The sequence below is a fragment of the Eleutherodactylus coqui genome, chromosome 6, assembly GCF_035609145.1.
Source record: "Eleutherodactylus coqui strain aEleCoq1 chromosome 6, aEleCoq1.hap1, whole genome shotgun sequence".
Taxonomy (NCBI): Eukaryota; Metazoa; Chordata; class Amphibia; order Anura; family Eleutherodactylidae; genus Eleutherodactylus; species Eleutherodactylus coqui.
The window spans coordinates 130,425,207-130,569,385 of record NC_089842.1 but is presented as its reverse complement, the minus strand read 5'-3'; the positions used below and the strand labels follow the sequence as shown (position 1 = coordinate 130,569,385).

Sequence of the window (144,179 nt, the reverse complement as noted above, 5' to 3'; positions counted from 1 at the left end):
GTGGGGTGAACCCTAAGATTGGGTAGCACAGCATAGCCGATTAGGGCATAGAAGGGTACAGGGAAGATGTCAAAAAAGATAAATAGCAGACAAAAGTAAAACTTGGGGTCAGCATCAGGTACCTAAGAGGGCAGAGGTGCCAATGCCTCCTCCCCTTTGTCTAAAATTAAAAAAAAAAAACACTTGGTACAATCTTTTGAAGTAAAACTTTCCAGAGGACCAAACTTTTAAAATATGGAAAGGGGAGATAAAACCATAGAACAAGAGCAGCAAATGGAGGTCCATCGCCAGCCGTCACTCCTCTGCCATGTGATCAGTCATGTGACATTCCAGTCCCACAGGGGGAGGCAGCATTAGTCTCTTGTCACTGTTGCCAGGAAAGGGGCGATTCCCATCCTTCAGGTGCAGTTTAAAAATTAACCAGTTTTTTTTTTTTTTCCATTTTTGATTTTTTTTTTTTTAAAGTCACTCGCCCCCTAAAAACCCTGGAGGGGCGCCAGAGGAGGGGCTCACCACTCAGCGTCACCAATGGCTTTGGAGAAGACGAAGTCACGACCATTGAGGTTCATGATTCCATCTTTGAGATGAAACTTCCACTTGTTTTTACTCCTGTGAATCTGAAAGGTAGAGAAAAACAATTAAAAGGGGGAACATGGCTACAATGGGCGATTGTGTTTAGGGTGTAAGGATACAGCACACGTTGCCTACATAACATAGATCTCCAATTCATAGCATACCTGCGCCTTCAGACGAGTTTAGCATGCCAGAGTCTACAGGCTACTGATACCAGACAATGGCTTAGATGTGAACAATCTCTCATCTATACCGGTTAACTGACACCAGTTCAGACTCCATTTACATAATGCAGATACGGTGCATGGACCTAGGAAAATTACTCTTACGGCAAGTTTGTTTGGTATGTAAGAAAACATTACTCCCAGCGCCAGGAGGCTGCCACATATAGGTTTCGTCTGCTGTGTCATGGAACATAGCTGCCATCTAGTGGTATCATTTAGTAGCAGCAGATTTTGACTAACTGGGGGTGGAGAGCAGGGTGTCAGGTGCAAACAGGCACTTGTGACCCAAGTACAGCTGATTGATGCAGCCTTTTCCTTTGAAAGGTCCCCTGATGATAACTTGATCTCAGGTCCCAGCGGTTACATTTCCCCTGCAGTAAATTTCACCGCACACATTAGCTCTTTCATGACCAAGGGTCATTGATCCAGGTCACATTCTACAATTCTGAGATTCCCATGTTCAAAAAAAAAATAAAAATTAATAAAATCAATCACTTTTTTTCTTTTCAGGTGATTCATCTACATGAGGCCTTGTTTGAGTACGAATTGTACTATTTTAATGGTACCATATAATATAAGGGAGGCAAAGTGGTTAAAAAAAAACAAAAACAAAACACAATTGCACCATTTGTGAGGGGTGGGTGGGTTATTTTTATGGCATTCATGATGCCAAGAATGACATCAGAGCTGATCTAATATTACAATCGTAAGTGCCTTATGATGTTGCTTACAGCACATTTGTGGTCAACCCCTTTAAGCAAGGATGAGCCATTAGTGTAATAGATAGATAGGTCTGGTTCTTGCTATTTCACAGGACAAAATCAGGAACGGTTGGGGCCATGACAGATTCTCACCTTATCGTACTGGCAAACGACAACATTCTCAGTGTCAAACAGCTCCTGCCCCTCCTCGTCGCTCACATCATCCTCACTGTTTAGTGGCTCCTAAGGGAAGAAATAGAGATGTTACCAAATCTGGCTCAGGGAATTTCTGGGTCTAGGATATTGATAACCTATCCTCGGAATAAGGCCGCCTGCACACAGGCGGAAATTCAGCGGCGGGATTTACCGCAGAACCTGCGCCCGTGCCTACTGCATTAGATAATGTATTCCTATGTAGACAACTGCGATTTGAAAGCGTGAAAACTCGCACTGTAAGCAAATCACAGCAGGTCCATTTCTGTGCAAGCCTCGTAGAGGCCCGCACAGAAACGTTACATCTGACACGCTGGCTCTGCACCGCGCATGTGTGGCTGTGCGCCAACCGAAACATTGCAGTGCAGAGAGAAGACGCCGGACGGGTGAGAATAAGATCGGTACCGGGCCGCATCCCGCTGCGAGAAGGCGGCCTTAATCCTCAACATCCGTTTGCTGCCTGGGGCCCCACTGTCAGCCGTTAGAAGAGACTGCAGCACTTGGGTGAGCGTCACAGCCACTTCTCAGGCCAGTGACATCACACTCATTCATTTGTCACATGATCTTTCAACAGCTCAGTCCCATTCAAGTGAATGAGATTGAACTGCTATACCAAACACAGCTGCTACAAAATGTATAGCATAGTGCCTGGTAAGCAGTGAAGAGTCTGTAGCATTCACATGGACCGCAAAAAACAACTGATCGATGGATCCCCACTTATCTGATAATTGATGACCTATCCAGAGGATACGTGATCAATATCGAACTACTTTAACTCAGCATAGGTCATCACTACTTGATCGACTGGAGTCTATTGCTCGGGACCCCAATCGGTCAGCTGATTGTGCGCCCACTGTCAGCACCGCAAATACACAGAGGTCTGAACGTAAGACTCTTTGCCTTCCCCCACTAGGGCGCCGGGGTTCCTGGCTCCCCCTCCTGTCCAGGGGGGGGGGGGGTGCGGAGTCCCTGACAAACTCGGAGAGTACTATAGTTTCTTGTTTTTTCTCTTTTTGTTGTCTTGTCTCGTCTACCCCAATCCTCCCCTCCCCACCTTCCCATAAGCCCACCCCACCCACCCCACATCCAAGCCCCCTACCTCCCTCACCACCTCTTGGCCGGGCAGGCTAGACTACACCCACCTGTCTGACACGTGCCGTAGTACCGTGCGTTTACCAACTATGCCTTTTGCTCCAGCTAATCTAAACATTGTCTCACTTAACGCACAGGGACTGAACATCCCAGAAAAGAGGTCCTCTGTTCTCAGACTCCTCTGGAGGAAAAGAGCGCAAATAGCCTTCATCCAGGAGACGCACTTTCGTACTGAAGGGGCTCCTCGATTCGCTGACGCCAGGTTCCCGAACGCATACCACGGACTGAACCCAATCGCCAAATCGAAGGGAGTGTCGATTCTAGTCGCCAGCTCAGTACCCTGGGAGCACTCAGCCACACAAAGCGATCCTGAGGGAAGATGCATATTCGTCAAAGGTAAGCTCGCCAACACGCCGGTCACACTCGCGAACATGTATCTCCCCAACTCCAACCAGGTACCGTTCCTCGAAAGGGCCCTGGAGGATCTGGAGGAGTTTAAGGAGGGCACACTAATACTAGGGGGCGATTTCAACTTAACGTTAGAGCCACATGCAGATACCTCAAAGGGAGGCAGCTCCCTCACGCAGGCCGCACATCGCAGGATTAGGAAGACGCTACACAAACACCAGCTGATAGACGTATGGAGAATCCTACATCCTAACACCAGAGATTATACACACTTCTCTGCCCCGCACAATTCATATTCCAGGATTGACTTCTTCCTAATACACCACTCGACCCTACCAAGAATAACAGCAGCAGAAATAGACAATATTACCCTCTCGGACCATGCGCCAATCACCCTCTCATTAACACTCCCCACACTGCATGACAGAGCTTGGCACTGGCGGCTAAACGAATCACTCATTCACGACCCTGAGACCTCGGAACAAATACAAAAAGCGCTAGCAGACTACTTCGAGAATAACTGCACCACAGGCATAGACCCGCTCGTGACATGGGAAGCGCATAAATGCGTAATAAGGGGTTTCCTGATAGGAGTGGGATCCCACATTAAAAAAGAGCGAGGCGCTCACCTACGTGACCTTCTAGAGCAAATTCAAAATCTAGAGCGACTTCACAAATCCACCCAGGATAACACCATAGGAACAGAATTAACACTTCTAAGAGATAGGGTGAGAAAGCATTGCCTAGGCCAGGCGAAAGGCTCCTTAGCGAAATGCAGACGCCATTTCTATGAATTTGGCAACAAACCGAGCCGCACATTGGCACGGGCGCTAAGAGCCGTCAGAGTAAAAACATACGTCCCACACATCTCCTCCCCTACGGGCCAAATCATGCACCAACCCCAGCAGATCACGGACGCTTTCCGCACGTTCTACCAAGGGCTATACAATCTAACCCCCACAATGTCGGAAAACGACAGAGCCACACGGAAGGCCAAAATACAAGAGTACATACAACACTCAAACATGAGGGAGCTCACCAGAGAGGTAGCAGATATACTAGAAGAGCCGATCACACAAGAGGAACTGTCAGCCGCACTAGCCGAATCCAAAACAGGAAAATCACCCGGACCAGATGGACTCACTCTTGCATATTACAAAAAATACACAGAGACACTAACACCGCACTTCCTGCAAGCCTTTAACTCCATCACTGCAGGGAAAGACCTGCAGAGAGACACACTAAGAGCCCACATAACAGTAATCCCCAAGGAAGGAAAGGACCCCGCCCAATGTCAAAGTTACCGACCCATCTCGCTATTGAACGCAGATTTGAAATTATTCGCTAAAATACTGGCGAACAGGATCTCCCCACACTTACAACACATAATCCACAGAGACCAAGTAGGATTCGTCCCGACAAGAGAGGCAAGGGACAATACGACCAAAGCAATAAACTTAATCCACATAGCCAAAAAACTAGCCACCTCTGCCTGCCTGCTGTCAACAGACGCAGATAAAGCCTTTGACAGAGTGGACTGGGACTTCATGCTCGCCACCCTGACTCAGATGGGACTGGGCCCCAACATGCTGAGTTGGATAAAAAGCCTCTACTCATGTCCCACAGCAGAAGTAAGGGTCAATGGCCAAACCTCGCCCCCCTTTGGGATTACCAACGGCACGAGACAAGGCTGCCCCCTTTCACCCATAATCTTTATCCTGTGCCTCGAGCCCCTCTTGAACCGTATCCGAGCCAACCCGAACATAACAGGGATCAAAGTGGCAAACACCGAACAGAAGATAGCAGCCTACGCAGATGACCTTCTCTTTTTCGTCACAAATCCACGAATTACATTCCCAAACTTACTAGCCGAAATTAAACAATATTCTGAGTACTCAAACTTTAAAATAAATTACCACAAATCCGCGGCCCTCAACATATCCTTAAAACAGTCGGTAGTTGGAGAGCTAAAAAATTCATTCCCATTCACTTGGGCGGGAAACCACATCCTATACCTAGGAATACATCTTACCCCCGAGCCGGAAAACTTATACGCGGCCAACTACCCTGCCCTACTGAGTAAGATCAGGACAGACCTAAACTCGTGGACAAAAGGCCTACACTCATGGTTTGGGAGGGGGGCTATCTTTAAAATGAACATACTCCCCAGAGTACTCTATTTACTTCAAGCGCTCCCCATTAAGGTCCCCAAACAATTTCTCCAACAAATGTCATCTCTCATGACTAAATTCGTTTGGGCAAACAAACCCCCGCGTATAGCAAGGGACACCCTGACAAGACCCAAAGAGGAAGGAGGACTGGGACTTCCAAGCTTTAACAGGTACTACCAAGCCACCCACCTAGCCCGTATCATAGACTGGCACAGGCATGCGGAATTCAAACAATGGGTCAGCATTGAACAAACAGCCACGCCTATACCATTGAAGGCCCTACCATGGATTCAGGAACACATAACCGCAGACCTGACCAATCACCCCACGATAGGTCCCACACTAATGACAGCGGCGAAAATACTAACACGACCAGACATGGCCCCAAGACCCTCACCAATGCTCCCAATACTGGGCAATCCATCGTTCCCACCAGGGATGGTGGACAAAACTTTCCGCCTATGGCAGAAGGGGGGTAGATTCCGAGCAACGCATTTCATGCAGGAAGGCCAATGGCTCACGATGGAACAACTGACAGTGACACAAGACCCATATCCGATACCGTTTTGGCAAACAGTCCAATTAAGGCACTTCCTCAATTCCCTTCCACACCCGCACACATTTACAAGGCCTAAAACGCAATTTGAAACATTATGCAGCACAGAGGGCCCGTCTAGACACACACTGTCAAGCGTATACAGCCTACTCAACACACAAACAGAACCTCAGCCACCGGAATTTGTCCGGAAATGGGAAGAAGACCTGGGAATATCGTTTTCCCAGACAGAAAGGGGAAAAATCTACGCGCTTACTCACTCCGTATCCATATCTAGCAAAATTCAGGAGGCAGGATATAAGATACTAGCACGCTGGTACAGAGTCCCCACACGCATCAACAAGATATACCCTTCGGCGTCTCCCCTTTGCTGGAGATGCGGAATGGAACAGGGGACACTCTTACACATCTTCTGGGACTGTCACGTGTTGGCGAGCTTCTGGACGAATGTCTGGCAGATAACATCCAAATTTACCCAGTACCCCATACCAAAAACACCTGCATTCTTCCTCTTGCATCATAACGAGATTCCTATTTCAGTGTACAAAAACTCAGTTACTCGACATCTGATAAATGCCGCGAGATCATGCGTGCCGAAACTTTGGCGTCAGACTACCCCGCCCACTACAGCGCTTTGGCTCACCACGATCCAGGGAGTTCTGGAAATGGAGGACCTCACAGCCACACTCAAAGGTACCCAAAGAAAGTTCATAAAAACTTGGTTCCATTGGCTAGAGTTTCAGTGCACAACAGAATACAAAAGTCTACTGGAAACTAATTAACCGTGGGCATAAAGTAGCACCCCCTATGCCACCCCGGATCCAGGCACCCCTTCCTACACACCTTGCCAACCTATACTATCCCCTCAAAAATCCCTAATGTTTTTTGCCCAATGTCCTATGTGAAGGTTTATATTGAATGTATAGAGTCTAGAGTTTTAGCAGCAAACAAGTGCCACTAAGAAACCGAGAATAAGTATTGACACGGACAAAGACAAGCGAACCAACCAAGACAGCCAGATACTTGAAAGGCTCACAAAAGAAAAAGACTCCAAGAACGCTGCAAACGACATTAGTTTATTTTATTTTAGTTTATTCGATTTACCACACAATTGCTAGACCGTGACTCGAAGTGTGTGTTTGGTTATTTGTATTAAAATTGAAAACGGAAAATAAAGAATTTAAAAAAAAAAAAAAGACTCTTTGCCGACCTCAGTGTAGTGGCCAATACAGCTCTCACTGAAATCAATGCGGGCTATGCCTGCAGTTACAACTGCCGGCGCAGAGACTTCCGCTGCTTCCGCTCCGACCTCTGTGTATTTGTGGTGCTGACAGCATGCGTCCACTCAGCTGATCGGTTGGGGTCCCAAGCAACAGTCCCAATCAACTACCGAGGACTTATCCTGAGGATAGGTCAACAGTAGTATTCTCCCTGGAAAACCAATTTAAAGGCGTTTGCTGATGGGAATACAAGGACTTGTTCATGCTACCCAGAAGCCCTTCTACTGAAAGTAGCAACAGAGCACAGCGGTATTGGTGGCCGGGCCAGGAGCTAGTGCGCATGTGCTCCCGAGATCCCAGCTACCAGATGAAGATGGAGTAACTAATGAACAAGTGCAGGCCGGCTCAGCAACGAGCTGTAAACAAGAATGAAGAGGAAAGAATATCTGGAGAACAGGACATTTTGGGAATAAACATCTTATGAGTGGAGTGCATTATTTTCAGACTTTCAGCACATTGAAATAGGATTCCCGAAAGGAAATATCCCTTTATGGTCGCCTACAGCAAAAACAAAATTGAATGGGTTTTAAAACTACAACTCCCAGCAAACCCTGACGGATTAACTACAGGATGCAGAAAGCTTCTTTAAGCTTTTGAGATTACCTCTTCTACTTGGCCGTCCTCGCCATCTTTCTCCTTGTCCTCCTCCTCTTCGTCATCATAATCTTCATCCTCATCTTCATCTTCCTCAGAAGAAGTGTCTCCAGCCCCATCAACCTGTAGGACAAGAGGTGCTTGCGGCTGCCCTTGCTGCTGCTGTTGGGCATTTGCCACAGAGAGCTGCCCTTGCACTGAGGCTTGGGCGACAGTGGTTGGGATGACTTGAGTCTTGTTGCCTGTGAAGAGGATCTGCTGAGGTTGTATGATAACACCGGTCTGCTGCGAAAGACCACCGGGCAGAGGGGCCAAAACCTGGAAGAGAAAGAGAACGGTCACTAAGGCATCACCCACATGATATGGAAGAGGGGGGAAGGATTCGCTGGCACTCGGCACCATAGGAATGCTCCTCACCTGCTGGATAACAGGAGCCTGAACCCCTCCAGGCTGCATCTGAGGAATCACTTGCTGTTGCAGGACCATGGGCTGCTGTGGTTGGATGATATACTGGGCACCATTGGCGGCTCTAACCACCTGCAGGAGCTGACCTGTTGGAAGCATTGCATCAGAATTATGGCAGTAGAAAAAGCCACCTCACTCCCAGCTTGGAAAGTTAAAATCCTAAACTCTATTAATCCATGTTAAGCATATCCATTCGCAACCAGAGTGTGCAGCTACTGCGGACGTGTTTCTGGCGCAGGTACGTATCCTTAGTCATTCTTGCTCCCTTCTATGCCTGGATTTAGTTGACAAGCTGGATCTTTTCTATATCTATCAGAATCATAGCACATCGTGAGGGTGGCAAATCCTGGACACCTGAGAGGCAAGCCCGACACTGGACTCTGCATGCTTAACCATCTGCTACACTAGATTACAGTGAGATCAGAATAATCACCACAACATGGGACTGGATTGTAGAGGGCTAAAAGGGCCAATAATTTCAAATCTTGACATTACAGAGCCATGAAGAAGTTTCCTTTATCAAATAACACAGTATACAGTTCATAGTGCCCAAAGCTACGTTCGACCATAACATCTAAGAGGGGGTTCTTCATCAGAGGTTGAGGAGGTTCCACTAGTTAAAACAACCCATCCTTAATAAAGGGCGGGCACTTACAGTCAGACCTGAACCATCTCTGATAAAACCTCTTATCTCTGATATTCACATTTGTACAAGGAAAGACTAGAAGCAATGGGATAAAACTGAAAGGGAGGAGACACAAATTAGATATTAGAAAAAAAAACAAAAACAAAAAAAAAACTGACAGTGAGGGTGATCAATGAGTGGAACAGGTTACCACAGGAGGTGAGGAGTTTTCCTTCAATGGAAGTGTTCAAACAAAGGCTGGACAGATATCTGTCTGGGATGATTTAGTGAATCCTGCACTGAGCAGGGGGTTGGACCTGATGACCCTGGAGGTCCCTTCCATCTCTACCATTCTATGTAATCCTGCACTGAGCAGGGGGTTGGATCCCATGACCCTGGAGGTCCCTTCCATCTCTACCATTCTATGAAAACCTGTGCCTGGAGATTGGAAATCTCATTCTCTGGATGGCCATGAAAAATGTCTGTTTAGTTTGTTTCTTGAAACTGCAATTCCAATTTATTGCTTTAAGTCTTTTAATTAAGTAACAATTGTGCTTATGTTTGTACTTATACATTTGAAAAATCCAATAAAACTTTCTTTTTTAAAAAAATATATAAAGGGGACTCAGAATTCTCATTTTAAAGTTTGGTGGTGTCTCAGAGGTCAGACCCCACTCTTCAATAGTAGATCCTAATACATCACTAATGCTTGTAAGGACTGCATCTAAAGCTGCCCATAGTACTGAGGAGCCATGGATGGAAAACACGTGAGTGGTAATATGGCCACCCACAACTGATGTTCCCCGTTGATAAGCAGCAGCTCAAACATTTGGCAGAGGGGAAACCTGAAGCACCCTTTACAATATTGCTTTCTTCCTATGTAGTAGAGCAGGGTTCTCCAACTCCAGTCCTCAGGGACCGCCAACAGGCCATGGTTTCAGGATTTCCTCAGTGTTGCACAGGTGATGTAATTATTGTCAGTGCCTCACACATTGCCACAGGTGTTCTAACCATAGGATATCCTGAAAACATCACCTGTTGGTGGTCCCTGAGGACTGGAGTTGGGGACCCCTGTAGTAGAGGATCAATGGGATTCCTAGACCACAAAACCTAGGTGTGACTGCTACATTTGCACCCCTATCACTTCATCTCTAATAGTCAGGATGATGCTTTAGAAACCCCCATATGTTTATCCTATATTAAAATACCCTTACTAATAAAGCAGTTTCCCCTGCATCAGGCACACAACCACTACTTAACACTTACCAGAGTTGGTGATGAGCTGCTGGACAGGGGTGACCCCGGCAGGGAGGGCCAAGGTAGCCGCGGTGGCTGCTGCACTCTGTAAGAGATAGGACAGATTCTAGGATTTACCATATAACCATCCCCAGGCACAAAGAGCTACCACCTCTCTGCCCCCGATAAAACAAGTGCCCCCTGCATTTATACCATTCCTTGCGGAGTCATATGCTGGATCAGCTTGGAATCATTGCTGGGGATCAGAACTTGCTGCTGAGAAGCTGAAATCAAAAAGAAAAAGCCAGGTTACAGAAGGCGGAAGAGAAGACCCAGACTCTTCTGTTACAAATTCTAATTAGCTATTCCTGTTATATCACGTTCTGAGGGGATAACCACACTGGGGATAACTTAATAAGGACTCCTGTCCACGGGCGATACGTCGATAATCCGGCTGCGGGTAACGCAGTGAACGCTTTCCATAGAATTAACTATGGAAAGTGCAGCCCGACGTCCATGAACGGAGAATCATAGCGATTCTCCACTCGTGGGATTCAAATTGCGGCATGCTGCAATTTGCCCCGATTCGCCGCGGTCAGCCTGTCAGATAGGCTCACCGTGGAGACCTGCCATTTCTCCCCCCTGCTCCCCCACAGCGGAATTTCGCTTAGGCCGTGGACAGGGGGCCTAAGCCTGGTATTTCTGACACAGAGTAGGATTTTCCCCCAGCGCACTTAACCCTTTCCAATCCAGTTTCGGGTCTCGTTCAACATTCAGATTTCCCTGCATAGCTGATGTCAGGTGAGTTCCAACACTATGCAGAACAGCGCCGCTCCGAAATCAGAGGCCGTTCTGCATAACGATTACATTGGAGAGCTCTATGCATTTCTCATGTCTCTTATGACAGATGGATATCATTAGAGACATTAGAAATGAATAGAGTCTTATTATATAAATGTATGTTATGAGTGTCGGGAACATCATTCGTAGTAATCCTGTAATTATATGCATACATTTAATTTTTAAAAAATTGCTAATAAAAGCATCATGACAGATCCTTTTTATGTGTTCCTGTTGAGTCACGGATTCCTTGGCAATGATACCAAGGAATCCACAACACGCTTTCAGCGCCAAAATAAATAAGAGCTGGGAAGTGTGTGGGTGGCAGGGAAATTGGATTTGAAAGGGTTAACACATGAAGAGGCACACACCTCTTCATGTATTCAGCGCATTTCAGCAGCCCTGTGAGCCTTCTCAGAAACGTACGCTAGCTCTGACCCGGAATACAACTCTGGCATAATTTACAGTAATTTCTGGTGTAAAAATTATACATAAATCAGTCACACTTTCCAGAAACGTGGCAGAGCCAGTGCATTATGATGCTATGATGGCGTTCATGTTACTCAATGCTGACCTTGGTGCGCAGCCGGGATGAGGACTTGCTGTGTCTGCGCTTGGTGAGTGGTTTGTGGCTGCTGCTGGTGCGACTGCACGTGGTGGTGGTGGTGCTGTTGATGCTGCTGCTGGGACTGGAGTAGAAGCTGCTGCTCCTCCGAGTGGAAACCATCCACTGCCTTGGATTGCATCAATTTGTTTTCCCACAGCTGGAAGAGAAGAAAGTGGTCAGAATGGCATCACGTGGGGCAGCGCAGAAGGCATTGGTTCGGTATACTCACTGTCTTCAGCTCCACCAGGACCTGCTCATCCACACCCTCATCAAGAAACAGCTCCCGCACATCGTTGATGACATCCTCAATAACCGAGCGGTACAGTTTAGGCTGCAACATAATAGAACAGATTGAGTCAGATCATCACAACCGCTGGACCTATAGTTACAATGGAACCCTTTGGTAAGAGGTTTGCAGGAGACAAGACATATCTCAGGGATTTAGAGCCAATTTACCAGATGGACGTTGCCTCAGAAGCCAAGATGGCTGCTACCATTATGAGGTTGCCACCATTTAGGGCTCAAGGCATTCTACATTGCAGGGCTAGGCCCTAAAGTGGACAAAGCATTTTGGTACTTGTGGGTTATTCATCAACACTTTTTTAATCCATTTCACAAATGTTTCACCAATACATTTCGGGGGGAAAAAAGTGTTTCTTTTTATTTCTCCAAAACATAAATATTTATAATATTACCCAGGTGGTATAAACGCAGCAATAGCCTGCAAGAAAGCATCAAATGGGTCGACTCCAAAAAGTGGGACTGATAAGCTACAAGTACCAACATTTAAATTAATTTTGTCAAATCTGTCCCTCTTGCTATGTACTGTGCCACTAAATTAGAGGTGTTGTCCAGGGGCTTTATTTCTATTTTTTAAGTGTGGAAATACGATAAAAATATAAAACCCACTAAACTCACCTTCCGCTCCCTGCTTGCCTCCCAGCAGCCGGTCACATGCCATCCATGGCCTCAATGTTGGCGCCACTCGGGCCAGTGAATGGCCAAGGTGGTCACATGTCTAGGAAGCATGTGATCGCACTTCACGGAAGTGAGTGGAGACTGGAGTGCAAGAGGCGAGTCTAGTCTTATTTTATTAGATTACAACATTCCTTTACTTTAAATCTATTGTTCCCTTTTATCAGCCCTGATGTGCAGGATACCCGCAAGAAGGGAATCCTCTCTAGGCACCTTAAGAGACCAGTCCAATCTTACGTACATAAATCCTGTCTAATGAAAGCTTCTGATGCTTTCTAGAAGAGTTTCTTTCAGTTCCTCACTCTTTTTAAGACTTCTGCTTGGTGTCAGTGGGCAGAACTCCAGGGAACCTGTTGACTTCCAAAAGTGGAAAATCTGTTCTCTCCCTCTCTTGCCCTGATGGTTTGCTACAATGGATCAGTGAAGGGAAACTGAATTAGTCTAGATTAGATCTGTGAGAAGTATTTGGATTTATTATTATACTGACCACCACTTTTAAATCTCACCCTCTTATAAAGTGGCCACTAGCTGTCAAGACGTGAATTCCAAAGGGACAAGACTACACGGCGGAGGATCCTGGTGATGTTGCAAATGTGGCCGACATGGCCTTACGGAAAAATAAAATCTCTCCATAAGTAAAGAGCCGTCATCAAGCTTCTCCCCAGCTTTCACTGCTAAGGGTCCTTTTATATGGAAGATTGTTGGGTTCTACGGCGCCCAACAGCCGTCCCAGCGATTATTGCTTCTGGGCTCACACAGCAGTGATGATCAATCAGTGAACGGAGGTGGAGCGCGCCGGGGATCTCTTCCACCCACCTCCTTTCAGTGTAAACAGGCAGTCATTCATAAATGAACGTCTGCCTGTTTACACGGGCCTGTATGCCTGCACAAACTGAATGACGAACAATAGGGAAATCAAATAGAGTTCGTTTTTCAGATTCAGGCGATCCAGCAAGAATTTGAACGATAATCATTCCAAGTAGAAAGGCTAAGGGTTTAGTATGAATCTCCGAAAACAGCATCTAGAGGGAACCACAGCTCGCAGGTGCCAAATGGAAACTAACAAGAACTTCAGGTTTCTAGTCCTTTTCACCACTTGTGCCAGACAGAAGAGTCGGACAGATTAGGGTAGTCAACATAAGTGCCAGAAAGGAAAGAGAAGCTGGTCAAATGCAGACATTATTGATGTTAGTTTGACTAATTAACCTCTTAACGATACAAGATGTACATTTATGTCCTGGAGATTAGAGGTTTGTATGGAGGGGAAAGCAGGAGTCGATCTGGCGTCATACAATGCAGGTGCTGGCTGTTTCTTACAGTCGACGTCCGCCTGCAACAGCTCCGATAAGCGGCACAGCTGAGCAGAGCTGTTAACCCTTTAAAAAATTAGTCAATTCTGACAGTGGCATTTAAATACTTCGATCGATGTTCGGGGGTCAGCACATCGATTTAAAAAAAAAAAAAAAGTTGTAAAAATTAGTTTGAAAAGTTTTATTATTGAAAATATGAAAAGGTATTTTGTATTGCTGCGTCTGTAAAAGTCCAGCCTGCACTTTTTCGGTCACCCAGTCTTCAAGAAAAAAAATGTATTAAAAAGTCATATGTACTCCAAAATGGTACCAATAGAAACAAACAAAAAAAAAATGATAGCAGCAGAAAATAATTTAAAAAAATTAAATATCTATGGGAAAGAATAATAGTACAGAAAAAAAAATTTGGTATCATAGTAATCGCTGTGGAATAAGTTGGCGCTATACAACTACAGATTATAATCGTACTGACCCATAGACTACAGTTATCATGTCATGTTTGTCGCAGTGTGTACTGTACACCGGAGAAACAAGACCCTCCCAAAGATAGCAGAATTCTTTTTCCCATTTCTCTCCACTTATAAATTTTTAAAAAGTTTTTCAGTACATTAAATAGCACCATTGAAAAACACAACTCGTCCTGCAAAAAACAAGCCCTCATACAGCGCGCTGAGGGAGAAATAAGGTTTTTGTTTTTTTAAGAGTAGGGAAAAAAAAAAAAAAAGGCCAGGTCCTTAAGGGGTTAAAGCCTCGGGTTCCAGATGCCGTTTTCGGAGATTTGGCCCAAAATGTGATGTGAAAACACCCCATCTGATCTATGTTTCTCCCATAAACAATTGTATGGGTGCGACTACTGGGACCCCACGATGCCTAAAAATATAGCTTTTATTCTAATCAATGCAGAAGAGGGAGGATAGACATGCCGTTCACATCACTTGGTAAAACCTAGAGATTAGCAACGTTTTCCATTTAAAGGGACGGATTATAGAGACATCCTGGAATACGGTGTCTGTGAGCAGAAACCCCAGCAAGCACCATGCTGGAGCTGCAGCACAAAGCCGATGACCTGCAAAACAGCCGCAAGGGGTTAACAGACTGTGATTAGCGCAAGGCTCTGATGTTTTCACCAAGGGCTTCTGTAGCAGCAGGGCGTACGAGCACCAATAGAACACTCCCCGAGAAGGGGGACTGAAATCTGGGGCTGCTCTCCGGTTTGGGTGCCCATTCTTATGTTATAAGAGAGAAGGCCTGATCTAACTCCCCTCCCCCGGGGTGGATCTCCGGAGGCTGCGCTCTAGCACTGCTGTACGCAGGCTTCTGCATTCCAGGGACTGAGCACACACGCTATATACAGGGGGAGGAGTGCTGACATCAGCAGGACTCGTCCCCTCCCCCCACTCAGCTCAGTGTATATAGAGGCAGCCCAGGGATGAGTAACAGGAGAGGAGATACAATGTATCAGAGCAGTCACGCAACATGGTACAATGTAATATGTGCTGCTTATTACACTACAGTGCGGACTATCACATTATACAGCAGCACTGCGGGAGACAGAGGGGGGCCCTACAGCTGGAGAGCCACTGAATCCCACACCCCAGCAATAGAGGGGGGCCCTATAGCTGGAGAGCAACCAAAACCCAGGAATAGAGGGCGGCCCTACAGCTGGAGAGCAACTGAACCCCACACCCCAGCAATAGAGGGGGCCCTATAGCTGGAGAGCAACCAAATCCCAGCAATAGAGGGGGGCCCTACAGCTGGAGAGCAACTGAACCCCACACCCCAGCAATAGGGGAGCCCTACAGCTGTAAAGCAACTGAACACCCCACCCCAGCAATAGAGGGGAGCCCTACAGCTGTAAAGCAACTGAACACCCCACCCCAGCAATAGAGGGGGGCCCTAAAGCTGGAGAGCAACCAAATCCAAGCAATAGAGGGGAGCCCTACAGCTGGAGAGCAACCGAATCCCACACCCCAGCAATAGGGGAGCCCTACAGCTGGAGAGCAACTGAACACCCCACCCCAGCAATAGAGGGGAGCCTTACAGCTGGAGAGCAACCAAACCCCAACAATAGAGGAGAGCCCTACAGCTGGAGAGCAACTGAACCCCAGCAATAGAGGGGAGCCCTACAGCTGGAGAGCAACCAAATCTCAGCAATAGAGGGGAGCCCTACAGCTGGAGAGCAACCGAATCCCACACCCCAGCAATAGGGGAGCCCTACAGCTGGAGAGCAACTGAACCCTACACCCCAGCAATAGAGGGGGCCCTACAGCTGGAGAGCAACTGAACACCCCACCCCAGCAATAGAGGGGAGCCTTACAGCTGGAGAGCAACCAAACCCCAACAATAGAGGAGAGCCCTACAGCTGGAGAGCAACTGAACCCCAGCAATAGAGGGGAGCCCTACAGCTGGAGAGCAACCAAATCTCAGCAATAGAGGGGAGCCCTACAGCTGGAGAGCAACCGAATCCCACACCCCAGCAATAGGGGAGCCCTACAGCTGGAGAGCAACTGAACCCTACACCCCAGCAATAGAGGGGGCCCTACAGCTGGAGAGCAACTGAACACCCCACCCCAGCAATAGAGGGGAGCCTTACAGCTGGAGAGCAACCAAACCCCAACAATAGAGGAGAGCCCTACAGCTGGAGAGCAACTGAACCCCACACCCAAGTGCTAGAGGGGTGCAGAGGCATAACGTGAAGCTCCTGGGCCCCGATGCAAAACCTGTAACAGGGCCCCCAACTATAATGCTTTATTCATAGTACTGGGCTCCCTATATGGAGAGGAGAGGCCTTATGGGCCCCCTAAGGCTCCTGGGCCCGGGTGCAACCGCATCCCCTATAGTTACACCCCTGGAGGGGTGCCTGTAGCTGTCCGCTGAACCTCATTTACTAGACATGGGGGGAGTATTGCCTGCACCCATGGGGAGCAAATGAACCTCCATAGAAAGAAACTCTGGCCTGAAGGGTAACAAGGCAGAGGGGCCACACTCAGGCCCCAGCTGTACACCCAGGGCCACTGTGGAGCTGTGGGCCACATGGGGGTTACGGAACGCTCCACAGAGGAAATAAGAGCCCCCTACTGGCGGGCAGATCAGTGATGTGTATGGAGGGGCTCATGTAAGGATGAAGCTGAAGTACTGACTGGCACAGACACTGCCCCCCTTACATGTGTGGCCCCACCTAGTTGAGGGCCCCCCACCACATCCCGGAGCAGGGAAGCCCCCCTGTGAGCCCCACCGCACACAGACAGCACCCGAGTAGTCGCCCTAACACCTCATTTGTCATACACCGGGCTGTGAGGTGACACCCAGAAACAGCTCGTCCAGGTGACCCGCAGCCATATGGGGGCTCCGGGCTCTTACCACGGGGTTGGCGTTGGCCGCGGTCGCCATGTCCCGCAGTGAGCGCTCCCCTGCCCCCGGTGCTGCCTCCTCTCTCGTCCGCTGCTTCTCCTTTATATACGGACACCGAGCGCCGAGACGCAGCCAGCAGGTCACAGGGGGGGCGGGAAATCTCGTGAGAAGAGCTCGTCAGTGGGCGGAGCCGGACGGGGGCTGCCGGGAGTTGTAGTCCGCGGGCCAGGATGGGGAGCTGCGCCTGTTAACCCCTGAGGTGCCAGAGCGGGAGAGCGGTCGCGCAGAGCGGTGAGCTGCACGGCTCCGGCGGAGCGGATGTGCTGGGACTTGTGGTGCAGCAGCATTTAGCTGTGTCACAACGACCTGTGAAGTGACTCCTCCTTATCTGCAGAACTTGGGAGGAGGGGACTGATCTGTGCAGGCATATGCAGGGGGGTTAGTGTATTTACTTCTTCCCGGCGTTCACCCCTCGCGTGCCGGTACTGGGGGTCATTCTGTATGCAGTCCCTTACACGGAGTATATGGGGGTGTCACTTGTCACATCTGCAGTGCAGGGAGACGCCTGTCTGAATGGGCCATAAGAGAAGGAGCCTACTGACCATAAGAGCTTACACTCTATGACTGGCTTCACACAAGTGGAAGCACAATTGCGCACGCCTTTGCATAACTTTTTTAAGCTATGAGACTTTTTTCACATGTGCATCCGCATGTTTTGTGTCCTTTTTCCGCCCGCAGGTCATCTTCATTTTGTATGACAAACAAACGCACCCATTGGAATGGCTAATTAGTTCCAGATGCTCCCCCCCCCCCCCCCCGGCGCAATTATGCATCTCCTTGTGTATTCCACCCACTAATCCCCATTGACTTCTATGGGGGCCTTTGGTGCGCAAATGCGCAGAAAGATAGAGCGTGTTCTCTCTTTTTTTGCGTGGCCGAAAACGCGCATGCAAAATATGGAATCAAGGGGTTCTATTCACTGTCTATTGTGCACAAATACGTCGGTGTGCATCCGGCCTACGGCACCCTCCCTGGCGCTGCCCATACGCTGCTCCGTTATATGCCCACACAGGAACGTTTCTTCAATCTGTGTTGGTCTACGTGAAAATACTCCCGGCATGTCCGGTCCCTGCCTGCTTCACGAATACGAACTAGGACATGACAATGTATGTGCGTGTACAGAGTCCGTGTATATGGGGCAGCACACAGGCATATGTCCGTGTGATGTCAGCTGTGCCCAAGTCTCTCCGGCTCCACTTGCAGTATAGGCAGTGTGTACCAAGCTAAGGTCGGGCCCAAATGAGCGTATCTCGCAGTGCGCAGGCTGCGAGATATACACGTGCGGCACCTATTGTGTACTGTCTGCGTGCCGCTCATTACCATGTGCTATCTTAGCGTGTATGTTTAGTATGGAAATGTTGCACTGTTATGACTATTCATACACCGCACATGCCGCTATTTACTAAATACATATATCATGTGTGTGTATATATGTATATGTTGCACCGGCTGCTGTTACATGTTACACATGGCTAGGTCTTTGCTTCCTTGGCTAAAAATAGCAGAAGGTGCAGCTTGTTATGTGGGGATTATTGAAGCAGCGGAAGAAGTGGGCCGAGGCTGATGTAATGCGCGGGCTGTGTGTATGTGCAGCAGAGTGTGCCCGAGCTGCGTATACAGGGCCTTGGCATGCCTGTGCAGGAGGGGAGCGGTTGCAGACCCCGCATGAGAGTAGTCAGAGGCTGGAGCACCGTGTGGGGCCTCGCACCAGGCATGCAACCTAAGGGGAAGGGAGAGAGCAAGCACCACCCCGGGGGGAGTAAGTGCCTACTGGGCTTGGCTACTGAGAGTGAGTGGGCACTGAAAGGCAACACTGTTAGACTGGGATATTGTCATGGCTACAAGAAGTACTGCAGGGTGTTTGATTGGCAGGCGGGTGGACAGGAAACCCTCCCCCAGTACAGAGAGTGTAATGAACTTATTATTAATGTGAGTCCCTACAGGGAGTCATCAGTACCTTCAGGGTTTATTGTACTGTAAGGCCTCATGTCCATGACTGTGTTTTCACCGCATATTACATGTGCGTTGCACAGCCACGTGATCTACGGTAAGTGGAGTCAATGAAAGTCAATGGAGTTTCATTGCTCTATGCACGGGTGTGGGTATACCCATCGCAGAACGCTCTATTTCTCTGCGTACCACGCAGCGTGAGCCCTATACACTGGTCCAGGCAGCATATGACACTGTCCATATGCAATACGTTGTGTATGGGCGATGTTTTCATACACAACCCTGCTATTAAACAGAGCGGGAATTTTTAAAAAAAGAGAGTCACACTGCGCATGTCCGTGTGATATGCGGGCATGCACCGTACACTCACATACATTCGCAGGCCCTGAGGGCAGACCCAAACATCAGTAAAGCACAGCATTTTACCAATACGTTCGCGGACAGGAATCCGTGTGTGCCTGCAGACATTGACATTAACAGACAGGTTCTTACCTCTCTGGATCCAGTGCAAGTCTCTTTCATCGCAGCCGGATCTTCTTTCTTCAGCACGGTGCATGCGTCCGGGCACTCCGGCTGACGCACCTGGCACCTGCACAATGCCTTTTTTTTAAAATCTCCTGCTTTCCTGCATATCCGAGGTATGTCCAATGGAAGCTGTCCCTGCGGGGTCCGCAAGAAAATAGAACATGCTGCGATTTCTTCCCACGCATGCAATATCCACACTGGGGGGAAAAAAATCACATCCGCATGCTTTTAGCTACTCTGCGGGCGCCCATGTCTGCCTATCTCCCATGCGGGTGCCGCAAATCAAATCCGCCCGTGTGCATGAGGCATAAGGCTGGGTTCACAAAGGGCGGATTTGCTGCGGTTTTGCCGCGGTTTGCCCTTGCATATCAGCACTGCGGCAAAACCGCTGCGTTTGCAGTGCAATGCAGCACAAATCTGTTTTGGCAAAAAGCTGTTCTCACAGGACGGATTTTTTCCGCACAGCCGCAGTGCGGAAATGCAACTGCGGCGCGGTTTTTCAAGACGCAGCATGTCCATTCTTCTGTCTTTTCCGCGGCGCTTTTTTGTCCATAGACCTCTATGGACGCAGCAAAATCTGCACCAAAATACACTGCAAAAAGTAAAAAAGCGCTGCGGAAAAAAACGCGGATTTTTCCGCAAGAAAATCTGCAAGCCAAAATTAACCTTTGAAGCGGTTTTGCCGCAGCAAATCCGCCCTGTGTGAACCCAGCCTAACTGTTCAAGTTTTGTGCTTCTGTGGAGACTGTGAGGGATTAGCGTTTAGGATCGGTAGCAACCTGGGCATAAGCAGTCAGAGAAAGTGACACATAGGATAAAGTCTTTAGTCCAGGCTTTGCCTGGGTTTATTTCCAAGCAACCAAAAGCAAAATACAGGCCTTAACATCAGGCAAACATAATATAAATCCTGCTCGTCCGAGCACTTACTAAACATGTAGCGTCCCTGTCTACGTACTGGTAAACAAATGGCTCCTGCACACAGCCAGCCAGGACTCTCAGACCTGCAAAGGTCTCAGCTCTCCTCCTGGCCCTGTAGGCCCAGGCTTTATAAGGCCTGGTACCAGCCCCACCTGGTACGTGGGAGTGACCATCCCACCCTTCACTTTGGTCACTCCAGGAAAAGCCGGCCCGGATTATGCGGCTTGGAGCCACTTACTTGCTACAACGTGTCAGTAACTTAGTGTTACTGACACCATACTGCCGGCTTCCTCCACCGAGCCCAGGCTGCTCGGTGGCACGTATCTGCCCAAGCGCTCCCCAAAGCAGCATAGGAGAGCATCCTAGGCGAAATATACCTTCCCTCCAGCACCTTGCCGGTCACCGTCTCACATACCCTCCCCCTCTGTTCGAGCCTGTGGGGTCGGACACCTTTAGCCGCTATGCAATGCGTCCTTGACAAGGCATCGGCATTGCCCTGTAGCTTTCCTGCCCTGTGTTCGACAGAGAAACTGAAGTTTTGAAGTGTCAGGAACCACCTGGTGACTCTGGCGTTTCTCTCTTTTGCCTGTGACATCCAGGTTAAGGGAGAGTGGTCTGTGATCAGCCTGAAGTGCCGACCTAGAAGGTAGTATTTTAGGGATTCAAGGGCCCATTTGATGGCTAGGCACTCCCGTTCAACAATGCTGTAATTTTTCTCGGGTGGCGTGAGCTTCCTGCTTAGATAAATCACGAGATGTTCCTCTCCCTCTACTTCTTGGGACAGAACTGCTCCCAGTCCCACGTCGGACGCGTCTGTCTGAACAATAAATTCTCTTTTAAAATTAGGTGTGACCAACACTGGACGTCTACAGAGGGCCCGTTTTAACTCCTGGAACGCCTTTTCTGCGTCAGGGTTCCACTTGACCATGACATAAAGGGGGTTCCTTGGTCCGTCAGGATCTCTTTTGGTATGCCCGTGCGGGAGAACATGTGAAGTAGTTCCTTTGCAATACCCTTGGATGACGTATTGCGTAAAGGAACGGCTTCGGGGTAACGGGTGGCGTAGTCTACAACCATCAATATATGTTGGTAACCCCGGGCAGACTTTACCAAGGGCCCAACAAGGTCCATAGCGATCTGCTCGAACGGCACCTCTATGATGGGCAAAGGGCACTAAGGGGTTCCGGTAATGCGGCATAGGAGCTGTTATTTGACACTCCAGGCATGACTCACAGTAACATTTTACATCACCATGTACCCCAGGCCAGAAAAAACGCTGAAGGATGCGTTCCTTAGTCTTTTCGCTCCCGAGATGACCTCCCAGCACATGCTTGTGCGCCAGGTCTAAGACCATCCTACGATAGGACTGAGGTACCACCAGCTGTTCCACAACCTCCCCACGGACCTTGTCAACCTGATACAACAATTCTTGGTTGACTGCAAGGTGTGGAAACACAGTATCAGCCCCTGGGAATTGAGGCTCCCCATTTATCACTTTAACATTTTCCCTAGCTTTTACTAAGGTGGGGTCTCGGAGCTGCTCAGTTCCGAAATTGGCACGTGAGACCTCTAAGTCAGGCATGGCAACTACTTCATCCTGTACCTCCGTCTCACCCGCCAATACTGTTAAGGGAAAGTTATCCCCATTCTCTTGGGTCACCCCTACTGCTGGAACCGTACCCTCAGGGTCAAACGGTTCTGGACACACATCATACACATTTGCATTATCATGAACCTTATTTGCAGACGACCCTCGGTGTCGCCACAAGTCCCAAAATAGGGGAAAGTCTCTCCCGAGGATCACGGTGTGCATTAAGGATTTTACGACGCCCACCTCATGGGTGGCAAGTCCACACGGAGTATCAAGTCGTTCAAGGACAATAGGATACTCCTTGGTGTCCCCATGCACACAAACAACCCCCATGCGACGGCTGGTGAAGGTTGTGGGATCGACCAGGCTGGAGTGCACCAGCGTAACCAAGCTCCCTGAGTCCAGTAGAGCTGTCACCGGAAAGTCATTCACCTTTAGGTGACATAATGGTCGATCAATCTCTGACGCAGTCTCTGCAGAACACACTGGCCGTGCGAACATCGACCTCCGCCGGGCAGAGTCACAGTCCATTGGTTCCACGGTAAGTGGACAGTTGGCAGAAAGATGCCCGAGCTCATGACAGCGCCAACATCGTATGGAGGCCCGGTCTCCTTGGGGTTCTACCCGGGACCCGAATGTCCATTTGGGGCTCCTCCTCTGCCCCAAACGATCCCCCTCTGAGCCGCCTTACACCTTTGACACCCCTTACATATGGAACAGTCCTACCAGGGGCTCCAGCCGACTTGCTGTTCCCGGGGTTGGAATGTCCAGGAGGCACGGCTTGCAGTAAGTCCTCCATGGCTTTATACCTCTCGACGAGGCTCACGAGTTGGTCCACGTCCTGGGGACCTCCTTGTCCCACCCAGCGCTGGATTGCGGGGGGCAACGAGCGTATAAACTTATCCAGAACCACTTTCTGTACGATCTCTGCCGGGGACGACTTCTCCGGCTGCAGCCACTTTCTCACCAGGTGAAACAGGTCGTACATCTGGAAGCGAGCTGGTAGGTCGTCCGTGAAAGTCCAGGCGTGTACGCGTCGGGCCCGCACATGGGTGTCCACGCCCAAGCGTGCCAGGATCTCACCTTTGAGCTTATTATAGTCCTTGGCATCCTGCTCACCGAGGTCAAAGTAGGCCTTTTGGGGTTCTCCCGTCAGGAAAGGCGCTACTACCTCAGCCCACTGAGGCGCCGGTAACTTCTCCCTCTCGGCCACTCTCTCAAAGACCGCGAGATAGGCCTCGATGTCATCGGTGGCCGTCATCTTTTGTAAGGCCGTCTGTACCGCGGTACGGGTGGTGGGGAGCGAACCAGACGACCTCTGCACACCTTGCGCCAGGAGAGCATTAGTCTCGGCCTGAGCTCTCATGGCCTCCTCATGGATCTTTTGCTGGGTTGCCGTCACTTGTTGCTGCTGGGCCAACGCTTGCTGTTGCTGCACGTTTATTTGTACCAGCTGCTTTATCAGTTCCTCCATCTTGGCAGTATCTGATGGCTGTGCCGTTACAGCTTTCACCCAGGACATGGGGGTTACAGCACTCTCCAGTCAATCTCTCTTGGGCGGTTGCCCTTAGCAACGGTTCACCACCTGCTGCAGCAAAATGTCCATTAATTGGTGTATGTCTCTTTAAGACCGCTGCCCGCATCCAAACGCCATATGTGAGGGATTAGCGTTTAGGATCGGTAGCAACCTGGGCATAAGCAGTCAGAGACAGTGACACATGGGATAAAGTCTTTAGTCCAGGCTTTGGCTGGGTTTATTTCCAAGCAAACAACACAAAATACAGGCCTTAACATCAGGCAAACATAACGTAACTCCTGCTCGTCCGAGCACTTACTAAACATGTAGCGTCCCTGTCTACGTACTGGTAAACAAATGGCTCCTGCACACAGCCAGCCAGGACTCTCAGACCTGCAAAGGTCTCAGCTCTCCTCCTGGCCCTGTAGGCCCAGGCTTTATAAGGCCTGGTACCAGCCCCACCTGGTACGTGGGAGTGACCATCCCACCCTTCACTTTGGTCACTCCAGGAAAAGCCGGCCCGGATTATGCGGCTTGGAGCCACTTACTTGCTACAACGTGTCAGTAACTTAGTGTTACTGACACCATACTGCCGGCTTCCTCCACTGAGCCCAGGCTGCTCGGTGGCACGTATCTGCCCAAGCGCTCCCCAAAGTAGCATAGGAGAGCATCCTAGGCGAAATATACCTTCCCTCCAGCACCTTGCCGGTCACCATCTCACAAGACCCATTATGTTTGGGTGTCTCAAGTGTGAGCAAAGTTTCCTTCGCAACGACATACTGTCTTCTTGTCGGCGACTTGAGGAAATTTATTAAAATCAGTGTTTCAAACACCGGTGTTATTATGATCCCTGCTGGCGCATGATGTGCCTAATGTATGAAGACGCACATGCCTCTTCATACAGTAGGCACATTGCAAGCAGCCCATGCACCTACACAGACGTCTATACCAGCTTGTAGCTAGCGGAGATTTCTTGTATAGGTTACACCAGTTTCTGGCATGCATTATACCTGTATTACCAGCCTTACCCCTCAGTTTTACACCTGCACGGCTACACATAGAGTATTACCCAGTTTTACTAGTGTTATGTGGTAGCTATCACTGCTAAAGTTTTTACTCTGAGTTAAAGGGGTTTTCCAGGCGATTTTTATTACTGATCTATCATCAGCATAGGTCATCAATAGTTGATCAGCTGTGGTTGACCAATTAGCTGTACCGGCGCCCTCTGTTGCTGACAATACACAAAAGGTGTAGAGTGGAAGCAGGTAGCTGCTAATTGTACATTTTCCTGATGACAGTGGGCACTGAAACAGCTGATTGGCCAGGGCCCCGAAAACTACACTCTTTAAAAAAAACAAAAAAAAACAAGCCCCTAGAAGGAGTTGTTGTTTTGCTGCAAAAACTCGGCATGCAGTTACATCTCAGGCAGATATGTAATGATTAGAGTTGTGGTGTGACTAGATGAACGGTCTTACCATCTGAGACCCAAAAAGTGGTTCCACCCTTGGCCTATAAGAGGCTCTCAGAGGCTACTTGTATGAAGTGACCTCTTCTTCCGTTTGTGTAGAGCTTGTTGACCACTAGACACCTCCACGATGCAAGTTAACAGAGTTTGAGAGGGGGCACATTATTGGAAAACGAGAAGCTGAATGGTCGTATTAACGAATTGCCACCACCGGGACCATTCTGATTAGACTGCTAGGAGGTGCTGGGACCAGTGATGAGGGCACACAAGGCCACCGGGCTCAGGACGCCCTCAACAGACCACCAGTGGAGAGGATTGTCTGACGAGCACAAACAGCTCCAACTGTTTTGTTTTCCACCATCCACAGTGAGATGGCACCATTTACACAGGCCCCTGTGTCTATCGGAACCATTTCCAAGCTAGAGGCGGTACAGCAGGGCACTAGAGCCTCCCTTCAAGGGTTCTCTTTTCTGCAATAAATTATCCTTTTGCTCTGATATTGTTCCACTTATGTCAACGTTACAATCACACATAGAAAGTTTCATTCGATTCCGACAACTCCTTCTGGGGACTTGATTTTTTGACAATGAGTGTATCATGAGAATAGGTCATTAATAAAATTGCCTGGAAGACCCCTTTGAAATATACCTTTTATTTAGAAATACATAAAACCCAAAACAACAAAAATATACATTCAGAGACACAGCTGGAGGGCCTTTATGAGACCTATAAGATCTGAGGGTGTTATAGTCCTATTTACACTCACTTGGTAGAGGATTCATCATTCTGATGCTTGTACTAATGATCCCTAAAGGGATTGTTCAGCATCTGAGTAGTGATGCCAAGAGAACAGCACTTGATTGCTGCAGCAGTAGCCATTCCTAAACAAAGCCCGGGAGTACCGTGGGGGCTGCAGTGCCCTATAGCCAGGGGAGAGGATAGATAAATAGTGCTTCTTTCATTGTTTTAGTGCATTTACAGCCATTAGAAAAAAAATATTCCACGGTTGTACAACCCCTTTACTGTGCACTCAGGTATAATGAAATGGATTCTCTTCCTATATGGTATTTATTTTCCCCAATATAACCCTGGGCAGTTGCCTTGATAAAAGCATCCCCACTATGTTGCAGCTCTTCTCTGCTAGTTGACCATCATGTTCAGGACTCAACACATTCCCTCCTAGTTTGATTTAAAGTGGTTGGGCACCTTAGGGTGAAATCAAGTTTTAATATAGCAGTGCTCATAATATGTATATTACACAATACATGTTTTGCGGTTTCTGTCCCATTCTCTCTGTATGATGAAGACATGCCCCCCAGCTGGACCCACTTTTTCTTGTCTTGAGATCTCTTCTGTCCATAAGCTGGCTGCTGGTGGAGGAGCATGTGACCAAAAACATCACTCAGCCAACTTCATATCAATACACTGCACACCGGAAACTAGCACAGATGCAGTGGATGAGGCATCTTATGCATGGAGGAACGCTCAGGATGGGAGGATGTGGGGCCAGCAGGATGTGTAGCTTCATCATACAGAAGAATGGGGCAGAAATTGCAATACAATTATATTAATAAGTGTCACAGATTCATATTAAAAACGTTTTGTATTGATTTCACCCTAAAGTGGCGAACCCCTTTAAGGATTCATCAGGGGACATTATATAGACCAATTTTTCATTTAAAGATGCAGAGTGGCGCCACAACTCAATTACCAGATGATCACATCCTGTGATGATAGTATGTGTCGGAGAGGCTGAACACCACTTGTGATGACCTTATACATTGTGGCACTGTGTCCGTATCACTGACATCCATGGAGCAGCCCCATTGTGTAGAATCTGATAGCTGGAGATATACTGACCCTTGCTATACCTAATGAAGTCCAGTTTAGAGCAAAGGTTACTTTTAGGGTACATTCCCATGACCGTATATCAGCTCGGTTTTCACGCCGAGACGGTATATGTTGTCCTCGTGTGCAGGGGGGGGGGGGGAGGATGGAAGAGCCAGGAGCAGGAACTGAGCTCCCGCCCCCTCTCTGCCTCTCTGCACTATTTGCAATGAAAGGAGGTGGGGGTGGGGCTAAGTCCCTAGAATTAGCTCTGCCCCCCGCCCTGCCTCTCCCCATTGCAAATAGTGCAGAGGGGCGGAGAGGGGGCGGGAGCTCAGTTCCTGCTCCTGGCTCTTCCATCCTCCCCCCCTGCACACGAGGACACCGTATATCGGCTCGGCATGAAAACCGAGCCAATATACGTTTGTGGGAATGCACCTTTAATTTTGAACAAGACCGGCACCCAGTGTAACGACTGATCACAGAGGTGCCCAAAATTTAGCATAATCTGTGTGGGAACTCGCCAGCAAAAGTTTATTTGCATGTTACAAGAAAAGTTAAAGGGGTTGTCCTGCTTATTATACTACCAGGCTCCCCATGTCTGGAAATAATAAACCAGCATAGGGTACTTTTATTGTTCTAATCGTTCAAATGAACAAAGGTGAACGATAATTGTTCAGTCCAAACATGAGCCAACGACTAAGAAGAATCCTTCGCTTCTCGTTCGTCGTTCAGTTTCTGCAGGACTATAAATCATCGTTGGCTCGTTCACGTGTTGTTCTGTTTAAACAGCGCTCGTTCAGTGTTGTACATAGGAATGTCAACACTGAACGAGAAATGAACGATTCTAATTGAATAAGTCAATGATGAATCTGCCTATCTAAACAGGCTGCACAAGCGTGAACGAGCTGGTGATGAGGTCACCAGCTCATTCGCTCGTGTCAATGAGTGTAAAAGGAGCCTCATACTCACCTCTCCTGGCTCCCTGCAGCTCCGGGTCTCCCCTCTGATGGACTGTTTACAAGCTGCAGCAGCCAATGACAGAGCTCAATGGCCAATCCATTATTTGTGTGTTATCTTTAGACACAGGGGGGCGGCTGTTGTGATAATTTTTGAATAACTCAGACAACCCCTTTAAGTATTACACAGTTATCACTATAATAAATGCAATGTGTGTGTAATGTATGAATGAGCGGGCCATCCAGAGAGAGAAAAATGCTTATTGTTCCTGCTATTTGAGGCTCCTGTAAAGAAGAGCACTCTGCTAGCTTAGAATTCCCTAAATGGGTATCTAAAATGTATCTTCTAATCTCATAATCCCCCATACTATAAACATTAGACATAAAGATTCCAGCTGCTGCTGTCATGAACCAGTCTGTATACAAATGTGCCCTTCCTTACCTTTTCTACCAAAATATGTGACACGAGAAAACCAGCTTAAAAAAAAAAAAAAAAAAAAGCTGTTGCACAACTCCTGCCAAGTAACACTTTTTGTTTGTTATTTCTTTAAATACTGTTTGATACAATTTAAAGAAATAAACAAATAGAAAATAAATAACTAGAAACGGGTGAGAAGTGGAGCAAAGGCACATTTGTAAATGGACAATCAGTCAGTGACTGGTTACAGTAATTGAGATCACCAGAGTTCGCAGGAGGAAGAAGAGGGTAGAAACAGAAACCTTGGAAGTGGATCTTCTCATTCCTGACCCCCAATAGCCCATAAAATGTGAACCATAAGGGTCAAGTCACAATGGTAACTCTTAATTGAGTTTGTATAAAGTAGAGCAATTAGTGTTTGCTTTCCACCACGGAGATAATAAAAACAAGGGAAAAAAATAAAATGGTCCATTCTTTATCTGCTGGAAGATGCTGCAGAATATTCCTCCTGAGAGATCCTGCAGTGTCCTCTGGCCACAGGATCTTTGTCAGAGCAGAATGCAGTCTACAAAATCTGCTGCAAACCTAGCCTACCACAGGGTGGCAGCAGAGAGCAGGATACATCAACAATATTTACTGTAGACCGATCTTACCACATGATGGCGACAGAGAGCAGGATGACTTTTGCAATTTCTGCTATACTGTATGCCTATCTCCCTGCTTGTGGGGACAAGGACGATGGGAGTGATATATTGTGTTTAGAGCTGTGGAATCTATACACAATATAAATATTCTTATATAGCAAAAACAAAGTAGATCTAGATTAACTTGATAAATATATGGCACTTGGTCCAGTACTTTAAACCCACGCCATTGTAGATATATGACGCAAGTTTAAATCTCTTGCTCCTGCAATCTAGCAGCAACAGGTTGGGTGCTCAGCTGTCGGAGACAGACGAGGACCTTGGGGAGAAGACAAAAGTGATTTAGGCCGGCTGCACACGGCCGTGACGGGCTCCGCTGCGGAATATTCCGCGGCGAAGCCCGTCACGGCGCCCCCCAGAGACCCCATACTTACCAGCGGATCCAGCGTCCTGGGTCCCGCATGACGCTTTAGCGTGACGCGCCGGCCACGTCACAAGACACGCCCACAGCGTCACATGACGCGCCGGCCGCGTCATATGACGCAGCGGCGATAGGCGGAGAGGCGATTTCACACTATCTTCTACTGTGCTACAGCGGAAGATAGCGTGAACGGACGGCTTCCATTGACTGCAATGGAAGCCGTCCACGCGTACACCCGTGGCAAATAGAGCATGCCGCGGGTGAGGACGGGAGATTTCACGGTGCGGAATTCCGCGATGGAATTCCGCACCGTGAGCTATTGGGTTCAGGAAATAGCTGCTGGCAACGCGGCGGAAATCCGTCCGTGGGAAGGAGGCCTTAGAAGTGCTCTTGTCTTCACTTTTTTAAGCATACACAGCGCTCAGTGAGGCTGGAAAAGAGGAGAATAAGCACAATCTAGTAAATAGAAGCAGTAATTCCCTTTTCTCTATTGGAGCTAGTGATCCTGGCAGGATAGAGCTGCTGGGTCTTAGACCCAGATCAGATCTGCCAGTGACCATTGTCACAATAGGGAAAGGTTTTCCCTGTAACTTGGGCTCCTATGGATGCTTCATTTACAGTTGAAAACTGTAAGGGGTGACACCCACTGGCGATATTTTCCATCTTGCGCTGCGAGAGCAAATGAAAACACTCGCCCCGCAGCGCAAGAAAGACACCGGAATGAGACCGCGATATCACCAGTCTTTCCAATGGGGCCAGCTGCAGCAGTGCTAGCCCCATTTAAAAGATATGGAGAATACCGCAGACTTCTGCCACAGCTGTCACAGCATGCTATCTCATTGCTTTCAATGGGATCGGCGCTGCTGCCGGTCCCATTGAAAGCAGTGGTTTTTGGCAAACCCGGCAGTATGATTTTCGGGTAAGAGCTTGAAATGTAAGTCCTTCCCTGAAAATCATCAATAAGTCGTTAAAAAAGTTTTAAAAAAAGTACTCACTTCTCCGCCGCTCACATGCGTTCTCCAGCTGGCTCCCCGACACCGCTATCCAGCACTTTCAGCAGCCAGGGGATTTAAAAATCCTTGCCTCCTAAAAGGCCTGTGCTGATTGGCTGAGCGCTCAGCCAATTACAGATAGTGCTTAGCTATTCATTCATTAGTAGCACTAGCTTAGCTATTCATGAATGAATAGCTAAGCACTATCTGTAATTGGCTGAGCGCTCAGCCAATCAGCACAGCCCTTTCAGGAGGCAGAGATTTTTAAATTCCCGCCTACTGAAAGTGCTGGATAGCAGTGTGGGGGAGCCAGCCGGAGGACGCGTTTGAGTGACTGATAGACGAGTTCTTTTTTTTTTTTTTAAACTTTTTTAATCATTCATTTATGATTTTCCAATCAATGCAATGCTTAATGAACCAATGCGATGGCTGTCATTGGATCATAAAATGCTGCATTGATTGACTAAGCAGCGGTCAAAGAACCAATCACAGCCATCGCGTATGGAGGCAGGATTTATGAATTGGCCAACCAATGCCGCAGCTCAGCGCATCAGAGCTCTGGAGAGTAGTGGGAGGACCCGGCCCGAGCCTGCTAAGTATAATAAGACATCCCCCAAAAATAAGACCTAGCACCTCTTTTGGGGCAAAAATTAATATAAGACAGGGTAAAATTTTCGGGAAAACATGGGTAGGTTAAAAAATATACACAAGTACGTAAAAAAATAGAATTACAAACATTTTTTTTTTTAAATCGGATGCCCACACCAACCTAAACTGTTGCCATGCCCACTCTGTCATCAGAGGCTATACAAATTATATATCAAATTTGTCAAAAACAAAATGGGGAACCCATTCTTCTGTGCTTTATTTTAGCCATAGGCCTCCTTCCCACGAGCGTGACGGGCTCCGCAGCGTAATATTCCGCTGTGAAGCCCGTCACGGCGCCCCCCAGAGCCCCTATACTTACCTGCGGGAGATAGCGTGAAATCGCTTCCCCGCCCACCACCGCCGCGTCACCGCTCGTCACCGCTCGTCACCGCCCACCGCTCTCGCGTCACCAGCCGTGTCACGTGACGCGGCCGGACCGCGTCATTTGGCGTCATATGACGCTCGGCGGTGGGCGGGAAAGCGTTTTTTCACGCTATCTCCCGCTGGTTACAGCGGGAGATAGCGTGAATGGACGGCTTCCATTGACTGCAATGGAAGCCGTCAGTGCGTACAGCCCGTCCTCACCCGCAGAAAATAGAGCATGCTGCGGGTGAGGACGGGAGAAATCGTGGTGCGTAATTCCGCGGTGGAATTACGCATCGTGAGCATGGAGCTATTAGGTTCAATAGAACCTAATAGCTGCGTGCAACGCAGCGGATTTTCGCCGCGAATTACGCGGCGGAAATCCGTTCGTGGGAAGGAGGCCTTAATGTACTAATAAAAAAAAAATTATAGTTTATTTTATATATTTTTATTCAATTTTTTACACATGAGCCCTAATAAAACAAAAAACAACAAAAAAAAACAAACAGGAAAAAAATTTCAGTGATAAAAAGGTATTAAAAATTGCCCAATATGTCATGAAGAAATAACGCAGCAAAGATAATTTAGGTACCCAAGAAAAAACAAATAGGGCCATACAAAGCCACCACATGCATAAAATCACAGAAAAGTGTCGTCTTTAAGGGGTTAAAACCCCTTATGTGCATTTGTGTGTTTAGTTATGCGAAAGTAAAGTTCTTTTTCCCCATGACAACACCTCCTGTCCTTGTGCTTTAGCGGATCAATGTCAGGGTCACTGGACATTGTCACTTCCAGTTACGTAGCTTCTTTCTGTAATGTGCAGGACCGCATAGCAAGTGTACCCTAACTGCTGGAGATCGTTCCCACCCCCACTTCCTACCTCCTGCAGCACACAATGAGTACCTGCAATTTTTTGGGATTGCATGTCCTTTCCCCCTTAATTTTGGTGCATCGGTTTGTCCCACTAGTGTTGAAAGTATAAGCCCCCTCCTCTTTTGTACTGCTATTATATAAGGAAGCACTCTCTGCTCTTCCTCTTTCCTGTGGGACCCCTCTGGAGTCAGCTTTGTGCCACCCCTCCCTTTTGTTTAAGCTGTAAAGCAGTTTGGGCTGTTCGCACTTGGCTTATAAGGTTTTCTCTTTCAGTACATTAACCTTTTATTCCATCAATGTTCAAGTCACAGCCGGTGGTTGGTCTTAAGAAAGAAGTGTGAAGGGGGACTTGGCTGTGGGGTGTCCTTCAGCTGGCATTTTGCTTCCAAGACAGAGGTGTTTTATAGCTTAGCAAGTGAATTCTACAATCTAGGACTGACTTATGGTTAGTCAAGCAGTAACTGACCCCCCAGCCAGCAAACGTTTATTATGGTTTGTGTATTTATTTGGTGAGTATCATGTACAAATGTTCATTTTATATATTATATGCTATGCAAAAGTTTTAGGCAGATGTGAAAAAAATGCTGCAAATTAAGAATACTTTCAAAAAGAGAAATGTCAATATTTGACGTGATCACCCTTTACCTTCAAAACAGCATCTGTTCTTGTAGGTACGCTTGCAGTGGTCATGGATTTTGTAGGATTCTAATCAGGTTTATGATTAAAAGCCCATTTAGACACAATGATTATTGCTCAAAATTCGCTCAAAAGCCGTCTTTTAAGCGATAATCGTTGCGTCTAAACGTGCGGCCATCGTGAACTGTTCATGCACGGTTCGTTCATCACTCATTTCTAGCCAGCTAGAAATGAGCAATGAGCCTTATCAGTACCGCACGCTGATATCTCAGCAGGTGGTGCGGATAGCATTCTTTCAGCTGGTATCCCACTGGCCGTTTTCAGCGGGACACTAGCTGAAAGCGCCGTGAACAATGCAGCTGTTTGCATTTTCAAAATAGCTGCATTGTTCTCCTAGCCATCGCGGTGATATCCCGCTCAGCCTGCATAACTATTAAGCAGCTAATTAGCTATTTAGAGCTATGCAAAGATGATCACTCAAAACTGTCACTCAAACTATGAGCGATCATCGCTCCGTGTAAATGGGCCTTAACGAATTATACCAAACAAGTGATAACGATCATCATTTTCATATGTAGGTTGAAATTAACATCATGCAGTGATTAACTGAAGCTGCTCTGTAGGAGGCTCAAAACTGGGCGAGGAACAGACCAACTCTGCTACAAATGTGAGGTTGTGGAAGACAGTTTCATGTCACAGCTCATACACCATGGCAAGACTGAGCACAGCAACAAGAGACAAGGTAGTTATACTGTGTCAGCAAGGTTTCTCCCAGGCAAAGATTTCAAAGCAGACTGGGGATTCAAGCTCTTTTGCAGAAGGACAAAGAAACAGGCAACATTGAGGACTGTAGATACAGTGGTTGGACTAGGAAATTTAGTGCAGCACATGAAAGACACATTATGCTTCCCTTTGATATTGGATGATATCCAGCAGTGCCATCAGCTCAGAACTGACAGGAACCATCAGAGCCAGGTACACCCATCTATTGTCCGAAGAAGTATGGTCAGAAGTGCTCTTCATGGAAAAATGGATGCCAGTAAGTCATACCTTCAAGACCAAGTGACCCAACTATGTGCAAAAACACAGGATCTGGGGTGTAGAAAAATGTCAGCAGGTGCTCTGGACTGAGGAGTCAGAACGTGAAAAAAATTGGCTGTAACTTAAGGCAGTTTGTTCGCAGAAGGGCTGGAGAGCCGTACAATAATGAGTGTCTGCAGGCAGCAGTGAAGCATCGTGGAGGTTCTTTACAAGTTTGGGGCTGCATTTCACCAAATGGAGTTGGGGATTTGGTCAGGATTAATGGTGTCCTCAATGCTGAGAAATACAGGCTGATACTTATCCATAATGTAATATCATCAGGGACATGTCTGGTTGGCACCAAATGTATTCAGCAGGACAACGACCCAAGCAAACAGCCAATGTCATTAGGAACTATCTTCTGCATAAAGAACAAGGAGTCCTGAAAGTGATGATATGGCCCCCACAGAGCCCCGATCTGTACACCGTCCAGTCTGTCTGAGATTAAAAGAAGAGACAGAAGGATTTGAGCAAGCCTACATCCACAGAAAATCTGTGGTTAGCTCTCCAAGATGTTTGGAACAACCTCCCTGCTGAGTTCTTTCAGAAACTATGTGCAAGCTTTCCATAGAAGAACTGATGTTGTTTTGAAGGCAAAGGGTGGTCACACTAAATACGGATTTGATTTCCATTTAGTTCATTCACTTAATTTATTTTTGTTAATTAACAATACAATTTACACTTCTATTTTTGAAAGCATCCTTACTTTGCAGAATTTTTTCCACACCTGCCTAAAACTTTCACACAGTACTGTATATGGTCAAAAAGTTAAGCATCTCAGCAGTCATGTTCTTACCTCAGTTAGAAAGCTGCATTCCAACTGGGTGTCATGATGTCACACCGATATGCCAGTAGGAAACAGCGCACATGCATGAAGTCAATGGGACTATGAGGTTTATAAGCAGAGCAGTGTACATGAAGGGAGTCATCCAATAAACATGCAGCTTCCCTTAACCCCTTAAAGACCAAGAATGGTAAATATACGGTGCTTGGTTCTGGGCTTTAATCCCAGCCGATAGCAAAAATACGGCGTGGGATTAACTCCTCTGCTCCTTCAATCAAGTAGCAGGTCAGGTCCTCGAATGTCAGACACAGCCGAGAACCTAGAGAAGGATAAGCATTTTATTAACCACTTCTGCCTTCTCCTTTCCAGTCTACATAGTACCCAATGAGTGAAAGTGGGCGCTAAGTCCAGTATGTGAACCGACGATCACGTGACCACCGGGTGCCACCTGCCACAGCAAAGCTGCAGGGTCTCTGATCAGCTCTGTTAGTGACTATTTACACTACAGGGAGATGTTTTCCCTGTAACTGGGACTCCAATGGATGCCACAGCTTCAGTGGAAAAGTGTGAAATTAGATAAAAAAAGAAATACAATGTGAATGACCCCCAGAAGTCTTTCATGATGACATAGGGGACATAGATGGTAAAAAAAATATGGTTACAAAAAAGTTAAAAATTTTTTTTTTAAAGTAATACAGAGTCAAATAAAAATATTATGTGGCAGCTGAAGAAAAATAAAAATATAGGGCAGTAAAAACCACCGCATTGGTAAAATCCCTAAAAAAAAGTGTCTGGTTCTTTAGGCCAAAACACTCTGGTCCTTAAGAGATTAAAAGTGAAGATACTGATTACTTTACTTTTTGATAAGTTTACAGATGATCAAATCTCTGGGATGAGTTAGTGAATCCTGCACTGAGCAGGGGGTTAGACCCGATGACCCTGGAGGTCCCTTCCAACTGTACCATTCTATGTAAATCCTGCACTGAGCAGGGGGTTGGACCTGATGAGCCTGGAGGTCCCTTCCAACTCTACCATTCTATGTAAATCCTGCACTGAGCAGAGGGTTGGACCCGATGACCCTGGAGGTCCCTTCCAACTGTACCATTCTATGTAAATCCTGCACTAAGCAGAGGGTTGGACCCGATGACCCTGTAGGTCCCTTCCAACTCTACCATTCTATGTAAATCCTGCACTGAGCAGGGGGTTGGACCCGATGACCCTGGAGGTCCTTTCCAACTCTACCATTCTATGGTTGTATCTGTTAGTGTGGGCGGACTGAGAATGGGGTACAGACCTGCTGGATGGGACGATGTGTAATGTCCAGGCTGATCTGCTTCTGACCTTGTAGATAGTGAGGGGTTCCTCTGACAGAGGAAGAGATAAATGACAAAATATGAAGAAAATGCCTTGATTATAGCCAGGCCCCTAACATGCCAGAGCAACTGCATTGTGGTGTCCATCCTCAACCACCAATGTAAATCTCTCCAGCAGATAAAGACGTAGAGGTTAAAAAACGCCCATCAGATGACATCCAGACCGTAGTTCTCCACAGTGCAATATATCTAGTGTCACAGAGACAGCCTCCATCCTCAACCGCCCGGGACTACAGGCACGGTGGACATTGAAGGTGGAGATCGACATCTGTCAGTGCAAATTCATAATTACATAACAGAAATGCTGGAACCAAACCGGGAAGGAAAGTAAAGTGTATCAAGAGGAAATCATGAAATGCGCCATAAGCAGAGAAGGAAGGAGAATCCAGAAGAAACATTTCCACTGTCATAGTAATGAAAGGTAGTGCTCCTAAGTTACATCCTGTTATACACTCTGGTTACATCCAGAGCTGTATTTACAATTCTGCTAGCTTCCTGTCACTAGAAAGCAGTGCATTGTGAGAGGTTGGGCTACAGTTGCACAGTCAAAGCTGACCTATTGGGTCAGCTTTTTCTGAGTAGATAAAGCACACAGTTTTCATGGGCAACTAACAGATTTTTTTAGTGCAGATTTAGATGTATAAAATAATCTAACAGCTGGATGTGACTGGAGCCACAATGAAAAAACCGGCAGTGGACAGGATAGGCCCTGTTCACATCTACATCGAAGGCTCCATTGGTGCAGATCCGCCCCAAAACCCAGAAGAAATAACTCGGCATGCTGCACTATTACGCTACAGGAAGATGCCAGAGAGCATGACAAAAGCCGGACGGATCCCATTACAGTCAGTTGGGTCTGTCCTGCACCGTTCAGGTCTGCCACGGGACAGATTCCTTCGCTGCAGGGATTCTGTTTTCTTACTGCCATGACGGAAAAAGAAAAGGAGATCATGAACACACATGAATCCATATGTGAACAGAGCCATAACTACACAAAGTAAAAGAATACTGCCCCTGTAGATTATAAGCACAGTAGCCATGTAACTGAGGACACTCCCTGGGAACTGCACTAATGACCATTCCCTGATCAATCTTGCACCCAGCATCCCACTCCTTTGGACACTGAGTCTACTGAGATTTCATCTGTCTCCAATATTGACAAGTCTCCAGTATTCAGATTTCCCCATTATTCGCATGGCCCCTGCGATAACCCCTTTCCAATTGTTATTTTAACTTTTGCTATGTAACACAATTGAACATCTGGCTCCTGGTCCATTTAATGAACACTGAAATGTGGATTTTGCTCATTGTGACTCGAGTGTCCATCCCCCAAGATTTTAAGTCCAGTCTCAGTGGATGGTCAATGGAAGGAGGAGATGTACAGACAGATTGTGCAATTCTATGCTCCATGATGTAACTCTCCGAGTCTTCCCTGCTCTTGGTCCTCTATAAGGGCTTTCTGCTGTTTCCTTATCTAGTGCAGTCACAACTTCTAATATGACTGAAGTCACTTTGGTGTTAACGTCCAACAATCAGCAGCCAGTTAAGATATAACATTCTAAGAGTCCATCCCACAGCTCCTTATCACCTCCTGTGGGAGCTGGACACTGGCACATGTGGAGCACCTAGTGTCAGTCTTCTGCCATCATTTAGGCTGTAGTAACTGATTCACTTCGGTTCTCTGGACATTTACTGGGCAACACATTCAGCAGGATTTTCTACATTCTCATCCTCCGCATCAGGGTTCAGAGTCTTCTTCTGCTCAATTTCCACCTGACCAGAGAAAAAGAAGAATAGCATAAGCCCACGACCATGTGGTAGAAGGGAATTACCAAATCAGAGCCCGAGTACACAAACCCCAACATATAGGTCTTCATTAATATATCTGTAGATTGGATCAGATTTTTATAAATGCTCAGCCAATAATAGCCACATAACGTAATAGTCTTACAATTTCCACCATTCTCACCTTGTAGTAGTAATGGGCGGAGTAGTTCACCCACTTCTTGAGTTGCGTTCTCTCCTCTACTGAGATGGAGCGCACCACTGTTTTTGAGGCAGATGTTGCAGGCATAGAAAATTCCACCTCCACGTACTTGGAGAAGATTGTGGGGACTTCCCTGTCTGAGCCCAAGTCCAGATGGCAGTAGAAGCAGTGGGGGTGACCCCGTCCTAAGAGAGAAGAAACATCTTTAGACATTGTTGAGACTTATAGATGAGATGTAACAAGTGGCTCAGTAAAGCTATAGTCCAAAAAATTATATATATATATATATATATATATATATATATATATATATATATATAGATTTCTCTTTAGCTAAAGAGACATTTTATTAAATACCAATCATCCCTAATCTAGAGTGGTACCAACTCCTGAGAGCCACCAACTTTGAAAGCAATCTAGCTATACTGTCTGAACTGTAGCTTACCACTAAACACAGAGGAATCAAAACTAAGGGCTGTGTTTTAAGATTTTGGTGACTTAATATGAAATACTGTCAGTGTGTGATGGACAGCTCTTCTCACCTGAGTTCTTATCAGGAAGTTTGCTTATCCTCCATACTATGGCATTATACGCGTGTTCATATTTTGCAGTTCCCAGTGTAACTCTCATGGCTGGCTCTGAACCAGAGAAGCTAGGGGAACCAAAACTGGCTTCCCTATTGACCTTGGCCTTCAATGACCTCTCACCAAGTACACTGTCTCTTCGAAAATAGTTTACCCATTCTGGTGGCACCGGATGTCGAATAATAACATTTTCACACGGAACCTGGGATAGACTGTCTCTGTTAGAAGAGAATCCAGTGGACCCAACCACCCAGCTCTGCAGCTCAACCTCTGCTCCACGAACACAGGCCATAGTTCTGAGAGTGAACGGCAAAGTCTTTTCAGAAAATACAGTCCGGAACCTCATTAATTCAAACCTGCAGGCATCAAGTGGGGTGCATACAATGATTCTGGAGTTGTGGAATGCCTCTTCATCTACCGATGAATGGAACTGGCAGTCATGTAGTCTCACCCACTTGGTGGTTGTAGTTGGCATAATATCATGCCTGGAGACAACTTCATTGCCCTTAATGAGGACATCATTGAGTCCTATTCTGCAGTCCTCCATCCCCGAGATGAAACTGAGAACATGGACATGTGTGGTTACAGAGTGTTGAAGAAGCTCGTTGTCCCCCTTGGACAGAATTCCTCTGAACTCATCTCTGACATCAACAGTGATCTCCTCTTCAATGTAATTCTGGTGGATGGTGCTGAGGTCCACTATGGCTGTGAGATGGAACAAAACATCTTGAATGGTTGAAATGAAACTTATAAAGTCCAAATAGTCAATTGTTCCCAGCTTTATCACCTGTTCCCTCTCTCCCATGTGAGTGACAAGCGGCATCGGCTGATACTTGCGTTTCTCCCTGTATAATACCCGGTCGATACGAATGGTATGAATCCTTCCACTCTCATCATAGTTTTGCAGTTTAGGATCTGAGATTTCATGGTTGACCTCCAGTTTAAATTCTCTAAATGGCTTTTCCAAACCCTTCTCATAGAAGAGCTGTAAAAATCCAGCTTCTGTGACCTTCACATAGATGGGACCCCAGTGTCTAGAGGACATAATGTTTTTCTTCTCTGGTATTCTTAACAGCATTGGCCATCCTTCCTTTGGCTGAGGCTTGGTAAATGTTAAAGAAGGACTGATGGGCTCATCATATTTCAAGGGGTCGTCAGGTAGAGAAGGGCTACCAGGGGAATCTGGGTCCTCAATTTGAATCTGCTTCAGTTGTTCTACCACATCTGCTTGTAAGACCTTCTTCCGGTAATCTTCAAACTGTTCCGTATCAAGTTCTTCCGCAAGAATAGAGATGGAATTTCTTTGGCTTGACCCTGGCCCACTGGATACTGAAGAGCGTTCAGAGCGTCTCTCTTGCTCCTCAAAGAAGGAGCTAAAGGGATTAATTGGGGAAGGCTGAACATCCTTCAAACCCTCATCAAAGAATGGATTGGGTGCCTTGGTAGGAGTGGAATTTAATGAGAGTTGTCTGTGCAATGTCGAAAAGTCAAGTCTCTGAGTCCTGGAGAGATCAACCAGTGAGCTCTTAGGTCGCTCTCTTTTTTTAAAGGATCTGACACTATTAAAGTTTCTGTCAGAGGTGGAGGGAGATTGTGGACTCTCTGTTGGTTTGTGGGGAGAGTCTTTAGGAGTGGTTGCTACATTCTCTTCTTCAAATGTGACCCAACTGGGGAACCGAGTCCTTGTGCATGGCTCCGGGTGACCATTTACTGTGCCAGACCAGTTGAGAGATTCCATATCTAGGTTTTCATCTTCCTGGAAAGATGAGTTATCTGGAAGAGGAAAAGACAATGTGATTGTTAATATTGCTGTGAAGAGCCAAAACATCCTAGAGGCACAAGGGGGAAAAAATAGTTTAGAGGATCTCAAAGCTTATGTAAGAAAGGTAAAACAGCAGGGAGCAGTCAGTGCTACAAACTGAGGAGGATAGTGACCATAGGGGTGACGGGTGACATTTATTGGGAAGATGCACTCTGTTGAACTTTGTTTTATAATTTCAGAGATTCCCTTTAAGGGGTGAGAGTTCCAATTTCAGATACAGATCTCCATATTCCCTGGTTTCCTTTACATAGCCATAGAATTACATAAGATTTAGTCTGCCTGCAGCCACCACCCAGGGAAGCGTAGGAGCTTGCAGCATACAATAATTAATGGGTTATATGTATAAGCAGTATGCAGACTTTTAAACACACTTTGGTGGTGGCTGCAGGTATCCGATTTGTATCATGTAACTATTGTAGGTCTATGCAGGGGATTTCAAACTGCGTATCAGAAAACCGAGTTCTAAATGCTATAAAGATAAATTGTGACATTAATCAGCACAAAAAAAATCTGGATCTGCACTCTTCATCCATTCAGGGCGGACATTCATTTTCAGCTTCACTGAGGCACAGAACACATTTCCTGTGCAGCACAGAAGAATAACTATATAACATAAGAATGAGGAGAATGAAAGTATGAAAAATAAAAAGTCAATCATAATTCCATTAGTATATAGAAACCAGCAATTTGGCTGCCATTACAGCTTCCATAGGTAGTGCTCCCCAAATTTACCAGTCTCTTTGTGCAGTACCGTAACAGAACTCCTGCTCTATCATCACTGTATAAGGCTGCCTGCACACGGCAGAGCCGGATTCCACATGCAGCGGCGTCCGCGCGTTCCTGCTTTTTTTCCTCTTCCACTGCACTGTGGTTGGACCCGGTGGCTCGCCGTTGAACATGCGCAGTACAGATAATTTTTTTCCACATTTTTTTTTCACTGGCGCCATCACTAGGCGATGATGTGGAATCCACGTCCTGTCCGCAATGTTAATTGCGGACGGGCCGCGGGTTGGATGGCTTCCATTGACTTCAATGGAAGTAGTCTACGTGGAATCTGTGCAATGGAGCGTGCTACAATTTTTACTATGCTTGCGGAAACCGCAATTGGTTTCCACAAGTGTGCAGTAAAAAGCGTTTTTTCATAGCATGCTATGGACGGTACTGGGTACGGATTCCCGCCGCAGATTCTGCAGCAAAAATTTGTTCGTGTACAGGCGGCCTAACTAGACCAAATTCTCTTTCAGAAATGTGGGAAAGCTGAGTGATTAGCTCAGTGGTAGCTTCAGTGGTGGCCATATTTGTTGTCACGGTCACCCAACTTTCCCACACACAGACAGAACTAGCTATTTTTGACACCTGGGCAGGGGAAGAGACTTCGGGACAGATATTATTCTGGGTTTTTCTATTTTATGGAGAAAAGAGGTTTGATTCGAAAAGCTGACAGGCCGGGTAGAAATGAAGTAAACAGGACGCGATGCTTGTTCCCAGAATGTCTCCATACACAGCTGGAGCAGCGACCTCTTGTAGGGTCAGGAAAAAACAGTGACAGTATTGGGGAGTGTTCATGGAGATAAGAGGAAAGCACTAAAAGGTGTCAGCTCCGGAAAGACAAGCAGAGATGTGGCTCTTATGGTTTCCTTAATGATTTCTGTATAAATGTCAGTAGGAAACAAACGAGTTCCAGACACCAGTAACAGATCCTCGGGAAAATAAGGCAATACTACGGATAGGCTTGTCACAGTGTATGTGTGGCAACTGTAACATGTATTTAAATGCTATGGTGGCCTTTGACATAGGAAAACTATTTTTACATGTAAGTGGTTACCTTGAGTGTAAAAAGTTGCACTAAGTTTCAGACTGCAAACTTTATTCCTTCATTAAAGGGGTTGTCCCGCGCCGAAACGGGTTTTTGTTTTTTAACCCCCCCCCCCCCCCCCCGTTCGGCGCGAGACAACCCCGATGCAGGGGTTAAAAAAACAACCCGCACAGCGCTTACCTGAATCCCGGCGGTCCGGCGTCTTCATACTCACCTGCTGAAGATGGCCGCCGGGATCCTCTGTCTCCGTGGACCGCAGGGCTTCTGTGCGGTCCATTGCCGATTCCAGCCTCCTGATTGGCTGGAATCGGCACGTGACGGGGCGGAGCTACACGGAGCCGGCATTCTGCACGAGCGGCCCCATAGAAGACTGCAGAAGAAACGGACTGCGCAAGCGCGGCTAATTTGGCCATCGGAGGGCGAAAATTAGTCGGCTCCATGGGAACGAGGACGCTAGCAACGGAGCAGGTAAGTATAAAACTTTTTATAACTTCTGTATGGCTCATAATTAATGCACAATGTACATTACAAAGTGCATTATTATGGCCATACAGAAGTGTATAGACCCACTTGCTGCCTCGGGACAACCCCTTTAATTTTCAGACCCCATAATATGTAGATTGAATTCAGTTTCTCATGTGGAGGTGTCCCTCCCAATAATATGGGATGGTGTGAGGTCTGTATGTCAAGGATGCTGCTGCTTTCATTGGTTCTCTTGTATCAGCACAGCTTTATTGAAAATCCAATCATTGTTGCAAAGACTTGTATAAAGGGTCAGACGTAGATTTGCAGGAATGCTGGCATCCAATAGGTGGCTCTGCAGGGGTATTGTTCCATCTTCCCTATTTGTATATATATACTAGGAGGAACATGAATGGCCTTATAAGTCTCCTCACTCACCTTCTAGGTGCTCTCCTTAAGGAGTGAGGATACCCCTCCCGACATGTCATAGGTCTCACACTAACCAAGCCAGAATCCTACTGCACGCTGATGAGGGTCAAACACCCTGAAACAGCTGTCTGTGTATGGATTCTGGCTTGGTTTTCAATTCCTAATCATTGTTGCAAAGACCTATACAAAGGGTCAGACATTGATTTGCAGGAATGCTGCCATCCTATAGGTGGCGCTGCAGAGGTACTGTTCCATCTTCCTTAGCTTTATTCCTGTACTGCTTTCTCCTTCTACAGCCCATAAGGGATATCTTCTCCCTTCTGCTGGCAGGCACTGATGTTGATGAGTATGGGATTCTCCCTCCCATCCTCAGAGTTCTCTTCTCTCTGTACACTAATACACAGCATGTGTAATTCACCCCTCCCCTTGGCTTGTGTGTGCTTTCCTTCCTCTCTTCCCTTTCATTAGCCCAGTGTAACCTCCTCCCCTCACTGCTGACACTAATGCTGATGGAAGGGCAAGCAGCTAGATGGGCAGAGTCAGCCTGCAGTCCGATATGTGTCAGAACAAGCAGGACAGACAACTATGTACAGGAGTTACACAGACTCCACAGCAGCAAAACAATACGACATTCTGAATGAAGAACATTTAGAAAGTTGCTTAATTTAGCATTCAGGTAGGAGTGATTTTCACGTCCGTGTGCTGTTCATATTTGCAACTGCTTGCACATGGATAGCACACTGACTCATTACAGTCAATGGGGCTAAATAGACACGCGTTTTTTGTTTTTTTTTTACATGGATGCTAAAAATAAGAAGTTTCACATGTTCTATTCTGTTTCAACTTCTTGGAGAACAGTCAATTCCAGTCGGTGGGTGTGCTAAAGAAGGAAGAAAAAAAAAGAGAAGGTGGACATCCGTGTGCTCCCCATATTTCACTAATTGTTGCCAAGTGATTCTTAAGACAAATTGACCTTCCTTTACCTTTTTTTGCATGCGAGAAAAAGAAACAGGCAGCAGCAAATCTCACACAGATGTAAAAATAAAAATCGCGCATGCGCAACGCATATGAATGTCATATTGATATGCTGTACACACCCACCAAAATCAGACATGCTTGTGTGCAGAGGCGTAATTTGAAGTCCCCGGGCCAAAATGCAAAATCTGTAACAGGGCCCCCAACTATAATAGTTTATTCATATTGTACTGGGTTTCCTATATGGAGAACTGAGGTCTTATGGGCCCCCCAAGGCTCCTGGGCCCGGGTGCAACCGCATACTGTGCATCCCCTATGAGTACGCCTCTGAGAACCGCACAGTTCCACTTAGTGGATTGCTGATGATTCTGGGTTGGGGCTGATGTGATACATCGGGAAGGCAGGACAGCTGTCAGCATGTGACTCAGTGCTTCCAGTAAGCGCCCGGTTACCACTGGAGGTTTCGGCTACTCTAAACATGTTAATAATATAATCTGTGTTTTATTGGGACATAACTGTCAGTTCAAGGACCCCTCAGCGGCCGCATATCAGAGCGTGGGAACCCGAGCAACAAGCGGTGTAGCGCTAAGCAGAACTATGAAAGGAAGATGAAACAGCTGAATATATATCTACATCTGATACTTGATGTGTGATCAAGCTCCAAGCTGGAAACTGAAGAGAGCGGGAGACATCGCACTAGGCTGAAATGGCTGATAACAGAGAACACACTACAGCTATATAAAAAAACTTAATGCAAATATAAACCTGTGATGATGCTCACTGTAGCTAATCAGGTTGCAGCTCTCATTTCCGTTAGGTGGTTATTTTGGGGCTGTGTGCTGTTCGTGAAATTCCATAGACAGCAAAAGATCCCATTATAGCCTATGGGGTTATGCACATAGATGTTTTTTCACATGGACTGATGATCTGTATGAAAAAAACTCATGACGTGTTCCATTTCTGTTGGATTAAAAAAATAGGGCATGCGAATGCATATCAATGTGCTGTGTCCGTGTACTGGGCACAACTCGCAGTCATGGCTGGTGTGCGCCTAGCCTAAGTCAGCACCCGATTGGATCTCACTCAGTTTCCATCGCTGTGGATTGACGTCTGACATAGGCGCCTCAGTCGCCACATGCACTAGGATGTCATATTTACTCTCTGTTGTCAGTAGCCTTATTGCGGTGTACAGTTTATAGGGATATGGTTAACGGCCATAGGATGTGGCGCCTGCAGCAGCCTCGCCTCGTGGTGCGCACATGTGATAGTTCAGATCCACATATAATTGAAAGTAATGTGGTTTCTATGCAGGTCCCAGATTCAGCCACAGTTCTGGCAGCTCACTGTCACTGAAAAGTCCCCCCCCCCATCCCACAGATGTCAGTGTGGACCCCAGCCAAATGTCAGGAAATGCCTCACATTGTGACATGAGGGTCTCTTGGAACCTGCGATGTCACTGACTCATCAGGGGGACGGTTCCAAGATTCATATTATTACACGCAACAGCTTCTGTGTGTAGACTGCACATCGCACCCAAGTGTAATGTGCTGCAGAACAGGATAGGGTTGTGCAGTATATATGATAAGGCTGTATATATACTGATGGTACAGTATACTACAGTGTTTCCCTGTAAATAATACCCTGTCTTATATTACTTTTTGCCCTAAAAGAGCCACAGGTTCCTATTTTCGGGGGATATCTTATCATACTTACCTAGCAGGCGCCATTCGGGTTCCTCCCGCTAGTCTCTGCTTCAGTCCTCAGCCACCGACAGAAGATTGCTTGCTGGTAACGGGGTCCATAAACCCCACCTCCAGTTAGCGATGGCTCTGATTGGCTGAGCCATGGCGCTCAAGAACCAATCAATGCAGCGCGCGAAGAGCCAATCACAGCCATCGCATTGAACCAATATATTTATATTAATTATAGTTCAAGCCCCCTGAAAATCAAGATAGAGCTTATTTTAGGACTAGGTCTTATTTTCACGAAAACACGGTATTATATATGTTAGTGCTAAATATTAAACAGCCATGAGAAAACTAACTTCACCTTTCCTTCATTTACAATCATTAATGGGACCTAGTATATAAGGTGATAATTTACTGCGTTACCTGTGGCGATAATCCGGCCGTGGGTAACGCAGTCAACGCTTTCCATAGACTTAACTATAGAAAGCGCAATCCGACGTCCACGATCGGAGAATCATAGCGAATTCTCCGTTCGCGAGATTCAATATCGCTAGCGATATTCCGTCACAGCCGTGGCAGAAGCCTAAGAAGAAGAAGGGGGCCTAAGAAGCACTGATCAACAAAATAGCACGTTGAACGGCGCTCGTTACTGCCATTTACATGAGGTAGACGATCAATTGTATAGGGACAAACAATTCTTGTAAGGATCGTTCGTCCTCCCCATAAGGATAATAGCACATCCCTATTTACACCGGACATATGTTGCTGGTGAGCAAGTGTTTTTAGAGTATGGCCACACACAGCGGTCGCCACACAACTGCACTGCGGCAGTGATGATCCAACAACCCCACTTTGGCCACATAGTTCAAAAAACCCAGCCATGCGGTCACATCTGCATGGGGTCATACCCTTATACCCACATAAACGATCCAATCACCTATCAAACAATTGTTAGCTTGTTAGTCAGTGGATTGTGGGCATAGTCAGGCTTTGCTTAGATGAGATAGATTTGCTGCAGCTTTTCGGTGTGGACCTTTCACACAGAAAATCCACAGCATTTACATTAGAAACAAACATACGGTAGTAACATAGTATGTAAGGCTAAAAAAAGACATATGTCCATCTCGCCTCTTACACCCCCCCCCCCCCTCCCCCCAATGTTGATCCAGAGGAAGCCAAAAAAAACCCCATGAAGTAGAAGCCAATTTTAGGGGAAAAAATTCCTTCTTGACGCCAAGTCGGGCAATTGGAATAATCCCTGGATCACCGACCCTTCTGAGTAGTCAGCGGCTATAACATTTAATCTTAGTACACTGAAGAAAGGCATCCAGGCCCCTCTTTTACCACCATCACCATATCTTCAGGGTTTATTCACATGGGCGTATTTTTCCTCAGTATTTTGTGAGCCAAAACAAGGATTGGAATATACAAAGAGAAAGTATAATAGAAGATTCACATTTCATCAGTATTTTGGACCTGCTTCTGGTTTTGGCTCACAAAATACTGAGGAAAAATATGCCTGTGTGAATAAGCCCTCAGCAGAGAGTTCCATAGTCTCACTCCTCTTACAGTAAAGAACCTACTTCCAGGTTGGTGTGGAAACCTTCTTTCCCTTAGATGTAGAGGATGCCCCTTTATTACCGTCACAGTTCTGGGTATAAATAGATGATGGCAGAGATCTCTGTATTGTCCCCTGATATATGGGTTATTAGGTTACTTCTCAGACGTCTTTTTTCTAAACTGAATAACCCCAATTTTGATAAGCTCTCTGGATATTGTAGTCTGCCTATTCTATTTACTACCTTAGTTGCCCGACTTTGTACCCAAACAATGTTCTCGTCGTGTGCCCCTCCCTATACCTCTTTTGATGCACCCCATGGTCCTATTTGCCTTGGCAGCAGCTGCCTGACACTGGTTGCTCCAGTCAAGTTTACAGTTAATTAAAAACCCCAAGTCCTTCTCCATGTCAGTGCTTCCCAGTGGTTTCCCATTTAGTGTGTAATGGTGAAATGTATTTCCTCTGCACATGTGTATAAGCTTACATTTATCAGTGCTAAACCTCATTTGTTACTTTTCTGCCCAAGCCCCGTTTTTGAATATTGGCACCTCATTTGCTATGCGCCAATCCAATTGAAAAGATCCCGTCACTATATAGTCCTTAAGAAACAATGGTCTATCACATTATTAATTCCCTTAGGACCCACGGGTGTATGTCATCGGGACCTGGCAATTTGTCTATTTTAATCTTTTTAAGACGGCTCTGCACTTCTTCCTGGGTTAGACTGGTGACATTTAATGCAGAATTTACTTAATTTCTCTTGACATTTCATTTTCCTCTGAATACACTGTAGAAAAAAATATTTTCTACATTTGCTTTCTTCTTATTACCCTCTACAATTTCTCCTATATTTTTTTTTAATGGCCAACACTTTCATTATTAATCTTTTTACTATTTCTATAATTGAAGAAAAGTTTAGAGTTCGTTTTACTTTCCTTGGCAATAAGTCTTTCTGTCTCTAGCTTTGTTGCTTTTATCTATTTTTTACTTTATTTATTTTTTTCCTCATATATTTTTAGTGCTTTTTTGTTGCCTTCCTGTTTTAATAGTTTAAACGCTTTATTTTTGCTGTTCATTGCCCCCTTTACTTCATTATTGAGCCACACTGGTTTTCTCCTACTCCTAAACCTTTTATTCTTGTAAGGTATGAACCACTCGCGGTTAATATTTAAGATGCTTTTAAAAATTTCCCATTTGCTAACTGTATTTTTATTTTTGAGGAATTTGTCCCAGTGAATAAGGTTAAGGGCATCTTTGAACTTTGCCTTCCTAAAGTTTAATATTTTTGTAGCTCCCCGATAAAATTCCCTATTGAGAAACAAGTGGAAATGTATTATATTATGTTTACCATTTCCCAGGTACCCCCCCCCCCAACTTGCACCTCCATTATTCTGTCAGGTATGTTGGTTAATATTAAGTCCAAATTGGCCATCCATCTAGTTGGGTCCTGTACAAGTTGTGATAGGTAATTATCTTTAGTTATTGACAGAAACTCGTTTCCTTTAGGATATCCGCAGGTTTCAGCTTCCCAGTTTATATCCTCCATAATAATTACCTCATTGTGATTTGCCACTTCATCTATTTGCCTAAGGCCTCTTTCCCACAAGCGTATATCGGCCGGCCGTTTTCACGGTTAGCCGATATATGCTGTGGTCTGATGCATTGGATTCCAATGCATCAGACAATATGGTCGTATTCCTGAGACATAAAAGTGCCCGGCCAGGCCAATATAGTGCCGGGCGTTTTTACGTCAGGCTCAAAAGATAGCCCTGAGACTATCTTTTAGGCCGGAATACGTCAGGCGCTGCATGGGCTCCTATGGGAGCCAAGGACAGCGGTCGGAGAAGCTAAGAGCTAAGCTCCTGCCCTCTCCCCGCCCCTTGTCCATAGCCATCAATGGGAGGAGGAGGGACAGGATGGCGCTAAGCTCCGCCCCTCCCCCTCCCATTGCAAAGGACGAGCGGGGAGGAGAGCAGAGGTGAGCTTGCGATGCGGAGGGAGGGGAAAGGGGCAACGGCATGGTAGTCTCAGAGTATATACACCGGGACCCATGCCGTCTGAACGGGTGCACAAACGTTTGATTTGTACGCCTGTTCACCAGTTTTATCTCTCCCAATGAAGCATATATCGTCCGGCCATGAAAATGGCGGCTGATATATGCTCGTGGGAAAGAAGTCCCAGTTTTTGTGACAGATTGCCCAGTCTGTCCCCCTAATAATTGAGTCCCCTACTACCAGGAACTGTCTAACCTGCCCTGCACTCCTATTTCCGTTCTTACTGAAGCAGACATCTCCCTGGCGGTCAGAGAGCATGTCGTGCTGCAGCAGTGCTAATCCCCTAATGGCATTCCCCTCATCTGCCAACTTTGCAAACTTTTTGGGGTGTGCCTCTTTAGGGCTAGCCTCCCTGCTTCTCTTCCCTCTACCCCGGCCTAATTATCTTGCACTCCTATACTACAATGCACCAATACATCTACCCCAGCGAGTAGCAAACTCCTTTCAATGACTCTCAGTCTTGCAAGCTGCACATTTAGATCCAGGATCTGAGCTTCCAAACATACAACATGCTCAAATCTTGTACATTAGTATGTACCCTCAAACGCCTGGTCAAGGGCTGCATACATGCCAGAAGATGTACACTGGACAGTATTATCAATCATGGAGCACATTATAAATGGGGATTGTACAGATAGATTAGATAAAAGTAATAAATGCAAGTGAAAATATAAACAATAAATAAATATAAGTGATTTGTCTAAAGTCCCTGAATCTAAAGTCACTAATCTCAAGTCACACACTTTAGAAACAGCACACTAAGAATACAGCATGCACACTCGCTTTTTTTTAGCTGTATGTAGCTCTGGAATGTAATCCTCCTGCTCCTCCTCTGTTTGGAAAGGGATGAGATTTTCAATATCTCATTCACACGCTGCAGAAAAAATCTGCACAAAACCAATATGGAAATTGACATGTGGATTTTAAATCTGCAGCATGTTGATTATAGCACCAGATTTTTGGTACGGATTCCACCTCTAATGAGGATGGGGGTTTAATTTTGCACCAAATGATGCATTTTTGATGCAGATATTCCACTGCGGATCTGCTGTAAAATGTTTGCTGCGGACATTACATAGCAAATCTATCCTGTGTGGACATAGCCTTACACGGGTCAATGATCAGTCAAACAAATGTTCATAACGATTGTCAGCCTGTGTAAAAGGGCCTCAAGAGAGTAATTAGAAGCCATAGTTGCTGTTCATCAATCTGGGAAAATCGCCAAACAATATGAAGTTCACCAATGAGAAGGATGTTTACACATGGAAAGCCTTCAAGACCGTGACCAATTTTCTCAAGAAGTCCCAGCAAATTCAGTTCAAGGTCAGGAATATAAGAAAAGCCCAAGAGATGCATCATATGACCTACAGGCCTCTGTAATGAGCTGTAGACGTATGGCAGTGGTCAAGGAAAGGTTGCAGGAAAAAGCCCCCCACCACAAAAAACAATATGGCAGCATTTGATTTAACTAATTAGAGGGGGCAGCTATTTATCTCTGCCTGGTTTCTGAAAGCTGGACTTAGAAAGGGACAGCTACTTTCTCCCATGACCGCTTAGTAGATATATATATATATATCACAGCCCGTTTACAGACCAGAGTCACCCTCGTGTGTTCAGATCTCAGTAACAGTAGCGACAATAACAGCAGGGAGGCCACAGATGGTGCCCATGGCCGGGGACACTGCTGTATCTCATGACCACCCTACAGGGCGATTAATATAATATTCAAGTCAGTTATTATGATCTCCTGCAGCCAAGACTACGCTCTGCAGAATATTGCAGCAGGGCACAGCAGTTCTGAGATGGATGCAGTACATTTATACAGAACTTTCCTTCCAACTTTTTCTGTCTCAATCAAAGCAACCCTCCAGGCCTCGACAAACAAAGATGGCTGAACCTCTTCTCTGACTACCTGATGCACGATGCACACTGTACACTACATGCTGCTCCTACTGGCCTATGCAGCTCACGTGGTCAATCAAAGCAAAATATAGTGTCTTGGGGCTCACTCACACTGGCACAATTGGGGCTGCGTATTACGCACATTGATTTACATTGGGTCATTTTCACAAAAACGCAGCATGTCTTATTTTGGCGCGTAATATGCCCATTATGGACTATGTGGGTTTAAAATATGCAGTAAAAGCACATGCATATTTAGCTGTGTACTGTATATTACATTGTGAAAAATAATAATAATAATAAACTTTATTTGTATAGCGCCAACATATTCCGCAGCGCTTACATAGACAGGGGATACAGAAAGACAAAAGTACAAACATTACAGAACCACAGTTACATAGTAATCAATTGATGGAAACAATAGGGGTGCGGGTCCTGCTCCAACGAGCTTACATACTACAAGTAATGGGGTGATACAGAAGGTAAAGGGGCTGGAGATGTGCACTGTATGGCGAGGTGGAGAGTGAGGGGTGATATACACACAGACAATGGTCAGACATTTAGCCGTGTGACGGCAGAAACAGTATAACTGCAGGAGCGGTTTATGATGGCTAGCAGGGATTGCAGTCAGTAGGTCAGGGAGCATGTTATCAGGCGGAGTACAGAGGGGTTTGTTTAGGGAATGCGGTATGCCTCCCTGAAGAGGTGCGTTTTTAGAGCACGCCTGAAGTTCTGCGAGTCCTGGATTGCTCGGGTAGCCTTTGGTAGTGCGTTCCAGAGGACCGGTGCTGCTCTGGAGAAGTCTTGGAGGCGGGAATGAGAAGTTCGAATTAAAGGGGCGCTCAATCTGGTTTCGTTAGCAGAGCGGAGAGCCCGGGCTGGTTGATGGATTGAGATGAGGGAGGCGATATAGGGGGGCGCTGCACTGTGGAGGGCTTTGTGGATGAAGGTGGCGAGTTTAAATTGAATTCTGTATTTAACGGGCAGCCAGTGCAGTGACCGGCACAGGGCAGAGGCGTCCGAGTAGCGGCTGGACAGGAAGATGAGCCTGGCTGCTGCATTCAGGATGGATTGGAGAGGGTAGAGTCTGGTGCAGGGGAGGCCGATCAGCAACAAGTTGCAATAGTCGAGCCGGGAGTGGATGAGGGCAACAGTAAGCGTTTTTAGCGTGTCCACAGTGAGAAAAGAGCGGATTCTTGCGATGTTCTTGAGGTGCAGCTGACATGTTCGGGCCAGAGATTGGATGTAGGGGGTAAAAGAGAGATCAGAATCAAATATGACTCCAAGGCAGCGGGCATGTTGTCTAGGAGTTATGTTGGCGCCACACACTGAGATGGAGATGTCAGGAGGAGGTCGGTTAGTGGAGGGTGGAAATACCAGCAGGTCAGTTTTAGAGAGGTTTAGTTTTAGGTAGAGAGAGGACATAGTGTTAGACACAGTGGACAGACAGTCAGTGATGTTTTGGAGTAAAGGTGCAGAGATGTCACGGGAAGAGGTGTATAGCTGGGTGTCGTCAGCATACAGGTGGTATTGGAGGCCAAATCTCCTGATGGTTTGTCCAATAGGGGCTGTGTAGATAGAGAAAAGAAGGGGGCCAAGGACAGAGCCCTGGGGGACCCCAACAGCAAGGGGGAGAGAAGGGGAGGTAGAGCCAGCAAAGGAGACACTGAAAGAGCGGTCAGATAGGTAGGAAGAGAACCAGGAGAGGGCAGTGTTTAGGCCAATGGAGCGTAGCATACTGCGCAGACCCCATACGATTGTGTGAATGAGGCCTTAGACAAATGATGTATAAGAATACATAGTATGCATCAGGTAGTCAGAAATGCTGGTGTGGCCATATTTGTTTGCCCAGACCCGGAGGGTCCCAACAATTGCCCCGTGTGCGTCAGTCTACACTCTCCCTTCATGAAATCAGTGTCCCTGCAATGGTCTATCTAGATATTACATAAATGAGCTGCAAATAGAAAACGTCTACGGACTAGAAACCTGGGTGTCAACAGTGTATCCAGTGATCAGCTCCTGCCTACAGTATATACACAGACCAGGAGACTATAAAGGGACAACAGCCCCCTGTGTATTATACGCTGCCTACCCCACTCCACCCTCCCCCATGTGTTGCCTACCTGCTTGGTCATATACATTATTTACGTCTTCAGGGCATAACAGGTCACTCCTGGTGATGGGCGCTGGCCCAGGTTGGAATTCTAGCTTGGAAACTGTCCACAAGGCTCAGAGTCTTAACACGCCCAAGTACTAACAGGTGAAGGCCGCGGGGCAGCGACACTCAGGAGCTGAAATACTTCATTGTCTGACGACATTAACTCTTTATGCACAATCCTGGAGAGCGGGCAAGCGGTGAACAGAGGCAGAACCAATAATCAGACTTGACCACTGAAGCATCCTGAGGCTTATAGTGTGAAGCATTAGGTGAGACGCTTAGGCCTCATTCACACTGGCGGTGTGTTTTTACACCAGCTGCACCATGACGGGAAACCGCATGAACGAGAGAAAGCCACAATAAAGTCGCGGCTTTACTTCTAATAGCTCAAAAGAGCCAGCTGACATGTTTTATTAGTGCTAGCCGCTGCTAAACTCCCTCCCTTTGCCAGCAGCTCCCATAGAAACCAAGATAGGGAAAAACCTATCTCTTCCAGCCGTGTATAAACATCAGCCGGCATATTCGGCCACTGATGTCCTATCTTCGCAAGACGGATGTTTTTACGTAGCTAAAAGTCGCCCTTGTGAATGAATACATTAGAATCCAGGGCTTCACATGGTCGCAATTTTCGGCTGATGTTTTATCATGGCTAAATAGTCGCGTAAAATCACCCATGTTAATAAGGCCTTAGGGTCACTTTACACAAGACGATTGTCGGATGCAGAAGCGCCCGACAGCTGTCCCAGCTATTATCTCTACTGTAAGGCCAATGGGACATTTAGGAGCAGAAGCCACATGGGATCCGGGCGTTAATATGGTTGGTTTTCGCCTCTATTAAGAGGGTACTTGTGTAACTCCCCTTTGCTGCCTGGAGAATCAAGTAGCTTGGTGACTGGATTGGCTGTCCAGCAGCTGGCGGGAAGATCTGAAGCCCATAAGAGGAGAAGTGGGACCCCAACATCTATATGTTGATTGAAGACCGGATGTCTCACACTGCGATAGAAAACCTCCTCAGGCAGCTGATCATCTGCGCTGAAGAAGCCAGCGCTGAAGAATGGCTGCAGCGATGCTTAGCGGCACTACCCCTGCTGGAAAGTGCCGGAGCCAGGGGCGTAACTATAGAGGATGCAGGGGATGCGGTTGCACCTGGGCCCAGGAGCCCTACGGGGCCCAAAGGCCTCTCTTCTCCATATAGGGAACCCAGTACCATGAGTAAAGCATTATAGTTGGGGGCCCTGTTACAAGTTTTGCATCGGGGCCCGGAAGCTTCAAGTTACGCCTCTGGCCGGAGCGGATTTCGGACAGTGCAGGGACTTCGCGGAAGTTGACATCCCGGAACCAGAAGTAGATGACCTCTGTACCAGATGTGCTAGAAAAAAAAAAAGAGAGCCAGGAGAGAACGGAGGTGCTACTCGCCACCACCGCTACCTGCAAGAAGCAAAGCAGACCAGTGGAGGGTGCTGCTCCTGTCGGCATCACATGGACAAAGACCTCAAGGATGGTGAGATTCCAGTCAGTCAGTCGATGGCAAGGAGGAAAAGCATAGAAAAGCTCCTATAAAATCTTTTAATGGTCTACAAGCCCTTTGTAAATTTGCTACTGTTGTGTCAGAACATTTACAAGTCAGTGCTTCCGGGTTATTTCAACATATCAGTCAGCCTGGGAAATATGGCCAAACTTTGTTCTGAGACGTGTATTGATATTTTTACTCATGATGTGAATGTGTCTAATCCTTTTTATGCCTCTTTTTCATCAGTCGTACAGCCATGTTATGAAGTTTTAGCTGCAATTTTGTTTTTCCATAAATGGCATAAAGTTCATCCAACTAATTCTTATTTTAACAGTTTGTTAATGACTATAAATGTAATGTCTGGGCTTGATTGTCAATCTCCTATTTCATTTAAGTTATTACATGAATTGGTATCAGTCTTGCCTCAGGTTTGCTTTTCAGAGTACAAAACTTTGTTGTTTTGTTGTGCCTTTTTATTGTCTTTTTTTCGGTGCACTTCGCATTGGTGGGAGACTAGGTCCAAGGTATCTTTGTCCCTTCTATTACTATGTGTATCGACAAAGGTTTCGTTAAATTATTGCCATGTCGATCTAAAACGAATGGATCAGGTCGAGGTGTCTGAATTTGGTTAATTCAGATCTATGTGCAGTTCATAATTTATTGGTTTCTGTTGAATCTCAGCCCATATGTACTGGTTCTCCATTAATTCATGCTGATGGCTCTTCTGCTTCCCATTTTCAGTTTATTAGTTTTAAAGAAATGCTTAGTTTTATTGGGATAAAGTATTGCGCAAGTTACTTCGCATTCATTCGCAATTGGGGCGCTATGGAAGCTGCCGCCTTGGCCTTTAGTAAAGAAGCAATACAACAGCTTGAGAGATGGGATTCTATGTGCTTTTGTATTTTCAGCCAAATTTGATAATTGTTTGTTTTTCCTTCATAAGATGTTGCAGAGTGATATATTTGGTTAATCAGTCACTGCTTTGTTTTTTGGGCCCAGAGGAGGGATTCAAAGAGGAGTTATAATGAGAATCTTGCAGTGGATCACTCTAGATTTCACATTTTTTGGGGCGGTTGTTTGAGGCTTCAAATGGGGTAGGTTATTAGCTGAGATTAAGAGTAAGAGGGGGATTTGGCCTGACCCTGACATTTTAATTTTGCACGCTGAAGGGAATGAGATTGGCAAGGTTAATACCTTAGATCTCATTTGGGAAATGAAAAGAGACTTCGCAAATCTTAAGGCTATTTTTCCACAAGTTGTACTTTGTTTTTCTGAAACTGTCTCCCGTCTGGTTTGATCCTTTCCTGACTTTTATTTCATTGAGAAGATTAAGAAATGAATGAACAGGGCAATTGAAAAATTTTTGCCGTCCTGTGGAGGCTTTAGTTTTCGGCACTTTGAGTTAGAGGGATTTTGGCATGGCTTTTACAGGAACGACTATGCCCATTTATCAGACATAGCATTAGATATATTTAATGGCACTCGTCAAACTATAATTGAGAAAGCTGCGGTGCTGAGAGGGGTTCATGCCATCGCTGATGTCATGGTTGGTGCTGGATTTTCGCTGGCTTCATACGGGTGGACACTGTTTTAAAAGTTTAATTCAGTTTTGGACTTTGCAGACTTGAGTCTCTATGACTATGTCTCTGGCCATGTTTTATAAGTTACTAATTAATTTATTTATGGAGTACTGATGAAAGTTGGGTAGCCACCGCAGCCTTTTATAATTCAAATAGTGTGGTTTGTGAGTTTACTACTGATTGGTGTTTTATTATTAATGTATCATGACACATAGTATCCCATGTGTTTTCACACAGGAGAGACAGTCATTCAGTGAATGGAGGCAGATCACACTGGAGATCATTTCCGGTTGGCTGCATCCATTCACTGTGAACAGGCAGTCCTTCAAAGCTAACTGCCTGTATCCAATGAGTTCGAAATCGAGCACTAGTTGCTTCTTTTCATGGAGCTGAAACTAAGCGACTACTAGGCGATTTCTCGCTCAGTTCCTTCTCGGGTCCTGTGTCTACACGGGACAAACATGGCTAAAAATAATAGTGATACAGTGACTTTATACAGGCCAACTAAGATTCACCAGAAATCAAATATATAATAGTACTGCAACTTTCTAATAGATTTCGTGGGAAAATTTCACATGCCGGTCTTAATCTGTAGTATGTTGTACATAAAGGTGCCAAATTTGTTAAAATACACGTACCTTACTACATTTGGCCCAATGTATCAGAAATTGAAATCTACACGCGCTAGGAGCAGATGTAAATTTGTGCTATAACTAAATCAATATCTGCTGCAAGTTATCTGCGGGACCACACGAGCCCCCCACCCATTCTATATTGTGAAGACTTGCCCCATTTTCGCACCCTTTTTTATGTCAAAAAGGTGGTATAAAGTGTTTAATAAATTCACTCTTTTGTATTGCAGCTACTACCATTTTCAAGATCTCGACTCGAAGTTAATGAATTACAACATTCCTAGGCTAGCTGCACACAACCAGATTTGGACTGCAGAATCCGCAATTGTCACCCACCCAGATGATCCGCGGCATTTCGCATCCATTTACAAAAATAGAACATTCACATGTCCGCTCGCATGAGCAGAGAGCAATTGCGATTTCCACTAGATGTCAAAAAAATAGTTCCCATTCACTGAGGCCAGCTGCACACAGCAGAGCCAGATTCCACATGCGGGTTCCAGCTGCAGATTCCAGCTTTGACCAGGGCCGGTGACCCTGCATACCTGTCTTTGGTCGTTTTTTCCGCACTGCGGATGGTCGTGGCGAGCCGCTGTTGGACATGTGCAGTACAGATTTTTTTTCAAAAGTTTATTTTTCCCTTGCCGTTGGTAGGCGATGACGCGGAATCCGCGACCTACCCGCAATTTTAATTGCGGGCAGGCCATGGGTTGAACGACTTCTATTGATTTTAATGGAAGCCAACCGCGCAAAAATGGAGCATGCTACAATGTTTGCTCTGTGAGCGGAAATCACAATTGATTTCCTGTCGTGTACAGGAAAAAGTGTTTTCCCATAGCATGCTATGAACACTATGTGCTGCAGATCCGCGGTGCGGACGCCCGTTGTGAATTCTGCAGCAAAAAATGCGTCAGTGTGCAGGCGGCCTTACACAAGCAAAGATCAGGAAGATAGGGAGGAATGGCAACACTAATCTATGAAAGGTCCTAACTCAAGAAACGCTTGTAAAAAAAAAAGCTGCTTATTTGTATGCAGGCCATACTTGTGTAAAAATGTGCAACTTTTTGACCTTTTTCCACCACCATTTTGTAAAAAATAAAAATAAAAGGGGGCAAGGCTTAGTAGCGGGGGATGGCCTGGCAAATTTACTATGATTTACACCAGAAACTATTGTAAGTTATACGGTTAATCTGCGCCAGCTCAGTCCATACATTTCTGATGTATGAAATGGCCAGAGATGCAAAAAATTTATTAGGAGACGTGCGCCTCTTGATGAATTAGTCACATCATACTCCAGCAGGCACTTTACTAACACCGGTGATGAAATGCCAGTATTAAGGGCCTTTTACATGTGCTAGTGAAAAAAACCAAACACTCATTTGTTGGGTGCCCACATCTTTTATGCGGCACCAAAAATAATCTGTCATCAGCTGCACATTGCCCTGTGTAAACAGGAATATGCTGCCGATATAATGCAACTGTATGTATCAATGTCCTGCTAAAGATTGTTCAAACACACATAGTACTGCTGATTGCTCCATGTGAATAGAGCTGAATGGGCCGCTGATTGGGGCTCATTTGTGGCAGAAGGTCTGCCAGACATAGGCGTACCGCCCGTGGTCGCATTGACCACCCAGACCCTGCTGTGAGGGAGCCCAGAGGCTGCCCTCCGCCATATACATATGCACATTCAGTACATTACCGGCTGGCCGCGCTGTCGGCAGCAAAGCAGTGATCACGCCGCCGACATAGCAACCAGCTGGAGAGGAAGCAGACACAGTGCAGAGGAGGAGGGATGAAGCCACATGGCCCGACAGGGAATAGAGCACAGTGATGATGGCATCATCTTGCTGCCCCTGCCGCACAGCGGCAGCATCTACTTGTCCTGCTGCTCTGCTCACACAGAGAAGCGGTCCAGACCCCAAGGTAAGTGTGCGTATGCATGTGTCATAGAATCATAGAATGGTAAAGTTGGAATGGACCTCCAGGTTCATCGGGCCCAACCCCCTGCTTAGTGCAGGATTCACCAAGTCATCCCAGACATATGTCTGTCAAGCCTTTATTTGAACACTTCCATTGAAGGAGAACTCACCACCTCCTGTGGTGTGTGTGTGTGTAGGTATATATCTATCTATGGCCAAATGCAGACGGCCGGGTCAGATTCTGACTGCGTGATTCTCACAGCGGGATGCGACCCGTGTCTCTGCAGTGACCCGTGGCTTATCTGTTCGGTGTCTTCGCTCTGTGGATGTGCTGGCTGGCGCACAGCTGCGCGTGCGCAGTGCAGAGCAGTCGCATCAGCAATGATGCAGCAGTGCGAGCCTACGAGGCTCGCACTGAAAGAGGTCATGCCGCGAATTTGTTATCGCACAAGTTTTCCCGCAATCAAAATTGCAGCTGTCTGCATAGGATTGCATGAACCAATGCAATCCTATGGCAGCGTGCAATGGTGAAAATTTGTTGCAGAATTTCAGCCCGTGTGCATTCAGGCCTATGTCATGTATATATATGTTTTATCTATCTATACTTTACACACAATTAAAAAACACATGGGGTTTTTAATAGAGTATGCAGTTTTTTAAATAATGTATGTGGTGTTTGAATACCGCATACAGTTTTTTAAATGTGTTTTTTCTTATTTGTGGTTCAAAAGTACAACAAAAACATGAACACACCCACATGGCCACTCACACCTGAGTTCAGAAAATGCATTGCTTGAAATCGTGGCATCTTTACCGCAATTTCGAGCGGCATATTGGACACATGGTTTAGCACTTCTTAATGCACCCCATCATTCTGATGGGTGAAGAGGTGCAGGGAGTGGGGGGCGAACTGAACTTTTGCACCTGGGCTCCTGAACCTTTAGGTATGCCCCTGCTGCTACAGTAAAATGTACTTTTGTAAATGTGCCCCAAAGCCTAGTAGAAAGTTGCAGAGCTTCTCACTTGGCCTGAATTGTTTCTCCTGGTTTCTGGTCATTGTTGCAGCAGTAAAACAAATGCTAATAGGAGTGGACAGTGAAGATTTATAGAGAAGTAGGAGTTCCTGGTGTGCGGTGGCTGGGGGTGGAGTAATTCATTCAAATCATATTCTGCTGGAGAAAGGTCACAAACTGCTTCTGCCCAGCTAGCCTGGAGATGACACAATGGCGCAGTGTCTGCCCACAGATGCCACCGCCTCCCCCACATAAACACATTATATATATATACACACACACTCTATATAAGTATACACTCTGTTTTAACTCTCTCCACCTGATGCAAGTGTCATCCTGGATTGACATAAGACAATTACCCAGGAAGGGGTCTACAGAGAAATGTCACTATTCATGCACTGAATTTCTGCTGAGCTTGTGTTTATGCACAGCAGCCAATCTGCACAAGCAGAGCTGCAGTGTAAAGCATTTGAGGGGTGGGCTAAGCATCAGTCTAAACCTCTTATGACACATGAGTTGGATTGCAGACTACTATAGACTCCAACAGGCAGTGCAGCTGAACTGGAGTCCCTGATCATAGCTGTACTGCAAAACAGCCGACACTGAAGTAGATAAACAAAAGGTAAGGCCGGCTTCACACGGGCATAAGCACACTTATGCATGCATTTGTGCTGCGCTTTTGTGCATAGGGCATCACATATTTGTGTGAGCAACTGCTTTTTTTTTTGGTACTTTTGTACATGCACACATTGTGTGCACACACACACACACACAAAAAAAAGAACACGTATTCGCGGTCCCACACATTGATATAGCTACTTAGCCTAATCAGTTCCATGTGTTCTATTTCCCTGCGCAAACGCACAGGGAACGTGCTGCATATTTTTTGTGCAACGGAATTTAAATCATTGGGTTCTATTCACTGCATATTGCATGCGCAAATACAGCTGTGTGAATCCAGCCTAAGGGCTTCTTCACATGATCGTATGAGTTTTTACAGTTGCCTGAACTCACCGTTAAATTCACAAGGCCGGGTGCGATGTATTAGTGAAAAGATACGACACAGTCATGTGAGCCCTTGCTCGGGAAAAATCCTCGGAATGTCTTCTAATGCCTAAATAGCATGGCGCCTACAAGCTTTACCCTGCGTTGGACGCTGCTAAACTCCCTCCCCCTCAATTTTTTTGCAGCTCCTATAGGAGTCTATGGGAGCCGCGAGCATATATCGGTCGAAAGATAGATCCAGAACTATCTTTTCTAGCAGCGTATAATTTTTGCTCGCCAATTTCGGTTGCCTATGTGCTGTTTTTTCCAGCGCAACGTTTTTACGCACCGCAAAATCGCCCATGTGAACGAATGCATTGGAATCCAATGTCTCAGATGGTCGTGATTTTTGGCCGGCGTGAAAACGTGGCTAAATAGCTGCGTAAAAAAGCTTGTGTGAATGAAGTCGAAGAGCCAGATGTAAGCAGTCACTGCAGAATAAGTAAGGCTGCTTTCACATCTGCATTAGGGCTCAGTTCAGGGTTTTCGTCTCTCTGCTCTGTTGTTGGATGAGAGAAATTGAAATGAAACAGGAAAGAATGATTTTTCCCTCCCAAGTGATTTAAAATGGGGTTTTAAAAAAAATAAATAAACGTAAAGCAAGTGGAAAGCTTCGGTTTGCTTCCATTCTATCAGGTTTCCATTTTTTAACAGAAAAATTGCGCTGCAGACTGCACTATTAAAAAAAACGGAAACCTAATGGAATAGAAGCAAATGGAAACCTTTCTGTTTTTCTTTTTTTTTTTCTTTTTGGAACCCCATTAAAATCAATGAGGAAAAAAATGGATCCGTTTTATTTCAGTTTCTCTTCTCTAAAAACCGAGCAGAGAGATGGAAACCCAGAACTGAGCCCCAACGCAGGTGTGAATTCTGACTATATCCTCTATACAAATACACCTGCCCTTCTTATAGGTTTCTGAGAAAGCTAAGTAACGACTAATTTTTCTGGCATTACCGCTTCTACAGGGGCTGCCACACCACTTTCCTATCATCCTGAATGGCAAATCTGTGTAATTATGCAGGCAACAGGATTAGGTTCTGGAGTTTGGATAAACTGTGTCGGAGCTGTAATGTCATATTGGTCATCACCCGGAAACACATATAACTAAGAAGTAAAAAAAAATAATACAATGAAGCTGATAAATCTAGCAATAAAGTATAATTTCCAGTGCATTGTGCTTAGTGTGATAACCAGACCCCCACCCTGCTCCAGCACCTCCCATCCCGGAGGGCACGTTACAACTACTAGAAGGAATTGAAGAGAGAGAAAAGGGTTAATGTAGCACAGAGAGGGGAGGGTGCCAGTCCCCACCCCCAGGGACAAAGCCTGGATGGAGGGGTCCTCTCTCCCCTATTTTGATCCCTGATACAATAGAGATATAAAGAATCACAGAGCAGAATCCTGACACCTGTTACTATGGCAGCCGAAAGGGAATCTGTTCTGTTCTATGGAGGAGCCTGGGAAACTGTGCCACACACCCAGTTAGAGAGGCAGGGAGCGGCATAAGGGGCAGACCTGGTGCCAGACATTAATAACCAGTGCAGCTTATTACAGAAGAGTCCCTGATTAAGTTTGAGTTACATAAGAAACTAAAAAGTGTTCCCAAAAGATTTTATGAAAAAAGTGGAGCCGGCGCTGCAGAAAGAATTGCCCATTAAGTTGAGTTTTTAAGTTTTTGTTTTTTTTTTAAGTCTATGGGCACCAAAAAATGCAGGGTGTGCCAGGTGACTGGGCATGTATCATGAGGCGGCTGCCATACCTATCCTCCTGTCTATGCACCTATGGACAAATCCGACACCCCTACACAGATGAAACACAATTTCAGCATCATTCGAATGGTTCTCACGTAGTCCCGGTGTCTCACTTCATGATAAACATTCCCTTCTGCAGCTATCATTACAACGGATTTAATATGATGGTACTGAGTAGATATAATTATTAATATCCGGCCTGGCAGCGCATGGTTAACGGTGTCTCCTCCCTTTGGCTGAGAAGATTCAAGTGATTAATAGTCCCCATGAGGGAATCACAGCTGCAAACATCCTCACCCATTTGATGACATCACTGCCAAACCTTTGTTGTCATCAGCAACCTGGGAGCCAACATTTCTCAGCTAGGAGTATTGTCAAAGTATAACAGGACAAACCCAGTGATGACTCATGATATAATAGGGAAATACCAGTATCAACAGGGGCAGCTCACTGGTGCAATTTGTTTGAAGGCTGGTGATCTGCAACATTCACAATTCTGCACAAGCCATAAACGGACACGGTTTTCACAGATGTTGCCACCTGTGACCTAGAACCCAAGGCTGTATATGAACGAGCTTAAAAAGGACGGACTTCTACCTTTCTGACACCTTGTGTCTATCATAGTTCTGTTATGCTGCTTGTGCAGATGCAGGTTCAGAGCTCAGTGAATGTTCTCTGTGAAGCTGACCCTCTTCTTTTTCACAATGCTGTATCCTAGATGCCTGTATCTCCTCTTTCACACAGACATGGCTGCACATACTAGCATATCTGGGAGAAGCTGCAGCTCAGAAGAGAACTCTCTTAAGGCCTCATGCCCACGGGCGGATTTTTGCTGTGGAATCTGGAGCGGGCATCCGCCTCCGGATTCTGCAACACTAACCCTCCATAACATGCTATAGTAAAATGATTCTTCATGCACATGAGCATGAGCGGATGAAAAAAAAAAAATCGCAGCATGCTCCACTGCGGTTCCCGCACAGACTGCTTCGAATGAAGCCAGTGGAAGCTGGATGGCCCGCGGATTACGCAGGAATAGCAGGAGTTTGAAAAAACAAGACAAAACTGTACTGCCCGTGTCCGACGGCTAGCCATGCGGACTATTCACAGTACAGAAAAAGAAGGAAAGCAGGTGCGCAGACGCCGCTGCTGCGAGGGTCGGTTACTGCTGCGGAATCTAACCTGCCCGTGGGCATGAGGCCTATATATAACCTATGAATATGACCAAGCTCTACAGAGCCCAGGAAGAGGTCAGCGTAAAGCAAGGGACTAAGATCCCATTCAAAAGGGTGTATTAGCGCACGCAAAGTTGCACGCATTACACACAGAATAGTACCCAATGGGTTCGTTCACACACTCTATTTCCTGCATATTTCAGTTGCAGTTCTATTTTCTGCGCGCAAAAGTCCCAATAGAAGTCAATGGGAATGCGCAAATGCGTACACAATACGCTAGGAGATGTGTGAAACACAGAACAGGGAAAAGAACACATCTGAAACTCAGACTTATTGGCCATATCAAACGGTGTGTCTTTGTTTGCCACATGCACGTGAAATGCCATGCAGGCAGAAAAAGTACAGTAAAAAATAACTATGTGCACGCAAAAAACATAGTTCATTCCACAAATACACAGCACTCAGGCGCACGCAAATATGCATATGCTCGTGTGAAGGGGGCTTAAGACATGACGGCAGAATTGGATTACGCAATATTTGTTTGCAGTGTCTGACCAGAGACACATAGGTCTGCATAGAAGCTCCATATACTATTGCTTATGTTTTTGCTTTAGATGAATGAGCACATTTCCTTGACCAGTATTTGCTTTTTCCCCAATCCTTGAATAATCTTGCATATACCCTGTTTCCCCAAAAATACAACCTACCCTGAAAATAAGCCCTGCCCTGATTTTTCAAGGAGGCTTGAAATATAAGCCCTACCCCAAAAATAAGCACTAGCTGCATTAAAATTGGAAAAAAAATACCTACCTAACAGGCTCGGTCCAGGTCTTCCTGCTGCTCTCCTGAGCTCCTGTCTGTCCAACCAACCTATATTTCACTGATGAAGAGAAGGTAGCAGGATGCACTATGGGAAGAAGACTAACCGGCGGAAGCCATATGACAATGTTCTTCTGGGAAACCTTGGCTCCTGGCATTCATGTGGATGGTACTTTGACATGTAGCACCTGTTGCAGACCAAGTACACCTCAGGACAATGGTATTCCCTATTGTCAATGGCCTCTTCCAGCTGCTACAGTTCAAAAATGTTCAAGAATGGTTTGAGAAACATGATAGGAATTTGGAGGCCGAGTCATCACCTTGAACCCTTAGAGCTCAATCCAATTGAAAATCTGTGGAATGTGCTGGGAAATCAAGTTCAATACATGAAGGTCCCACCTTGCCAACTTACAGGACTTAAAGTCTTGGTGCCAGATACCACAGGATACCTTCGAAGGTCTTGTGGAGTCCATGGCTCAATAGGTCAGCGCTGTTTTAGCAGCAAGAAGGAGACTTGCAAAATATTAAGCAAGTGGTTTTAATGTTATAGCTTATCTGTGTATGCTTAGGGCTTTGGTCCAATCTATCTGGTTTATGTAGGATTCACCTGTGCAGTGGCTGCATACTGGTTGGTTGGACAGACAGCCCAGCTGTTCTTACTGGTTCAGTGTTAAGGGCCTTTTACACAGCACAGTTAGCATGTAAATAATCCATTAAAGGGATTGTCCCACTTCTAGCTGTCTTGCTGCAGGAAGCAAACAGCTCCGTTCATTGCGCAGTGCCCTGGGTTGGTACTGCAGGCTGAGTCCTATTTACTCAATAGGACTCAGCCTGCAATACCAACGCAGGACACTGCACAATGTACAGAGCTGTCTGCTTCCCACAGCAAAACAGCTAGAAGTGAAACAACCCTTCTAAATTAAGTGTTTATACTCTATTTGTTAGGCGTAAACACCAGCAGCAACCGAATGATCAGCAATAAATTGTTAGTCTCGCTGATCCGACTTATCATGCAGACATAAAAATGGTTTGTTAATTCATATAAAACAGGCATCATAACTATTTGCTCACTAGAAAGAAGTAGCAAAAGGGTTGATTAGTGGTGACCCAATTTATGATAATTAGGCCTCGTTCACACAGGCGATATGGCATCACCGCGAGAAAAATTGCAGCGATATCACATTGCTGGTCCATGCAATATCACTGCTGTTTCCTACTGTGATACCACAGGGATTTTGTGGCGCTACAAAGTCGCATGTGGTAGCACCACATGTGAGGATTTTTGAAAGGGGGGCTTGAAATATAAGCCCTACCCCAAAAATAAGCTCTAGCTGCAGAGAAATAAAAAAAAAAGAATACATCACCTTAAAAGCGCTGTCCGTCACCTCTGCAGCTTCCTCCCAGTTTTCGGCACTGTTCTTCTTCATCTTGTCTGGCCGGGGATTGAAAAATCCCCGCTTCCTGGAAGTGCTGCCTCTGATTGGCTGACGCTTAGCCTATCACAGCCAGTGCTCGATGAATGGCTGACGCTTAGCTAATCACAGCAATCAGAGGCAGCACTTCCAGGAGGCAGGGATTTTTTCAATCCCCAGCCAAAAGAGATGCTGAAGTGTCAGGGATCTCGGAGGAAGCTGCAGCGGAGCCGGACAGTGCTTCTAAGGTGATGTATTTTTTTTCCTCCTGCAGTTAGGGCTTAGGTTATGGCTTTGACAGTAGGATTTCCTACTGTCAAAGTTGCATCGCGCTGTACAAAAAAAAGAGTTTTTGTGCGATGCAACAGAGAGCAAGGCTCCATAGGGAAACATGGGCTACAAAACCTCACGAGTTGCTTGCATATCGCGGGACCCGCAAGGTTTGTGTTGGGATGTTGCACACGCCAAAACATCACACATGTGATTTATCCCATTGGAAAGCATGGGATGAACGAACGCGCGATTTGACGCATTGTCGCAACGCGACAAAATTCCACAACTTTGCCGCCCGTGTGAACAAGGCCTTATTGTTCAGTGTAAATTCATGGCAAGCAAACAAAATACGATTTCTACTTTACCGCTCGTTGTATTTTCATTCCAATTTATCTTGCAGTGTAAAAGGACCTTTACATATACCTGTAGAGGCTGCTGAGGATGATACCACATATTTACTTAGTCCTCAAACAAGCAGGAAATCTCCAGAGCCGGACAGACTGCTACGCGCAAGACGAGAAAGCAGAAAATCTGTCACTACGGGAACTGGCAGCATGTGCAGAGAATAATCCGCTGCCGAGCTTCCCGGTTTTCAAATCATCATATACCGGACTAATCTGATGCTTGATTAAAGGAATGTTATCCTTTTATACGTATATTGTTACAGATCACCCAAGACCATAAGTCAATTGCAAGCAGCAGCGCTGTGACAATTTTCGTGTCTTCTGTACCATACACTCTGATATAGCACATCACATACAGGAGCTCAATACTGTGCAATGTCTTCATGATCTGAGAGAAGCTTTACAAAATCTGACACTGGAAGTTACAAGAGGCAATATGCCAGTCATCACCAACTACATGGAGTCTTACTGTAGAAATGACCTTTCAGCATACATTGCTGCTCTTGTGCCACCGCTCCCCACCATAAGATCCTGGCTGTTTCACAAGACGGTATACTCGGGCCAATAACTGCAGCCAATGAGGTGTATGGAGCCAAAGTTTAGGGAAACCAATTATAGGAATAGAACTAAAGGTTCTCTTACACGGGGTGATTATTGCCCAAATAATCACTGGAAACAATGATTTTCATCGATACTCAACCTGTGTCCACACAGCCACTGAGCGAGAAGTCACTCACTTGTCGGAGACCCTCGTATTTTTAGCTCACCGAAAAACCAAGTGACTATCGGCCCAGGCAGTTCATCTATGAATGACTACCTGTTTGCAGTGAATGGAGGAGGATACCCGGAAGAGATCTCTGGTGTTCTTCTTTCATTCACTGAGCGACTGTCACTCGTGTGAAAGCAAAGGAGCAATAGTCACTGGGATAATTGTCAGGTGCTTACGTGCCCGACAGTTGTCCCGTGTAAGGGTACCTTAAGCCTTTTGTGACGAATCATGTCTGGAAAGCTGGGTGACAACCAACATGGCCCTTTGTGCTTCTCCTAAAAGGCTGTTATTTAGCTTCAGACCCCTGAACAGCCAATTGGGAATGTATCATTATAGAACATGGCAGATTTGCCATTTAGGAGTTTGGAAAACCTGAGACATAGCTGCATTGGGAGCTATATGACAGCCATATCAGTTGTCACCCAGTGTTCAATAACAAGAAGTACAACACAGCAATAGCTGAACAGAACGTATCTTGGAGCTTGCCTTCAGAACGATCTGTCCTTTGTCCTGACGGGGAGACAATTTATATTTACTGCGCTGTTATTTCTCTCCGTGGCCGGCACACACTGGTGATTTCTTCGTGTGACTGATCTGTATTGTCACATGTCCAGGTAATGATGGAAGAGCAGGATCAGAGGTGTCCTCATCACGGGGCCACGGAATGTAGAAACTTAGTGGCTATTAGGACCACAACATCTAGGGGCCCCCATCACGCTGCACATACCTTTCTCCCTGTACAGACAGTCAAGGGTCTACGTACAACAGCTCAGCAATTGAGCTTTGCTTCCAAGAGGCCCTCTGAGAACAAAACCCCTGAAGTAACTTACCTACGGTAGTAGGGCACTATGCTACTGTCAGCTTCTGTAGTCAGAGAGAGAATGCTGACCCTATGGAGCAGTTTCCAACTCCAGTCCTCAATTACCCCAATATGTCATATTTCAGGATTCCCTTGGTATTGCACAAGTGATGCGATTATTGTCAGTGCCTCCTTCAGCTAGTAGCCTGGGTTGGGCAGTGAACCACCAGAGATTTAAACCCTAGACCATCAAGGACTTTATTATTAACTCTGTCATTGCCAGAAATTTAACCATTAACTTCTTCACTACCCTAGACCATCATGGATGCCACTATTAACTCCTCCAATCATACAACCTGCATCAGCTAGAGGAAGACAGGACAGGTAGCCATTGTGTTGAGTCAAGTGTCTCATAAACAGAGCTACATTATAAAATTTTCATTAGGAAATAAAGTTGAGGGACATGAGCTGATGATCAGCCAAATAAACGTTCACATGAACATTTTTTTTCGTAATCATTGCCATGTGTAAACATTGCAGCTATCAGCTCGTTTGTGAGCTGATCACATCTTTTAGGTGCATATAAGCACAATAGTTTGTTGGCAGTACACCTCCCCACAAAAGCTGGGTGTGCTGCTGGCATTAAGGATAGGACTACACGTCATGTAAAACTTGTCTGTGACTTAGGGCTCATGCCCATGACCGTGTTTTCATTGCATATCATGTGTGCGTTCCACGGACGTGTGATACGTGGTGAATGGAGTCAATGAAAGTTTAATCGACTTTCATTGATCCATGCACACCAACATGTGGACATTGCATATTGATATGTAAGAGAAATAAATTGCAGCATGCTCTATTTCTTTGTGTACATTTGCAGCATGGGCCCATTACTATTGTATGGGCAGCGTATTATACACTGTCCATATGCAGCAAAAATAAATATATAAAAAAATAATTTTAAAAATCTCACTGCGCGTGTGATTTGCAGGCATGCGCAGTGCCATACGCAGTCTCCGCCGGCAGAGTGTATGGCTTCCAAATTTGTAAACCGCTATGGGGAGATCAGCAGAGTTTCACGCATACGGCCATGGGCATGAGCCCTTACTGTCAGGCAACTGTTTCAGAGGTGTGATTTGGCTGTTAAGCTGCCAAATCACAGGAAAGTCTTAGTTGCATGTTACTTACATTGATGTCTGTGGCGGGAAAAGCCACATGCAACCAAGGTCCAAATGAGCTGCAGTATTTCAGTTGCATGAGGTTGCAATATGTTACTATTGACAATAATTGGACACAATGTTGCAAATGACAGCAGTGCCATTTCCTCTATTGGACCCGAAGATTACGTGATTGCTGGATGTTCCATGGTATAGCAGAGCGGCTGGATCTCAGTAGATCCTATGGATTCACAGTTAAAGTGAAAAACTGTGAAATGTAAAAGAAAAAGACATTGTGAATGTGCCTCAGGGGGCTTATATGATGTCATGGGGGACATGCATGTTAAAAAGAAGCTACAAAAATAAGTTAGAAAAAAGTATCACAGAAAAAAATACATAAAAGGGAAAACAATCTAGGTCCACACCACCAAGGTATTAAAAAATAGCCTTAAATGTCGTGAAAAACGTAGCAAAAATAAGTTTGGCAGCACAAGAAAAAAAGGGGGCTATAAAACCAGCACATGCTTTAAAACTGGTAAAGTGTCCCGTCAATACGGGGTTAAATAGAAAATGGAATGGGGGGCAAGTAGCCTTGTTAGGGTGCATTCAAATGGATGAGTGCGATAGAGGTCTAAGAAACTCGGACCAATATCACACTTTTAAAATTGTGATTCTGGATGCAAGCACAAGGCGTTTTTGCTTCAAAAAACGCATCACCTCGCATCTATGTACTTGCGATTTTCATGTATGTGACAAAAACTAAATTGCAAGTGTTTCTAATAGTTTTCATTCTTTAAAAAAAAAAAAAAAAAATCGCATTGTACTTGCATGCAAATCACATAGCCAGTGCTGTGACTTTTTTTTCTAAAGATCTCATAGGAAATAAGGGGTGATTTCTTACAAGGAATTGCCCAAATATAGGACATGCAGAGATTTTTCAATCTCGCAACATCACTAGTCGCTCATGGGAATAAACATATAGAAATCAATGTGTTATTAACATGTGTGAGTTCCATCCATATCGCTATCGGACGAAACTCACCCACCTTTAGGAGGTTGCACTTTGAGCAGTTGCCCTATACATACAGGTTCTACGGGCTGCGGCTCTACACTTGGCTCCAGGTATCACATTCAGCCTTTTTTGGTATGTGATTCTCCTTGCACTTCTTTTGAGAAGAGAAGAAGCAAAAAAAGAGAAGAGAGAAGAGGAAAGAAGAGAAGAGATCGGGTCTTCCGGGTGCGAGGCAGCTTGGCGGACAGTGTGATGTGACTGCGCGGACCCCGGCAGCCCCCGGCCGGACCTCACAATGGGCGATGCAGCCGAGCCAAAGCCGCTCATCCGTGCGGCGTCCAGGGAGGCGACAAGTGCAGCGGCCAGAGAGTGATGTCGCTGTACAGCACTGCGCTATGTAGATACAACAGTCCGCTGATCCCCAGATCGCGCGATCCCCTTGTACGAAGAGCTTACAATCGATCTATTCCTGCCGCTCCCCATGCTGTACGATCAGCGTGGGCTGACAGCGGAGCAGATGGCAGCTCATCTCCCCGTATCTCCATACACAACATATGCTGCAGAGTCTACAGAACTAAAATAAACGCTGCCACACAGGACTGGGACCCCGTGGGCACCGGCGGTGCCATCTGAAGTCCATGCCTGCTGGGTGCAGAGGTGCCGCTCCACCTCATCACAGAGCTCAATGGGCGACCAGATCCAAAGCACAAACAGCAAATAATCGCTACACCCGATGACTCTAGATGGTCGTCGGATTGGGAGTCCATCACACACTTGCCCAAACTCTGTTCACACTCCACTAGCTCCACCCAATGGGCTCCAGTCCGGACCGCAAACAGTTAATGGTAAGCCCTCACTCACCTGAGCTCCAGACCCCTCCAGATCCCCTGTCCCCGGCCACATCCCCTCCGCAGTGTGTGGGGTGAGGTATGCACTGTGCAAGCTTCAGCAAGGAGCCGTCATTCAGAGGAGGATTCATTCCCTTTCATGTGAGTGTGGGAAGGGCACAGATGGAGAGACGAATACAAAAGAGGGAGTGGAAGAAAAGAGGAGGCTCTGCCCAGACGGCTCTGCTCTGTAGAGTGTAAGCTCTTGGGCCAAGTTGCACTGACTTATCTGTTAGCCTCCACCTAATGTTCTACACCCTGAAGCAAGAATAATCTGATACATGTAACAGCAGCTAGAGAAGGAATCAAGGTAAAGAGGAGTCGCAATACCGCCACGACACACCCCGAACACAAACAGGAAAAACTGCGGGGGCAAAAGTCACCTTAGAAACTGCCAGGACTCACCTCAAGCAATCACCTGACACACAAGTGAAGTAGGACACTGGTAGGTACTGAGGAGTGCAGAGGTAGCTGTCGCACCTGGAGCCCTAAGACCACATAAGAAGACCCCAGTATTACAGATGGCTAGTGGGGACGCCAGGTAGGGATTTATATGGAGCCCAGGAACCTCAGGTCACACCTGTGGAGATTGGTAAAGCCCCAAGGATACTGACACTGAGAGAACTAACAAGTCTAGCTGCTTATGGGTATATTCACATGTAGCGGAAATTGTGCAGACATTCCCACATCAAAACCTGTACCATTAATGCGGATTTTGACTAGGATTTAGCTGCGTATATGTAGCTGACTTCAGCCTGCACAGCGCTCCCCTTATCGCCAAATACTTTGTGCTGCCAGCCCCAAGAGCACAGTGCACCCCAGAAACTGCTGCTGAGCAGCGCCACTGCTGGTCAGGTGATGCCACTTCCATATCACTTGACCAGCTGCAACACTGCTCACTAGCGCTTGCTGGGTGACGGGGTTGCGATGTGCTCTTGGCGGCTGGGAGCACAAAGTATTTGGGGACGAGGGGAGTGCTGTGCAGGCTGAAGCTGAAATCTGCTGCGTACACGCAACTCAATTCTACTCAAAATCCACACTAATGGTGCAAGTTTTGACGGTTTTTGATGCAGAAATGCTGCGGATTTAGCTGTGGAAAATTCTCACAACTTCTGCTACTTGTGAATGTGCCTTAATGGGTCTTACCATCTCAGGGTACTTTTAGATAGGTTGAAAGTTGCCTGAATAATCACTCAAATGAGCAATTATGGGCAACTGTTGGCCCGTGTAAACAGGGCACCCAACAGGGTGCTGACCGAGAAGTCGTTCAGTAGTCGCTAGTTGTTGACTTTCGGCTCACTGAAATGGAAGGACTAGTAAGCAACTTTGGGCATAGTGTAAACAGGCAGTCGCTCATATATGAACAACTGCCTGTTTGCAGTGAATGAAAGCAGGTGGCTGGTAGGGATCTCCAGCGCGCTTCGCCTCTATTCACTGATTGATTATCGCTCCTGTGTGAAAGCATAGAAACAATATTCGTTGTGGTGGCTGTCAGGCGCGTAAGCATCTAAAACCACCTTTAGACATTAATCGTATATTCACAGGATATCCCATTATTATCTGCTAAGTGCAGGTCCCATCTCAAGAACGGAGGTCCCCTGCCCTGACCCTATCATACTAGGCTATGATTAAATGCACAGATGGCGAGTATTAGGGAACCAGTTGAGCTTGCTGTGCTGTAGTGTTTTCGTAACTCCAATCCCCTTCTATGGAAGTTATGGAAATAGCGTAGTACAATGAGCCTGGATGCTTCTGAAATGCCAGCCAATTCCAGGAGGCTAGATGGGGTTAAAGGACCTGCATTCTCTAGACAGATGTGGGTCCCACCTCTGGGACTGCATACACGTGTTTGCTGTAGGTCAATAGTAAAATATGATAGGCCCTACCAACATAACACATCACAGAAGAGGACGACTAACGAGCTGCTAACTCATGATAAAAGTGACAGCCAAGATTATCCGTCTGAGCACTCATTGGTTATATCGGCTTCAAACATCAATAAGGGTAAGAGTGGAGAGTTGAAAGTAGCACTGGAGACCCCATAATAACCCCTCCAAACATAGGCTGGTTAGAGATATTGCAGGACACATGAACTTGCAACTTACTAACCTCTCATCAACTTGTATGGCTACAGCGGTGTGTATATTCATGTCCCGGCCTGTCCTGTCTGCCACGTGCTCTGAACTCAGGTTCTAGTGTCTGCACAGACATAGCGTACAAGTCTCTGCCTGCAGAGCTGACTATTGTTTTCCACCTGAGGTGCAGATATTAGGGTCCCAATTATACGTATATGTACATATTGGAGGAGAAGCAAGCTTCACAGCCGCTTCCACTTCACAACAAGGCGCACTTGCACAAAAAGGTGGAACTTTTTGCCCTTCTTCCCCTGTCCTGTCCACTTAAAGAATGTTATGGCAGAATAGACTGAACCTACTGTGGTCAACAGGGGGGTGACGTATTTATTACACAAGGGGGTTGGTTATAGTCAAGCCTGTGGTATTTCTAGTGAATGCCTTTCTTAGGATTAACCACTCAAACTTCTGCAAAGTGAGGGCTCCCCCTTGGGTATTCTCCTCTAGGGGATGGTTTTGACCTATTTTCCAGGAATGCAAGAGAAGAGGCAATTGAAGAATCTCTGTATATCGAGGAAAACTCCTTGACAAAAGAGTTCTATTGACCAACTTCAAGAAGACCCTGACACTAAAAAAATTACCAAGTAGGGATCTGGGGGTTGGTTTGCAACTTTTCAATTCTATCAGGACCCCCTTGAAGTTTTGAGATTTTTCTTGGCACTGCCTCTATGAGAAGCTGTATGTAAGGTTGTATTCACATGGCCAATATTCACATGCAAGTTTTGTCCGTCTCATTTGACATATTCCCTAGTTGATATTTGTTTTTGTTTTTCACTTGGACCATCGCTGCATGTCCTCCTATGTTGATGCATATCTCGCATGAAAATAGGACAAGTAATATGCGGTGTCCCATATAGAACACGGACGGAGTGTCTGTCTGCTGTGAGAGTTGCACCTGAGAATCTAGTTGACAATGGCAACTATAAGGATATGTTCACACAGGGTGTAAATGCTGTGGAATCTCCACACGGAAAATCCACAGCATTTCCAATACGAGCCAGGTTGATGATATTTAACAAGAGGAGGGTTCTCCATCAAAATGAACATATATTGTGCATTTTATATCCGCAGCATGTCAACTGTTTGTGGATTTTACCCTTTGCACTGTAAAGGGTGAAATCTGTAGTAGATCCATCAGAAAACCACACCATTAGGTTCAGATTAGCTGCAGATTCATCTGCTGTGCTATTTTGTCCAGGAAAATTTTGGTTGGCATGCCAGATGCTGAACAGACCCCATTATAGTCAATAGGCTCTTTTGGCATTGCTTGGATCCAGCGATTCTATTGTTTTTGTTGTTCATCTCAGAGAATGGAGCTAAAATGTGAAAATAGACTGGAGGCCCTGGGCGCAAATGTGAGTGTGCCCTAAAAAACTGCCGCCAAAAAGTGTGTAAAGGAGGAGTGGTGTGATACATAAGGAAGAAAAAAGGGGAGGAAATGGATACATGGTAAAGTGAAGAATCTCAGGACTTGAGAGGTGCCTGAGGTAATAAAAGTAAGGGTATTTTCAGATGGTGGAATCAGTGTCCGATTCTGCTTCATAATCCATTTGGTTGAATTGTGGATTTGCACTTCATTATACCATGGATCCACATGCAAATTTAGTTCTTCTCAATAACAAATCCACACGTGGATTTCCTGACATGGGATTCACGTCAAGAAGTGACATGTCACTACTTTTTTTTTTTCTAATGGTTTTTCTGTTTGATTCCAGCATTTTGACCAGACAGTGTAGTCCACCATACTATTCTGTCTTGCCCAAAATGTTGGCATCAAACAGAAACCTGCTAAAATGAAGACCCTGCTTTACAAATTACAGCAGTTTAGGGTTCTGTCCAGGATTCTGTCTGGACACTGGTTTTGGCCATCCAGAAGGAGTCCTGGGACAGAATCCCTGAACAGAGTTGTGAATGCTGCGTGAATGTAGCCTAAAAGAAATAAAAACAGCGCTCCAATGTGCAGGATCCCCTTAAATTGGAAATATGTGAATACAAGCACTTGGCTTGTAAAGTTTATCTGGGCACACAACAATCAGTAGCGTTCATGAATCAGCTGCAGTCTACTCTACGCGAGTATCAGGAGGCAGGACCCGCAAAGATATATCCAGAGAAGCCACAGATGGTGAATCAAACAGTGCTGCTCCTTCCTCAGCAGCGCCGTCTGATTCTCCATCTGTGGCTTCTCTGAATGTAGCCCAAGATATACCAGCTACAGCAGACAAAGTGTCCAAAATGTTTAATTAAAAACAAGCATATAGCGCCGTTGTATAACAGCAGAAAAAGAGTAAGCCCCCTAGGAAAACCAGGATACAAATTGGATTGGAAAGGGTTAAATCTTTTATTTGAGAAAATACTTACAACACCATAAAATGTCTGTAAAAGACTCCAGAACTTTAAAGGGCTCCTGCATGCCCATCACAGCTCCTTTGATTTCAGTAGGACTGGCGGAGGTAGCAGAGTTCAAGCGCTCAACTATCTCTGTCAGTCCCACTGAAATGAATAGAACGACAGCACATTTGCTCAACTGTCGCTTCATTCATTTGGGAACCTTTGGGACGTCATGATAAGTGGTAGGGAGGCTCATACCCGAAATCAGCTAGTTGTTTATTCTGTACCCTCTATAACCACACAATGATAGTGCAACCTGAAACAAATAAGTCGTACATAAATAAAAGGGAAAGTTTGGCAACAGTTGAGCTCCCTGCACAACTTATTTCTGTTGGTACAACATGAATCTAAATTTGTCTGAATCTACAGAGAATTGTGATCAAAGCTGCTGGCAACAGTGTATTGATGGTGGAGGTTGTTACCTGGGAACAGCATCATGTCGGCCTGTCCTCTGTCTGGTGTATAAGAGAGACCACATCAGTTTGAGGTCTACACACTAAGGGCACTTCAACATGGGATGACCTATCAGGTGCAGATTCTTGACAGATCGTCCCAGCTATGATCGTTCCTATGCTTCTACATAGGAACGATCACCACTCAGTGAATGGAGGCGGAGCGGGATGGGGATTGTTCCAGCCAACCTGCCTCCATTCATAGGTAAACGACTGCCTGTTTACACTTGACAGTCGCCAACCATACTCGGCAGAATATACCAGCCCCGCCTCAGTCACTTACCTGCAATGATTCACTCTGCAGGGGGCAGTGTAACCCCTCCCCTGCGCACCTGTTCCTTACATTACTCTTGTTGGCTGCACTATAAGGCCGGATCCACACGGGCTAGAAAATCATTGCTACAAAACACAGGTATGTGAAGCCCATGGTTTCCAAGGGGTTCTTTCAGGCTACAAAACGTGAAGGAACCCCTTGGAAACCATGGGCTTCACATACATGTGTTTTGTAGCAATGGTTTTCTAGCCCGTGTGGATCCGGCCTTAGTGTATATACATTTGTAGCCACAGTCAAAGCACACAGGACCCGTGTTGCCGGCAACATGATACACGGGAACTGACACATCATGCATAACATACTAACCCAGCTCAGTCCTGCATATGTCATACATGATCAGGTCATCACTACATGTGCCAACAACTGCCGGTGACACACTTCACTGCGCTCTACAGAAAACAATCTCTCAGGGATTTTGCAGTTTTCCCTTCAATAACCAAATACAAAGCCGGGAGGGAGTTCAGCCCCAGAATGCTCAGTGGTGCTGGATACAGCAGGACAGAGGTTTCCAGCAGGATCCAGGCCAGGGCCCTTTGTTCCCCGTGTCCCTGACGTCACGTGTTGCTGCTGGGGGCCCTCTCCTGCTTTGTGCCCCATCCTGTCCTACAGCTGGTCTCGTTCTAGACCCCCAAATCCTCAGATAATTTAATGTTAGGGCCGAGCTGTAAACCCAGTGGACACTTGCTACATTGTATCAACACGACACCTCCACTGTAACAGTGGACACTCAATCAGGGAATAGCAGGGAATGTCACATTGACACAATGGCAACAAAGCAGCCTGCATTACATTTACAAAGGTAGAAACATAAGCCTGAAAAGACTGATCACGGGGAACAATAGCTTGCATTCAACTGTAAATCAAAAGGAGACTCCAGGTGGAATGTTACTTTAAAAGGCTGGTGTCCTGTCTCACATAAATAAAGTTTAACCAATAGATAAGGAAAAATTCTGCAGCTTCCTAATGCAATTGGGGTCTATTCATTTATGGAGATAGATTTAAGAAAACTGCACCATGTGAACAACCCTTTGGCCCACATTGATCAATGTATTTGCATCTTTTTCAGGAGCATTTTACTCCAAAATAATGTTTAATTTGTTGTTGGACACGTTAATTAATAGAGATGAGCGAACGTACTCGGATAGGCACTACTCGTCCGAGTAATGTGCCTTATCCGAGTACCGCTGTGCTCGTGCTCAAAGATTCGGGACGCGCTGCGGAGCGGGGAGCTGGGGGGGAGAGCGGGGAGGAACGAAGGGGAGATCTTTCTCTCCTTCTCTCCCGGCCGCTCTGCCCCGCTCCCCGCTCCGACTCACCTGTCAGCAGCGGAGCGCCCCGAATCTTTGAGCACGAGTACAGCGGTACTCGGATAAGGCACATTACTCGGACGAGTAGTGCCTATCCGAGTACGTTCGCTCATCTCTATTAATTAACCATCTGTGCCAGAAATTAGATCCATTTGCATCATCCTCGTCAGTTTTTATAAGTGGAGTGAAAACTGGGTGTGGTTTGCTGTTTGACCAGGATTTAGAGACCAAAACTTCTCCAGAGCAGCACCAGTCCTCTGGAACGCGCTACTCCAAACTCTCTGGGCAATCCCTGACACACATAATTTCAGGCGTGCTCTGAAAACGCACCTCTTCATGAAGGCGTACCAAATCTACTAAACCAAACTACTCTTTACTCCCCCTGACATCATGCTTCCTGTCCTACTGATTGCAATTCCTGCCAGCCGCAATAAACCGTCCCCTGCAGTCATACCGATTTAGCCACTATTTGGCTCAATTTGACCATTGTCTATATGTATAGCATCCCTCACTCTCCACCTCGCCATACCGTGCACATCTCCATCCCTTTACCTTCTGTATCACCCCATTATCTGTAGTATGTAAGCTCGTTGGAGCAGGACCCTCACCCTACTGTTTCCTGCAATTGATTGCTACATGTAACCGTGGTTTTGTTTCTGCTCCCCCTGTCTTGTAAGCGCTGCGGAATACGTTGTCGCTATATAAATAAAGCTTATTATTATTAGAGACATTCATGAGAGGTGACTTCTTAAAAATTTGCAAGAGCTTGTTGCAATTTTACCCCAGTACTCGGGCTCCACAGCTTCAGATATATTTAAAGGTTCAAGAAATATCAACATTATGTAAAATCTTGTTCATTTTGCAAATAACGGCAATATTACCTTCAGCAAAACTGACTTAAATCCCTCCTAATAAATTCCTCTTTTTTGTGTTTTCATTCTTCACCATTCGCAAGATCTTTGGGGCTGTATAGAACTAATGCTTCTTACACTGTAACAAATCCTCAGCTGTATCAGTATAGACCCGTGATGGCGAACCTATGACACGCGTGTCAGCACTGACACGCCTAGCCATAGTCGCTGACACGCGGCAGGTCACCCCGTTAATGAATACCGGCAGGGGCCGTGACTCCCTTGCTGGTATTCATTAACCAGCACTACTAACCAGCGCTGATCCCGGCGCACACTGTGATGTCAGTGTGCACCAGGATCCTCCTTCCCCCGTCCCCCAGTCTCCTACCTGTTGGTTCTGCGGGAGCGTCCGGGGGAGAAGGCGTCCTGCAACACACTGACGTCACAGTGTGCGCAGGAGATCATCGCTGCTGGAGGGCGCCGAGCACAGGAGGAGCGGAGCATCCAAGCATCCACAAGGTAAGTACATGTGTCGGGGGGGGGTCCGCTGTGAGGGGGCAGTCACCGCTGGGGCTCCGCTGTGAGGAGGCAGTCACCGCTGGGGGTCCACTGTGAGGGGGCAGTCACCGCTGGAGGTCCGCTGTGAGGGGGCAGTCACCGCTGGGGGTTCGCTGTGGGGGGGCAGTCACCTGAAGGGGGCATTCACCACTGGGGGGCCTCTGTGAGGGGACAGTCACCACTGGGGGGCCGCTGTGGGGGGCAGTCACCGCTGGGGAGGCGCTGTGGGGGGAAGATAATGCTGGGGGCCTCTGTGGGGGGCAAGTAATGCTGGGGGCCGCTGTGGGTGTCGCTGTCGCTGTTGGGGGGCCGCTGTGGGGTGCGCTGTTGCTGTTGGGGGGCCGCTGTGGGGTGCGCTGTTGCTGCTGGGGGGCCGCTGTAGGGTGCGCTGTTGCTGTTGGGGGGCCGCTGTGGGGTGCGCTGTTGCTGCTGGGGGGCCGCTGTGGGGTGCGCTGTTGCTGCTGGGGGGCCGCTGTGGGGTGCGCTGTTGCTGCTGGGGGGCCGCTGTGGGGTGCGCTGTCGCTGCTGGGGGCCACTGTCGCTGCTGGGGGGCCGCTCTGGAGGGCGCTGTCGCCGCTGGGGGCTCATCATTACTAAGATAAGTGAGGTGGAGGCTGGGAGAGGTGAGGGCCTGTGCTATGGGTGTTTTGGGTTTATTAAATACAGTTATACATTACAATTATACATATTTGTTATTTAAACTATAAATATCGCAAATTTATGGATTTTTTTCTCTAAGTGACACACCACCCGAGTTATGCTTGGTTTTTTGGCGAATTTTGACACACCGAGCTCAAAAGGTTGCCCATCACTGGTATAGACAATCCTTTGCAAGCTAAATGCATATCTCTTTCCTGCCCTGATAGTTTAGTACAATACTGTATATCAGGGAAAATACAGGGTGATTCAAAAGCCAGGGCCATGAAAAGAAGGGCAAGTAGGAAATTTTGTAGAACACATATGGGTGGGGGAAAAGCTTTGGCACTATGCTGGTGTGTTAGCCATCCTGTGGCAGCCATCTTTGATTCAGCCCAAGGAACGTCAATGAAAACGGGGTCCTGGGATACATGATTTAAAGGTAGAATTTCATTAGAAATTGATAGGTGCAGTCAATTTTTTTCGATACCTGCAACCATTTTCCAGTTATGGATGATGTCATGTTAAGTATTAATAAAGTTATGTTGAATTATGTGGTATGGAAAACACTAATCGAATGTCTTTTCAGGTTTCAGGAAATGTGTTTAACGATATAGGATGAAATTGAGATCCTCATAGTAACATAGTATGTTAGGACGAAAAAAGACATATGCCCATCAAGTTCAACCTATCACCTCAATGTTGATCCAGATGAAGGCAAAAAACCCCAAGGTGGTAGAAGCCAATTTTCCTAATTTAAGTGGAAAAAATTCCTTCCCGACTCCAATTTGGCAATCAGAATAATCCCTAGATCACTGACCCTTCAGAAGTAATTAGTGACTATAGCATGTAATATTGTCAGAAACAGAAGTTCACGTGAAGAGACTAAGGCTTTCAATCAAGAACCCCCAGAAAGATAGCCAGTGAGTTAGCGAATTGTCAGGAAACAGCTTCAGAAGTTCAGAGAAACTGTTAGTGCCCAGGATAACCCGAGAACTAGTTGTCAGAGCAGTGTTACCGATGCCTATCATTAATAGCCTCATCACTGAACAAGACACAAAGTGCAAATCATGCAACTTGTTCACACATTTGTGATGACCACTGACAGAATTCCAGGCATCTGTCAGAGTCCTCTTCTAACAACTTCTGCTTCAGCTGCAATTTGTATGGGTGCCAATTGTGTGTCTTGAGGATTCTTAGGACTGTTGACTTGCACCATGTTACAATGCTAGTCACTGGCTGTCTTCCTTGGCGCTCTCGATTGAATACCTCGGCCACCTCACATGAACTTCTGTTACCGACCATCAGGATGATCTCAATCCTGTCCTGCATTGTTAACGACACTGTCTGGTACCTGAAAAAAACATGCAATTCATTTACCCCATACTACATAATTTAACATAACGACTTTATTAATACTTAAAACGACATCATCCATAACTCAAAAATAGTTGAAGGTATTGAGAAAAATGACTGCATTAATCAAGTTCTCATAAAATCCTACCCTTAAATGATGTATCTCTTGAACCCCTTTTCATTTAAGACTCTTGGGCTTAATCAAAGATGGCCAACATGCACCACCACAGTGCATAAAGGTTTTCCCCTACCCATGTAAGTGTTAAACAGTTTCCTGCTTGTACCTCTTTTTGTTGATAAGATAAGCTGGGTGGCCCTGACTTTTGAATCCCCCTGTATACCAGTCTGAGTCCAGGCTGTTAAGCTTCAGAGGACTCTCTAGACCACTTATGTATCAATTATGTGCTCAGGATAGATCTTCATTAACCAAGTGTGAACAAAAAGCGGAGATCTATTAAAATGGTGATAAATTGAAACACAAAGAGGCATATGTAACAAAATTTGTAGGCCAGATGTAGAAAAGTTACAAATTATGGGGACGCCATTATTTGTGACTTTTGGGGCCTTTTTGTGCTAGGCTCCACCACTTTTTTCAAAGTGGGTGGGGTTGGACAAAAACGGAGTGTGACTGCGTGAACCGAGAGATGTACTACGGTACTATAGTTTACACCAAAAATTGGTGTAAATTATAGCTAAGACCTACTTCAGCTCCTAGCTGGTGTAGGTTTGTCTGGTGCACAGAGGTTCCGCCAGATGCAACAAATGTATGAAGAGGCTTGTGTCTCTAAATTCATTTGTTGCCCTTATGCCAGCGCATAGTTTAGTTAGACTGGCATATGAAACACCAGTCTGAGTAAATTTGCCCCACTGTTTACTAGAGTTAGCAACCTTCCCAGTATAGGAGGATGAAGCTTTAGGCCGCTTTCACAAGTGTCCTGGCTCAACCACAGGTTTCCTGGCTGGGACTACAATAGATCTGCAGTTGGGCTGGGACAGTCATACAAATGCAAAAATGTACCCATATTATACTCATGTGAAAGCAGCCTTTACTATCCACTTCCTGTCTATTTAGATGAGGTGGAAGGGGTGACATGAGATTGTGCCCACCAGTTCATTTATATGGGGTGTCCTCATGAACATACAATAGAAATGTCAGGAGAAGGAGAGAATTGCAAATGGAGGGTCTGATAACAGGTAACAATAACCTGTAGTTAAATGCATATAGCAATGAAAAATGTCCAACTGGGAATGTTCAGGCATGCATCTGATAATGTCATTTAGAACATCTTATGTAGGGTGACAATTATGTGATATGTGCGGAGGTGCTAACATTACCTGCAGAGCCCGACCCAGAAGCATTCTCACTGGTATCGTCAGTATGGGTAGCTGACCAGTCTGCACATGGGGCCCCGATGCTTGTGCTGCTGTCCTCATAGAAGACTTCTGTGCTGCTTTGGGAGTGCAATTGGGTTAGCCGGGATGAGCTGCGTTCTGGGGATTTCCAGGTTGATTTTTTTGAGCCTAATAAAAGTAGAAAAACAACTAATATGAGTTCTACAGTCTTCCTCTAAGCTGCTGCTTCTTAGTTTATTTGTTCCTAGGAAGGCTGCACAAGAGTTAATAAAAGGGTTGTCACACAGCCTTCCAGACTGTCTGCTTATACAGTGATATGTCCGTATATTACTGCCCTGCAATAAAGAACAGAGCCAACCAGGCATGTAGCTTGGAGGGACGTGCCCTGGGTGCCAGGGAGTTGTCGACAAGTCTCTCTGCCTCGACCAGGGTATTTATATACAGGGCTAGGGCAATGAACTAAGTAGTTTCCCCAAGCAAGGGAAATTTTAGCCCAGGTGGCAAGTACAGAGCACTGGCCCGTGAGTAGCAACCCACCCTTGGGGTATGTTCACATGCGGTGGATTTCCTGCAGACAAACCCCCAGCATTTTGTGTGGATTCTGATGCGTATGCTGGTGTGTATCCATAGCAGATCTCAACTGAAGGAGTGAAATCTACTGCGGATCTACACCAAAATCTGCACTAAAAGATGCAGATTTTAACATGGATATTACTTGTGGATTTGAGGCAACATTTTCCACTGTTCACAATTCTCAGAAAATCCACTACATGTGAACACAATGCCACTGTCTGCACCCAGCCAAACCATTGCCACATAAATTACTGGCAAAATTGTGCAACCATTGGCCACCGTGGATTGACCATGAGTAGCCAGTCCCACCGTGTCCTTCCACTCTTTACCTGTTTATAAATACAGAACAAGAAACAACCTCAGCATATATATACAGCAGCATATGTAAGTTCATACTATAAATACAGCACCAGAATCAACTTCATAACATAAATGCAGCACCAGATACAAATTCATTAGATAGATACAGTACCAGAACCAAGCTTATGATACAAATACAGTAGCAGAAGCAAGCTAATTACATAAATACAGTAGCAGAACCAAGCTCACAACATGAATACAGCATCAAAACCCCCAAAAATAAATTATATATATTCTATTAAAAAAAACCTTTATAACATGGCAGGCTTAGATATAGTGGATTAGCTCTAGTATATTTCTAAATAATACAGTTACCATGTAATGTTCTCAAATACCAGCTCTACACAGTGATAGTGATTACAGTGCAGTTACCTCCAGGGATCACAGGTTATGATGTCTCTTTTTGGAGTCCTCTGTATTCAGGTTTCTTCTCTCTGGGCCCAGAACACCATTGAGAATGCAAACAGCCATGACTCCCCTCAGCATACTCTCCCAATCCTTCTGCTGCAACTCTTAATCAACCTTTCAGTGAAGCCACACAGACGGCTTCTCCTCCTCCCTATAGTAATAATGTCCCTGCTGTGACACACACTCTCGATGCCCTTGCTTAGTAATAAGACCCCTTTGTGGTCCCACTTAGTCATAAGACCCTGTATGTGGTCCCGCTTACAGTAGTATTAAGACCCCCTTTGTGACTCCACTTATTGCAAAAACACCCTATCAGGGCCTAAGTAATAAGATGCCCTGGGTGCCTACACCTAGTAATAGGGCCACCAGTGGCCTTAAATAGCAATAATGCTACGAAAGCGCTGCGGAATAGGTTGGCGCTATACAAATAAAGATTATTATTCTAATGCCTACTTCTGTAGTGTTAACTAGTAATAGTGACTCCACTGTCTTTTCTTGTCTTCGTCTGTACTGTAGATGGACCCGGCGGGTCGCCATCAGACATGCGCAGTACAGATTTTTTTTCTACATTTTTGTTTTCCGCGCCATTGCTAGGCAATGATGTGAAATCCACGACCTGTCCGCAATGTGAATTTACTTCAATGGAAGGGTCTGCTCGGAATCTGCGCAAAAATAGAGCATACTGAGATTTTTCCTCCACTTGTGCAGGAAAAAGTGTTTTTCCATAGCATGCTATGGACGGTATTTTCTGCGAATCCATGGTGGAGACGCCCATCGCGGATTTTGCAGCCAAAATTCGCCCGAATGCAGGCCGCCTTAAGTAGCAGAAAATCTCCTTAGGGCCGCATGTCTGCTCCTAAACCTGCAGCTGCAAGGGGTTAACTCACACGCTGGCTGCCGACAGACACTCTGTGCTGCGTCTCAATGCGATTTTACCTAGTAGAACTTCTTCACTCCCCCCCCCCCTCCTGGAAGCAGTGCTTGGTGTTCCAGAGACGGTGAATGAGAGAGGGAAGAAGCTCTACTAGGTAAAAAACGTAAAGAGACGCAGCATGTCAGATGGCAGCCAGCGTGAATCAGTTAACCCCTTCCAGGAGCAGATACAGCGGCCTTAAACATATACTGGAGTCCCAGCCCAGAGGGCTTATGCCTCCCTGCCCCACAGCCTGCTCTAGGCCCAAAGTGAAGGGAAGCTTGGCTACCACTCTGGCTGGACTGACCCCCTCTGTATGACCCCAAAGCAGTCACATGGGTTGGCTTTGTTATGGGTGCACATGTGTAAGAAGCTCCCCTAAAAGGTGTACTGGGCTTTACAATGGAGCATCAAAATGGGACTCCAGACTGAATTGAGCATGGGAACGTTCTAGTGAGCACTCTAAAAGGACAAATTCTTATTGTACCAAAGGAGAGTTCAAGGACTGTGATGGTAAGTAGATGTGCTACTAGGCAGGTGCAACAGTCTGCACAGGAGCTGCTACTGCAGAGCGTTTGGAAAGGACAGCGGGAGTCTAGACTGCTGGATGTAAGAGAGGCTATTGTGCAGACCAAAGGACCCAGAGACTCCTTGCTACCAAGATAGAGAAGAGGAATCGTGTTTGGGCCATAGAGAGCGTGGGATTACGCTGTACAGAATGGACAAAGACCAAGGAGGACATCAAAGAACTTAATAGCACCGAATCATAAGTGAGGCCGACCTCAGTAAAACCATGAGGCGTAAACACCGATAGGGACAATAGCAATCCTGCTATAGGAAGGACTAATATACAGTCAATGACATTGAATTCCAGATGCTCTGACTGGTTATGGACTGTGACATGTTAAGAGACATTGTACTTAGATATGAGAAACAGCTTTTTTTAAAAACTCAAAGGGGCATTAATCACAGAAAGTGAAGCATTAAAGCTTTGATGGACAAACTGTGCATTACGTTGTGAGATTTAAATTTCTATTCTATGCTGCATCATTTGGGGTACATTCATACATAGTGGAAAATGTGCACCAAAATCCATACCATAGATGGGGATCCATAGCATACTTTACCCCTTCTATCAAATTGGTGAAATCAGCTGCGGATCTGCACCAATGATATGGATCTTGGCGCAGATTTTAGTGCAGAAAATCTACACAATTGCCGCTACATATGAACGTGCCCTAATACTGTTGTTCTGACACTGAATTAAGCACAAATTATTGATCCTAGGTCCCTAGGATATAGTTAGCGGTAGTAAAATGTACTGTAAAAGTTGAACTGCTTCCTTGTTATTGTAACATTGCTCAGTTTCATTTCTTTGTTTGCAAATAAATACTGTATCATATTGCAACTCCTTCTGCCAAATGGTCTCCTGAATCTGCGTTGTGGTACCAGAGCCCGTGAAACACCCAAGAATGTAAAGCCCCCTGTCCCCGGGCTAGCGCTGTCTTGCCGCCGGGGAGCAGGGGAAAGAACTGTCAGCTCCCTGCGGTGAGCCAATCTGACAGACAGGCTCGCCACAGAGAATCGCGGCAAATCGCAGCATGTCATGATTTGAGTCCTACGAACGGAGAATGGCTATGATTCTCCACTTGTGGACGTGGGCGCTGCGCTTTCCATAGCAACGCTAAGGAAAGCGTGCACTGCATTACTCGCGGCCGGATTATCGCCACGAGTAACGCAATGCACTATTGCCCGTGGACAGAAGCCCTAAGACTCGAGGATCCTTAGGCTGGGTTCACACGGGGCTGATTTCCAGTGAAATGTCCGCAGCTGACATCCTTACCGCCTCCAAGCCTGCACGATTTGGTGTGAGTTTTGAAGACAGTCTTATCGCAAATTTCTGTGCGCAATTCACCCTGTCATTGAAAGGGGATGAGTTCCACAGCGGAGACAGCGTCATAATTGACACGTTGCGCATTTGAATTCCATGCTAGAAGGTAGTTTCCGCACGGGTTTTCTGTGGGTTATTTCCACAGCTTGTGGACGCGATTTTCAAAATCTCGTCCACTTTTCTGCTACTGTAAAAGACAGCAGAATTTCTGTTCGGAGGGCCTGCTCGGAAACTCTGCGGCAATAGTCAGATATTGCACATGAAAAGAAGACATTGCTTTCGATGATCATCTGTGATTTAATAATTGCTGCATGTCTTATTTTCAGGCAATTATTTCAGAATCATCCATTATTTCCTATGTAAGGAAAATAAAATTGCATCGCACTTATATGATGCACATGCAATTTTTTAAAATTCTTTTTTATTTTTCCTATTGAAACATCATGTAATTTTTCACATGCATCAAAATCGCATCTAGCAGAGATGTTATGCATTTTTGTCACAAAACACATCACAATCGCAGCAGAAATCACAAGTTTAAGAGTGTGATATTGGTCTGAGTTTCTTGGACCGATATCGCACTCGCCCATGTAAATGCACCCTAACCCAGCTTCTCCATGAAGGATTCATTACCTGTTAAACACATTGCAGGAGGGATTGCCTGTGGGGTTTCATCAAACTGGACCCAGCAGAAGACATCAGGCTTCGGGGGACTTGGCTCTACCTCTGGAGGGTCTGGCCGTGATTTACTTTTAATGTCAGGGGTCCCTGGACCCTTTGCTCTTGCCTGGACTTTTTCATATTCAGGAAACAGTTTGGAGGGTTTCCTTGATTTGTCCACAATATCTTGTCCTGTAAAAGTTCATACAATAACAGAAATACAATGATGATGATTGAAAGATTACCAGACTTTATAAAATAGTCAGAGGTTTTATGGATTGATGAGCAGTGCAGGTAAATCTATAGCTCCACCCATAATAAACATAACTCAACCTATAACTTATAGCCCTGGCCATAGATACACCTACATGTGTCCTACCTTCCATAATAAAAACCCTGCCTATAATGGCTAAACCACACACAATATAAAACATCACTCTAAACACATATAACTCCACCCATAATGCTTATACCACACCTACAAAATATAACACCACCCACAAAATATATAACACCCCCATAGTAGTTGTTACTACACCTACAGTACAGATAGGGAACTGTAGGCTCAGTCCAGGGTTGATTCTTGAGGCAATTAATGTTTTCCACTGTCAGGGTTACCTTGTAAGGTTGCATCATCTTTGAAGGACACCCACTGGGATTTCTGGGCTACAAACGTTTCACCCAGTGATGTCATCTTCTCATCTTTCTCCAGGGTTCATAGTGAGAGGCGCTGGAGGAAATGAAGAGAAACATTCTCACATAGAGACTAAGTGGTACAACAATAGAGTAAAATAATGTATTTCCAAGGCACTTTTACTAATCCTGTGCTGATTCTGTGTTGCATCCTCTATTATACTCCAGAGCTTCACTCGCTATTCTGCTGCAGGAATTGCTGTGTACATATATTACTGCAGTACAGTACAATATAATACTGTACATTATAATATAGAATAGCACAACATGATACTTTATAGTATAGCACTGTTTAGTATATAGTATTGTATAGAGTAGTTTATCTTTCTCTATATCCTTCTGCAATTCACATGGATGCTAATGAACTTGTATTTAAGAGTTGGTGAAACCTCAGACCTGTTGGCAAGAAGCAAAGAAATCTCTTCCTGTCCTGCTTATAATTGGTGAGGAGAAGGCTCACCCCCTAGTCTGGGACCTTCTCTGCGGGATACCATATACAATATAGCACAGCAGAACCAAAAACATATTAGGTAGTTGTATCGTCTCAGTATTTCTGTTAGTACTTGTGTATTCATGTTGGTACTTATGCTATGGTTTGATTTGATCTGTGTGGTTTCAGTAAGATGCAACTGGACCTGTAGCTTTAGTTTCTCTAGGTTTAGTTTTCATTCTGTTATTTCCTTAAGGTATGTTGTGTTTGTGGGTATAGTAATATGTAAATAATCTGGACATAGAAAATACTTTTGTTTGTAGATCATAGGCCATGGGTTTAGGGCCTTATTTTTGCTGTGTATGGTTATGACATTGTTATCACTATTGGTGTTGTTACAGTTTTAGGCCGGCTGCACACGGGCTCCCGCATGCGCAATCTGACACGGTCGTGTGCAGGCAGCCTTAGTTGTTTGTTTTTTTTAATTATAATAAGAGTTGCAGTTTTCTTATATACAAAATAACGGCTTTCTCATATGAGCGTTTTAATATAGCGCACATTGTCAGTATCTCCCGCGTGGTAGCACAGAGCAGTATGCAATGCATTCCGATGCATGACGACAATCTCCATACACAATCTTGGCGTGTATGCACATGTATTATGCGCCAAAATAGTGCATGCTGTGTTTTAGATGCTGTGTGTTAGAGGCACAATTGAAAGTAACGTAAAGATTGGTACCGCGCATTTAGAGAGCCCTAAGAGCAGATATTGAAAACTACACCCAGCATATAGGAGAAGAGTTGTGGCATTACATACAAAGTAAGAGCAGATACTGAGAATTACACCCAGCATACAGGATAGGTGGTACTGTGCAGTATCCTTGTATACAGGATAAGAGCAGATACTGAGAATTACACCCAACATACAGGTTAAGTGATACTGTGCAGTATCCTTATATACAGGTTAAGAGCAGATACTGAGAATTACAGCCAGCATACAAGAGAAAGGGTACTGTGCAGTATCCTTGTATACAGGATAACAGCAGATACTGAGAATTACACCCAGCATACAAGAGTTGTGGTACTGTGCAGTATCCTTATGTACAGAGTAAGAGCAGATACTGAGAATTACACCCAGCATACAGGAGAAGTGGTACTCTGCAGTGTCCTTATATACAGAGTAAGAGCAGATACTGAGAATTACACCCAGCATACAGGAAAAGTGGTACTGTGCAGTGTCTTTATATACAGAGTAAGAGCAGATACTGAGAATTACACCCAGCATACAGGAGAAGTGATACTGTGCAGTGTCCTTATATACAGAGTAAGAGCAGATACTGAGAATCACACCCAGCATACAGGAGAAGGGAAGTGGTACTGTGCAGTGTCCTTATATACAGAGTAAGAGCAGATACTGAGAATTACACCCAGCATACAGGAGAAGGGAACTGTTACTGTGCAGTGTCCATACATAGAGCAGAGCTTTTTTACTCTGTAATTCTCTCCAGTTTCCTGGTTTCTCGGATGACTGCGCTCAGGTCATCTCTGGCCAGGCGGCTGAAGATCGGCTTTACATTGTGGACACAAACCCTGCCCCCAGACTGATCTATGAGAACGCTGGAGTGAGAAGAGCTTGGACTATAATAATGAATAATCAGACACATATACAAGTTCTTGGGTCATATGTGGCCCTAACTACCTGTTAGGGCCACACCATGTTCAATGTATGTGTAGTGCAGACAGACCAATCTCTGTACCGAATTGTGAGATATGAAAGTGCTATGTAGCCAACAGGAATAAATATGTATCTGCGAGGAGGTAGAGAGGACAGAGCGATGTTCTGCAGATCCCTATGGAAGTCAGTAGTGTAATAATCTGCAAGATGTATTACTATGTATCTGTCAAAGGGTAAACGAGACAGAGCAGTGTTCTGCAAATATGTAGAGAGGTCAGTGGTGTGATAGCTGCAGATCTTTAGATAGTAAACTGTCCTGTTAACCCTGTGTGTCTCAGAATGTGCAATCTGCTTACCTGCAGCCGTGCTTGATTGCTGTGTGGGTTGCTGGTGTGGGAAATACAGTGTTTCATGTGTCCGCGATGACAGCTGAGTGGATGTGGGGGGTGAGATAACTGGGACTAGATATGTGTGGGCGTATGGGAGACGGTTTCTCCAGCTCTCCACCTTATAGTGAGCATGTGCTGATGAAGGGGTGGTCCTCACACTCCAAAGATATAATGTTATTACACTACAGGGCAGGGATCCCCCACGTGAGCCCTAAAACTGTTCTGTAGGGGTGCAGGATTCTGAGGATTCTCCTGTCCCTCAAAGTGGTTGCCCCTCCCTTCTTTCCTAATATTGCAGTGTCTGTAGAGATGAAGGTCTGTAAAGAGACTGATAACACAGTGAGATGGGGCCCCTTATGAACTACAAACCAGCTGCAGGGGCCCCCTCTGTGTATGTCATTCAACAGGGAACATTGCAGATACTTAAAGGGCCGATGACCAGTAAATAAAGCATCATAATAAAGTTCTACAACTTTCTAATTTTTCACCAGTAATTCATTGATTATATCCTGAAACTGAAAATCCAAACTGACTTGGCTCTTACCTTCACTGACACATTGCAACAAGCCACCAGCTATTCCAGCAGTTATCAGACTGGAGTCCAGTGCAGGAGAGAGATTAAAGCCGCCTGCACACAGACGGATTTGCATTGCGGAACCCAGAGCGGGCGTCCGCCCCCGGATTCTGCAGAATATACCTTCCATGGCATGCTATGAAAAAGCGATTTTTTTTTTTCTGTCCACGAGCGGAAATCAATTGCGAGTTTCCGCTCGCGGTGGGAATTGCAGCATGCTATATTTTTAGGCAGATTCCATCCGGACGATTTCCATTGAAGTCAATGGAAGACGTCTGGCCCGCGGCCCTTCCGTAATCATCATTGTGGAAAGGTCGCGGGATCCGCGTAATTGCCTAGTGACGGCGCTGCATAGTCTGTACTGCGCATGTGCGCCAGAACATCCGCAGCACAGATTAAAAGACTGCGGACAGGTTCACGGGGGTCACCGGCCAGGCACAGGGTCAGACCTATCCGTGTGCAGGTGGCCCAGGGACCAGTGCCAATGTACTGCCAGCTGTGAAGATCCCCCTCACCCATTCTTTAGAATGTATTCATGACGTGACTGCTCCTATTAGGATATACCAGGCAGGGTCCCTGGTTGTTGGCACGATATATTATGCTGATCCATGGGCTGGGACAGAATATACCATGTTGGACCCTGGCAGTTGGCAGGATATACCAATTTTGGGTCCCCAGTTGCAGACAGAATATACCATACTGGGCCCCCACCAGTAGAAAGGACGTACCAGATTGTGTCACAACAGCTCGCAGGATGTACCAGGCTTGGCCCCCAGTAATTGAAAGGACATACCAGGCTGAGCGGCGGCAGTTGGCAAGATATAACAGGGTGCGCTCCCTAATTAGGGACAAGATATACCACGCTGGGCCCCCAGAGGTTGGCATATTTCCGGCTCTATCACTGGTCTCCTCTTGTTTCACAGATTTGTACAAACCTCTTTATTTGCCTCAATCCCAGTGAAATCGTTACCATGGAGCTGGCTTCATCCTGGCAACGCAGCCGCGCAAAATCTAAACATCTTTCATCCTGGCTCTAATTGGAAAGTTTACTGAGCTGCAGGGTAGATTCCAAGGTGGCATCATTAACCCCTTCTCTGTGGGAAGAAACTGCAAGTAAGAAGGCTGCTGCCACCTGTAATACCCTCATAGAGTGGGCGCTCATCTCTGGAGGTCGCTGCTAATATCATGGGTACTCACTATCACCCTGCTGTCAGACACGTACGGTCAAGTGACTGGATGCATTTTTTTATTCTCTTTCGGTGGCTTTGCCCTAAGTGACAGGTGTTGACTGATTCCAGCCTTTTATAATCTCTTGAGTCCAGAAGGTAGGAAGCAATGATCTTCCACTTCTAGAGAACCACCTCACTCAAAAAAAACTGGGGCTTTGACGACTTCTCCTGTGAAACCTCCCACCATTATGAGCCCAGTTATACAAGGTGGGCCACGGAAAAGTAGCCCAGTAACATGAAAGCTGTGCTCTGATTAGTTGCTATGGGCAACAAAGACTGATTTGCTTTTTGACAGCTGCCATAACCAGTCTTTGCATATAGAGTTGTTATGTGTCATGCTGGAGATCGTTGGGGGTCATGTAAGAGGGCTGAGTAGTGCCCTGCTCCCCTCTTAGGGCTCCTGCACACTTGCATTTTTCTCACGTGTTTTTTTCATGAGATTTTTGCTGCGTATTTTAATGCGAAAGACAATAAGACTTTCTGATGTTAAGAACGCATTGGGATTTTTGTGCGATGCGATCTGTTTTTAACATTAGAAAGTACTATTGACTTTCACGTAAAAAAAACGCAGCAAAATCGCGTGAAAAAAGCACGAGAAAAACACAAGTGTGCAGGAGCCCTAATGGATTCCAGCAGTTCTGTTGCCATTTACTGAGTCCTCGAGCAAAGTGTAGCCCACTGTCAATATCAGCCACTCTGTGATATCCAAGACAGGTTATATAATTGTTACAGGTTGTACTATTAAAGTTGACCACATGGGGGAGCCCAAAGCTCATAAAAGAACTGCCTGTTAATAGAACTCAATTGAACTATGCTAGAGCCTTACAGAACAGGGCTGTAATTAGTTGTGTAACTCCATGTGACTCTTTGGGGAAAAGCCAGCAGCTATCTTGGGTCTGAGACAAAGAGCCTTGTGTAGTGTGTGTGGAGCAGCACCAGCATTTTGGTGCAGGACGCTGCAGAGTGTTAGTGTGGTGCAGCTGAGAGAGGAGGCCAGGGAAGTTGAGGCAGCTTGCTGCAGGTGCTACACTGTCCCCAAGCTGGGCCTGATGACTGGGGCAGAAGAGAGAGTGCAAGGGCCCGGATAACCGGAGACCAAAGGCACATGGCAGAAGGGCCCTGATGACCGGGGGCCGAAGCAAATGAACGGCATTGTTGTAGATCCAAAAGCAGAATGTTCATCTGGAATTTTGAGTTATTGTAATCTTGAGAGCAAAGTGTTATTTATGAGTGATGTTTAATCCTTTATAGCTGGTAGTGTAATGAATATAGGAACTATGGTTATGTTAATAATACATGAGGCATGCTATGCTGCAGCAAGACACTGAATGTGAAAAGAGCGAGAACTAAAATACAGTTTGTGAGACCTTGAGCAGTGGTGTTATGTCTATGATGTTGTGCGCCCTAGTGTAATGACATGTTCCCTACGGGGCATAGGAAATATTGCTATATCATAAGTGGTTCAGTACCGGAATTGATGAAGATAACGGGCGTAGGTTGTAAAGGCCTAAAGTACGGATGCCTTGCTGACGCTGTAAGGGCTCACTCGCTTAGGCGTATGTGGCCAGCGTATTGTTTATGTGCGTAATACGCAGTACACAGTAGATGCACATCTAACATGCATACTTGCTACGTATGTTAAATATCCATATCCTATATAGGTGTGTATTACATGTGTAATATGCACCAAAATAAGACATGCTGCATTTTTTTTTCACACACATGAAAAAATGCAGGTATGAATGATGCCATAGAAATATATGGGCTTTTAGCACCATGTATTACACATTTACGTGTGAACCCTTAGTGAGGAAATTGCTAAATATGATGTACCAACGGTTAAATGTGTTAGGACATATATGATGTATGTGAGGGTGTAACAAGCATCTGGGGAGGAAGTGTACATAGCAGGGGAAGACTGTAGGTAAATTAATAAATGGTGGCGTCAACTAGTGCGAAAAAGACGCAGCCTTACCTGGGTGGTAAAGGTCTAGGTTACAGATGAGGGTCGGCACCAGACATGTATAGTAATGTAACAATAGTGTCAGGTGACTTGTTGCAGCCTGGCTGGAAAGGACTGTAATGGTGATGTACCCTGAGAATTATGTATGAAGTAGTATAATTCGATGTGCCATTTTATGCAACGTTCAAGTACCAGAGCCCTCCTAAGGAGCAAAACCTCACTTATACTGTTCTGGTTCAGCACATTTATTTTTGATAAAAAAAGGATGTGCCGCCTCCGTCTCTGTTCTGTCACCGCAGCGCCATTTTGTAACCTGTAACATGGGCACGTACTACCTGATCGTTACAGTCACAATAACTGACTGCACCAAAAGGGAGAAATAAAATATAAAAATAAAGAAATGGGTGAGAGGTTTACAGGTATGTCAGACCCTGGTGTGAGAAGTAGTGATATGGGTTAAGCCATGACAGACACTAATTTTACTATTTTCAATGACTTGAACCAAAATCTCAAACCTAAAAGGTAAAATGTATCTTGTTAGGTATAGACGCTACTTATACCTCTTACCCACTGGTTTAATGTCAGCAAATGAGGATCCTCAGTCTAAACCTCAGGCGCCCGCCAGTTACTCTACTCCTAGGTGCAGGTTCTGTGCCCAGACGTGCCAGTCCTGACGCCAGCTTCACCATGACTCACCTGATGCATCTTGAACACATGTATGGTTATTAGATCTGATGAGTTCTCACATGACAAGTAACTGTTCATTATCCTGAAAGGAGGGTAAGAAGGCGGAATACCGACAGGATCATACTAGCTGCGGAAAATGACTTCCCTACAGCAAAATCTTACGTAATGGCAAAAAAAAATCACAATGTAGTAATGCATTATATAGGGGCCAGTAGCATGTTATATAACTGATGCATAATAAGTGAACATTAATAATATGATTTAGCTGAAATAGGAACTGCTCTGCAGTCCGCAGCTTGTAACAGTACAGGAGCGTTCTAAGAGGATCCGCTGATATCACTCTCACATATGGATGTAAATGTCTCTGGAGGTTCTCCATGTAAGGGGGCTCCAGTTATACATTACATTTCCATGTATGTTTCTTTAAAAATATATGTAAAGGGTGGCTTAGAGCAGGAGGCTGGAAGCGGAAGAAGTATGGGTACCATCTTGGTGGCGCAGTGATGTCCAAGTTACGCTACTGTGCGGACATGTTGGAGCAAGCTCTGCGTCTTGGGTAGAAGGAAGCAAACCTCTTGGTTAAGTCTTTCTCTACAATGCCGAAGAAGTGTCTGGAGGAAAATCCCAGATCCCCACCTCTGGGCCATCCTCTGCCTCCATGGCACCGAGAGAGACATTGTACCGAGTGCGCATTCCGAAAGAAGAAAACAAGTTGAGTATTGCAATATTAACCCTTTCCAATCCAATTTGTATCCTGGTTTTCCTAGGGGGCTTACTCTTTTTCTGCCATTATACAACGGCGCTATATGCTGGCTAAAGCCAGTACTGCATGAGGTGAAACGTTCAATAGCCTCCGACAGCAGAGAGGCTGGCAATATACAGTATGAGGACCCCGATGGATGTCTTCCAACATTGGAGGTGTACAGCTTTAAATCATAATGTCTTCCGGTGTCAGACAGTGGACTGGAAAGGGTTAAACAAACCGGTCTGCCGGCATCGCTTCTGCGCAACTCACCACATCATCCTTGTGGATGGATGCACATCCAAATGTATGCCTTGGCGGTACAGATCTGGTTCCCAATGCAAAGAGCACCAGCCTCAGCACAGGCGATTGAACAGGCCAGAACTGGAACGTTGTAACTTTAAGTATAGAGAGGGTTGCAAGGGTATGTCCCAAGACGCTGAGATGTAAGCCCTCTGGCCTGTGCCTAAAGAGGGTTCGGGTCCTGCTGGCCCTGCCACTATTAAATCAGCACTGGAGATATGTGACACAAAGTAGTCATCATTGGGGGTGAGGAGGTTTCAGTATTTCATGTGACTTATCCCATTAAAGAACATTAGTCGACCTCTCATCAACCTGAAGTGGCTAAAGGCAGGAAGCAATAGGTTGCAGTAGCCACACAACATTTGGGGAAAAGGCAGATAAACAGCTTTATGGTCCATTATGTGAATAATTAGAATTTAAAACTAAAAAGGCTCACATAGGTGTAAATATGAAGTGAATATAACCCATTGATTTCACGTGTGTATTTTTTTTCACGCGATTTCTGGTTACATGAAAAAAACACAGCATGTCCTATCTTGGTCTGTATTACGGACTGAAATAGCCTATTGAAGTCAATGGGAATGTGCAAATGCGTATGATACATGCTTATTCACTGCATATCCGCACAAATCATCAATGGGCCCTGCTTGCGTTTTTTTCCCCCCGCAAGAGTTAATATGCAGCAATTACGGACACAAAAAAAACCCTCAACCCGAGTCACATACGCACTGAATACGCAGTGTTTGACCTATGATTATGCAGTGTATTCGTGGATCAAAATCTGCATTCGCCCATGTGAATGAGCCCGAATTTTCAGAAATTTTCCTGAATTTCACTTACTCCTGTTCCATATCTGTGAGTTGCGGCTCGAGTAATAGTATATAATGGGACTAAAATCCTGTGTTTGGTGCCAGCTTGTGCTGGTATTTCCTGCTTTCAGGGCCGCAGGAGGATATATCCCCCTCGCTCTATAAACAGCAGATAAGTTACAATGTTTACACCACACAATCTAAATTTAGGATCTGAAGTTTGGAGAGAGAAGCAGTGAAAGGTCAGCCGGCACCTCTGTAGATCATATTAGATGCCCGCGCTGCAGCCTCATAGGTACAATGACCTGTTGGCATTATGTATTCACACCTGTGGGGAACTGGAACAAGAGGCATAAGGCACAACCAGCATAGGCTTCTACTACTTTATTGGGGGTTGAGTATGAGACCCCAATATCTGCTTCACTTCAGTAGTGTAATATCACAGCACAGAGCAATGTGATACTGAGGGGGTAATCCTAATCCTCTGCTGCTGTGTAGATACTGGGTGTAATGTAATCCTCTGTGCTGCTGTGAAATATTTGTTATGTCTAGTGGCAAAGTACTGATCTGCTCAGTAAGGCTGCATTCACACGAGCGCGACTATGAACTCGATTCTTTTGAATGGAGTCCTACACGTGCGGCTTTTATTTTTTTGTTCCTCACAGCGATGCTGCAAGGTAAAAAAAAACGCTGCATGTCCTATTTCTTTTGCGCCCCTCAGAACGCATCACCCATTGTTTTCAATGGGACAGTCAAACACATTGCAGGCTTTGCAATGTGCACGCAAGTGCGATGTGATGTTTCCCATTGAAATCAATGGGAAACACTTGCCGATACTCCGACTTGTGTGAAACGAGCACAATCTCAGAAATGATGCAAGGCGCTTTTGCATGAAAAACACCTCGCATCCGCTGTTAAAACGCATGTTGATGGGCTCAGCTTTGGGACAGATTTCTTGGTCCCATATCATTCTCACTTGTGGAAATGTAGCCCAAAGCTGGCTTAGAGGTGTTTGTCCAAATTGTATCATCTCTGGATAACACCTTCCGCATACAGTAACATAACAAACTGTTATATACTCGCCTCTCCCCGATCCTGCTGTGTCCCACAATGGCGCTCGGTCCTCCGCTCTGCTCTCTGTTGACAGCTGCAGTGCAGTGCAGTGCAGTGATGTTATAAGGCAGTGATGGCAAACCTTTTAGAGACAGAATGCCCAAACTGCAACTGAAAACCCACTCATTTATAGCAAAGTGCCAACGTGTCAGGGGGCGGGGCTTATCGCGACGTATGATTTTTACGGTCATTATAAAAAGGACAGGGCCATTTCAGAATAAACAGAGAGGAACACCCTGTGTTTTATGTCCTAGCTGGAGCCCTGGAGTACCATTGGTATGGATTATGACTGGAAGTCAGTTGTATACTTGCAGCTGATTTCATACTATGCAGTGCTCCCCCACACCTCCTCCGTGGGCTTTCTGCTGTCAGTGCTACCCAATTCCCAGTTCCTCACCTTATCAGCTGGGAACCGGAATCCAGGGAGTGCTGACAGCAGGAAGCCCTTGGAGGAGATGAGGAGGGGGCGGGGGGGGGGGGCGCCGCATAGTATGAACTCAGCTGTGGATACGCAACTGATTTCTTGTCAACTTCCATACAATAGTGAGGATTTTGACAGGTTTTTAAATGCAGAAATTGCCATGGAAATTTCCGCTATGGACATTCCGCTGTTTTTTGTAAACATACCCTGTTAGCTTGAAGTATGTTGCCATGTGCAAAGCAGCCCACAGTGGCCCCAGTAGTAATAGTGACCCCCACAGTGGCCCCAGTAGTAATAGTGACCCTCACAGTGGCCCCAGTAGTAATAGTGACCCCCACAGTGGCCCCAGTAGTAATAGTGTCCCCCACAGTGCCCTCAGTAGTAGTAGTGACCCCCCACAGTGCCCTCAGTAGTAATAGTGACCCCCCCCCCCACACACACAGTGCCCTCAGTATTAATAGTATCCTTCATAGTGGCCCCAGTAGTAATAGTGACCCCCACAGTGGCCTCAGTAGTAATAGTGTCCCCTATATCAGTCCCAATAGTAATAGTGTCCCAAAGAGTGGCCTCAGTAGTAACAGTGACCCCCATAGTGGCCTCAGTAGTAATAGTGACCCCCAACAGTGGACTCAGTAGTAATTGTGTCCCCCAAAATAGCCTCAGTAACAATAGCAACCCCCTTAGCAGCCACAGTAATATTAACCCCTCTCAGCAGTCCCAGTAATAATATTAACCTCTCTCAGTAGCCCCAGTAATATTATTAACCCCTTCAGTAATATTTCCCACAGTAGCTCCAGTAGTAATATTAACCCCTTCAGCAGCCCCAGTAGTAATATTAACCCCTCTCAGCAGCCCCAGTAGTAATAGTAACCCCTTCAGCAGCCCCAGTAGTAATAGTAACCCCTTCAGCAGCCCCAGTAATATTACTAACCCCCTCAGTAATATTATTCCCCACAGTAGCCCCAGTAGTCATATTAACCCCTCTTAGTAGCCCCAGTAATATTATTAACCCCCTTAGTAATATTATACCCCACAGTAGCCCCAGTAGTAATATTAACCCCTTCAGCAGCCTAGTAGTAATATTAACCCCTCTCAGTAGCCCCAGTATTATTGACCCCTTCAGTAATATTATTCCCCACAGCAGCTCCAGTAGTTATATCAACCCCTTCAGTAGCCCCAGTAGTAATATTAATCCCTCTCAGTAGTCCCAGTAGTATTAACCCCTTCAGTAGTCCCAGTAGTAATAGTCCACCCCAACCCCTAACGCCAAGCAATATACTTACCTTCTCCTTGCTGTCAGCGCCACCCCTCCTCTGCTCGCGCTAAGCCCAGGTGCACACTGACGTCAGTGTGCGTGCCCGGACCATTTCCTCCCTTGTCTTCTCTCCTGCGGAACTGAGGAAGGAAGGACTCAGGGGTGGAGGATCCCGGCTGCACACTGATGTCAGAGTGTGCGCCGGATCAGCACTGCAAGTGTGATTACCTACGGGAGCTGCAGCACCCGAGCCAGTAATCAGTACAGTGATGAGCAGCCACCTGCTCTGCGTGCCGCCTCTGGTACGCCTGTCATAGGTTAACCACCACTGTTATAGGGGATATAGCCAATAACAGAGCTCAGTGATCAATGTGACATCCCGTAAACCAGGCGGGACTGCAGCTGTAAACAGAGAGCAGGGGAACGAGCACAGTCGCAGAACACAGCAGAAGTGGGGAGAGGTGAGTATATAACGATTTTTTTGAACAATAATCGTTCCGTGTATAGGACAATTTGTATAACAAATGAGCGAAAGTGAATAATTGTTGAGTCTAAACGCAGCCAATGACCGAGAAACGAACAATAAATTGTTCAATTTTTGTTCATTGTCCATTTTATGCTGGACTAAAAATCATCATTGGCTCGTTCACTAATTGCTCAATTTAAATACCAATCATTTAGTCGTTGTCATTCACTTATACAGCAATGCGAATGACTTCTCTTTTGAATGAGCCAACAATGTATTTGCCCAAGCGAATAAGAGTACTCTGACATCGTTCGCTCATTCAAACAATATATTGTTCGGTGTAAACGGATCCTTAGTGCACAAGGAAAGGGTTGTCTTGAGATGGTACAATTCAGACAACCCCTTAAGGCTTGGGCTACACATGTTGCGCAAAAAAAAAGTTTGCAACTTTCTGTCACATGACTGTTTGAGAGCTGCGATGTGGCTGGTAAAAAAATAGTTAAATCACAGAAAGGTCAAAAGCAACTCACAGGTGCATGTACTTACATTGATGTCTATGCTAGAAAAGCCGCTTACAATCAAAATACGAGGGGGTGCTGATAAGTATTGAGCATTACCCAGAAAAAATTGAGCTAGGAAGCTATAAATTACAGGGTGTACTTGTCTATATTCAATGATGCAAACATCCACTAACTATGATTTTAACTTACCTTTTTTTTCCGGTCCAAAGTGAACCTGGCAGCATCTCCAAAGACATTCAGTGTGGAAGGGCATAGGACCATAATCAAGTTCAACTTTCTCCAAGGGAAAGGTGCAAAGCAGATCCATGATGAAATGTCACAAACTTTGGGTGACAATGGCCCTTCATATGCAACAGTTAAACGTTGGGTTATAAATTTTAAAACTGGCCATTTTGGTGTTGAAAGTGAGAAACCGAGTGGAAGGCCTGTCTCTGTCTCCTTGCCTGCAAATGTGACAGCCATCCATAACATGGTCACCAAATATCAGCCAAAAGTATTGCTACATATTTGGGGATATCACATGAGAGAGTTGGTGCCATTATCCACAGTGACTTGGGAATGAGAAAGCTTACAGCCAAGTGGATCCCGAAACTTTTGACAACCGAACAGAAGAGGAGATATTGGTGGCTGTTCTGGAGCATTTTGCAAGAAATGAGTCAGATTTCATGGACAAATCGGTGATTGGTGATGAGACATGGATCTACTGTTATGAACCAGAGACAAAGGAACAGTCTAAGGAATGGAGGCACAGTGGTTCCCCCAGGCCAAAGAAGTTCCGTGTGCAAAGGTCAGCGCAGAAGCAAATGGCAACCATTTTTTTGGGTTAAGAAGGGAGTTCTGCTAGTGGACTACCTCCCAAAGGGTTCAACCATCAATGCGACATATTACTGTTCGTTATTGACAAAGCTGAGGCAAAATATTAAGAAAAAATTTTGAAGAAAGCTCTCCAAAGGTGTCATCCTTTTGCATGACAATGCCCAGTCACGCACTGCAGGTGCCAGTATTGCAAAAATAACCTTAGGCTTCCAGCTGATGCCCAATCCACCCTATTTGCCCGACCTGGCTCCATTTGACTACCTTCTGTTCCACAATCTAAAAAAAATCCAAAAGGGACAACAGTTTGGGAGTGTTTTTGAGGCAACTTATGCTGCAAATGAGTGGTTTGACCAGAAGTCGGAAGAATTCTATTTGCAGGGACTTAAAAAACTGCAAGAGAAATGTTGCAAGTGCAGAGACATCCTGGGGGAATATGTAGAATAGCATGCAAGTTTCAGCTTCGTAGTTCAATTTTTTCTGGGTAAGGCTCAATACTTATCAGCACCCCCTCGTACAACTATGTGAGAATTTTTTGCAACTGTGGTGTTTTAGTGATTGCAGGGCAACACCATTGTCAATCATTGGCTGCGATGTCGCAGAACGAATGCAACCTTCATATCACAGGTTAAGCCCAACCGTAGAATTACTATAGAGATGGTCAGAGATGAGTTACAAGCAAGGAAAGGCAATGGGTTACTGTAGTAATAGAGCAGAAGGTATTCCAACAGCTACACACATCACACCATACCTGACTCTATGCACACAGACGACTCCTCTCAGCAGCCAACTGCAGGCTCCACAGAGTATACGATCCAGGGATGCAGTTATCAAGGGGTGCAATATTAATATTATGAAATGACCATGGATGTAGTGATCAGAGGCTGCGGTGATTATGGGTGCAATAATCATGGGGTGCAGTGATTACTGAGTGAAAAGATTAAGGGGTGCAGTGAGGTATGAGGTCCAGGGAGGCTCGCTACAGAACTGCAGTTCCAGGAACAGCTGAGTTTTCTATGCCAGAGAGACAGGAACATACAGGCTCCTCCTGACTACTCTCTGATTGGTCACATTACAACATCTGGATAACGGGCTGGTGCTTTAACCCTTAGTGGGCACAATGTTGTGGAACTGTACTAGCTGATGGTAGCGTGACATTTAATGCAGCTAGTACAAACAGAAGACTGGATGTCACTTTTTCTTATTAAGGCTTTGGCTGCACGGCAACTTTGGATGCACAATAAAATGTCTGATTTTAGACTCTGATTTGGTTGAAATTTGAGTGTGATTCGGGGTATGTGACACCCGTCAGACTCACTGACTGTCACACTTTGATGTGTTGCACTGCAGTGAATGAATTCTGTGATTAAATCGGACGCGTTTCTGCAACCAATAGTCATGCTGCAGATTTTCCAATCCGCGGCAAGCCCGATCTGGCGCTACAGGGTTGTTTTTTTTTGCTGTAAGTACATGGGATTTGTTGAAACCTCATTCACTTACATTGTATGGTACATTGTTGCGGAAGTTTGACTCACATACCACAGCACTTTTGCTGTGTGTGAACTCGCCATAAGTATACCCTAGAGCTACATTCACAATCCTGCTGGTGGAGTCACTGTGTAGATGCATTATTTATACTGTAGTAATTCTGAGTTACGGTACATCCTGTGTTGTACTCCAGAGCTTCACTCAGTATTCTGCTAGTGGAGTCGCTGTGTACATTCATGCATTACACTGCTTATGTTGTACTGATCCTGAGTTACATCCTGTAGATCTTTTTTATTGAAGAAATATAAAACATAACAATAAAAACAATATGTAAAAAAAATTACAAACACAGTAAAAATGCAGAACATAAAGAATGTCTTCAGTATAACAATGCATGCATTACAGCAAAATAAACTAAACAGTATGTACACTAAACAGATTTTTTTTCTCCCATTTTATATACACAAGTAGTGTTGGTCCAACCATAGACTATATACACACAATATACAATAGCCCCTCTTTCAGCCCAAATAATAAACACCACAATATATACATAAAATATTAACCTAAATAGAAAAATAAAACACTATACCCATATATATACAACCACATAATTATCCTCACAATGATGTCACACCCTTAAATAATATTGCTCATCCAATCACATACTAATATTCACAATATATACAGTAAACACTATATACATGTATAACACATCCGGTCTGTTTTTGCTTATAACAAAAAAACTTAAGTGAGAAAGTTCTGTTTTTTAATTTTTAATACATGTAAAATAATCCTAAAGTGAAATGGACATCAGTCCACTTCCCAAACTATAATATATAATAATATAATAAACTTTATTTGTATAGCGCCAACTTATTCCACAGCGCTTTCAGGCACGAATAAATGCAAAACAATACAACAATTACAATGTGAGGTACATTGGGTTTAACACAAATGGGTTGGAGTGGTACAGGAGGGGCAAAGGGTGGGGGGGGGGGAGCAAGGCATGGGGAACACAGGCAATAGGGAATTTCATGTGCAGATCAATTATTAAAAGGCAAACTGGGTGGGGTGCCATAGGGAGGGGCGGGGGACTAGGTCAGGAGATTTGGTATGCTTCCCTGAAGAGGTGCGTGTTTAAGGCACGTCTGAAATTTCGTGCATCGGGAATTGTCCGGATGCCTTGGGGTAGAGCGTTCCAGAGGATGGGTGCTGCTCTGGTGAAGTCCTAGAGGCGAGCATGTGAGGTTCGTATTACAGGGGTGTTAAGTCTGAGTGTGTTAGCCGATCGGAGTGAGTGGGCTGGGTGGTGTACTGACAGGGGGGAGGCGATGTATGGTGGCGCAGCGCCATGCAGAGCTTTGTGAGTGAGGTAGAGAAGTTTAAATTTAGTTCTGCAGTGGATGGGCAGCCAATGCAGCGACTGGCATAATGCAGAGGCGTCTGAGTAACGACTGGATAGAAAAATGAGCCTAGCTGCCGCATTTAGTATGGATTGCAGTGGAGCGAGTCTGGTGCAGGGGAGGCCGATGAGTAGCGAGTTGCAGTAGTCAAGCCGGGAGTGGATGAGGGCAACCACGAGTGTCTTTAGCGTGTCCGTGGTTAGGAACGGACGTATTTTAGCAATATTTCTGAGGTGCAGGTGGCACGTTTGGGCCAGAGATTGGATATGGGGGGTAAAGGAGAGGTCAGAGTCCAGTGTGACCCCCAAGGCACCAATCATGCAGTCTGGGGGTTATGATGGTGCCAGACACTGGAATGGAGATGTTGAGGAGAGGTTGGTTGGAAGGTGGAAAGATAAGGACGTCCGTTTTAGAGAAGTTTAGTTTGAGAAAAAGGCAGGACATAGTGTTAGAGACAGCGGACAGACAGTCGGTGATATTTTGGAGGAATGGTCCAGAGATCTCACGAGAGGAGGTGTATAGTTGGGTGTCGTCAGCATAGAGATGGTATGGGAGGCCGAATATGTGGATAGTTTGTCCAATTGGGGCAGTATAGATAGAGAACAGAAGGGGACCAAGGACCGAGCCCTGGGGTACCCCAACAGCGAGAGGAAGTGGAGCGGAGATAGAGCCAGAACAGGAGACACTGAAAGAGCGGTCAGAGAGGTAGGAGGAGAACCAGGAGAGAGCAGTGTCCTTTAGACCAATAGAGCGGAGGTTATGGTCGACAGTGTCAAATGCAGCAGAGAGATCAAGGAGGATTAGTAGGGAGTAGTTACCCCTCGACTTTGCCATCATCAGGTCATTTGATACTTTTGTAAGGGCAATTTCGGTTGAGTGTAGAGAGCGGAAGCCAAACTGGAGGGGGTCGAGGAGTGAGTTGTCTGAGAGAAAGCGTGTAAGGCGGGAGTAGACCAGGCGTTCTAGTATTTTGGAGATGAAGGGGAGATTTGAGATGGGTCGGTAGTTGGCAGCATCAGTTGGGTCCAGGGTTGGTAGATATATACATAATTATCAACATTTATATACACACACACACACACACACATACACACACTATAAAATATATATATATATATATTACACACACACAAACACACATAATTATATCCCTTTACGATAAACTGAAAATAAATTCAACTCTCTCATACGCCAGAACCCCTGATCGACTTCAAAATTTAAAAAAAAAACACCACCTAAGTATAGCCCATCCCCAAACTAATTTACAATATGAAAGAAACACTATATCAACATTACATACCTAATCACCTAAGGACAAGAAGAGTCTACATTCTCAAGGCCTGGCCCACGTTCGGTTTCTGCAAGCCTTTTAAACCATACTTACCTCATAAAACAAGTCAGCATCCTGATTTCCCACATAGCCAGACCCGAACAGCATATACCCTTCAGAATCGGTATAACATAAGCCGTGAGATGTCTGTGCACCTTATGAAGGTCCTTTAGTTACTCAGTATCCCATTTCTGAAGGAAAGGCTGAAAGCATTGCTTACAGGAGGATAGCAATGGAGGAACCCTCTCTGGTTAGAGGTTGGCAATATTGATTTTTAAAAAAGGTATCACTAGGAATACTGCTGGGTTTGACCATACCAAACCTGGCCAGTCTTGTACGCTAAGTAACCTCCTTATTGACTAGGTTAAACATGTTCCCCCATAACAGTTGGAAAAACAGGCTATAGACTTGCGTCTAAAGAGGTTTCGCTCAGGGTCAAGGACCAACCCTTCCATTGATCTACCTTCTGGGCGGCATTTTTCAGTCTGCTGTCCCAGTTGTTGTCAGGGTAATTACCTTCGTCAAATTCTATACCTAGTACTTTAGTTCTGGGGCTCTAGAAGAGTTACCAGGAGATCAAAATCAGGATCCCCACCTCCCAGCCAGAGACTCTCACACTTTTCCTGGTTGATCTTGCATCTGGAAGACTCCGAGTAGCGATACAGTTCCGTCATGACCCATTCCGCATACTCTTGCAAGGAAACAAAGATAGTGACATCATCTGCATAAGCTACCACCATCAGAGCAGATTCTGGCACCACCAGGTCCATCCCAACCCCCACCAATGGCTTACAATACCTGAGGAAGGAAGCAATCGTGAACACATAACAAACGGCTTAAAGTACCTTTTCAAGAATCCTGTACTATCAGTCTTGTTAAGATTTTACAATTTACTGACATCTTACAATTTCTGTAAGGATCTGGCAAGCGGAACTTCCCAAAGTCCCTCTTAGAAACCAAAGATATCATACTGACATCTCTTAAACAAGGTTTTTACACTAGACATTGCCTCACGGCTACCCTGAGTCGAGACAAGATGTTCCAGTTTCCTCTTCCAGGCTCTGATTTGACGCTGACTGTTAAGGCTTCTGAGTTCAGAGAGTTGATGGAAGAACCTCGCCCTCCGATGTTTGAACATCTCCCACCACTCTGACTTACTGCTACATACGCCCAGAAGTGGTTCCTGGCTCTGAAGAAACACCTCAAAAGGATCACCTAATTTCCGCTTCTTCCAGAAGTGACAGATTCGGCTTCCACAAACCTCTGCCAATCCGATGGGCCGCTGGGAAACACAGTGAGACAGTGATTGGATAACTCTACCTCCACTACCGATAATGGTGAGGAGACAGGTTCCTCCTTTAAATAAAACCTATCTATTCTGGACCTACAGTCACTATCTTTAACAAAGGTTAACCCCGCGTTATGTGGACATCCATCAGACGACCCTCACTAACTATATTATTTAGCATGATGGTGTCATAAGTAAGCTGGCACCTAGAACCTTTTCTATCTTGGAGCCTCATGACAATTGTAGCAATGTCTGAGTGGGGTCGGGTCGGCAATGACACACTGGCGCAAAAAGTCCGTAAAACGTACTTCAGTTTTATTTGTAGATTCAGATAACATAGGTTCCAGATGTAAATAACAGCACAGCACACGTGTACAGCATATCACACAGTCCCCTTAGCGCTCACTGACGGAGAATGCACCCCTAAGGGTGCTGGCAGAATAGTCTCTTCCTATGATCTAAAACTACTGGCAGCAGTCTTTTCAGCAAGGATGATCAGGAGTCCACACTGGAGTTGTGTTCTCTGACCATGACTGCAGGGTATTGCAGTCTATTATGCCCCAGTAATGAGCACAGTGATGTCACCTGAGCTGACTGGGACCCACAAAGAAGTTCTGGACTGGACTTCTATCTCACCCAGACTAAGTGTCTTGGTGCGATTTACACTTTACCCTTCAGGTGCCTACACAATATTTCAGTCCCCTTCAAAGTCCGCCCGCCGACTTGTAAAAAGAAAATTATTGATCCTTATAAAGAGATCCTTCTGGTCCCACTTACTTTGGGGACTGTAGATGTTAATGAGCCAAAGTTCTTGTCCCCTGAGAAAATCTAAGATCGGGTACCTTCTCATTTCTAATTTGTATGCACTTATATGCATTTAACCTGGGCAATCTTAAAAAGGACTGCCACTCCGCTTTACAGCTCAGTCACAAAAGGACCAATAGGAAGACCCGTGCCTCCACTCCTGCTTTGCTTTATGTACGGCCACCAAATCTGGCAGTCTGGTCACCTGCAAAAATAAAATTTTGGATTGAACAATGCTGAGAAAATCAAAAGCCACAAATCTAGCTGCATCTGACTTAAAGGGGTTGTCTCGCGGCAAACCTCAAAATTTTACCTTACCCCATTCCCCCTGTCACCCCCCTGGCATAAAATAGCAAAGTAAAACGGTTTTTAAACCGCTTGCTACTTACCGATCCGACGAAATAAGGACTTTAAAAAATTTTCTCCCTAAGATGGCCGCCGATCCTTTCCCAGGGATGCACTGCGGTTTTCTCCCATGGTGCACTGCGGGTCTTCTCCCATGGTGCACCATGGGCTCTGTGCATTCCATTGCCAATTCCAGCCTCCTGATTGGCTGGAATCGGCACACGTGATGGGGCGGAGCTACGTGATGATGCGTAGAAGGGGGCGGAGCCAGAACGCCGCTCGTGCCTGGACCAAGCAGAAGGGGAGAAGACCGCACAGCGCAAGCACATCTAAAAAAGCAAGAAGACAGCGAAATTAGACGGAGCCATGGAGACAGGGACGCTAGCAACGGAGCAGGTAAGAGAATAACTTCTGTATGGCTCATATTTAATGCACGATGTACATTACAAAGTGCATTAATATGGCCATACAGAAGTGTATAACCCCACTTGCTTTCGCGAGACAACCCCTTTAATACTAGCAACATTAATGGTCGCTAGGGTCAATACTCTGGGAAGGGTACATAAACAAGCCTCACCTCCTCTGCAGACTTCTTTTTCTTCTTTCTTTTGGAGATCTCTGTATCCTCGCCTAGTTTGCCTCCAAAGGATGACAGTTGGAGATTTCTGGTGGGCGATTCCAGGCGTCTAATTCCCTCCATCAATCTCCCTCCTTAGCTGATGTCACTTTCCTTACCAGCTAAATTGGGCCCAGTTTTTGTGATAGAAGGTAAGGCTCCTTGACCAAGTGGTATTCTATTGCACTGAGAGCTGCCTTGCCTGCCTCCAACCCTGAGGTGCGTCCTCAGTCACCTCATCCTGGGTCTCGGACACACTGTGGGTCAATCCTTTTTCTGCCTCACTATGGGTTAACCCCTTCTTCGCCTTAGCCATAGCAATAAGCCAATCTTTATTATTTATGTCACAAAGAAAGGACCGCTGTTGTTCAAAATAAAGCCCCTTCTTTCCTCTGTCTCAATTTCTTCTCTGAGCTTTCCTAACTATTTACATACATCCTCACTCTTGAAATTTGGGGGAAAACATCAGCCAAATTGAGGGGCGATTACTCCCTACTGATCCTCCTGGATCTCTCCGCAGCATTTGACACTGTTGACCACAAACTCCTCCACAGTATGCTTCGCTCCATCGGCCTAAAGGACACTGATCTCTCCTGGTTCTCCTCCTACCTATCTGACCGCTCTTTCAGCATCTCCTTGCTAGCTCTACCTCCCCTCCTCTTCCCCTTGCTGTTGGGGTTCCCCAGGGCTCGGTCCTCAGCCCCCTCCTTTTCTCTATCTACACAGCCCTTATTGGACAAACCATCAGGAGATTTGGCCTCCAATACCACATCTACGCTGACGACACCCAGCTATACACCTCTTTCTGTGACATCTCTGCACCTTTCCTCCAAAACATCACCGACGGTCTGTCCGCTGTCTCTAACACCATGTCCGCTCTCTACCTAAAACTAAACCTCTCTAAAGCTAACTTACTGGTATTTCCACCCTCCACTAACCGACCTCCTCCTGACATCTCCATCTCAGTGTGTGGCGCCACCATAACTCCTAGACAACATACCCGCTGCCTTGGGGTCATATTTGACTCTGATCTATCATTTACCCCCTACATCCAATCTCTCGCCCGAACATGTCAGCTGCACCTCAAGAACATCGCAAGAATCCGCTCTTTTCTCACTGTAGACACGTTAACAACGCTTACTGTTGCCCTCATCCACTCCCGGCTTGATTATTGCAACTCGTTGCTGATCGGCCTCCCCTGCACCAGACTCTACCCTCTCCAATCCATCCTGAATGCGGCAGCCAGGCTCATCTTCCTGTCCAGCTGCTACGCGGACACCTCTGCTCTGTGCCGGTCACTGCACTGGCTGTCCATCAAATATAGAATACAATTTAAACTCCCTACCCTCATCCATAAAGCCCTCCACAGCGCAGCGCCCCCTATATTGCCTCCCTCATCTCAATCCATCACCCAGCGGGGGCTCTTTGCTCAGCTAACGAAACTAGACTGCGTGCCTCTCTAATTCGAACTTCTCATTCCCGCCTCCAAGACTTCTCCAGAGCAGCACCGGTCCTCTGGAACGAACTACCAAAGGCTACCAGAGCAATTCAGGACTCGCAGAACTTCAGGTGTGCTCGAAAAACGCACCTCTTCAGGGAGGCATACCGCATTCCCTAAACAAACCCCTCTGTACTCCGGCAGATAACATGCTCCCTGACCTATTGACTGCAATCCCTGCTAGCCATAAGCAACCGGCACCTGCAGTCATAACGATTCTGCCATCACATGGCTAATGTCTGACCATTATCTATGTGTATAGCATCCCTCAGTCTCCACCTTGCCATACAGTGCACATCTCCAGCCCTTTACCTTCTGTATCACCCCATTACTTGTAGTATGTAAGCTTGTTGAAGCAGGACCCTCACCCCTATTGTTTCCATCAACTGATTACTATGTAACCGTGGTTCTGTAATTTTTGTACTTTTGTCTTTCTGTATTTCCTTGCATATCACGCAGTGGGAACCCTATTCTTTTCTATGGAAAGCTTATGCAACGCTGTCCATACGCAATACATTGTCTATGGGCGAGGATACATACGCAACCCCACTATAAGACGGAGCAGGGAATTAAAAAAAAAAGACAAATTCACACTGCGCATGATGCGCATGACTGCGTTCATGACTACAGTCATGCGCGGTGCACTCACTGCCATGCACGGTCTATGCCGGCTCACACAGACTAGTAAAACGCTGTAGGACTCCCACAGTGTTTTACATATACGGTCATATGAATGAGGCCTATCAGTAAGTCAAAACCAGGAGTGAGTCCAAAACACAGAAGAGGTGGAAATCGTATAATTTTAGTTTCTCTGTAGGTTCCACTCTTGGTTTTGGCTTACAAATACTAAAAGCAAAATTGACCAAACTACAGAAGTCTTAAAGAGGTCTAACGCTTATTAACCGTTGGTGCCATCTAGTGTTAGACATTAGAAACTACAGGACAGAGTTACTGGCACTGTGATAACCATTGTTCTGAGAACCTGTTCTGGAAGTGACCTTTGAATAAATAATATGAGCATTCAGAGGAGAGAAGCCTTCATTTAAAGGAGTATTCCCTGAGTGAACAGTTATCACATATCTACAGGACCTTGAAGGGAGTGGAAGTTAAATGAGAGTGCTGTCACTGCATTCCGCTTTACGGGTCTACCTGGGCTTGCAGAGCGCTGTACTTTGTTTCTCTTCAGTGGTCCCTGACAGTTGAATTGAACACAGCACACCTGTTTGGTTGTTTTCAACATTTAAAGGGGTTGTCTGAGAATTTTTTTATTTTGTAAAAACAGGTACCCCATGGGTAAAACATTCACCTCTCCCAGCTCCCACAAGTCTCAAGGCTGGTGGCTATGGTTCTCTATAGTGCCGTAATGTTTGCAAGCAGCAGTCCATGTACGGGACTGCGGCAGGAATGACAGAGCTCAGCAGTCGATCGCTTTACTAAAGGGGGGACAATTTTTACAAAAAATCTTTATCTCAGACAACCCCTTTAAGCTCCTCTGTATTTCAGGGGGTGCAGTGAGGGGAAAAGGAGGGGCACTGGGCCCCTATTTACATGATTAGTAGGGGTCAGAGTCAGAGGCGTAACTTGAAGGTCCTGGGCCTCAATGCAAGACCTGTAACAGGGCCCCCAACTATAATAGTTTATTCCTAGTACTGGGCTCCCTATATGGAGAAGAGAGGCCTTATGGGCCCCCTGAGGCTCCTGGGCCCGGGTGCAACTGCATCCCCTGCATCCCCTATAGTTACACCAGTGGTCAGAGTGATGGGGCACCCAATAATCAAGCATTTATTATTTATCATGTGGATAGGTGATAAGTGTTAAATCTGTTAATAACCTTTTAGGTTTCCTTTAACCATTTTTGCAGCTTTCTTTTAGGCTTGTAAAAACAAAACGCTGTGAATTTCATACACTTTTCTTTACAAAAGTCTTGCCGTTGTTGCTTTTTTCAGTCCCACATTTTTGGCAAGCATTTTTTACAGGTGTTTTAGAAAAATCTATTGGAAACGCCTGAAAAAACAATTCTCCCCAAGTGAGGAAATACACCACATAAATTGCACTGTATATAGCATGTTTCATAGTTTCATAGTTCTCTATTGCCTTCCAGTTAAAATCTGGCTTCAAAAAATACCAGGGGATGCGACCTTGAAATAAATTATTTTCATGGGACAACCCATCACATGACCATGAAAAGGTGATAATTGGGGATTTGTGGGGGCCCGACTACTGGGAACCACAGTGTTCATGAGAAGGTGGGTTTGAAATGCCCCTTTTGTAGTGTGGGTCATGGTAATTCACTACTATGCCATTAATTCCTATGGTACTGCTAGAGCTTGCTGATCACCTGTATTAAACATCTATAAGATGTAGTCGTTCTCTCAGCTTGCTGATCATTTTTTAGTCTATATGTGACCACTGACTGACTGACTGATCCATGATCGCTCCCCTCTTCATAAACTTTAGCTTATAATCTGCTTTCAGGTTACTTTTGTCATGTACCATATGCACAACCATTTCCAGTTGAGTTGGGATGAGTTGTCTGGAGTGATGCCTCAGATGGTTTAATCTGGCCCAAGATCCCTGTAATCTCTATACAGGACTGGTCATTCACCAGAAGATTGTTGGGGCTCACAATTTTAGAACATATTTCTATGACAAATTATTTGGAATTGGTCCACAGATACCGGCTATGGCTTGGGGACTATGGAAAGTCTAGAGGTGGGCAGCACTCTCACCTATCTCAAGAACTTCCACCTGACCCTGTCCCATCTCGCCGCCTCCTGTTCTGGGCTGCTTGAGGTGGCCTGGTTTTAGATTGTCTTCATGCAGGAAGAGCCACCTGCCATCTTGCTGCAGGTGAGCTCTTTGGGTGACAGAGGATGCCTCGTCCCTATGATGGGCCATTGATATTAACTACATTTTTAATGGCTGCGATCAAGGTCCTCTCCAATTGCAGTTACTGTTGCTGAGTTTCGGCTCTCCAAGACAACTGATCCTTACAATTTCTGCACACATCTGCTGCACGTGTATGACGTATGGCAGTCCCATTAACATGAATGGAGCGGTGGCCAAGAATATGCACTGCTGCTCCATTCATTGCCAGTTACACAGGGGGACACAGGACTCAAGTTCTGGCAATCGGTGAGGGTCTCACCTGTCAGACCCCCACCAAAGAGTTTCTCACTAGTGGGCTTGATCAAGTGATTTCTTGTACAATACACTGCAATATGGAATTAGTGAAATTGTGAATCATGCAGCGTATTGTGCTGTCAAGTGTATTGTGCGGTTAGTGCTGTCTGCGTTGACTCTGGGAGGGTATAGTAGGGCATCTATTATTGTGAAGATAGTGCCCGAGAGTGGTAGAGCAGAGCAGCTGGCCCAGAATGCAGATCCTGCATTCGCTCTGTCTAGGGTGCAGATGATGAGGCCCACTGGAGCGGTGCCAGGAAGAAGCAGAGAAGTTACTCTAGAACAGAAGGTAAGAAACTAAACCTATGCGGCAGAACGGAGTGCAGCAGATCCAACCATAGCCACCTGACAGTGGGAGCCAGATCATGGATGTACAGCGACAGCAGTGTGCAGGGGTAGGAGCTTGTATGCAAAGGAACCCATGGTAAGCAGCCAGGGAATAAAGTGCTGGAATCCCTAGGCAGTGGGGAGAAAGAATTGCTGCCACCACACTGAAAAAAACTTTTACTTCAAGAGCTAGTGCCCCTGTATAACAGAAGTGGAAACATTACAAATTTCTGTGCAAATAAATGAAAATTTGGGTATTACTACAGCATGTGTCCACGTAAGGTTTTTAATAAAGAATTGGTCAAAAAACAATGTCAAACAACAAGAACTTCTTTTTGTTTTCTTGTTGTTTGGCATTGTTTCTTGACCGGTTCTTTATTAAAAACCTTACGTGGACACATGCTAAATGGCAATGTAGACACATGCTGTAGTAATACTGTAAGGCCTCATGTCCACAGGCACGCACGGTTTCCCAGTGCAGAATCCCGTAGCGGATTCCACCCGGGCCGCAAACATGAGGCCAAAAAATACATTTACTCACTTGTCCGGTTGCGGCGCGGGTCTCCTCCGTCGTGGCTGGATCTTCTTTCTTCTGCACGGCGGATGTGCTCAGGACGCAGGCGGCGTGTCGCATGCATGCGCCATGCTTTCTTTTTTTTTTTTTTCAAATGTCCTGCTTTCCCCAGATCCGCAGCACGGACACAGTGTCAGCTTGGTCTGTGCCCCGTAGCGGACGGGTTCCATTGACTTTAATGGAAGTTGTCCGTCCGGGAAAGCCACAGAAAATGGAACATGATGCGATTTTTATTTTTTTTAATATTTTTAATTTTTAATCCCGCATGTGCGATCCGCATGCCAGGATAAAATGGCATCCTGTCATTTAATTACCTGCGGAGGCCCAATGTATGTCTATGGGCATATTGAACTGCGGATCATCTGCGCAGCTGACCACGCGGATTCCACAATTCAATTTTGTCCATGGACATGAGGCCTAAGTTTGAACCTGCCCTCCTGTTTCCTGGACTGTTTATTTGAGGTGCACTAGACTAATATCACAGCCAGCAAGCAATACAGTCAGGAATACCCTGTTTTCACTCTGGTACATGTCAAGGGAGTAGTAGTCAGTGACCATCTAAGGACAGGACAAAGAAACTAAGACACAGCGTCTCCACCATCCCAAATCTCATGTACCTCTGTGATGTCTATCATACCTAGCACAAAGATGAGGAGATTCTGCTCCTCTATCATCATCTCTCAGATGCCGAGAGGCAGGATGGAAGATAATATAGAGACATACTGAGCAGTGTAGTGTAATTTTAGTAGTTGTGAGACGGTAAAATACTATTAGCCACAGCAACATCTCTGCTTTCTCTTCACTTGCTTCACTTCTACGGACAGCATGTCACCTGGCCGGTCAGTGAGCGGTTAGTTCATCTTGTTTCCCATGTTGGGTTTTTAGTAATTTTTCAGTAATTTTTCATAGTGAGTGTGCGATTTAGGAAGGAGGGAGAGCCTGCTAATTGGAACCATTCTTCCCGAATAAGATATCTTACCAAGTTTGTTATATTCGCCTTTGCTATTGGTTTATGCAAAGCTTGTTGAAAGGTTAAAGGGGTTGTCCCGCGCCGAAACGGGTTTTTTTTTTTTTCAACCCCCCCCCCCGTTCGGCGCGAGACAACCCCGATGCAGGGACCTAAAGAAAGCTTACCGGAGCGCTTACCTTAATCCCCGCGCTCCGGTGACTTCTATACTTACCGGTGAAGATGGCCGCCGGGATCCTCTTCCTCCGTGGACCGCAGCTCTTCTGTGCGGTCCATTGCCGATTCCAGCCTCCTGATTGGCTGGAATCGGCACGTGACGGGGCGGAGCTACACGGAGCCGGCATCCTGCACGAGAGATTCCATTGAAGAAAGCAGAAGACCCGGACTGCGCAAGCGCGGCTAATTTGGCCATCAGAGGCCGAAAATTAGTCGGCACCATGGAGACGAGGACGCCAGCAACGGAGCAGGTAAGTATAAAACTTTTTATAACTTCTGTATGGCTCATAATTAATGCACAATGTACATTACAAAGTGCATTAATATGGCCATACAGAAGTGTATAGACCCACTTGTTGCCGCAGGACAACCCCTTTAATGATCATCTGACGGCAAAGGGTAGACTGACTGAAGGACCATTGCATATGTCTATTGATCTTTGTTATCAGCCATTTCAAGCTGGTGTGAGGCTAACTGTAATATCCTTCAATGGGCATAGTGCCAGAAAGTGTAGAACCTCCCTGCCTCCATGTACACTGCTTTATGAGACACTTACATCCATATATGACTGATACCAACCACTTGTCTTATAATGCTTCCAACATTATTATAAGCTCTGGCCCTTTAAGGAAAATATTTATTGAGAATTACGAGTATAATGTAATGCATTAGACAAAAAGGCAAACCCAATTCTGGGATGTATTAAGAGAAGCATAGTGTCTAGATCACGTGAGGTAATTACCCCCCTCTACTCTTCCTTAGTCAGACCCCATCTAGAATACTGTATCCAGTTCTGGGCACCCCACTTTAAAAAAGACATAGACAAACTGGAGCAAGTTCAGAGAAGAGTTACCAAGATGGTGAGCGGTCTGCAAATCATGTCCTATGAGGAACAGTTAAAGGATCTGGGAATGTTTAGCTTGCAGAAGAGAAGCCTGAGAGGAGACTTAATAGCGGTCTACAAATATCTGAAGGGCTGTCACAGTGCAGAGGGATCAGCCCTATTGTCATTTGTGCAAGGAAAGACTAGAAGCAATGGGATGAAACTGAAATGGAGGAGATACAGATTAGATATTAGAAAAACCTTTCTGACAGTGAGGGTGATCATTGAGTGGAACAGGTTGCCACAGGAGGTGGTGAGTTCTCCTTCAATGGAAGTCTTCAAACAAAGGCTGGACAAATGTCTGTCTGGGATGATTTAGTAAATCCTGCACTGAGCAGGGGGTTGGACCAGATGACCCTGGATGTCCCTTCCAACTCTACCATTCTATGAGTAGTAAAGTTCTCTCACATTCCACATCCACTTTCTGTAAATGTCTCTTGTTTTCTTGCATTTTGATAAATTAGAAAATGTATTTTATTTCTCTCTTCATTTCTATTAAGGGCAAATCCTGATTCCTTCCCTCTTCTTATATGCAGAGTAGAAGTAGCGCCGCGCAGAGGAGGTTGATGATCACTACAGCGCTCCTGGCTGCACTGGATCTAGCTGTTGTTCTCCCAATCCTCCTGGTGTAGATATAAGAATGAGCCTGTAATATAGAGATGAGACAGATGTAGACATGTATGCAAATGGCGGCACAAACCGCTGTAGCTCTAACAAATCCACTGTCATGTCACAGTGTAAATTAGGCAATCGCACACATCTGAAACTTCACATGTAAGAAGATCATTGCCCCTCATTATGTCTCTCCATGGTAGTAAAACGGCATTGTGGTGTCCTGCCATAAAACAAATGTACCTAATTGTAATGGCCGTACAGCCTTGGCAACCTGGATGGACTACAGGTACCAGAAAAAAGCAGAAGTGAAGGATAACAAGGGAAGCCTCAGAATGTTATCAGTGACAGCAGCTTCTGAACAAGTAGCATCAATCACTCTACCATAGGCTGCTTTTACACGTCCGAGAAAATCGTGCCAGATTTGTCTGTTACGAGACGCACGAAAATGAACCCCATCTTTTGAGCGATTTTTGTCTCCCACATCATGGTGTGGAAAAAAAAAATTGCGGCATGTCCTATATTTGGGCGTTACCTCGGAACTCATCGCCCATTGTTTTCAATGAGGCTGGTAAAGCATTGTATGGCGTACAAGGTGCCCGCAAGTGTGATGCAAGATTTCCCATTGAAAACAAGGATCGCTACTTCCCTAAAGTGATGCGAGGGATTTTTGACACAAATATGCCTCCCGTCCGCAGGGAAGTTGCACATTGGTGAGCACGATATTGGCCTGAGTTTGACATCCTGATATCGCACTCGCCTGTGTGAAATTAGCATTACACAGATGACATTATAGGGACTGTGGGTGCTGGAGGAAGGTTTGCCAACAGTTTAGGCTATCGCTGCCCACAGCATTACCTCAGAAGGACACAGGAGCTTCACATCTTCAGAGAACGTCATTAGGAGAGATTTCTCTCCTTCCGGCTGGAGCTGCAATAATGGAAAGAAAAAGCTCAAATAACATTAGTGATAACGGTGAAATCTGATTCAGAGCGCACCCATGACAAACTGACAAAATAATAAATAATAGGTGCAGCTTAAAGCAGGAGAGGCAGATCAGTGGGTGCATCTAAGGTTGTGTTCGTAAATGGCGTTTTTGTTGTGGTTTTTAATTGCGATTTTTCTATTAAAAACTGCATTTAAAAAATGGAATGTGTTGTTTTGAAAAATGCATGCAGTTTTTAATTGCAGAAGAACCTCAATTAAAAACCACAACAAAGACACCATGTATGAATGCAGCCTTAGGCCTTTTTCTCACGCTTGTATTTGCACATGTAATACGCAGAGAATAAAATCCACCGATTTCAATGGGTTCATTTACATTTCCGTATTTTGCGTGTGCATTTCAGTTGTGCAAAAAATATTTTTTTCTGCGTATTTGCGCAGCAAAGGTCCCCATAGTATATATGCGCCTATGCCCATGATCATCTGCCCTAAATCCTGTACATCCTGAGCTTGCTGCTGCTAAACTTAAGGCCCATTTAGACACAATGATTCTTGCTCATACATCGCTCAATTTCCATCTTTTGAGTGTGTATCGTTGTGTTCAAACTGCAGTGCCGTCGTGCACTTTTCGCCGATCGCTGACTTTTAGCTTGCTAAAAGACAACGATGAGCCTTATCAGGGCTGCGTGCTGAGTTCTCAGCGGGATACCGCTGATACTATTGTTTCAGCTGGTATCCCGCTTGGAGAACACACCAGAAGTATGCAGAAGACAAGCGGTCCAGCTGTCTTCTGTATATCCCGCTCAGAGTGCTCAGCTGTATACCAGATGAGCGCTCCAAAAAGACAACATCTGTATGCAGAAGACAAGTGTCCCAGCTTGTCTTCTGCATACAGCGTGAGCCTTCATTTACACAATAAGCTAACTAATTAGTTACTTAACAGCTTATGCAAATTGATCACTCAAAACTGTCACTCAAACTGCCGTTTGAATAAATTTTGAGGGATCATCATGCCGTGTAAATGCACACAACAATTATCGCTCAAAAGATGTCTTTTTAGTGATTTTTGAGCAAGAATCTTTGTGTCTAAATGGGCCTTTAGGGTGCTTTTACACTTCTCATTTGCATGAATGAACAAGGACAGAGTTCGCTCGTGCCGCCTCTTTATACAAGCAGATGAATTGTTCGCTTGGAAATCTTTCAGCCATTCTCATTCACTGGGACAGCTTTCTGTGATGAGCAGAGAACAGAGCATAGACATGACAGAAGCATCACACAGTTACCATATTGTTCCACAATGCTTTCGCCATTTGTTCATGACCTTTGATGGTCAGATGAAAACAATCCGGAGTGAAGAAGGAGTAATCAACATGGCCTTCCTGTAGAAGAGAACAACAGACTAGTAGCAGAACAGCGATAGAATCAGTCGCACCAGACGCCATTATTTTTCATCACCAGTATATTACGTCTTTAATGATATGAATCAGGTTAATTTCTGAATAACCTGTCGCTGGTGCAGTTTAGAGCTTGTCCACCAGGAGCGCTCTTGCAAACCCTTCTCGCAGCAGTCAACCTGCTAATGCTAGTTAATGCTGACTTTAGGGTAAAAGATGATTGTGCTAGACACCCCCAGAGATTAGTCAATTATGTGGCTTAGTCCCTTATCAGAATCATAGGTTTTTACTATTTGCATTCATTTTTTGTGACCTCCTACAACTCCATGCTCTGCAACAGTCACGCTGGGAGGGACCCTATTGCTGATCGTTCTGTTCTTCCTGGTTCATTTCATAAACAGAAAGCCAAAAGTGCAAAGAAGAACAATACTCTCACTGCAAAGGCAGTAGAAAGCTTGAGAATAGAATTTACACAGCAATCCAGGTTATAGTTCATTCAAGGGCTGTAAAAATTTAGCTGACAACCTCTATTTGTAATGTATTAGAAGCCATTATGTCACTGCATCGACTGCATCGTGACTTCCAGGTTAGACCGGGTTGTGACATCAGAACATGAGCGTTGAGTCACGTTGGTACACTGTTGGCGCATACATGTTTCACTCAACATTGGCACTTAAAGGTTAGTCATCTATTCTGCTGTTTACCTGCTAGATTTACTGAGATGACTGATAGCTCAGCCAGTCAGTCAGTAACTTTTTTAGTTTTTTCTGCTATTGGGCTGGCTGGGATGATTGTCCGCACAGCCAGTTGATCAGGTTCTTTCTTGTGCTATTTGGTCTGGCTCCTCTGAGGCTGCTGGTTATACTGCTAATGCCACATTCTATGCCTGAAGTGTCTCTAGTAAAGTTTATTGGTAATCTAGTTTTCAGTTGTAGAGATTAGTCAGCTTTGTGATTTTAATTTATTTAGTCTTAGAGGTTTGGTGTTAGAGCAATTGTCGCCAGACAGGCTTGAATTGGTTCCAGTCTCTCTTCCATAGTGGGGTTGCACTTTTTTGGAGTGAGCGCTCTGCTTGAGGAACTAGTCCAGTTCTAGCAATTCCAGTCCTTGTAATCCTCCTTTGTTATAGTTAGCTCAGTTAATATTTGTATGTCTTTGTATTACCTACTTCCAACTGTGCTCCATTCTCATGTCCGAAACTAGTCACCTCTGATTGTGTAACCTGGTTGTACCAGATGTGACACATTAGTGGTTGTCCTCTACTAACTGATAATTCAGACACTACCCACTAGAGGACTTGTTTGTTGATTGGGTGAGGTAATCTTAAATTGGCCAATGTCTCAGCAGCTATAACATAAACCAGTGAACATTCTGTGACCTTGTGTGCCGCTTGTACTGGCCTTGGGCGCTCACCTGGTCAAATGCTGGTTCAACGTCCTTCAGAAATGGCTGCAGAATCACAGCAAAGTCCTTCTTTCCATCATATCTTCCAGACGTTTGGATGAGCTTCTCCAGCCGCTCCTGGTGGTAGAAGAGACATGAAGATACTGGCCGTATATAGAACCCCAGAACACTGAACCAATAGGAGTAGACAGCTACTTCACTAACTGGACAGGGAACCAAACTATACATGTAGAAGGGAGGCAGGACAGAACCTGTATGTGATTAAGAGATCTATCCATAATGGCCATAGTCCTAGACAACCTGGAAGAGCGGTAGCCACCAAGATGCTACTTTGTTATCAGGTCACAGTTCTTCCTCCAGAATGGGCTGCGCCTGGCACTGACCACATGTATACAAGGATCTATCATTGCTGTGATCTATATAAAGGATAAAATAATGAAGGGACCTTTACCTGGAACTGCCGGTTAACCTCCACAATCTCCAGCAGCTCTGGGGAATTCTCCTTAGGTTGCACTACACAAGAGCAGAAGGTCCTGGTGAAGAAAGCAGAAAATGTCATGGAGAGAAGAAGAAACAACAACTGAAGCCTTCATGATAGACAGTAGAAACCATGAAGTCACAGGTACAGCTGAGAGAATACTTAATGCCACCCACATTATGGCAGAGCTTTCTATAGGGTGCTACATGCCCCTTCAGACCAAAGTAGAGGTAATATCAACCTCACCATAGACGAGACAAAACCAGAAGATGCCTGGAGAAAAAATAATGCTGCTTTAGCATCTACATAATCCGGCATGACCAGATGTTATGACACACTGGAACTTAAAAGTTTCGAGAAGAGTTACAAGATGTCTCAGCTGCAGTCCCTGTGTAGAATGATTGATGGATGCCCTCACCTTTGCAAGATGCAGCCCAAACTCAGATCATTCACCTGTCGAAGGCGATGAACATGGAAAACCTGAACTACATTAACAATGGTTCTAGGAAGCTGTGAAGAGAAGACACCACATTATAGTTCGACTCTGTTAACATCCACTTTATGGCCTTCGCTTAACGTATACTCTAGAAACATACATCACAAACGGGATGTGAACATAGCCTTAGATACAATGATTTAGCAGACAGTATCACACATGACAGGTTTGACGTACCTCTTCCTGCAGCATATCCAGAGATTCGGTCATGTAGTGGATGAAACTGTCTGCAGAGAACAGCGTCTGGACGTAATAGAGACGAAGTCATATCATCACTCATCGGTGCAAATGTGGATGACCCATGGACTACATCACTGCAGAACATCACTAACATCCTCACATAAATATTTGCTAAATGTGATTCCCCACCTTAGGCTCACCGTTTATAAAATATGTTTGCTGTTAGTAAATGGGAATATTCTTATTTACAGCTTGAGGCTGAAAACCTAACACCAATCTGTCCTGTTCTAACAGCTGAAGGTTCGTTACAATGCATCAGTTGAGAGGTCAAGGCTCTTTAATGGGTAGGACACTGACTTACAGGGAAACTACCTACAGATGGCACTAGTGAGACAGTTTTCTAATTTTCTTACTTGTGGAAGAGAGCTAATTTGCATATTTGTTTTAAAAGGAAGCATTGTCTGTAAAGGAACCTTTACATGTAGCGATTATCATCTGAATGGTTGCTGGAAACGGCAAATTCGGGCAATAGTTGCCCCATGTACAAGCAGCCGCTGACAAGGCACTAAGCAAAAAAATTGCTCAATTGTTGGAGTCGCTTGATTTTTAGCTCACCTAAAAATTAAGCGTCTTTTAGCCCATGTAAACAGGAGTTGTTCAATCTTTAAGCAACTACCTATTTACTGTAAATAGAGGTGGGCGGCCGAAAGAGATCTAGAGAGTGCTCCACCTCCTTTCATAGTAAACAGGCAGATTCCCTACACACAGCAGCTGCACAAAGCTCCCCTGTAGTGAAGGTGTAGTGGCCCAGACTGGCACTACAGGATAAAGGTCCTTTACCTGCAAGTTAAGAGCAACTGTTCTAACTACCAGTTCATTTAGCAAAGTGTAGCTTGGCTGGAATTCACTTAATAAGAAGAGGGAGTCAGGAAACAAAAGAGTTAAGGTCTTAGGCACTGTCGTAAATCAGTTAGTTAGCAGAGCTGTCACAGGCTCCCTGCATGGAGAAAAGGTGGGGGTTCGGGTTCATTTTGTATTGCGCACTTAGAAATTGATAACAGTGTTAGAAGATGGAAATGAAGAGGAGTATTGAGGGCATATGGAGTGAGGCAGTAAGCCATTCAGTCGGAGGGGGGAGAGAGGACCCAAGATTGAACCGGAGGAAACTAACAGCAATGTAAAGACCCAGTTTCTTTTCCTCTTCTGACCTGCCATAGAGACTCGTTATGTAAACTTTAAAGCAATCCTGTGTGCAGCAGCCCATAAATCACCCGGATGCTGAGAAACTGGTTGTTTGCCCAAACTTGATGTCCGTTCAAGCCAGCGCTGCTTTCTACCGGACGACAACTTCACACAAGAAGTATAGAATCTTCATAGAAGTTTAAGAGTACTAAAGAAAAATTGAGCACAGTGTTTCAGGAATTGCAAAACTGTTAGTGGGGTTTATAAAGGGTATTTTCCTTTCTTTCTATATAGCTCTTCCTTAGCTCAGATGCTGCCCCCTCAAAGTGTTAAAAGTATATATGCAAGTTGTATACACAATTTCTGGTGCATAAGAATAATGCAGACAACCACAAGCCTGAAAGTAAATGGTGTGCCTGTCATTTACCTACATACGTGTGTTAGTCTTATTTCTCTACAAAGCGCTCTTAATCCAGGCACTGGTGTCACGATCACCTAATTCCATTAGTCTTCCAGATCCTGTTGTATACCTTCAACGGGCACAAGATTACAAAGAGCGTGCTGCACTCATTGGCACCGTGACACGACTCCTCAGCCAAATTTTAGAAACTGCTCAGAGAGTACAGGCCTTTTTCCGCTTGTCGCCCGTTGAAAAAGGGATGATACAATGTATTCTTTTATCACATGTTCCATTCAAAAGGTACTTGTTGGCAACAAACCAATCAACTATGGGAGCAGGGCTAGTTCAAGCAGCCTTTGGATATAAAGAAGAATGTTTCCATTTACTAACAGCAAGCAGAGATTTTAAAGAATAGGAGAAAGTGAAAAACAAAATGTATTAGAAAGCTGCAGAACTTTTCATTACACAATGATTCCAGTTCATTTACATGACAATCCCTGGGATCGGCATCTCCATGGAAACATTCTGACAGATACATTTTCTTATGACATTCTCAACTTTGATTCTTGACAGAAATGATTTTCTATGGAAGTCTACAAAATGTGCGCTGGGTGTTATGGCAATGTCAATGCTCTTTTGTGAACCACTCTAATTAGGGCGCCTTCCCTGTTCCATAAAGGAACAGTCTGCATGATAGAGGGCAGAGCGGCGGGTAACAAGGGTTTTCTGCTAAGCACCTTGTCCTTGCAGTAGTCGCACAGGTCGTTACAGCCGATGAATATGGTGACTACTTTCCAGTCTTCCTGGAAGCGGTTTTCCTGAGAAGAGACACAGAGACAAATCATAACCAGATCCTTGTTCCATAAAGCTACAGAAATGCTGGGAGGATGAGACAGATATTTACCGGCATAGACTTCAGTATGTCAATCAGACGCCGAACCTGCTCCGACAGCTGACTGAAACAGAGCAGGAAACTTTAGTCAGTTTCAGGAGAGAATAAACACAGGGAGCAACACATTTTAGTATAAGGCTAGGCTCACACAAAGGTGCGGTGACAGCCATAGGCTCCCATGTTGCTGCTAACATTCATTGCGTGAAATACGCAAAAAAAAATCGCAGCGTGTTCTATCTTGGTACATGTGCATGAACGCCAAGAGAGTGCATGGCGATTGGTGGCACAATGTATTTAACCTAGTCAATCTACTCTGGCCTAAACACAGCATGAGAACTCTCAGTCCTAATAGTTTGTTACAATGTATCATTCTGGAGTCCAGGTTATTCAGATCACGGTGGATTGTCTATTGTAAAGATGCAGCTGGATGATATGTGATGGCGCAGCAGTGACAGACGGAGGTAGTCTAATGCAGCAAATTAAACTTTTACTAAACAAGTATTAATTACATTTCATTAGATCTCTCCATAGGAGGGCACGATATTAAAATGTTGCAGTCAACTACTTATTTACGAACACAGAGCAAATCGTAACATAGTTAAATGAAAATGGATTAATCAGCTGTTTTTTTGTATGACCCTAAATGTCAGTAACTATCCGGGGTAAATCTGAGGTTTTGTCATTATACTTAAACATATCTACAATTAAAGGCAGTTTGGTTACCATTTACTCTGTTACATAACAGCTAGAGATGAGCGAACGCGTTCGTCCGAGCTTGATATTCGTGCGAATATTAGGGTGTTCGGGATGTTCGTTATTCGTAACGAACACCATGCGGTGTTCTGGTTACTTTCACTTCCTTCCCTGAGACGTTAGCGCGCTTTTCTGGCCAATTGAAAGACAGGGAAGGCATTACAACTTCCCCCTGCAACGTTTAAGCCCTATACCACCCCCCTGCTGTGAGTGGCTGGCGAGATCAGGTGTTCGCCTAATATAAAAGTCGGCCCCTCCCGCGGCTCGCCTCAGATGCGGTGTGAGTTAGATGAGGGACAGTGCTGTTTATACCGGAGCTGCTGTAGGGAAAGAATTGGTAGTTAGTGTAGGCTTCAAGACCCCCCAAAGGTCCTTATTAGGGCCACTGATAGCTGTGTGTTGGCTGCTGTTAGCAGTGGGATTTTTTTTTTCCTCAAAATCGCCTCTGCAGACCGTTGCACCTGGCATTAGGGACAGAAGTGCTGCATAGGCAGGGAGAGTGTTAGGAGTGAGTGTAGCCTTCAAGAACCTCAACGGTCCTTTCTAGGGCCATATTTATCCGTGTGCAGTACTGTGCTGGCTGCTGTTAGCTGTGCTGCATTTTTTTTGGGCTTCTCAAAATCGCCTCTGCAGAGCATTGCACCCTCCATTGATACTGCAGGGAAAGAATTGTATAGGCAGGGCGACAACACAGTTATTATTCATAGAATATACGCAGTGCTGCCTGTTGGTGGGAAAAAACTGAAAACAAATCTATTTGTCCAGCCTCTGTCCGTCCTAACGCCTGTGGACACGTGTGAGCTGCGTGAAAAACATTGCTAAATCATACGCACCCAGCTACGCTTTACTGCTGGCTTCGCCATTTGCTTTCCTTAATTGGGAAAAAAATACCTGCTCTGCCAGAGTTATAATAACTCTGCTACCCTCACGTTCTGTGACACATAAGCAGGGACACAGCACAGTTATTAAACTTCTCATGTTCATTGAATATACGCAGTGCTGCCTGTTGGTGTGAAAAAACTGAAAACAAATCTATTTGTCCAGCCTCTGTCCGTCCTTACGCCTGTGGAGACGTGTGAGCTGCGTGAAAAACATTGCTAAATCATACGCACCCAGCTACGCTTTACTGCTGGCTTCGCCATTTGCTTTCCTTAATTGGGAAAAAAATACCTGCTCTGCCAGAGTTATAATAACTCTGCTACCCTCACGTTCTGTGACACATAAGCAGGGACACAGCACAGTTATTAAACTTCTCATGTTCATTGAATATACGCAGTGCTGCCTGTTGGTGGGAAAAAACTGAAAACAAATCTATTTGTCCAGCCTCTGTCCGTCCTTACGGGCGGTGGAGACGTGTGAGCTGCGTGAAGAACAGTGCTAAATCATACGCACCCAGCTACGCTTTACTGCTGGCTTCGCCATTTGCTTTCCTTAATTGGGAAAAAAATACCTGCTCTCCAAGAGTTATAATAACTCTGCTACCCTCACATTCTGTGACACATAAGCAGGGACACAGCACAGTTATTAAACTTCTCATGTTCATTGAATATACGCAGTGCTGCCTGTTGGTGGGAAAAAACTGAAAACAAATCTATTTGTCCAGCCTCTGTCCGTCCTTACGCCTGTGGAGACGTGTGAGCTGCGTGAAAAACATTGCTAAATCATACGCACCCAGCTACGCTTTACTGCTGGCTTCGCCATTTGCTTTCCTTAATTGGGAAAAAAATACCTGCTCTGCCAGAGTTATAATAACTCTGCTACCCTCACGTTCTGTGACACATAAGCAGGGACACAGCACAGTTATTAAACTTCTCATGTTCATTGAATATACGCAGTGCTGCCTGTTGGTGGGAAAAAACTGAAAACAAATCTATTTGTCCAGCCTCTGTCCGTCCTTACGCCTGTGGAGACGTGTGAGCTGCGTGAAAAACATTGCTAAATCATACGCACCCAGCTACGCTTTACTGCTGGCTTCGCCATTTGCTTTCCTTAATTGGGAAAAAAATACCTGCTCTCCAAGAGTTATAATAACTCTGCTACCCTCACGTTCTGTGACACATAAGCAGGGACACAGCACAGTTATTAAACTTCTCATGTTCATTGAATATACGCAGTGCTGCCTGTTGGTGGGAAAAAACTGAAAACAAATCTATTTGTCCAGCCTCTGTCCGTCCTTACGCCTGTGGAGACGTGTGAGCTGCGTGAAAAACATTGCTAAATCATACGCACCCAGCTACGCTTTACTGCTGGCTTCGCCATTTGCTTTCCTTAATTGGGAAAAAAATACCTGCTCTCCAAGAGTTATAATAACTCTGCTACCCTCACGTTCTGTGACACATAAGCAGGGACACAGCACAGTTATTAAACTTCTCATGTTCATTGAATATACGCAGTGCTGCCTGTTGGTGGGAAAAAACTGAAAACAAATCTATTTGTCCAGCCTCTGTCCGTCCTTACGCCTGTGGAGACGTGTGAGCTGCGTGAAAAACATTGCTAAATCATACGCACCCAGCTACGCTTTACTGCTGGCTTCGCCATTTGCTTTCCTTAATTGGGAAAAAAATACCTGCTCTCCAAGAGTTATAATAACTCTGCTACCCTCACGTTCTGTGACACATAAGCAGGGACACAGCACAGTTATTAAACTTAGATAATTCATTCACTAGAGGCAGTGGGGCCTTTCGTTTTCCAAAAAGGGCAAAAATTATATTTGGCCTGCAGTCTTGCGCCAATTTATTTCCTGCCTGTGAAATCAAATCACTGGTAATACAGCATGCTGAGGGGTAGGGGTAGGCCTAGAGGACGTGGACGCGGCCGAGGACGCGGAGGGCCAAGTCAGGGTGTGGGCACAGGCCAAGCTCCTGATCCAGGTGTGTCGCAGCCGACTACTGCGCGATTAGGAGAGAGGCACGTTTCTGGCGTCCCCACATTCATCGCCCAATTAATGGGTCCACGCGGGAGACGGTTATTAGAAAATGAGCAGTGTGAGCAGGTCCTGTCCTGGATGGCAGAAAGTGCTTCGAGCAACCTATCGTCTACCCGCAGTTCTGCGCCGTCCACTGCTGCCAATCCGAATCCTCTGTCTGCTGCTCCTCCTTCCTCCCAGCCTCCTCACTCCACTACAATAACACCTGCTCAGGAGCGGGAGCACTCCCAGGAACTGTTCTCGGGCCCCTGCTTAGATTGGGCAGCAGCGGTTCCTCTCCCACCAGAGGAGTTTATCGTCACTGATGCCCAACCTTTCGAAAGTTCCCGGGGTCCGGGGGAAGAGGCTGGGGACTTCCGCCAACTGTCTCAACAACTTTCTGTGGGTCAGGAGGACGATGACGATCAGACACAGTTGTCTTGCAGTGAGGTAGTAGTAAGGGCAGTAAGTCCCAGGGAGCAGCGCACAGAGGATTCGGAGGAAGAGCAGCAGGACGATGAGGTGACTGACCCCACCTGGTGTGCAACGCTTACTCAGGAGGACAGGTCTTCAGAGGGGGAGTCAAGGGCATCAGCAGGGCAGGTTGCAAGAGGCAGTGCGGTGTCCAGGGCCAGGGGTAGAGGCAGGGCCAGACCGAATAATCCACCAAGTGTTTCCCAAAGCGCCCCCTCGCGCCATGCCACCCTGCGGAGGCCGAGGTGCTCTAAGGTCTGGCAGTTTTTCACAGAGACGCCTGACGACCGACGAACAGTGGTGTGCAACCTTTGTCGCGCAAAGCTCAGCCGGGGAGCCAACACCAACAGCCTCACCACCACCACCATGCGCAGACATATGATGGCCAAGCACCCCGCAAGGTGGGACAAAGGCCGTTCACCGCCTCCGGTTTGCACCCCTGCCTCTCCCCCTGTGCCCCAACCTGCCACTGAGATGCAACCCCCCTCTCAGGACACAGGCACTACCGCCTCATGGCCTGCACCCACACCCTCATCTCCGCTGTCCTCGGCCCCATCCAGCAGTGTAGTTCAGCGCACCGTTCAGCCGTCGCTTGCGCAAGTGTTCGAGCGCAAGCGCAAGTACGCCGCCACGCACCCGCACGCTCAAACGTTAACCGTCCGCATCGCAAAATTCATCAGCCTTGAGATGCTGCCGTATAGGGTTGTGGAAACGGAGTCCTTCAAAAGTATCCTGGAGGCGGCGGCCCCGCGCTACTCAGTTCCCAGTCGCCACTACTTTTCCCGATGTGCCGTCCCAGCCCTGCACGACCACGTCTCCCGCAACATTGTGCGCGCCCTCACCAACGCGGTTACTGCCACGGTCCACTTAACTACGGACACGTGGACAAGCACAGGCGGGCAGGGCCACTACATCTCCCTGACGGCACATTGGGTGAATTTAGTGGAGGCTGGGACAGAGTCAGAGCCTGGGACCGCTCACGTCCTACCCACCCCCAGAATTGCGGGCCCCAGCTTGGTGCTGGTATCTGCGGAGGTGTATGCTTCCTCCACTAAAGCACCCTCCTCCTCCTCCTCCTCCTCTGTCTCACAATCAAGATGTGTTAGCAGCAGCATGTCGCCAGCAGTCGGTGTCGCGCGGTGTGGCAGCACAGCGGTGGGCAAGCGTCAGCAGGCCGTGCTGAAACTACTCAGCTTAGGCGATAAGAGGCACACGGCCCACGAACTGCTGCAGGGTCTGACACAGCAGACCGACCGCTGGCTTGCGCCGCTGAGCCTCCAACCGGGCATGGTCGTGTGTGACAACGGCCGTAACCTGGTGGCGGCTCTGCAGCTCGGCAGCCTCACGCACGTGCCATGCCTGGCCCACGTCTTTAATTTGGTGGTTCAGCGCTTTCTGAAAAGCTACCCACGCTTGTCAGACCTGCTCGTAAAGGCGCGCCGGCTCTGCGCACATTTCCGCAAGTCCCACACGGACGCTGCCACCCTGCGCACCCTGCAACATCACTTTAAGCTGCCAGTGCACCGACTGCTGTGCGACGTGCCCACACGGTGGAACTCTACGCTCCACATGTTGGCCAGGCTCTATGAACAGCGTAGAGCTATAGTCGAATACCAACTCCAACATGGGCGGCGCAGTGGGAGTCAGCCTCCTCAATTCCTTTCAGAAGAGTGGGCCTGGTTGGCAGACATCTGCCATGTCCTTGGTAATTTTGAGGAGTCTACCCAGGTGGTGAGCGGCGATGCTACAATCATTAGCGTCACCATTCCTCTGCTATGCATCTTGAGAAATTCCCTGCAAACCATAAAGGCAGCTGCTTTGCGCTCGGAAACGGGGGCGGGGGAAGACAGTATGCCGCTGGATAGTCAGGGCACCCTCCTGTCTATTTCTCAGCGCGTACAGGAGGAGGAGGAGGAGCATGAGGAGGATGAGGAGGAGGGGGAAGAGACAGCTTGGGCCGCTGCTGACGGTACACCGGCTGATTGCCTGTCATCCTTTCAGCGTGTATGGCCTGAGGAGGAGGAGGAGGAGGAGGAGGAGGAGGATCCTGAAAGTGATCTTCCTAGTGAAGACAGCCATGTGTTGCGTACAGGTACCCTGGCACACATGGCTGACTTCATGTTAGGATGCCTTTCTCGTGACCCTCGCGTTGCACGCATTCTGGCCACTACGGATTACTGGGTGTACACACTGCTCGATCCACGGTATAAGGAGAACCTGCCCACTCTGATTCCCGAAGAGGAAAGGGGTTCGAGAGTGTTGCTATACCACAGGACCCTTGCGGACAAGCTGATGGTAAAATTCCCAGCCGACAGCGCTAGTGGCAGAAGGCGCAGTTCCGAGGGCCATGTTGCAGGGGATGTGCGTAGATCGAGCAGCATGTACATCCCAGGCAGTGCAACAGTCTTTAAGGGCCTGGCCAGCTTTATGGCTCCCCACCAAGACTGTCACCGCTCCCCAGTCACGGCTGAGTCGGCGGGAGCACTGCAAAAGGATGGTGAGGGAGTACGTAGCGGATCGCACGACCATCCTTGGTGACGCCTCTGCCCCCTACAACTACTGGGTGTCGAAGCTGGACACGTGGCCTGAACTAGCCCTGTATGCCCTTGAGGTGCTTGCTTGTCCTGCGGCTAGCGTGTTGTCGGAGAGGGTGTTTAGTGCGGCTGGGGGAATCATCACAGATAAGCGTAGCCGCTTGTCAACCGACAGTGCCGACAGGCTAACACTCATCAAGATGAACAAAGGCTGGATTTCGCCAGACTTCTGTTCTCCACCAGCGGACAGCAGCGATACGTAAGCAATACGTAGGCTGCACCCGCGGATGGAAGCTACGTTCTCTCTCACCATCCAAAACGGGGACATTTCTGCTTCATCAATCTGTGTCTAATATTCCTCCTCCTCCTCCTCCTGCTCCTCCTCCTGAAACCTCACGTAATCACGCTGAACGGGCAATTTTTCTTAGGGCCACAAGGCTCACTCAAATAATTTTTCAGAACAATTTTTATAAGTTTCAATGCGCTTAAAAGCATTGGAACTTTAACTTGAACCAATTTTTCGTTACACTGGGCTGCCTCCAGGCCTAGTTACCACTTAAGCCACATTAACCAAAGCGATTAATGGGTTTCACCTGCCCTCTTGGCTGGCCATGGCCAATTTTTGGGATGTACATTAGTACTGTTGATACAGCAATTTTTGTGGGCCCTCGCCTACAGTGTAATCAAATTAATTTTTAGCCCACCTGCATTACAGCTGACGTTACCTCAGCTGTGTTGGGCAATGCAATGGGATATTTCTATGTACCGCCGGTGGCTTCCTGGCACCCACCCAGGCAGTGGGTCCACAGGGAGTTAAACCTACATGTGTCCACTTGTAAAGAACCCCAGTCTGACTGGGGCATGCAGTGTGGGCCGAAGCCCACCTGTATTACGCACGACATTACTACCTCAGCTGTGTTGGGCAATGCAATGGGATATTTTTGTGTACCGCCGGTGGGTTCCAGGGAGCCACCCATGCTGTAGGTGCACACTGAGTTTTTAATACATCTGTACACTTCTAAAGAACCCGTCTGACTGGGGCATGCAGTGTGGGCCGAAGCCCACCTGTATTACGCACGACATTACTACCTCAGCTGTGTTGGGCAATGCAATGGGATATTTCTATGTACCGCCGGTGGCTTCCTGGCACCCACCCAGGCAGTGGGTCCACAGGGAGTTAAACCTACATGTGTCCACTTGTAAAGAACCCCAGTCTGACTGGGGCATGCAGTGTGGGCCGAAACCCACCTGCATTAACCCTTTCCAGTCCACTGTGTGACCTGTGAAGACATTAGGGTTTAAGGCTGTACAGCTCCGTTGTTGGTAGACGTCCGTCGGGGTTCTCTTACTGTATATTGCCAGCCTCTCTGCTGTCGGAGCCTATCCTACGTGTCAGCTCATGCAGTACTGGCTTTAGCCAGCATATAGCGCCGTTGTATAACGGCAGAAAAAGAGTAAGCCCCCTAGGAAAACCATATACAAATTGGATTGGAAAGGGTTAAGCACAACATTACTACCTCAGCTGTGTTGGGCAATGCAATGGGATATTTCTATGTACCGCCGGTGGCTTCCTGGCACCCACCCATGCTGTAGGTGCACACGGAGTTTTTACTACATCTGTACACTTATAAAGAACCCCAGTCAGACTGGGGCATGCAGTGTGGGCCGAAGCCCACCTGCATTAAGCACGACATTACTACCTCAGCTGTGTTGGGCAATGCAATGGGATATTTCTGTGTACCGCCGGTGGGTTCCAGGGAGCCACCCATGCTGTGGGTCGACAGGGACTTCACAATAGGGAGTTGTACCTGCCTGTGTCTATGAATTAAAAACCGCGGTCTGACTGGGGCATGCAGACACCTTGACAGAATGAATAGTGTGTGGCACATAGGTTCCCCATTGCTATGCCCACGTGTGCAGCTCCTGATGGCGGTGGCACAGGATTCTATTTCTCATTGCTTCTGTACAGCATTGTGGGCTATCGCCCCGCCCCTTTTAAAGAGGGTCGCTGCCTAGCCGTGCCAACCTCTGCAGTGTGTGCCTGCGGTCCCTCGTCATGGCAGACGCAATTCTAAATAGACATGAGCGTGGTGTGGCATGAGGGCAGCTGAAGGCTGCGCAGGGACACTTTGGTGTGCGCTGTGGGGGGGAGGGGGGGCGGTTGGGCAGCATGTAACCCAGGAGAAGTGTCAGTGGAGTGTCATGCAGGCAGTGATTGTGCTTTGTTGGAGGTAGTGTGGTGCTTAGCAAAGGTATGCCATGCTAATGAGGGCTTTTCAGAAGTAAAAGTTGTTGGGAGGGGGGGGGGCCCACTCTTGCCGGTATTGTGGCTTAATAGTGGGACCTGGGAACTTGAGATGCAGCCCAACATGTAGCCCCTCGCCTGCCCTATCCGTCACTGTGTCATTCCCATCACTTTCCTGAATTGCCCAGATTTTCACACATGAAAACCTTAGCGAGCATCGGCGAAATACAAAAATGTTCTGGTCGCCCATTGACTTCAATGGGGTTCGTTGTTCGAAACGAACCCTCGAGCATCACGGGAAGTTTGTTACGAATAACGAACACCCGAACATTTTGGTGTTCGCTCATCTCTAATAACAGCAACTCCAGTAATTCTACTGAAAGAGAATTGTCCTTTTAGCAATAACCTTATAACCGCTATCTACCAGTACCCTCAGTACCATAGGTTTCATTCTCACTCTGAAGCAGTCCTTTACACCTGGCTTTGTGCCCGAAAGGACACGTCTTTATACTATGGTATCACAGTCTTTAGTTAGAAGAGACCTGATGTCCATGTGGGACTATCTCACAGTCTCTACGTTGGCAAGGGAGGTCTGTTGGAGCTCCAAACCACATGTAACAGCACACAATGTCTCTTTGTAGCAAGGCCTCTGCCTTCTCCAGGATGCAAAGATCAATAATTTAAGCTCCCTCATCCCCATGATCCCATGACCTTCTTGGTGTCAGTCCACTGTCCTGCACTTACTAGGTGTTGGCTCCGGTAACAGCGAGGTTCAGTCCTGAGTCCTCTAGGGGAGCCGGTTTGTAACTCAATGTGCTTTTCTTTGCAAATCCGACAACATGAGGGTTAAAAATCTTGATAATATCTATAAAATACAGGAAAAGGTGTCAGAATTGTCTGATTGTAGATTAGATGTCATGTCTTTCACCTAATCTGGCAAATTGAGTAATAAGCAGACAATCTCAAGATGATTCCCAAATCAGCAAACCCCAATTCAGGTGAAGGCAGGGAATGTACTCACTGGGCAGCGAAATGAGGTTAGATATGTTGCCGTAGCCTCCGATACTACAGGAGAGAATATACAGTCACTGTAACAACAAGGCGCCACCTGACATTATAATAAACACTGAACATTAGGAACATCTCTGTAAGGTATAATAGGCTCCATAGCCACTAACTTAGTATAGGAGACATCAAATGGAGGAGTTATAGTCGCTGAAGAGGTAACAGTCAAACCTAGACTCCGGAGCCTAAAGAATGACCAACGGTCCCTCTGCCACATGAAATATATTTTATAAGTGGCAAAAAATGCAAATTTTGCATCAAGGAGCAACAATCATTAAACCTCTCCTCCCTTAAGCACAAGGCCCAGAAAGGGTATATAGGATTTTCCACTTTATTTTATGATCTGGCTCCACCTACCTCCAGGAGAGCTGTCGATATTCTGTCGGGATCTGTAATACGTTTGTCGCATTCGCGCCAATAGCTGCCTGTAGTAGTAAGAAGACTAGTTAAAAAGGTCTAGAATAGCAGAAGAGATACACTTCCCCCTATGTTACCCTGTGCCATCATACCGTCAGGGAGTCACCTAGAGCGGCCACAATCTTCACGTCTCCTGGTCTTACACGGTCAACTTGTGGGAAGATAGATAATAGAGTTATAGAGTTACTGTACATGTGTGGATTTCTGGTCTACGATGTAGGGGATAGGGGAAACGAACCACAACATCTGGGGCTCCACACAACAGCTGGAGACTTATCTTCCCTGAATATGAGGGTGACACTGACCTGTGGTGGGGATTTCAGGGGAGGAGAGGATCCCCGGACACTCAAAGTCTTTGCCATCATGACTCAATGCTGAAGCCTTTTCAGGAAATTGCTGTAAATGATAAGACAGTAACAGAGATGACTGATGTTCTGCACTCTGATGACAACCTGATGCCATGAAGCTTCACCACTGTACAATGAGGGTTTGCTACTTTCTAATAGACTCTTTTACAATTCCTCACTATCATTCTTGCTATCAGTGGAATGAACAAATCTTTACATCCAGAACCAGAGGCTGACAAGTCCTGACCTTATACTTCGTACAATTGAGGCTTTGTGACAATGTAGCAGTGTAGATAAAAGTGCTTCTACTCATTGTCAACAGGCAGAGATCCTAAAACTGGCGAGGAATTGAAACACAAAGTCTACTGGAAACTTTCCTGATGCGATGATGAAGCTTTATTGACAGCTCACCAGAAATACTGAAGAAGGACAGATGATAGGCAACAAATGCAGCAAAGCAGATGATCACACGGTATAGGATCTAAAGATGGGCAGATGCAGTCACTGACAGTGGAGCCTAAAGTTTACAGAACATGGAATTCATTAAATATTACCTGCAACCCGTATACAGATATCTGTTCCTTCATACCGTCCAGGTAATTAGCCGTCCAGTCCAAACCTGCAGTGCACAGAACAAATGGATCACATACAGACTCAGGGTGCGGGCAGACGAGCGTAGGCGTATTTACGTTCGCACGAGCGCAACGTATAATCGCCCGAGCGATCGTTTTTCACCGATCACAACCAGAGCTAGAAAGCGTATTTTCATTTGTTCCTACTTTGCAAACGGTCTTTTCGGCGATCGAATATGCGTTGGCGCTTATTTCGGTCGCATATGTTCCGTTTTTTTTCGAATTGCCGTTTTTACGCGCCGTGAAATCGCCCATGTGAACGAATACATTCGAAACCATTGCCTCAGATGGTCACGTATATACGTTTGGCCGCAAAAACGCGCCGTTTATGCGCTCGTCTGCCCGCACCCTCATAGGTAGAAATCAGGAGCAGAGCAATGTTCTGTAGATCTCTAGAGTGGCATAATAACCTGCAGAATACACTATGTTGACAAAAGTATTGGAACACCCACCAATCATTTGCTGTCAGGGGATATGCAAATCAGATATGTGAGCATAAAGGTCCATTTACACGCAAAGATGATCGCTCAAAATTTGTCAGAAACTGACAGTTTTGAGCGATCATTTTGCATTAGGTATTAATGGGCTAATCAGAGCATTAGTAGCTAACTAGCATCATTTGCATGTATTTAGAGAACAGCAGGTGGTCTGTTCTCTAAATACATCAGCCTTTAGTATAACATGACAGAGCTTTTAGACCTTCCAAAGTCCACTCTTGGCAATGTTATTCAGAAATTGAAAAGTTCTGGTGTGTGCACCGCAGCCACATTCAGGAGACCTTGTAAGCTAACAGAACATGATGAATAGTGAAGCTTTGCATGAGCTGTGCAGGCATCACACACATCGTCTGCCCTCGCTCAGGAGGTCTCACAGGCTATTGGAACATCCATTAGCACCAGAAACGTCCGAAAGAAAATTGCATGTAAAGGGTAACCATGGATGAGCAGCTGCACACTTCACAGCAGTAAATGTACAGAGGAGTCCGCAATGGTGCTTGGAGCATCATTGTTGGACTGTAAATGAGTGGAAGCAAGTGTTGTGGACGGCTGAATCACGGTACACCATCTTCTAGCTAGATGACTGCACTTGAGTGTGGCGGTTGCCTGGAGAGCGGTTTCTACGCTACTGCATCATCCCAACAGTGAAGTGTGGAGGGGTTCTGTTATGGTGTGGGGTTGTTTCTGCTGGAAAGGATTAAGGTCATTGGTTATAGGGAAGTCCACCTTCAACACCAATGGCTACAGAGACATGCTGGACAATGTGGCATTATCTACCCTGTGGCAATTCTTTGGTATAGCTCTGTGTCTCTACCACCATGACTGAGCACCATGCCATGCAGCACATAGTTTTAGTTTGAGGAGCAGAATGTCTGCAAACTTAATTGGCCAGCCCAAAATCTGGATCGTGGTCCAATTGAGCATGGGACGAACTAGAATGTCCATCATCCCCCACATCCCTAGCTGAAGCTCGGGGAATAGAGGCAAATCCCTCCACCCATCTATCATAATTTGGTGGAAAGCAATGCCTAGGAGGATTACTGCAGTCACTGATGCCAAAGGTAGTCCAATACCATATTGAAAAATGTGAATTAAATCAAATTTCATCATCTTCTATATATGTGCCAATACTTTTGTCAACATAGTATATATCACTTAATATCTATCAGAGGGTAGAGGGGACAAGGTAATGATCTGCTGAACTGAGCAGAGGTCAGTGATGTCATAATCTGCAAAATACATTTTGAAGAAAGAATAAGTGAATCAATTATGTTGGATTTCTGCACTGATTACTAATAAAATGTGATCTGATTCTTATCAAAGTCATAATTATAGACAAACACCAATTCTAACTAAACTAATAATTCAGAAACATTTGTCCATTCATGTATTAAAGGGCACATTGAATAAACATCCACAGTGAAGGGAAAAACAGTTAGTAAATCTTTATGTTAAGGATTTTTTCAATAGCTAATTGGCAAAAGGTGTTTCATTAAAGCAGATAAGATTCGAAGTGTGAGTTTCACAAGTGTTTTGCCCATTGAATAAGGGCGCCCAGAGCCTGGTTATTGACAAATTTGCTCTTCTCAAGAAGATTTGGTTAGTGTGAACTATGTCTTAATGCTAGCAATTTTCAGAAGATGTGTTAGGCTGGGTTCACATCTGTGCTGCAACCTCTGTTTGGAGGTTCCATTGCAGATCTGGCAAAAATAATGGAAGAAATAGCGCCAGACATCTGAGCGCAAACCAAGCAGACCCCATTCATAGTCAATGGAGTCCATTCAGCACTGTTTGGTTCTGCCATAAGATGGACCAATTTGGCCAGGGGATTTCCCCTTTCCTTGTTCCCTGAATGGAGCAGGAAAACGGAACCTGTACCACAGATTTGAAAGCAATCTTATAGAGATACATGTACCTGGAAAAGGTTACAAAAGCATTGCTAAAGACCTGGGAGCACATCAGTCTATGTTTAGCCAAACTATCTATAAGAAAATCTGGAGACAATTTAGGACTGTTGCTGTTCTCCCTGGGAGTGGGTGTCCTGTTAAGATCACCCCGAGTGCACAGGCAATCCTGAGAAAGGTGTAAAAGAACCTAAGGGCAATAAGAACAGATATCGAATGAAGACTCTACACACTTCAAAAATCTCTGCCCACTTTTAACAGTGAACAACAATGGTGTTCAGGAAGGAAAAGCATGGTAGCCTGTCTCATATTTGCCTGAGACCATCTTGATGTTCCACAATGCTTCTGGGACAATGTTCTATGGAAAGGTGAGATATATGTGCAACTTTTTAACTCAAATGCACATCTGAGAACAGTGCACATCAATCAGCATCTAAACCTCATCCCAACTGTGAAGCATGGTGGAGGAAGCATCATGGTTTGGGGCTGTTTTGCTGCCTCAGGGCCTAAACACATTGTAATCATTTGAGGGAACAATTAATTCTAAGGTGGACCAAAACATTTTACAGAAGAATGTAAGCGCAGCAGTACACGACTTCGGTATTATTGTATCTTGTCACCACCAGGAAGTAGGGGTGGTGACAAGATTGACAGGGCAGTGACGTGCCCAGTTACTTATTGACTGGCGGCTGCCTCCCCTTTCTCAGCCTCAAGGGTCCTGGCAGTCACTGAGAATGTTGTCTGGGTGGTCGTTGGGGAAGATACTTTGCTGAGAAAGATACTCAGCTCCCAATCTGCCTCTCGGCAGAGGCGGTGGTGACAGGTGCTGAAGGTAGAGGAGGCAGGAGATAGAAGGTGGATGGCTGCTTCGAGGACACTGATGGCAGCAGCGTCTGCAGGAGATCGAAGGGGAACAGCTGCTACGGGGACACTGATAGCAGCAGCGTCTGCAGGAGATGGAAAGTGGATGGCTGCTCCGGGGACACTGATAACAGCAGCATCTGCAGGAGACATAAGGGGGGCGGTTGCTTCCGGGACACTGATAGCAGCAGCGTCTGTAGTGATTTTTGCCTGCCCTGGAGGGTTAGGGTTAGTTTTCCTGTTAGGCTTACATTATTATGTCTAAATGCTTCCATGTTACAGCTGTAAGAGAAGAGGCCCTCAGCACTGCAGAGTATTACACCTGTAGGAGGACAGGCCCCCAGTACTGCAGAGTATTACCGCTGTAGGAGGAGAGCCCCCAGTACTGCAGAGTATGACAGCTGTAGGAGGAGAGGCCGCCAGTACTGCAGAGTCTTACAGCTGTAGGAGGAGAGGCCCCCAGTACTGCAGAGTATGACAGCTGTAGGAGGAGAGGCCCCCAGTACTGCAGAGTATGACAGCTGTAGGAGGAGAGGCCCCCAGTACTGCAGAGTATGACAGCTGTAACATGGAAGCATTTACAGCAAATAATCTAAGCCTAACAGGAAAACTAACCCCTAACCCTCCAGGGCGCATATTAACTTTTTCCACCAAACTTCTGCCCTATTCAGCAATTCCAGCAACCTGATTGGTTGTTTGGATTGGCTGATTCACCACCCCTTCACTGCCCCCTTTTGAGATGTGCATGAGGATAGATGTATTGCATAAACATGAGCACGCTCTAGCACAGCACATACACACAATCAAAAGAAGGCAGTGAAGGGGCGGTGAATCAGCCCACCCAAGCAACTAATCAGGTTACTGGAATGCCTCAATAGGGCAGAAGTCTGATGGAAAATGTTAATATGCCTCCAGGGCGCATATGTCTATATTACTCTCCAAATCCACACCATTCGCAACCTGATTGGTTATTTGAGTTGGCTGATTCACGGTGATTGGTTATTTGGGTTGGCTGATTCACGGTGATTGGTTGTTTAGGTTGGCTTGTGTAGAAGTGGGGAGTAAAAGGCTAATATTCCTCCAGGGCAGGCAAAAATCACTACAGATGCTGCAAGGACCTTCAGGAATTCAGCTAATCGGGAGCTAGGGGTATGACAGGGGCGTTCTTCCATGCAAGCCCTATCAAACCCCTAGCTTCCTGGCGGTGACAAGATACAATAATATCCACGACCTCAAACTGAAGAGACATTGGGTGATGCAACAAGACAATGACCCAAAGCAGACAAATAAATCAACCAAAAATGACTTTGACTTGGCCATTCTAAAGTACAAGTCCAGACTTTAAGCTTATTTAGATGCTGTGGCCTAAACTGAAGAAGGCTGTGCACACAAGGCACCCTAGAAATATTAACTAATTGAAACATATTTGCAGTCCTGAGTCAAATTTTCTCCGCAAGGCTGTGCAAATCCTATTTGCAGCCACAAGAAAGATTTGGTGCTGCTAAAGGGGGATTTGCAAGTTATTAAATTCAAGGGCTCGCTTACTTTTCCTCCTCGCCCCTGTGGGGGTTTATTGAATAACAGATATGGTACAACTATTTATGTGTTATTAGTTTAGTTAGATTGTGTTTGTCTAGAGTTGTAACTTAGATGACAATTAGACCACGTTTTATTAGTAATCAATGCACAATTCCAGGTCATTACAAAAAGTGCACTTGCATGTTGATATACAGTTGCAAGAAAAAGTATCTGTCAGGAGGTAGAGGATCAATATTCTACTTATGTCTAGAAAGGTCAGCGGTGGATAGTTTGAAGACGGGAGGTGGAGGGAGCAGAGCAATGTTCCGTAGATCTGAGGTCAGTGATGTGATAATCTTCAGAATATATCACTATGTATCTGTCAGGAGAGGGCAGAGCGATGTTCTGCAGAGCTCTAGAGAATTCAGTGGTGTAATAATCTCCAGAATAACTCTTTATATATCTGTCAGGAGGAAGAGGAGACAGAGTAATATTCTCCACTCACCGCACACTTGGCAAAGACACAAGCAGCAGACTAACACAGTCAGTTGTGTTGCCATCATCTTCATCTATACCTTCCAGGGGTAGTGTGAAATCTTTGGTGGTCTGGCATGAGCTGGCGAAGGGTCCGTCGATGAGCTGGGCAGCACTGATCATACACACACACGGGGATTACTTATTACTGATGGATCATTGAATATTCAAAGTCCACAGTGAGTGACAGATGACGCTGGTTGTTGATGGATTTGAACTTGGGTTATTTGCCTGCCAGAGAATCTGCAATTATTGACTTATCAGAAGGTCAGCATGTAATGATACAACGGAAATCTGCTGAGGGAAGCAGAAAGGAAAACAAGTGAACCCCCCCCTCCTAGCAGAATCTTGAAAATATCCATAATAGATGGCCATATACCACCCCACTTTACATATGTAAACCACGAGGGGAAAAAATGGTGGCATGTTCTATTACTGATACACAGGGAAGCATTGGTTCTGGGGAGAATACACCAAAACAGTGTATATGGTCCTGTACTATACATCTAGCTTTACAGGGTCCGTGCTCATCTATTTTTACATGCATGTACATGAAATTTGTTAATATTTGGTTCCATTTTCATTCTTAGGAAAATCTGGGTGATTGCCAACATCGCTGCTATTACAGATGCCAGAGGATGAGGACACAAAATGCCAAACCTCCCTAAATATGTAACACTGTATCCCCTCCCATGGAAAGAGGTCCCCTAGGATATCAAAATCATCATATGACGTTATATTCTGCACAAGCCTTCCACATAGCGCTCGCCTTCATCATTGTCCTGGCACTACCAGATGCACTAAGTAACAGCTGCCCATGGGCAAGACCTTCAACTTACACACGTGTCATGGTGACATCCACATCTGCTGCTTTCTATGCAGCACAGATGGAATCGAGGATAAACTACTGGATACATTGTTTACAGGACTCTGGACTTGATAATCAGACTGAAAAGCTCAATACTTTACACTTAAGACTTCGAGAAGCAAGCTAGAACAAGGTTTAGATTCTAAAGTCATTTCTTACTCATACAATTTAGATCCTTTTTTCTAGGGCTAATGCCCACGGACGGATTTATGCCGCGTTAATCTGCGGTGGAATAACGCAGCTATTAGGTTCTGTTAAACCTAATAGCTCAGTCCTCAAATGTGGGATTCTGCCGCAGATTTACACCGCAGGAAAAAAAATCGCGGCATGTTCTATTTTACCGCGTTTTTCCGCGGCGGGAGGTCTCCATTAATATAGTAATAATGGAGACCGCGGAAAAACACAGTAAAAAGCATACATTTCCGCGATCGCCAGCGGGAACTTTTTTCTGTATCCCCACTCTATCCGTGGGCATGAGCCCTTAGGCATGCAAATGAGGTGTACAAAAGAGAAAAAATTTCCAGCAGGATCAAATAACAATCTAATGAGAACGTTCCGCTGATAACAGATGTCAGGGGGAACAAAAGTTTTGGCCTCTTGATTTTTAATAGAGATGAGCAAACCTACTCGGCCACGCCCCTTTTTCGCCCGAGCGCTGCAATTTTCAAGTACTTCCGTACTCGGGTGAAAAGATTCGGGGGCGCCGTGGGTGAGTGGGGGGTTGCAGCGGGGAGTGGGGGGGGGGGGGGGGGGGGGAAAGAGGGCTCCCCCCTGTTCCCTGCTGCTACCCCCCGCTCCGCCATGCCTTCCCCCGCCCCCCGAATCTTTTCACCCGAGTACGGAAGTACTCGAAAATCGCAGCACTCGATCGAGTAATTACTCGAAACAAGTATATTCGCTCATCTCTAATTTTTAACATGGCCAATCCTTTGTTACCACATAAGATAAGCTGTTACCAAAGTAGACTGGGGAAAGAGATATACACTATCAACTACTGAAGATGTGTGTGTATACACATACATACATGATATGGCTTCTTTCCCATGAGCGTATATCAGCGTATATCAGCTGTCCATTTACAGCCGGCTGATATACGCTGTGATCTGATGCTTTGGATTCCAATGCATCAGATCACATGGCTGTATTCCTGAGACGTAAAAGTGCCCAGCCGGCCAATATAGCGCCGGGCGTTTTTACGTCGGGCCCAAAAGATAGTCCTGGACTAATCTTTTGGACCGGAATACGTCCATCGCTGCATGGGCTCCTACGGGAGGCCATGGCAGCGGCCGCAGGTGGGAGTTTAGCAGCGTTGCTGCTAAACTCCCTCCCTCTGCTCTCCCCCCTCCGTGCAGGCTCACCTGTCCTCTCCTCCCTGCTGGCTCTCTGCAATGGGAGGGGGCGGAGCTAAGCATCCTATCCTGCCTCCTCCAATTGCTGACTGTGGACAAGGGGTAGGACGTGGGTGGAGCTAAGCTGCTGCCCTCTCCCTACCCCTTGTCCATAGCCATCAATGGAAGGTGGCAGGGCAGGGTGGTGGTTAGCTCCACACCCATCCTGCCCCTTCCCATTGCAAAGAGCGAGTGGGGAGGGAGGAAAAAGGGGCGACG

General features: G+C 45.9%; 3 protein-coding genes across 7 annotated transcripts in view; all 3 read right to left on the bottom strand.

The window, feature by feature from the left end:
* Positions 1-17,374, bottom strand: part of GTF2A1 (general transcription factor IIA subunit 1) — an 18,146-nt gene extending 772 nt beyond the window's left edge. Inside the window, exons 1-9 of the mRNA XM_066607605.1 lie at positions 17,231-17,374; positions 11,815-11,916; positions 11,553-11,742; positions 10,352-10,422; positions 10,169-10,244; positions 8,230-8,363; positions 7,822-8,130; positions 1,652-1,741; positions 1-617 (exon numbers count right to left, since the gene is read on the bottom strand). The exon at positions 1-617 is cut by the window's left edge and continues 772 nt beyond it. Of these exons, the coding sequence (XP_066463702.1) occupies positions 510-617; positions 1,652-1,741; positions 7,822-8,130; positions 8,230-8,363; positions 10,169-10,244; positions 10,352-10,422; positions 11,553-11,742; positions 11,815-11,916; positions 17,231-17,260 (1,110 nt within the window). The 5' untranslated portion in view covers positions 17,261-17,374 and the 3' untranslated portion in view covers positions 1-509. The remainder of the gene's footprint in view (positions 618-1,651; positions 1,742-7,821; positions 8,131-8,229; positions 8,364-10,168; positions 10,245-10,351; positions 10,423-11,552; positions 11,743-11,814; positions 11,917-17,230) is intronic.
* Positions 17,375-31,950: 14,576 nt separating this feature from the next.
* On the bottom strand, positions 31,951-103,102 carry STON2 (stonin 2). Of its 5 annotated transcripts, XM_066607602.1 has the most exons (8): positions 91,182-91,289; positions 88,840-88,920; positions 88,647-88,758; positions 88,002-88,220; positions 83,206-83,391; positions 38,794-40,608; positions 38,234-38,436; positions 31,951-38,037 (listed from the first exon to the last, which is right to left on the bottom strand). In XM_066607602.1, the coding sequence occupies exons 3-8, from the start codon at positions 88,720-88,722 to the stop codon at positions 37,954-37,956; spliced, it is 2,583 nt and encodes an 860-aa protein (XP_066463699.1). In that variant the 5' UTR covers positions 88,723-88,758; positions 88,840-88,920; positions 91,182-91,289; the 3' UTR covers positions 31,951-37,953. The 5 variants fall into 5 exon arrangements, with proteins under 5 accessions (XP_066463699.1, XP_066463698.1, XP_066463697.1 ...); XM_066607601.1 differs by lacking the exons at positions 88,840-88,920; positions 91,182-91,289 and adding an exon at positions 102,862-103,102; XM_066607600.1 differs by lacking the exon at positions 88,840-88,920.
* Positions 103,103-116,780: 13,678 nt separating this feature from the next.
* On the bottom strand, positions 116,781-142,841 carry LOC136632602 (phospholipase B1, membrane-associated-like). The gene is made up of 16 exons (XM_066607599.1): positions 141,676-142,841; positions 136,313-136,377; positions 135,717-135,807; positions 135,504-135,562; positions 135,352-135,419; positions 134,951-134,994; positions 134,674-134,794; positions 125,031-125,082; positions 124,864-124,944; positions 122,542-122,607; positions 122,287-122,378; positions 121,842-121,923; positions 121,400-121,507; positions 119,876-119,971; positions 118,506-118,577; positions 116,781-117,681 (listed from the first exon to the last, which is right to left on the bottom strand). Exons 1-16 carry the CDS (start codon positions 141,737-141,739, stop codon positions 117,562-117,564), a joined length of 1,281 nt encoding a protein of 426 aa, XP_066463696.1. The 5' UTR covers positions 141,740-142,841; the 3' UTR covers positions 116,781-117,561.
* Between the last annotated feature and the right edge of the window lie 1,338 nt (positions 142,842-144,179).

Bases quoted from the DNA above. Each gene is read 5' to 3' on its own strand.
- STON2 (XM_066607601.1), bottom strand. From the start codon at position 88,722: ATGACATCACTGGGTGAAACGTTTGTAGCCCAGAAATCCCAGTGGGTG. The intron at 40,609-83,205 runs GTAATGTTAGCA...TTCCTCTTCCAG, and splicing joins TTCTGGGTCGGGCTCTGCAG to ATAACTCATCTTTCCAGGAA. The intron at 38,437-38,793 runs GTGAGAAGAGCT...CTTCTCTCTTAG, and splicing joins ACTTCCTGATAAGAACTCAG to GACGGGGTCACCCCCACTGC.
- LOC136632602 (XM_066607599.1), bottom strand. From the start codon at position 141,739: ATGAAGATGATGGCAACACAACTGACTGTGTTAGTCTGCTGCTTGTGT. The intron at 122,608-124,863 runs GTGCTTAGCAGA...TATTACGTCCAG, and splicing joins GCGACTACTGCAAGGACAAG to ACGCTGTTCTCTGCAGACAG. The intron at 119,972-121,399 runs GTGAGCGCCCAA...TCTCTTCTACAG, and splicing joins TTGAACCAGCATTTGACCAG to GAAGGCCATGTTGATTACTC.